Here is a 121,896-nt window from a genome sequence, read left to right as displayed (position 1 = left end):
CTCAGAACTACGTTTCTGTCGCAACAACCCCTCTGGTTGGAGAGATTGACAGCTTTTACTACTTTCTTGACACCGTCATTTCCGCCGATTCGGTTTGGATTGACAAACTGCCCGGTAAAATATTGCGAACCGTGGCCACCTCGATTTTCTGCTATCATTGGCTCTTCGTCGGCTCGACGATGTTTCTGTGGACGTTTTCCACAATATTTCTCATCTCCGACATCCTCTCAGCCCTGGAGAAGCAACCTTTCGAAAATCGGCTGGGGTATAATTGTGTCCGAATTTTGGTCGCCGTGACCAACTCGGCGACCAGATGGATCATGGCGACCGGCTTTTGCGTCGTGTCAATCATATTTTTCGTGGCGTTGGACATCTCGGTGAAATTTTGTGGCAAAATTCCACACATGGTTTATTTCACTTTTGTGATTGTATCAATATTGATGATTGTGGTGGCTGGGATGATAGTTTCTTTTTCGGCAAGGGTATTAGATCGGAGTGGGAGGTATGTGAAAAAATGGGGGAGAAGGGTTGCCATGGTGACTAATGTGTGTGCATTTAGGAGAAGGTATTGGATCAGGGTGTGGAAAGCGGTGAGTCCGGTGGGGCTGGAGATGGGGTGTTTTGGGAAGGTCGATAAGATGAGTATCTTATGTTTGGGGGAGGTTTGGGTGGATTATACAATTGCGATATTGTTATTTTGAGAAAGTAAAATTAAGTTTATGTAGATCTTGATTTTGAGGTATTTCAAAATTATTTGTATTTTTTAAATGTCTGATATATGTAATTAATGATAAATAGTATAGGTTGAAATTTCGTTTAATGATAAGAAATACATTAGTATGTTGTGTGCAAACTAAATAATTTGTAGTCTAATTTAATAAATCGTGAGCAAATGTTTAGAAAAAAACTGGTACGTGTTCAATCCTCCGTTTCGAAACGAAATTGCCCACGCGTCCTGTAAAGTAAATACGTTATCGACTTGTTTAACTAATTACGTATTCACTTTTGGAATTTTTACAGAGTCTGTTAGGGAGCATGGCATATTTACTTTCTGGGTGTGAATTGTCCTGGCAGAACTGTTGCTGCGTCAGGTTTGCATGGCATGCATTGTCTAATTTTTCCATTGGTGAGAGGGGGAGGCAGGATACACCTACAAGCTTCCCATGTCCTTCCAGTTATCGTTTTAGCAAAGTAATCCACTACAATGGCATGGTCACAGGTTTCTCGTAGGTGAGATACATAAATACGTAAATAAATTTATATGCATGTAAATTGATGTAAAATTTTGAGCATAATCTCGATCATTGCATACTCACCGTGAATATCGTTGTCCGGACATCCTGGTTGTTTGACGCCACCATTCGCTATGATATAAATAATAGTGTGCGAAGATTGTTATCGAAACTCAAAGTTAGAAATTTGCAAACTTACGATAAAAGTCGACATGTCCATCAATGCTAAGCAAGATTAGTCAAAAATATGTTACAGAAGACCAGTCCTTATGCTGACATGTTACTTATGTTAGAAATATGTTGCATAATTGATGTACCTTGAGTCACCCTTCGTACTCATCGAGGTATGATAAACGTCTACAAACTCTCCATCATGTCGAATAAGCTTTCTCGAAAAGTTTTTCAAGTCAGGAATCCCGATGCTGAACTCGAATCCAGGCCCGGCTGGGTCAAGACCGCTAATTCTTTTGATGTGGCGACCAATTCTGTCCCAAATAATGGAACCAGCCATTCCCGCAGTGTGAGCACCGAGAGAGTGGCCGACAAGCTGGACCTTTTCGTATTTCAGGTGACCAAGTTTTTTTAGCCACATGACAAAATCTGCGATCCGTTGCGCCACGAGGGGAAAATTAGTGAGAGCGTCGAAGTAGGCGTGAACCTTATCTTTATCGTCGGATGATTTCGTGGTGACTAACTTGCCCCAATCGACGACGATAATGTTGGCCTCCACGGAACTCTCGAGGTATGCTAGGGATGAGAGAGTAAAATGTTATGGAGGCAATTGTGCGTTTTGATTAGACAAATCTGATATAAAATGTTAGATTTTGATTCAGTAATGCTAAATCAGCTACGTATTTCTGTACGTTAAATTTGGAATTGTCTAAAACTCATAGTTTCATGGATTGTAAAACCCGAGTAAATTTTACCTCGTCCTAATTTATAATACGGAAAGTACACTGTTGATATTTTCGAAAATATCGACATTGGAATAACCTTTTGTAAGCATTGTTGGCATCTCAGAGTCTTTGTCACTCCAAAATCCATGGATGATTAAAATTGTGAACTTCCTGGGTGAGAACTGGGCGTCAACTGATGATGCCTCTTTGAATTTGATCTCCTTAACCGTGCTATGGTAGTTAAAAATTATCATATTTCAATATATTTACTAATAAAATAAATAAAATTCTGTGGTAATGCAATACCTCTCATCACTGTGAAAGTAAAAGTGGACATCTTCCACGCTGTTGGAAATTGTGACAAATCCATGTAGAATCGCGATATTTCCCAGAGTAATGAAAACTATGGAGAATTGCATGCAACAAAGTGGTTGCATCTTGATTATTAACTAACAATCTGAGTCGTTAAATTGTAATTCATTTGTTACGACGTGTCCGGGTAAAAAAACTAAAAAAAGATTGAAGTTTTCTTTGCAAGGACCGCGACATTGCAGAATAGAATTCAATTTCAAAAACATATCAAGGCCAGACGAATGTATTTATTTAAATGTTGTACGATTTTCCCTTATAAATAGCTATGCATATACTTAACTGAACCTATTGTTTCTTCCAAATATGAAAACCTCAGGGTTAAATTAAGGCAAGTTACATACACATCTAGCATTACGAAGAGCGTGATTTTTATATTGCTTTGCTACAATCATAATATTTTATTACTACATACGTAAATATTAATACATTTATGTAATTCATAAATTGATTATAAATACGAAGGGAATAAACTTTTATAGCCACAGTTTTGACAGGCTGTTAAAATTGCAAGTGATTACATTCAATGCAAGACTTATTTTAAGCATTCCAAGTAGCGTTATCATAATCTCTGAGCTCAGCTATATTCCTTTCGAGTCGCATGTACCACCAATCTGCTCGCGAATAATACTCCTGTAAAACAAAATCAGGAATCTGAACAACTATCGTCCAATTTCGTAGTAATTTACTTTCCTAAATTTCTCAGAAACTTACCACTTTAAATATTCCCACGCCACATCAAATAATACTTGACATCTTGGCATGACGAAATGCGTCTCGCAAATTTCGGCACAATTATCCTTCGTAATATTTTCTACCACGTGGATCAAACACTGGTCCAAAAACTCGTCCCGCAAGAATTTGTCGCAGAGCGATAGCACCTCCAAGAGCAGGTTAATTTCGAGGGTGGTGTCAATTTCACAAAAGTAAATGACCTAAATGTGTCGAGAACAAGATTAATGTGTCATTTTAAAAATTGGACATGCAAAATCGGCATAATTTTTCATTCTCTTCGTACCACGATAAATTCCTTCACTGCTTCGAAGGACGTTCCCTCTAACTTGAAAGATTGTGTGACTAGATTAGGAGAAAGTGAGAGATATGGGAGATTTGAATAAGTCTGATTTATGGAATTGTACTTATAAATTTAAAAGTACCTGTATGCTCAAAATTGTAAAGAAATTAATCTATCCTTATTTGAAAATTTACGAAAGATATCAACGTTCGTTTGAAAAAAATCAGGAAGATACCACACCTTTAATCCTCTAAATCAATTTTTGGACGATATTGCAATAATAACTAAACTAATACACTAACCAATAACGTGTCGACAATCTAAAAAAACAATAAGTAGATAGCAATTTAGCTCGGAAATATATATTCAGTGACCAAATTTTAGACTGTTCAAATCAGTTTGACTTATGTAAATGTACAATAAATGCGACACTAACTATTGTTGCTTTGTGGAAGTATGTGAATAATAGACTGGGCAGTATTTTTATGAGACCCTTTTCTGTATCCCTCACTTTTACTCTGCTGGGTTTACATTCCAGGATATTGGAAGGTCTTATTTTACAAAAACAGAGTGTATTTATTGATTGTTTATATTTTCAACATAGGTTCGGCGCATTTCAAGCTATTGATTCAGCTACGTGTCCTCCATTGCATTTAGCGCAACAATGAAATAAATTGTGTGTAAATAAGTATGTATCGATATACATACATACGTGATGCATGTATATTTAGTATGTATGTATTCATTTATGTAGCTATAGCTACAGCTTTATACAGCTTTATGTATATGTGCATGCACCTATGTATACATACATGCACACACATACATAAGTATACCTTAAATCAAGATTCAGCAAACGTATGTATCCCCATTGTATGTACGAAAATTTTATACTCAAATGTGATAAAATTAGTAATGTTTTATTCCGATATGAAAGTGCCAAATTGTTCAAGAATAAATTAAGGTATGCATGCTTCTAAAAATTAACAACATTTTACAACAAGTTACAAATTCTACAGGTTAGATTATGTAATTTATAATTTATTTACGGAGATTCAAATGAAACATATTTCAATAATAAAATATTTTGCTATTTTTATAAAACTATTTACGTAGTAGGTGATAGAACTATAAAGGAGACAAATAACGAGTTTGGATTACGCCCTCAAAATGAAAATATTTCAAAAAAGTGAAATTTGAAAATTAAATATGCATGCAATTTAGTTATTTTACTAAATCTTATTTAGTTTCAGTAGTTAGATACAGTTATTAAATTAATTGAATAATAATTAATTGGGATTAAATGTTAGTTTTTCTTAAATCCAAGAGCTAATTTTTTATTCCATGCATTTCCATAGATCTTATATTGGCTGTTTTTCAGATTTGATTGAATGTTACTTCAAGTTATGGTTTCCAGCAAAGCATGCATACATAATTTTAGCGCAGATAAATGACAGTTTTTGATATCATTTCATTCCAGTTATTTTAAAACGTTTCACATTTGCAGTTTCCATCCGGCCAAATGCACTGCAGCCCTTTCCTGTTGCACTGGACATGACAGCTCAGCCGACGAAGGCCGTTACAAGCTGCGTCAACCTTTAGCATTTCAAATTGAATTTTATGTAGGTATGTACAAATGGGTAAATTCCAAAATATATGGTGGATTTCTTACTGATTACTTACCGTATTAACGTCAAGAATTGCAAGGATTATCAGGACCAAAATGGTCAACCAAAAGATTGCTTTCATTTTCGACGTTTTTTTCGTTTAAAAAAACTTCAGTTCAGGAGTTCAGGGGTATGTAATGGAATTTTATGTAGCATGGGCATACGGGTCTGCGGATCGTTCGCTTAAATACCCACCCAAGCATTGTATAATATTGAAATTTGAATTTATTTAAATTCAAGTTGATGAATAACATTCGTCAATTCTAAGAAATATCTCGAACCCCACGTGCCTTGTCATTAATTATATTTCCATGGAACAAGTCAAGGTTTGTTATAAGCTTGTTGCGCATTACTCAATAAATGCAGGGTTTATGATATCTACATCTTGTTTCATGAAACTTAAATTAAATGTTTGAAATTTTAGTATGTTCCAAAGTGACTTAATTATCCACTAGTTACCTCGAAGTATGGAGAAGCAAAAATAAATTGATTTGTTAATTACTAATTTAACATAAAACTTGAAAAATGACAAAAATCGCAGATGTTCTGAACTAAATTTTAGTAGATGCTTTAGCAATAGGAATGGACATCTATAAATCTCATATAGATACCCTGACTTATGACACCCTGGAGGAAATAGCAACTGGAACAATGAACATTTTTAAACGTGATACTTTAAATAGTTTATGTGCATCAATGTTTTCTTTTAATGACAACGTCACTATATGCGTATTACATACATAATATGTATGTATGTAGACGAAACATATAACGCCAATTAATACGTAATTTGTTATCTTCACTACAATTCCCACCATCAAGACCCATTTGTCCCGTTTGTCCCTATAAACTCTTCCTCTTTAGCATCATTACAGGAAATCGACAACCCCGACACATCCGCGACCAAGGAATCTAACGGATTCGTCACCAATTTTGGCATCCGTCGCATGAAGGCTTTTTTCACGCCCACATGAGGACCCTTTTCAAAGAAATACGGCTTAATCCCCCACTCCCCCGGGGGACATGCAAAGTTATGGATCAGCGATGGGAAATTTTGACCTTGGTTTACTTCGGTTTGTTCGTTGTCTGACGATACCGGTGGTTTTGCACTTCTTAACCGTTTTCTGCAACATTCCTTCTCTCCTCTAAAGTCTTCTCGACCTTGAAATGTCTTGTTATTCTCAAGTGATGAAGGGTTTACCACCCTCTGAAGTTCTAGCAAGTGCTGGTGCATTTTATCGACTTGGTGATCACTCAAGTTGAGGGGGGCGCCCTGATGAAAAAGCGAAGCCTGCGTGATTTCCATTAGGTGACAAAGGAGCTAGATAAATCAAATCAAGTTCAAGATTTCGTGTTCGTGATTGAATTTTCCAGTGCGTATAACTCAAATATGATTTTCTTCAAATTAATTTCAATGATAACCTCACCCTGGGAAATGCCAGACGCCCCTTTGTCTCCCCATGTACAAATTTCAAATATTTTTCTAGTAACGCTGCATAATGTTCTTGAGCTGCATTTATTGCGGGACTATCCTCAAACTCTGAGCAGGCCTCACCTCCCCCGTAATCAGAGAACAATACAACAACAATCAACAGCATTATGCTCGATTCGTCAGGGGCATGGGATTTAAGTCTTTTATAAATATTGTATCCAATTTCAAGTACATCTTCAGGCCATATACCCAAAAACTCATCGAACTAGGAATTGCACAAAATTATTTACGATTAATTAGTAATAAACAAGCTTGGGAACAAAATTGTCGCCAACCGTGGACACTGTAAGGTTCTATTTCTGTCGTGTTGGTACATATTAGCTATTCAAATTTTTCATCGCTGCCCATCGGTGAGAAATTGTTACCTGCCGTGTACATGTACTAATCCTAAGTTGAGTTGTACTGCATAAAATGCATGTTATCTCATGGTGACAAATCCTTATTTAAAATCTTAGACAATTTTCACTAGTGGTGTCCAAAACTGGTGACAATTTTGTTACTCAACGCTTAACCATTTAGCTTACGTGAACTATTGGGTGTTTTTCGGAACCAATTACATGACTCCAAGTCCGTTTTTCCACATCAAATAAAACTGCGTTTCGTAAAATATCCATTTCTGTGACAGACCGCCTCAATAAATTGGTTTGGTCGTGTAGTGAAAGTCTTTTAAATTCTGGAATCATATTCGCAAAGCAGACGAATCTATGTACATACAGAGTAATAAAAATATGAATAAATATCTGTAAATACGTATTCGTTTAAATCGTTTAATCAAAATACCTCCGAATTGAAACGGACATGCCACCAATCAGTAAAATTTGTAGTTTTTTGACCGTCAATTTTTCGTCTTTTGCTCTGATTGGAAAATTATATGGAATTAATTCGCACGCTGTATTATAATATTTCAACATATCAGCGATTTTTGCAGAATCTTCGTCGTTAAGTTTGTAGTCGGGTGAAGGAATTGACGAAAGTTTGCCCTGCTTAAGTTTCTCCGTCCTTTGGTAATCCGACACCACCCAAGCGGGTTCCATGCCAATTTTCACGCATTTATAAAATCTGCATATTGTACAGTTTCTTCTTGTTACTTGGTTAATTGCACAGTTTCCTTGAAATTTGCAATCGTTGATGGAATCCATGTTTTTGAAAATGATGAAATTTTTGAGTACGAAATGCTGGAAATTGAGTGAAATGAGATAAACTAAACTGAAATGAAATGAAATAAAGTAATGTGTTTTGTTTCACTTGGAAGAAGGATCGGCACGAGTTGCATGTAATTCCTCCGTAATTGTGTGACCTTGCTTTATCCCCGCAAACATTGCAGAGCTGAAAGTGATGGACATTACGTTTTATTCACAATTAAAATTTCAAACGAAATTATATGAACTGTTATTAAATACGTATTTACCATGTCTCGTATACTGTTTCGTTTGGACTTTTTTCCTGTGTAGTATCCTTGATGTTTTTCAATATTATTCCTCTGTAACCCTTTTTCCATTGTATCCTTATTGAATTCGGAATTCCACAAATGCAATAAATTACTTAATGATATTCACTTTATTTTGTTTGGGAAGATTTTATTTTTAAAGTGCTCAATTTTTTAAAATAAATAACATGTGTTGTATTCATTAACAATGTTTAAAATAACTTTTTAATATGCCATGTATGTATTTATTGTACAGACAGATGTAGTTGTAGAAAGCAGTGTTGAAATTAATTGACCACTTTACTCTGTTGCCCATGGCAACATTACGTAGTATTTACATGTGATAATGATAACGATTTTTTGTTCATTCCAGGATGCTGGACAGTTATTTAAGCTGTAAAGATTACTATGTAGGTACATACATAGCATTTTGTGTATGAAATACACAAAACAAAACTTCGACGAGTAAGCATTCTTAGCATGTGCATATATGTGGGTACTAAAATTTCATGGAATTTTAAAAATTCATGGAAATTATGTATGTATCTTTGTTTTCAAAATTTGCAGGCATTATTCCACAGTGAATAAATTAAGCTAAGTACTTACCTATGCCTCTAATGTAGTACTGCCCCCAATAACAATTCTATCTTAAATTTGCTCTTCACAACAATTAGCTCTAAATTATGCAAATTAATTATCCCCGTACAATTATACGATCCACCTTAAATAATTAAATGTATCTGCATTATTCGCAAAAAAAACCTTACTCAAATACATGTACATATGCCAATTACTAGGGTTTCTTCAATTCACTCGTTAGTTACGTTTTCTTTCCCGTCATGAGTAAAAGACTCGCCGTTTGTTCCACCGTCATCTGACTGGCCGAAAGTGGGGTGGTTTTATCGACGTAATTACCCGAATTACCCACCTGCGTCTTCATCTCGATGCACGAACCCGTCAATTTTTTCAAGTACTTGTTCCGCTGAAACGCTCTATTGTACTTCCAACATTTTTTAACCCCTTCGCTAAAAGTGTGCAAATCTGCGGCTGCCCCGTACATGAACATTTGGGCGAGAAGGACCGTCTCCACGGCCATGATGATGCTTAGTGCCAAAATTGGTGCAGAAACGACGTCATGTAACGCGATGGTGGAATAGAGCGATGTGACGCCAAGGAACGTCATGTCGGTCATGACGAGAATTAAATTTCCGCCCCTGTTGATGTTGTTGAATTGTCGTTCAAGGAGTTGGATTTCTTTGTAGGACCGAATATTTTGGATTGCGTGGTCCATGTCGGGAATGGCTCGAGCGGTAGTGCGGATTCTGGAAAAAATACAAACAATTTTGCGGTTTCTTGATAATATGTGGGCCAGGACTTTTCATTTTGTCACAGTATTCACCGTTTTAGCTGATCCCGAATGCACAACGCTGTCAAATAAAATACCGATCCGATCCCGATGCAACCTTGACCCCACGTGCAGAAGATGTAGTACACATCCAGCAGGACGATGATGGGTGCCAGGGTGGCCGGGAGTGACTCGAACCCATGATTTTGGCAGTCTGCCAACGTCGAACGTAGAAAAACTTGGGACGAACAGGGAGACTCGAGAAGGAAGAATAAGATCAAGAGTGGAAACACGACTTGACAAAAGGACGACGACATAATGATGAGACGCCCAGGCTCGCCGTGTTTCAAATCGGCGAGAATTAACTTGTTCAGGGACCACGCGGTGGAAGACAAGTTTCGCAAATTTTTCTTGGTAAATTTGATGACCGGAGCTTAAAATGAAAGAGAGTAAAATTAAGGGTGTGAGAATACTTAAGAGAATCTAGAGAATAATAATAAGAGAATTCTCTAATTTCAAGCAATGTGATTTCTTGGGGCTAATTCTATGCAAAAACTCATGTAAAATACTTTGGGTGAAATTAGGATTTATTTTATGAATATGTAAATGCATAAAATATATGTATAGCTGTGATGTTACTAGTGTAATATTCATGTGGTCTTAATTGACATGAAATGGTAAATATTATGTATGCATTATGCTAAATTCTGACAACAAAGAAAACTGTGCATCTTAATCATAACATTTGTTTTCCATTATTGATAACAAGCGGTGACAAAAATTCGTGCCATTAAATACCATTATATTCACACTCAAAGTCAATCCATATACTTAAATACATTTACCTGCTCCTGGATCCTCGGCTTTGACTTTTTCCTCAATTTGAATCAAACTATTGAAACACACCACGATTTCATCTGCCCTTAAAAACGCCACGATCCCCATAAAGTACGCCGTCGTGGTTCCAATGTATATCAGGAGAGAAGTGATGTGATGTATAATGGCACCCGCGCCTACAAGAACGGCACCTATCCTCATCGTCACAGTGACGAAAATCATAGCACAGGCGGAAATTGAGGCAAATGCAGAGTAGGATTTGAGTTCGCGAAGTTGGAACCGTTTGGTGTCAGAATTCCAGAAGAAGCTGTGCCCCCCACTGAGGCTGAGGAGCCACATGGCGGACCGCAGAAATGGGAGGTACTCCAAAATTGAGACGAACATGGTGGGTTAATCAGGTTCAAAAATTCGGATGTGTTCCGGAACAAGGGGTCTTTTATATGTTTCTCGTATTATCATGTTCATCTGTTAATTATTGGTTTAAGCTAGAAAAGTAAAAAGAGTTTTTTTGCATGGAATGGAATGTGCTAATTAGTCCTCTTTCTGGAGGGTTTTTGTAGCATTTTTTCGCCGACAACTTTAGTAATTATATGCAAATTTACAGATATATGCCCTACTATATAAGCTGTAGAGTAGCTATGTGGTTTTTTCCGAAGCGAGGAATTAAGAACATATGTAATTATATATGTACATATAAATCTCATTTGTGGTAATTACTCTGTAGTACTGAATATAAATAAATGACAGGCCACGGATATGGTTTAGGAGAAGACGAATTAATGTGAAGTTATTTCATGCATAAGAAATAAATATGAGACGGAGGTTAAAAAAAGCATATTGGCATTAGCATATTTTGTGAAATAATTATGTGCTTTGAAGGTTTACATACCTGCTGAATATTAGATTGCTTTTAGTTATATACATATAATCTGACCTTCATAATAGGAAACAGAGACACATGTACGGCAAAACTGGAATATTAATGACTTCCAATTTGCTTGTTTTCCAAGAGAAATTGTTCAATTTTATTAAATAGCTGGGTCATACGTACGAGTACATCGTTATTTAGAGACACGTTTTTTTTATGGGACATCAAGAACTTTGCATAAGATTGACATTGACATTGAAAGATCAGCATTTGATATGTATATATTTGTACACAAAGGAATAAAAGTGATATGAATTGGATCGTGAAAAGGTTCACGATCCAAAAGAGTCACCAACTTTTGACATCTTTATTTATTTCTGCTGATTTAAAATGATTTATAGTAAAAGTACAATAATAACATCCCGTACATACACACGTACGTATGCAAGTATGTAATGTTATGTAGACTATGACAATTCAATTCTAGAGTAAAATATTTTTTGCATGATAAATGTTTCACCAGGTTCGGAAAAACCTCAATATTTTCATCTCATCAGTGGAGATGGCAGAGCAGCATGATATTAACATACATTATACGTAACTATTAACACAGATTAGATAATATGCAAATACGTATGTGTATGTATGTACAGCAACATACGCTCCATGACTACAATGAAACTATGTATGTGTGCATGTTCCACCAATTATTTGTATATACGTGGGTGTTTTATTATTGATTTTCAAAAGGTATGTTCCGCACTGTTTCTGACCAAAATTTTGATGAAATAACAAACTTGAAATACATTTAGGAAGTCGTGATTTTTTTCAGCTCAATCGGTTAAAAGGAACACCCGCAATAAATCATCCAAATTTACCTCGCAAATATGCAAAAATTTACGACTTGATTCCATTATCATCCCAAAATCGTTTCCCCTTCATGCTTTTATTCAACGTTTGAAACGGATAATAATCACTAAGGGTCAAGGCTGGACTGTACGGGGGGTGGTTTATGACGGTGAAGCGTTTTTCGTCTGCAGCAGCCCTCGAAACCAGCGAGGTATTTGTTGGCGCGTTGTCGTCTAAAAAAAGGCCAACTCTTTATTTTGACCTCACGTTTCTCTTCAACCGCAGCACGCAGCTCCGTCGGGGTTCCTGCATAGGCTGCCCCATTTATCGTAGTATTTCCAGCAAGAAATTATGTAAGAAGGGGACCTTTTGTATCATTGTAAATAGTCATAATCAATTTTTTGGCAGATTTTTACGCTTTTGCTTTCATGGGCGGTGGCAACCCCCCGTGCTCCCATTGCATGAAGTATTGTTTAGTCTGCAGGTCATAATAGTAAACCCAAGTATCATATGCAACTACTAAAATATGAAGCAGGTTCCAGTTTTCATTTAATAGGTTAAAATTGGCATTGCAAAGGTCAACTCGATCTTGTTGTTGAGATGCCGAAAGCAATTTTGGTACCCAACGGGCGGAAGCCATTTTCATACCTAAGTCTTCAGTTAACGTGGAACAAATTGTTGGTTTTGGAACACCCATCTTATCTGCTAAATAGGACAGTTTCAATCGTGGATCTCTAATTATTGGTTCCTCTAGTTTCTGGAGCCTTTCTGTGGAAGAAACTGATTTTGGGCGTCCTGGCGACTTTTTGTCCGAGACCACTTTTCGCCATCATTTGAAGTTACTGACCCAATTTATATTGTGCTTTGTGTTGGGCAGTTTTCATCGTAAACTTTAAGCATGCGATCATAAATCTGCGACACCGATTGCCCTTCCAGCGTTAAAAGTTAAATCACACTACGATATTTAATTTGCAAATCTGACATTTTTTCCGTCGAGGTAAAGTTTGCTGATTTATTGCTAGTGGTGATGTTAACCTAAAGAGCTGAAAAAAATCACAGCATCCTAAATGTATCTGAAGTTTGTTATTTCATCAAAATTTTGGTCAGAAACAATGCGGAACATACGTTTTGAAAATCAATAATAAAACACCTACGTACATTACAGTAAAAAATGTTCTCTCATGTGAGGAATGATGATCATGCGATCGTTTAAGTTGTGGAGTTATTGGGCAGATTTGTGACAACACTTGTGCTGCTTTACGTAACCTCTTTTCCAGTAAGTTTGTGTATACGTTTAGTTGGAAAAGTTGTCTCAGGCACGACTACATACAGTAAGCTGACACACATTTGTTAACAAGATCATCACGAACTGCTTGCATATATGTACATTAAGACAATATCTTGCTAGTTACCACAAACTTGAGAATTGCGTGATTTTAATATTTACAAAAACTGTAATGGCATGAAAAATATTTAATCTGCCATTATATATTTAGGAAGCTTAAATAAACTATTGACTTGATTATTTGGTGGCACGGGCAGAAAATTTGACAAGCGGGCTATCCAGGTTAATGTCAATTAATTACGAATGAAGAGTGGAGTGAACGAAGTACTTTAAAGTGGAATATAAAGTACATAAAGTGTGTAACCCGTGATAAGTCAATGTTCAAATCGTTACCATGACAACGTTGTGAAGTGAGTCATGTAAAGTACATCAAATTTGCACATATGTACATAAAATTTACACTATGTGCGTATCCTTAACAAGTTGAGCTTAGGATTAGTACGTAATTAGGGTTTTAAAAAAATCATGGGTCTAGAGAAACGAAAAACGCGTACGAAACCCGGAAATGAAACTGACCTGGAATTTGTCAAACCGGAAAAGAGAAGAAAGTTGAGTCGACCAACAATTAGAAACGATAAGGTAAATACATAATTTTCATTGAATGTACATTGCGGTGCACATACAGATTTCATATGAATTATAATTGTTAACTTTCAATTTTTCCATGAAAAATCTACCACTACAATTCGAGTATTGACCCTCCTGAATAATTTTATTAGTTTGACCTTCACACGACAATTATCAATTGTGAATAGTTAAATATAATAAATACATATTTGCTAATTTCAGGATTGCGAAGTTTGCGGAGAAAAAGCACGATCACATAATTTCGGAGGCATCTCATGCAATTCTTGTCGTTCCTTCTTCCATCACTACAGTTTGAAAAATTTAAGACACAGTTTATCCACGAACCATCTTAAAAAAGATTGCAAGTTTAGAGGAAACTGTATAATTGACAAGGTGTCGAGAAAAAAGTGCCGAACATGTCGATTTTTCAAATGCATGAAAATTGGTATGGACCCCGCTTGGGTCATATCAGATTACGAAAGGACACAAAAGTTAAAAGGAAGCAAAGTGAGTGAATCTACTCCGTTGCAAGCTGAACAATCACTTGATTCCAAAACTGACCAAATTAGTGAAGAAGATGCCAAAAAGATTGCAGATATTTCTAAATATTATAAAACGGCGTGTGATTTGATGCCATATAATTACGTGTCGCGAGAGGAAACTGAGGTTTTGAGCGTGACTAAAATACGAATAATTTATATTGGAGTGATTTCCACTGCTATTCGGAGGTACATAAGTATTTACATTGCAAATTCTAAGAGAAACATATATATTTTAAATTATTTGTTAAATATTCACATAATTAAAAACTGTTTCACAGATTTGTCTGTTTTGCGAGAATGATTCCGGAATTTGAAAGACTTTCGTTACACGATAAAACCAATTTATTGAGGCGGTCGGTTGTTGAGATGGTAATTCTTCGCGATGTGGTCACCTTTGATTTCGAGAAACGCAATTTTTACGCATCCGAGTGTCCCGACAGATATCCTTATGTTCGAGTGAGTATTCTTAATAATTACTAGCAATCATTTAAGATAATAGAAACTTAATATTACTTGATATAACTTAATAATATGTTTAAGATAGAGATATGTAATTTTGTATCAGGTTTCCAAATAACCGATTTATCCATTTAATTATTAATAAAATGACTTTCGGTCTTTGGCATTGATTTGTGGTCAAGGTGTTTTCAGCCAATTCTTAAAAAAAATCTGAATGGTTTCCTGGCAGATTTTCCAAACACGAAATAAGCCTTTCAGAAAATTTCCAACGAATAGAGACTATTAATACTGGCTGAGCAGTTTCTACATATGTAGTAATACAACCCATTTTTGATTAAAATAAAAATTACACCATCCTCGCCACTGAAATTCGAAAGCCCAGATATTATTCTAATCTTGACTACTCAAATATTTTCTTAGATGGACGAATGCGTCGGACTATGGCCCACAGATATTGTCGACATGTATCTTCATCTTTACCGAAGAATTCGGACCCTGGCCCCAGACGAGGCAACCATAATGCTCATGATCCCTCTCGCCTTGTTTTCCGATTGTGGAGGAAACGACAGTTGTTCCGAGTTTGATGATAGACAGGAAATAAATAAAATACAAGAATTCTACGCTGGACTACTGGAGAAATATTTAAAGTGGCTGCATGGCGAGGAAAAGGGAAAGTTGGTTTTTCCCAGGGTAAGTTTAATTTATATTTACGAAAATTACATAATATTTTATGAATTAGGCGATTCATTTTTATGAAAATGAATTAATTTCCAATAATTTAAGTTCACAAAAAATACATATTTATTGATAAAATACCAGGAAATCCTTCACATGTTCGTACCAAAATCTTCCTTTTTCAGTATAACTAATGAAAATGTATTGCCATGAAAAATCAAACAAATGATCACTGATTTAATATTTACATCTATCCCAACTTGCTGCCATTAAAATGATATTAATCATTTTAATACATAGTTTATTTGATTGTTGCAGCTCTTGTCCCAAATGGTGGGAATAACCACCGTTAGCCAATTGCATCAGGGTCTTCCCCTCAACTTGACTGACGACCAAGTGGATAAAATGCACCTGCATTTATTAGAACTTCAAAAATTGGCAACGACGCCGAGTTCGAATGATACATACTTTCAAGACCAATCGAGTTTGCGACAAGAAGATCGGGGTCAAAAAGTAAATCAATGTTGCCAGAAAAAGTATACAACATCAATGTCAAATATTTCAAAAAGTTCCGAACCATCTGAAATCAATGAGCATGTCAACCACCCATCCCTGATCCACACATTCTCAAATCAGCCAGGGCAGTGGGGAATTAAACCATACTTCTTTGAAAGTGGTCCCCACCAGGGTATAGAAAAAGCCTTCATGCGTCGAATGACGGAACTGGTGGCAAACCCGTGGGATTCTTTAGTCAGCGATGTCTCAAGATTATCAATGTCTCCAACCGAGGATGAACTGTGTGAAAATAATATTTAGCGCATTTATAACCCAAGAAAGTATTTGTAAATACAAACTCAAGTATTTATGTTGTAATTTACATATTTGTGTGAGACGATAAATCTTGTTAAGATAAATCCACAAATCTCAGCAATTTTATTAACAAGTTAATGATATGCATATGCAGACACTAATTGGTATCTGAATTTGATGAAATGTGAAGTTTATGAAATTCTCAATAAAAATGCCTCCTCATGCAGCTTGTTTACTGTAAATGATGTGCAGATCTTAGCTGGGTTGTATACATAATTGTGCAGATAAATATAAATTCATGCATCATCAGTTCTAGGGCAGAGTTGTTATTAAATACTATGTACATATCTATGTACCATGCTTGATGCTCTTTATTATCTCGCCATTTAAGCGACTGAAGTGGCTTTAACTTTCGTAGGTATGTATATAAAGCTAACTAAACTGGCAAATTATCAATGACCATATCAAGCAAAGTATTATGCTGAATTAATGTCATGAAATACTCATCCACAAGTTTATATGGATGTCTATAATGTTGCAGAAAAACAATGTTCTGTACTTTATCAGTTGTGAAAACGTGATGCAAAAGTTGTCCAGTGAAATAATTTAATCAATTAAGTGCGTACTTATTTATACTTGATACAATTATTTTTCGAAAGTCAGAGAGGGTAACTATTTTAAGGTAGATAATTTACAGATGTGGATTTTCCTCATATTACGACACCAGCGTCTATCGTAGAAAACTTTATGCATACACTTTCTTAGTGGAAATTGGATATAGACGGCATCAAGGTCAGCCCATTATTCTGCTGTCATTGCGTAGATTGCAAAGTGAACAGAGTAAAATAATAGGTAAATTAGTGAATGATAAATGCACATTGCCACAATAACAGTTTGAAGTGGAACTTACGCTATCATAACAATAACTACATAAATTTAAATTTCTCGTAATTTGTGTAATTACAGAAACTCCTCGTGCGAGTCCAGTTTAAGAATTGAACTTCAAAAATGGGAAAAGCAAGACGGAAAACGGTTACAAAATCCAGAAAGAAGCCCCACAATAAAAAATGTGTTAGTGATAAAATGCAACGAATAATCATAAGAGATGACATGGTAACTAAAATGAAATTCAAGGATAATACGCGTCGATTTTATACTTTTCCATTAAAAAATTGAAATAAATTTCAGGACTGCGAAGTGTGCGGAGAAAAAGCACGATCACACAATTTCGGAGGGATTTCTTGCAATCCTTGCAGATCTTTCTTCCATCACTTTACTTTAACCAACTTGAGGCACAGTTTATCCACTAAGCATCTTAAAAACGATTGCAAATTCAGAGGAAAATGTAAAATTAACAAAGTAACAAGGAAAAAGTGCAAAACGTGTCGATTTTTCAAATGCATAAAAATTGGGATGTCACCCGCCTGGGTGATAGCAGAGCATGAAAAGAAATATAAATCTGTTGAACCATTGAAATTGAAACTTAGTGACGAAGAAACTGAAAAAATTGCCAGTCTTTCGAAATTTTACGAAACTGCGTGTGAATTAATCCCGTACACGTTTCTCTCTCGAGAAGAGAATGAAGTCGTCAGCGCTACAAAACTACATTTAATTATAATCGGATCATTATCCATAGGAATTAGAAGGTCCGTAATAAAAATTACTCTGTGAAATGTAACAATTCTAATTGGCTTTCTACTATTTAAAATGTAGATTTGCATGTTTTGCGAGGATGATTCCTGAATTTAAGAAGCTGTCTTTACACGACCAAACCAATTTACTCAAGCGGTCCGTCGTCGAGATGCTAGTGATAAGAGATATAATTATGTACGATATTGACAAAGGAGTATTCTACGCCCCTGGATTTCCCGAGAAATTTCCTATCGTTACGGTAAGTACATATTTAGGAGTGTTAGAAATGGACATGAAATTTTTCCGACTTTACGTAGAGATGCAAAATTATAATAAGTCTTTATTGTCAAAAGATATGTATCTTGATTAAGATTTACATAATTGTTATTTTAAATATGCACAGGAGGAAGAATGGTCAGTTTTAATGAAAAGTTACGATGATGGATTGACCGACCGATACATACATATTTACAAAAGAGTTCGCAGCATTGCACCCGACGAAGCAAGCATGATGCTGCTCATTCCTCTGGCCTTGTTTTCTGATTGTGGTGGAAACGATAGTTGCACCGATTTTGATGATAGACCAGCGATTAATGCGGCCCAAGAATTGTACACGAGATTGCTAGAAAAATATTTAAAGACTGTGCAGGGGGAGGAGACGGGGAAACTGATTTTTCCCAGGGTGAGTGGAGGACGTTATTTTTATAATAATATATATAAATTTTGTATTAGACACATTTTGCAAATCAAGTTAAGAAATGCGGTTAATTGGATGGACGGAAGATTTATTGATGTGCATAAGTTTAAAAATTATCGACTTTTTGGCCTCAGTCAGAACTTATGGAATCCTCATGTCCGTCCGTCCTTCCGGTCTATGATAACTCTCGTTAAACTCATCCTATCGACATGTGTACCTCTGATATTTTAAGCCCCCGTATAAATATTTTGATGCATATTTACATAATTAACAAACAATAGTTAATATATTCGATAATCATCTTAATGCATAATTTAATTCATTTATAATCCAGCTCCTCTCCTTCCTACCGGATATTACTCAATTAAGCCATCTCCAGCAAGGACTCCCCCTCAACTTGACGGAAGATCAAGTCAATAAAATGCATCAGCATTTACATTATTTGCAAAAGAAAACTGGTACTCCACAACCCTTGAATAATGACTATTTCAAGGACGACTTAATTCCACCAGAGGAGCTGGATAAACAATGGGAATGTTGTAAAAAACACGTTACACCTCCAAAATCTTTGTCAACATCAAATAGTTCCAAAGAGGCGCCGGTTTCGACGAGCTTAGGAGGCAATCGGTCAGCCTCTCCGTCGCTAATTCACGCATTTGCCAACTTTACTGGCGAGTGGGGAATTCAGCAGAAATTTTTTGAAAGGGCTCCCCACGTGGGCGTAGAAAAAGCCTTCATGCGTCGAATGCCGGAACTGGTGGCAAATCCCTGGGATACTTTGGTCAATGATGTCTCAAAGTTATCAATTTCCAACAGTGGGGCGTAAAACCATTAGATAATAAACTGGAAGATGTATATGCTTGCTATACTCCACCAGCTTTTTCTTATGTTTGAAGCGTATCTTTGGCGTATTACTGGTGCAGCTCCACAAAAACCGACGATATGGGAAATTACATAAATTAATTCATATAAACACATAAAACACATATATAAACACATGTATTTATTAGGTTTATTGAGTATAAATACTTGTTACGTACAATTTGCATTGTAATGCACAAATTAATCAAATAATAAAAATATAATAAATGTCCACCCGTGCGGGGCAGATAAGTAAATATGATTATTGCTGCAACAATTATTATTTACAAATAAACCGTCGTTAACGATAAATGCAGCGTCGCCACGAAAATTTTAACGTTAGTTCACAACAAAACAGAATCGTACAAAAAGATGACAATACCACAAATATCGTCATGGCCGACAATATATTTGACCCAAGTCCTGTTTTCTCAACCCCTTCATCCATGTCATCGTCTGGATCGAAGTGTTGAAATAATTTCATCGGGCGAAACCGCTTGTAGAGGGCATCCCATCTCGAATAAATTCCCGAAGAAACAATCATTTTCTGCATTTCGACCAATTTTCTTGTTTGACTCATGTCAAACACTATCATCCAAGACCAACCCGTCCAACTGGTCACCAGCTTATCCGTCCCTGCTACAAACTTTATACTTCTGTTTGCCCCGATACGATTCGCATAGGGCAGAATCGCCTCAATATTCTGAACATGATCCACGTAAACCTTTCCCGTACAGGATGGACGAGTCAAATTTCCATTGAAATGGGCTGGATGATTGTACGCGAGTGATTTGAGGTGAATAAATCCATCCAAAGTAGTTTGGGCGAGGGCGTTTCGCGCTAATTCTGTGATCCAATTGACATTCGAATTAAGCAAGTCTCGAAAGACGAAGAAAAGCTCAGGAATTGGTGTACCGATGGAGGGATCATCATAAAACGGGTGCTGCTCCATCCCAACAGAACTGTATAATGTGAAACTTAAAACGTTTTTGAACGTTTCGAATGGCGATACTAGTTTTGTAGGAGTAATCGTATCCGTTGTATAGGTTGCTTTCCATCCTGTCCCTAAAATCATGCAAGTAAAAATCCAGATTATGCAAAGTAACGGTTTTATCCCTAGGATATCAGCAGGAACACGATGGATTGGACGTTCCAACAATGCCCCGATCATAGAGAGAAGCATTCTGATGTATAATTCAGGACAATTTTCTGATTCCATTGGAAACGCGACATAAACCGTAGTAACAATTAAACTTGCAGCCATTAAAATCCAACACCATCCGTCTGCCGGTGATAGGTAGACGCCATACCCAATTCTTGCCGACGTAACGCCCGCGCAAGTCAAAAATTTGTACGCCTCTTCACCAACCAGGATGATGGAGCTGTCCCATTCCTCTGGAAAGGTGAATTCATGGATATGATTTGGATGTGGATAAGTGACGGCAGCGATATCCATTAAATTTTTCTTTTGGCGTATTGAAGCGCTGGAACTGAAAATAGGAGTTGTATGATTCCATTTTGGTATTTAATTAATATGATGCACAGGGTTGTTGATATTTTCAAGAACAAAATAAATAATGTGAAAAGTCATCACATATTTTATGCTTCACTGCGTAGTGAATGTGTATTTGTATTCGATGTGTATGTACATATGTGGTTCGGAATACATAAATGCATACAAAATTCTCAATGCATACATACATATTTATATCGACATAATAAGTAAGCCTAGCTGTGACTATGTATTACGTACGTACATAAATATGTGCATGCATATTTGTAGATGTTACAGGGCGTAATTACAGTTACATTATCTAATAGATGAGAACTTTCCAAATAAATACATATTTATCAATTATACTGATCCCTATACAGCGATTATAACATTCAGAACAATACCATCAGTACGTATTTCAAACTACCAGAAACTGATAGTGATGTAGTGGCGACTAAATGACTTTGGTGGAATTTTAACCCCTCTGCAATTTTTGTCGGTCTTGTAGTAGAAATTGTGAGATTTTTTACAATCATTCAATTTCATGGAGAATTTCACTCTCAGGCTTTCTAGTTTTTCGAACGGTATAGCAGTTGGTTCTGGGTCTTTTGTCATTCAAATGGTGGCTTGACTTCATTAATGGGAATAAAATCGAAAGAGCAGTGGTGGAAGTGGTGAATAAACAATTTTATCGGACAACCCAGAAATTATTATCAACGAAAGCTAAATTAAATGCTCAAGGCAAAATCTTAGCGAGATTTTGTGAGACACCATTGAAGAAGTACACACAATTTTTGCATAATAAGTATTTACAAACTCTTTCCTTTCTCCTATGCACTAGTACAAGGCAAGCTGAAAGATTACTGGTCAATGGAAAATATGATATAATCATGGGTAAAGAAAGCAACCGGGTTTTTTTAATTTCTAAATTCTTAAAATATTGGTAAAGACTTAAGCTATATTGATTGTAACTATCTATTTCAATTATTGAACTCTAGTACAAATACATACATATGACATATGTACATATATATATTATGTAAAATTGGAATAATAACTGCATATAGGTCATAAGTATTTTCGCACTATAATTTGTAAAACTTAAGACTTGCATAAGACCTCAAATCCAAGATAAAATGACCACGACTGTCCTCTGTGCAGAGGATGTGAATGGATTGAATGCACTTTTTCTTCTTTTCCAGATTCGAGAATTATTAGCTTGACTATATTTCTCTGGTGTCTTTGGTGACGTAATTTCTCCTGTTGAGAATATTTTTATGTTAATAATCAAAATAGAATAATTTCGTATTAAAAAGTATAAAATACGTTCTGTAATTACTCTGTGCTTTCCCTTTCGAGCTAGAGTTGTTTGCATTCAAATCTGTGGCTTCAATTCCTTTGGACTCTTTTCCCTTGTCCACAATAGTCCGTTCATGATAACTTTGTTTATACTGAGGAATTGGACTTTCACGCTTAAGAGTTCTCAAACTCAGATATATTATTTGTTCATTTTCACGAAGGCAGACATAAGTGGGGACATAGTGAAGCTTTGTAATCAAAGAAACGCCTCCAACCGCTTTTGGAAGTGATACAGCAGATTCAACGACACTTCGTTGCTTAATACCAATCTGCAAGTTATGTAAATCTTATATGTAAATATAAATATGTGGGGCTGGATAATGCTGATACTCAATATAAGTAAATTTTACCATGTCCAATTCGAGATTGAAACTGCACACAATTTCCTTAAGCCGTTTTTGTCTCAAACTATCGCAGCACATTTTACCCAATCTTGTCAATATTGAAGGATTTTTATCCAGGTAAAACTGTATTAGTGGCCGAACTTCATGATACGGGACGTGAAACCGTGTCGAAATATGGGTTGCGACTTGGTCAAACCGTTTAACGTCTTGGTGGCGAAGATGTTCCCTAATATGTTCTAGAATCCTGTCCTTCTGTCCCTCGTCACTGTCCCGGTGATAATGCCGCGTTTCTTGCATCTACGCAAAAAAACGGTTTAAAGCAAGCACACATATTGCAGAAATAGATAAAACATAAACCTACTCTCCACTCTTTCTGAACATTGTCCTCCGAATAAATGGGATGCGGTGGGTTTCGACCATATCGATAATCCGCCAATTCTTTCAACACGTGATGTTCGTCATTCTTAATTACGGAAAACATGTGCGGAAAGATTTCTTCAAGAGGAGCAATATCTGATGTGTGATGGTCCAAGGCATTCTTCAAGTTCTGAACGCATCTCCTTTTGTCAATCAGTATTTCACAAATGGCACAAAGCTTAGCAAGTTCTCGGAGACGGAGAAGAATTGGGTATTGTTTTCCTAAGGTATTTTTCTGATTAAAACAATTCATGACTTTCTGTGATGCAATATGTAAATGATATTAAAATGGTATACCGATATCTGAGAGATGTTCACTGAGGAACTTGGCAAATGGGGCATTGGCTTCCCCAGTGTTGGTTCTAATGTTAATATGCACTTCTCCAAATTGGTAGATGATTTCATCGTTAAATTCACGTCGATTGATTTCCACCTGCAGAATTCTCATGAAAATAAGTTTTAAAAATCGTACCCTATGTACATAAACACGGATTTAATAAAAAACGAAGATATGCTAACCTGTCCAACTTCAATAAAAAATGTGTCATCATTGCTCACGATTTCGCCCAAATTTTCAACCAAATTTGGAGGAAGCTGCTTTTTAAATTCATCCCCAGATTCCTTGAGCAACAATCCTTGCACCCAATGCAAGGTGTGCATCATCGTCACCAAGATGTCGGTATCCTGCAAGACAATGAAATTTTTAATAATGTATTGATGACTCCCCCGGGCACCTAACTCGCCTTCATCGTTGACGGCGTGTATGACACGGACCATGGTTCAACGGTGCTGGTCAAGCTTAAAACCGGGTGTTCGACATTGCCTCCGAGAATTTGGAGGACGTCTTCCCTCCGAAAAAGTGGGACGGCGCTGCCAAATTCCCTCACAGGTTCAAGTATTATGCGAATTGTTCCCGACTTTTGATTAATTTCTACTCCGTGACAGCAAGAAAATAGTTCGTTGGTTGGGGTTAAGCCAAAGTCGAGAAGGGGCACGCCATTGCTCCCCTGCTTCAGCAAATCCCAAGAATGAACATCGGAAATATTCTGAACGAAAATTTGGTTTTCCGGCATGATCCTCTTTTTCTAAATTGTGTAATTTTATAAATTGCAAGGAATTTCTAGACCGAACGATTCCATGAAAAGTCAACTTTGCCTCTGCGCTGGATTCCAGTTTTTTAATCAGTTTTATAAAGCGTTCCTGCGACGATACAAACGATGAATTTCTTAAGTTTATGGTAATCCTCAAGTGTTAATTAATCATACTTTTGTATTTCGACGTAATTAGATTATTGGTACTAAAATCACAAAAATAATGGAACAAATATATTAGGCAAACATTTATAAAGTAATTAGTACGCCTAAATTTATTTCAAAAACGTGTCCAGTCATAATTTGCAGAGTTTATGTGTCTTTGTCCGCAGTTTGACTATATAAAAAGAATAACAATAGGATCTCGCCCACAAGCAAAATATATACATATTTACATAAATGCCTATACGTACTTATATATAGTACTTGGTATTACCAAGCTGGTAAAGCTTTAAGTTGGAAAATCTCTATGCACACAAAATAGTGCAAATTACAACTTCCAGATCTCAATATTATTAAAAGTCTCGTATTCACATATTTCAAAATAAATATGAACGATGTGAATGATGTATGGATGAAGTTAACATATTAAAATGCACTGCTAATAAGTGATAATTTTGGTGTAATTCAATAACTTTAATTTTACAGGTATAAACTGGTTATGTGATAGCAAACTCAATTAACTATGTCCATAGATGTATTAAGAAATTAAGTAGAACATGCAGTGTTAATTGACTGGATTGTCATTCATATTTGTTTATATAGGTTTTTTTTTGCTTAATTTTATGTAAGTCACAGACGCGCACAAAATTATAAACATGGATCTTTTGTAGTTTTTTTTATTTCCAGTCTGAGGATGAGTCGTGTGACTAATGAAACCTGCATGTCATTATGAAGATGAGGTCAGTCAGGGTTCAGGTATATTTGTATGTAAATAACTAGTTGTCATGCTATTACTCATAAAATAAAATAAATTGTGCACACATAAAAATGGACGGGGACAAAAGAGATTATATAATTGCTCTGGATTTTTGTGCAATTAAAATATTTCTACTCAAATGTTCTGTTCCAATTGTCGAAAACTGGTATGATGGATGCACGAAGTGATTCCATGTTCCAACTTTCAATTCCAATTAGTAAGCTGGGTTGTTGTTTTTAGATTTTTAGATAAATACATAATTTGAGATCCATACACAATTCTATGCCCTGCCTCCTGGAGGAATTGCGATAAAAATCGTACGATATCCATAGTACGGATTCCGTACATATTATATGCAACAACGTTGTGTCGAGTTATTTCAGTTCCACTGAATTCATTTCTGATTATTATATTATGAGTGATAGGTTATTAGGTTGTTCTTGCAGACAAAGCTTTGTATGATGACATATTCCAGACAATACCCATCCAGAAACGGGAATGCAATGTACATAACTTGTACAATTGCATTCCTATTAATAGCCTAAAAAATTCCATTATTAAAAATCTGATGCCTTATTAAATCTGATTTTTTTTAACTTTTAAATACTTCAATTGATGCTGGAGTGGGAATTTTTGGGAGTCTGATATGAAATTAAATGCATGTAAATAAATTGCCATTTATTCAATGAATATTGATGTGTGCATGGCAAATATCATGGTAAGCCCACTGGCTAACCAAGGTCAGTCCACTAACTACACATCCACAACTTTTTGCGTGACGTTAAAGGGTAATAATTTGCTATGTCCAACTTGTGTCATGTGCGTGTTACCATGACTACTTGATACATACATGCATGTTATGTATTATCATTTAACTCTGCCTGTTAAACATATGGTTTTCTTGCGAGTATGCATACTCGATGAAAGTAGTATCAAAGTTTAATAAGTATACGACAAGTTCGCGTTATCAATTTAGCAGTAAAATTTAAAACTATGGGGGAAGATAACGTAAGAAAAAGGAAGCGTAAAACAAGCACAAAATCGGGCAACGTAGGCGAGAAAAATTGTGTACCTGCAAAAAAATTGGGAAGACGACCAGTTCGCGATGAAAATGAGGTACATAAATAAATACAGATAAATATATCATTACATGTATATAAAGTTTGAGAAATATATGTAAATTAATATTATGAACTTCCATAAATTAAAGCTCTGTCATGTTTGCGGAGAAAAGGCGAGATCTCACAACTTCGGAGGAATGACGTGCAACTGTTGTAAATCTTTCTTCCGACATTTTGTCTTAACCAATGTCAAGGATAATACATCCATCGAACGTTTCAAGAAGAATTGCAAGGTTAAAGGAGAGTGTGAAATTGATCAATTAACAAGAAAAAAGTGCAAAACTTGTAGATTTTTTAAATGCGTTAAGATTGGAATGGACCCCAAGTGGGTCTTGTCAGACTTTAAAAAGATGCAAAAAAATAAGGCTGCATCAACTAATAAAAAACCTAATTATACACAAAGAGATGCTATTTGTCCAACAATTGATCAGAAAATAAGTGACGAAGATGCCATAAAAATAGCCAGTATTTCCGAGTTCTACAATACCGCGTGTGAATTAATTCCGTACAATTTTCCTTCTCGAGACGATTCTTCTACAGTATTAACGACAAATAAGATCACAATTTTACTAATTGGAGTAATTTCAACAGCAATGAGAAGGTATATTAAGATCTGTTAGTGAACCAACGTGCATGTTTTTATTCATTGTTTTTATTGTTGTAGGTTCGTATACTTTGCGAGGATGCTTCCCGAATTTGAGAAACTTTCACTACATGACCAAACCAGTCTTTTAAGGGGGTCAGCTATACAGTTATTCATACTGAGGAGTGCAGTGACTTATGACTTGGAGAACAATATAGTTAATTCAAAAGCTGGGAACTTTCCCGAGAAATATCCAGAAATTACCGTAAAACAGATTAATCTAAACAGAATAATAAATTTGATAATTAAACATTTAAATAATAAAATATGGTCAATTTGTGTTAAATATTCAGTTGGAGGAATGTGCTGCTATATGCTCGGACGAAGTAGCAGATATGCATCTCAATGTATACAAAAGAATTCGGTCGCTTGCCCCCGACGAAGCCAGCATCATGTTGATGCTTCCACTCGTGTTGTTCTCAGATTCTGGGGGAAGTGGTGAAGTTTGTACGCAATTTGAGGATCGACCAATTATAAATGCAGCCCAAGAATTGTATGCAAGTCTGCTGGAAAAATATTTAAGATCCGTGTATGGAGTTGAAAAGGGACGGGTGGTTTATCCCAGGGTTAGATAACTAATTTAATTACCTTGATATTAGGTCAAAAGTTGTGACCCATCACAAGGATGGGTTATCGTTACGACTTAATGAGTATGGTTCATTAGTTCGTAAAAAAAATCCCAAGCTTTTTAAAACATTTTGCCTTAAACGTTCATTTGCGAACTTGTGCATCTCCAATTGTATTTATTTAGTTCGCATTTTTTTCAAAATTATTTTGCGATGCTAACCTGCGAATTCGTAATGAATACCTGCAATGCAATGCACTTTGATGAATGCAACCACGATTAGGTTGCATGATTAAGTTGCATATACATAATTAACAACAACCTAAGTAATTATGCAACTTATTGCAATTCCTTGTTACAACTATATCAAACAGATTTTTGCATAGATTTTTAGGTCACTACAGTAACCCATAGCCATGCCATACATATGTATATGTGATAGGTCACAACTGACTCAAGTGACACGTCATAATTGTCACTATCATAAGCTATCAAAATTAACTATAATTAATTCATCTGTTGTTTTCCGCAGCTCCTTTGTCAACTTATGGAACTTACTCAAATTTCTCAGCTCCATCAAGGTGTCCCCCTCAACATGACAGAAGACCAAGTCGACAAAATGCATAAGCACTTGCTAGCACTTCAGAGAAAAGCAAGTTTTCCAGTGTTACAAGAAACGGAGAGATGCACAAGGAGTAAGGAACAAAAGGAGTGTTGCTTGAAACAAGCTAAATCTGTCACGAGCAGGAAAGTGTCAAAATTGGAGTTAGCTAATCAATCCCAGCCTCAGGGAATAAGTGCGGACGCATTTCAAATAATTATTCACAGTTTTGCCAGTCTCACCAGTAATTGGGGCATCAAACCAGATTATTTTGCTAAAGGTGCGCACCTAGGCATACAGAACGCTTTCATGCGTCGAATTCCTGAGCTATTGAATAATCCGTGGGACTGCTTGGTAGATGAGGTGGAGGAAGATAAAGTTGCAAGTTAAATATGTACGTAAAATAAAGGGATCCAGATTTACATCTGTATAAGTACATACATATGTATGATTAAACATATAAGTATGTGTATACATTAATAAATAGAGATTTGCATTTCAGTATTAATACATATTTATTTGCATAGGACAAAATTTGCGCTGTCATTGTAAATAGCTGTAATATTTTCTGCTTTACTTGAACAATGTATTCATGCGACCTAATGAAGGATCTTAATTGAAGATATGGACTTAAGATGTACCTTAGAAAATTTCCAGTATGTAAGTGCTAATTATCGTAAACCTATGCACGAAGTTCTGTAACAAATGCCTGTATGTTAGTAAGTAGGTATATGTGCATGGGTATGTACATATACATGCTAATGTATGCACGTACGCAAATGTAATTTTGATAAATATGTGCTTATTAGGTAACGTGTAACCATATTTTAATAATACGCATCAGTGACACAAATCTAAGAAGTTCTTATTTTCGTAGTAAAATGTTCTTACCAAGAATTTAAGATGTGATTACGATGAAGCAAGTTGTGATAATTAAATGTATACCGAACTCTTTTCATTCCTTGAACTTTAAAATCTTCCATAGATGAAGAGAAAAGCAATTCTAATTAAGAGCATCCGAGATTTTTGCGCGACTGGTATGTATTTATTTATCTCACTTATTTACTTATGTTGTATTTACGAAATACGACACAGATTTCTCTGGATTTCTTGTAATCAAAAAGTTCAAGCCTGGGTTACCAATTCGGACAGTTACATAAGATATCTATGCACACACATAATACATAATAGTTTTTAATCACTAAATGTAAATACATATATTGAATTTATAAATGGAAATGCAAAACCAACCTGCGAAATCAGATGAAAGCAATCGTTATTTCTCTCCATGCCCTAATTACTAATTAATTCCTTACAGCGGCGTAGCCAGGATTGGGCCTTGGGGGGGCCAATCCAGCTAATCCAGCCAGCCCAAAAAATATTTCGATTACCATTTTTAGGCTTAAAATTTCTACGTTCACTCACTCACATTGCTTTTATACAGGGTGTAGATACATAGTTACAAATATCTTAGCTTTAAGCATCAAAAACCACTAACTTTAGCACGCCGTGTACAATGCCTGACCTATAAACGCCTCAAACATTTATTATATCTGTATCTGTAGTAAGTTGTGTGTATCTAATTCATCACAGTGGCTTTTTTATATGACAAAAAAATCGGATCACACATTAACGAGGGTCTGCAAATTTGGGTTAACCTTTGGTGGTACAAACTTTGTACTACAAAGTGGCTTTAGCGCAAATTGTGATACCTCAAATGGTATTGGCCCGTTAAAAAATCAACCTTATGTTCCTTTGATAGCCTGTTGTGCATTCAAAGAAAAATTGTACGAAAAAATCCGGGCCACATGAAAATTTTAATAACAAAATTTTAACTACTTAAATATCAAATCATTGCTAATCGAGACAAATTTGCTAAAAGTCATCAACAAAGAGCTTAGGGCATGATCGGCATAATTGGTCCAAAGAATAAGGACTAATACTGTATAAAGTGTGCAAATTTATTCCGGTAGCATTAATTTTTTTGGCGCCTGCTCGAGACAAGATTAGATATAACTAATGATCCTGTCAATATTTTTCCTTGACTTTCTTACCATGGGTGGAATGAAGATAAGTGCTGATTGATAGCACCATGCCTATATATGCAGGTCTTAGCAGCGCAAAATTCTAATTAAAATTTAAAATCACTCAAAATTCGGATGTAACGGAAAAATTTCTGGCAATACGAGAATAACAATTTTTCCAAGGATGTAAAATGACCTGAACAATTCAAAATAGAGGTGAGTCAACCAGCGGTTTACAAAAGCTCAGCTAACCCAAGCACGGTTCGTAAAAAGCTCCAAAAAAGCTATATTCAGAAAAAACTCGAAAAATCTCGGCTCGCTCAAGCTCAGTTTGAACCGAGCCGAGCACGAACAAGCTCGGTTCAATTGAGCATTTGGCTCACCTCTAATCCAAAATAGTCTCATCTACCAGAAAAAGACTGTCTATTCTCAAATTTCATGAGATACTAAGTTATCATAACTTAAATTTCTTGTACAAATTATGCAAGGGAGTATAACAACGTAAAACAGCCTAAATGAATATCATATCAAAGTAGCCCATCGTGGAGTAAACTATCGTCCAATAATCTGCATTACATGGTCGTAGAACACCTAATCGAAAAAAATCATGTGCCCCACAAAATATTGACAGCCGCGTTCCATTTAACTTAGAAAATACCCTTAGAAAAATTGAGAATTTGATGACATGAAGAATGACGTAACCTTAATTTTTTTAATGAGTTTTATAATACCTGCAGTTTAGAAAATAAACATTTTCTTCGTAGTGAATAATGTTACTGGATCAGATTTACACCATTTGCATGTCTAATAGAAACCTTGGCGACGAAGCTTATAATATCTTTTACTAAAAAATGTGTCGAACATTTGAAAGAAAAATTAAATACACACGCCTCATATTCAAAACCGGTATCCTGATTTCTCTTCGCATCCTTAGTATCGTAAAAAATAGCATAGAAATCACAAACGAAGCGTCAAGCTTCATAAAACCATGAGCTTACAATCCGGAGACCTGAAGTGGTTCTCTCCGATTTTGACCAAACAAATTTTAAACAGTTCGTGCGCAGAAATATCTAAGTGGGCGCATCCTTTTTAATTGTGTTTATTTAGTTTCTCTTTTCCAGAACTTTTAACCAAAATCAGAATTTTTCAAAACGCTGTAGCTTTTCCAATTTGAACCCGATTACAAACACTAAACAACATAAAAAATACTTTACTGGAAACTTTTAAAATTTGACACTTGCTTGCTACTTTGGAAGTTTGAAAAATGCAAAAAATATCAAACTTTTTAACATTACATGTTTTTTAAAGGTAATTTTTCTTATTAAGGTTCTTTAATATCTGAATATCAGTTATTCTTAATATCAGTTTAAAATTGAAAAAGTTATAAAATTTTGAATTATTTTGTTTTTGGTTAAAAATTCTGCTACAAAATCCACTCAAATACAAAAGTGTAGATATTTTAATTTTTGTTCGTTAAGGTACCAGAAGAAGAACTTCCCCTAGAAACGGGTTGCGTTTGTCCCCCCAATTTTGAAGGTTTGTGCAATTTTGAAAACTTTACTCCCGAAGCAAAGTTGGGGTATAACAAGTAAATATTTTTTTAAAGCAACACTAACTTGATCAGGTCAATGTTAGTCTGAAGATTTTAATGCAACCGAGGAAAGATTGAGTTTCGTTCACAAATTAGCCACTCATGAACCGATTATCCTAAAATTATAAAATTGTACATAAATTTTGCCCAGATAAATTACGCAGACATCGGTGGCAATCTTTTGTCGTGGGAATTAGCTTTAATGCCGTTTAGGTTTAATCATTATCAATTATAGGATTAATAATGATTTCTCCAGTTTGAATATTGTCTTTTATTTTTGATCGATAGACTCGATCACCATTCAAAACCCGATTGCCACCGAAGTCTGCGTTATTTATCTAGGCACAATTTAAGTACAATGTCATAATTTTAGGATAATCGGTTCGTGAGTGGTAATTTTTGAACGAAACTGTTGTGCGGTTGCAGTAAAATTTTCAGACTACCATTGACCTGATCAAGTTAGTGTTGCTTCTAAAAAAATATTTAATTATTTAATATTAATTTATTTAACTTTGCTCCTGGAGTAAAATTTTCGAAATTAAACAAACCGTCGAAATCGGGGGGGGGGGGGAAATCCAACCCGTTTCTAGGGGAAGTTTTTCTTCTGTACCAGAAGAAAAACTTAACAATTTAAAATTCGTCCGATTAAAATTGGGGAAAACAACTTGGTGCTTACATACCATAAAAACTCAATTAGTAGCCGGGGGCTACTATTTACAAAATCTGTGTCTGGGACCCGGCTACTATTTGAGCAAGGCTACTATTTTTGCAGGGTCACTATTTATTAAATGACGGAAAGATGTACGGCTACTATTTGCACACAGCTATTGAATTATGTTTCCAGAATCAAGCTCAAATTAAATTTTAATAACAGCACCAATTTCTCTCCTAGAATCGCAGTCTATGACAATTCTGTTGTTTAAACCTGCTCTTAATCAATTTCTTCGATGAGTCGAATCTCGTGTTTACTTCGATTTTTTGTATTTAGTTGCGATTAAATTGAATTATAATTGAATTAATTAAATGACCTGGCTAGGATATGTGTGGTTAAGTTGATGCACGGCTATAATTCGAATAAGGCTACTATTTGGGTAGGGCTACTATTTGGGTAGGGCTACTATTTGAGCAGGGCTACTATTTGGGCAAGGTCACTATTTATAAAATTATGAAAAAAGGCAGGGCTACTATTTGAGCACGGCTACTATTTGAGCAACGGCTACTATTTGAGTTTTTACGGTAAATATGTACATACGTACGTACGTGCTGATGTAACGTGATTTTTTAGTATAGTTTTACGAACGGAACGGTACGAAGTAATAACGAATTCCCTTAGTGTGTAACATTTAACTTCATACATAACTTAATTTTTAATTTTGTAATTTTTTGCAATTTTTTGTAATTTTTCAAGAATTTTTTTTATTTTTCCGGTCTCTGTGGGGGGCTCAAGCCCCCCTAGCCCCCCCCCTTGGCTACGCCGCTGATTCCTTATCAAAGGTCTTCTTCAGTCTACGACGAGCTTAGAATTCATGCACATTTTAATGTTCAGTTGGTAATTAATAAATATGCACATGCTGTAGACCATTACTTCATAATATTGACTTCTATAAATATGGCAAATCTGCATCCTAATTTGTGTCATTCCAAGTTTCACTGTCAAATGTGACCCATCACTGTAAAACTTTGTGTACACATTTGTCATTTCATAATAGAACTAAAGATGCGTCGATTTGCCTTATTTCTTACATTGCTGCTACTCGTATCCCTAAACTTGTCGCATGGGCAACGGAACAACAGTGTCGCTCATGGACGAAACCGAGTTATCGCGACCCAGCTAAATTCCATTTTTCAAAGACCCCCGTCCCCATCGTTCCAAATGCCTACGTTTCCAGGGACGCCAGGGTTTGATCCTGACCGTTCCACAACTACCCGACCCATGGCCGCCCAATGTCCAGCACTACCACCACAGCAAATACCTATGCCTCCACCAGTACAGCAGCCAAATTGCGTATCACGTCGTGAATCCGCATACTACTCCTCAGAAATAGACGCTTTCGTGACATCGATACACAACGAAACGAGGCGATTAGGTGTATCATTTATGGATCCGTTTGCTTCCGAATTACAAACTGAGTTTAGAAACATTCCGTCCAAAATTTCAGAAAAAATATTAAGTAATATATTTAAAATTAAATTTGGAACCATATTTATTATTAATTTTACTAAACCAAATTTGTTTTGGATTCTAAGAACTGACCAAGCATAAGTTTAGCAGTGAGAATTCCGAGTGGTCCTCGAGTGACGAAAGTGAGGAAAATTCGAGAAGTTTTGACAATTACGAAGGTCAATCTCCTCCTCAAAACGAAGAAGACGATAATGAATCATGCAAACTCATCACAATTTCGAACATGCTTCGGACACATCCAGGAATGAATTATAAGTTTTGGCTGAAAGGATTCTACTATATTGTTCTTACGAGACCAGAACTAAGGAACAGTTTGGACTCTGACAAGCTGAATACGTTGAGCGGTTTTTTCATTGCGCCAAGCACGTCGGCTCAGATGCCGCCGCCGGTATGAATTTTGACAAAATGCTAAATTATTGTATAAAATTTTTTAAAGTTTGGAGTGTTTTTAAGTCGAATCACTAATAGGCTAAAAAGTTCCGCATAAAATTAAATATTATTATTTATTTTAGCAAGCATGTCCGGCACCACCTCCACTTCAACCAGGTTTTGAATTTCCAAGCATGACCTGCACCGGTCAGCAAGGTTACACCACGTCGAAGGAGGAAAACAACCTCTGGTATTTTAGAGAAGATCTGGGTCTCAACTTGTACCACGCGGCGTGGCATTTGTTACACCCCTACGCAAAAGAGTGCAGTGGAGGAGGGACGTCATGTCACGCAGATCGGCGTGGTGAATTATTTTATAAATTTCATAGAAACCTTCTGGCCAGGTATAATTTAATTAAGGAGTAATTAAGGATTTTTTGTACAATGGTCTAATTTTTTGCAAGGTATGACACCGAGCGAATGACGCATGGTCTTCCACCTGTTAAGCCACTCCACTTAGGAAACGGTGCAGAAATTAATCCCGGTTACAGCCCAAATTATGAGACCTTTATGGATCGAATGTCCGGATCTGTTCTTCCTGTGAGATACAAAACGTTGAAAATTAGTAAAAATTAACACACTACGTACAACAATTCATTTTGTAACATAAATTTTTAGAATGCACTTTCATCAAGAGAGAAACCCGAATTTTTGCCTTTGCTAAATCAGATAGAAATAGTAGCCAGAACTGTTGAAAGTTATGATAAGGCTCGGACAAGATCCGGCCGAAATTCCGTTGACGAACTGGGAAATCTTATCGAGTCTTCATCGCTAAGCCCGAACCAAGCAAGTTTTGGGCAGATTCACAACCAAGGACACGTAATTCTTGGAGCGATTGGGTTAACGGTATTAAAAATTAAAATTTTTTCTATAATTTCGTATTTAGAAATTCAAGATTAATACATTTTTATTTGATAGACTTCTAGCCTCAGGACAGTCATTGCACATACGGAAACTGCCTTGCGAGACCCAATATTTTACCAGTGGCATCGCTATGTTGATTCCCTATTTCAAAAACATAAAAGCAAACTCGCTCCGTACCAATTGAATGGGGTAAGTTTTCTGAAATTCGTAATAAATCGGATTTGCATGGTTAAATATGCAGATCGATATTGCATATTATTCCTCAGGGGGATTTCCCATTAGCGTGGAATTTAGTAAATGTCGACGCATTATCTGTCAACACCCCAACAACAAGTGGGACCCCTATTCCAGTCAATACCTTAAACACATTTTGGAAGGAGCGGACTTATCATGTAGCTCCCAACAATCCGTACGCACAGTGCAGAAAGCATTTGGACCATGACGATTTCACTTTCAACCTGAAATTGGTGGGTACACATACAATTACTAAAATTGAAAAATTAAAACATTTCCATACTCATAATTAATACCTATAAAATTTCAGACAAATAATTACGCGTCGGGTATGACGAGCACCGTCCGGATATTCATTGCGCCCAGAAATGACCACAACGGAAAAACGTTGTCCCTTGAAAAGCAGCGTGATTTCGTCTTTATTTTAGACATTTTTAACCAATATCGTAAGTCTCAAAATGCTCAAAATGAAATCTTTGAAATATATTACACTTTGAAACTTGACACTTTTTTTGCGTGCATACGTTAGTTCGTCCCGGAGAAAACGTGATAACGCGAAAATCAGCCTGGCTCTCGACCGCAGGCCCTCGATGGGACGACAAAGACTTGTGGCGAAACCGGGGCAGTGATTCCCCATTTTTCTGCGGATGTGGACATCCTCACAATTTGCTTCTGCCGAAAGGAAAAGATTGCCATGGCGGGGAAGAATTTGATTTAATCGTGCTGGTTACGGACAGTGGGAAGTATCCGTTCACCTATAACGAACGGTCTGACGCGCAGTGTATCAATCCTCCCGTAGTTTGTGGGATTGACGGCACGACGGATAAATATCCCGACCTCGTGCTCCCAATGGGGTATCCGTTCGATAGAAAAATTTTGAATGAATATCAAAATCACCATGTGTCTCTTTTAGCGGGAAAAATTGGTAACATGATGGTCACCAAGGTATTGATAAGTAGTGTACAGATTAATCCTAAAAGTGCAAATATTTTAATTAAATAATGCAAATTTTGACTTAAAGATCAAAATTCTCCACCACGACGTTACCGTGCCGGAAGGCAAATCTTGGCGTGATATCCGGCACGAAGATGTCTCGACAAATCCTAAATGCCAGAAACCGGAGCCTATCTCATCTACGGAAACACCGATTACGACGACACCTTCTGGGACAGGTTGCTACATACAATTTGGATAATTGAAATATATTATTAGGCTTTTCTTAAATTTGTTGTTTTATTTAAAAGATTGCTGGTACTCTTATGCTGGAATTCAGTATTGCTATACTATTCCGCCGGGCTATGACTGCGAATATTTTTATGGGCTGAAGTACTGTAAACCATCAACGACCCTGACAACAACGCCAAGGCCACCTCATGGTAAATTTCCTGAATTTTTGGATTGTAAATATTTTTGTAGCATCCTGATTTTTTAAATTTCTAGAATGTTTTATACATCAAAATATGATTCGACATTGTCATCCCCCACCAGATGGGTACACTTGCGTCCAATACGGTACTGAAAAATATTGTCGTCTTATTTCAACCACCAGTTACACAACCACTGCAGCTCCGATAGGTTCGATTAAAATTTTGTTAAAGTGATATTTAAAAAAAAAATTAAGATTACTATTCAATTCGTAGAATGTTTTTATGATCACCAAAATTTTCGACATTGTCACGATCCACCGCCGGATTACTCTTGCAGGAAAAATTATTACGGGGTCAAGTACTGTTATCCGCCGACAACTACGCCGAGACCAACTACCTCAGGTAGGTGTTAACGAAATGAGCAATTTTTTTAGGTTTAATGAATTATGTAAATGACCACTTAAATAATAATAATGACAGGATGCACTTATGATTACTATGGCGGACTGAACTGTGGTACGGGTAGTGGTGGATATAGCTATCCGACCGGAAACGGGTATTCCCAATATTCCCAGTATAACTATGGGACAGGATATGGACAAGGAACAAGAGGTGGTCATGTGCACGGGTACAGGTCAGGGGGGCATAATCATGGATAATCTGAATAGTTAATTAGACAGGAAGAATCACAACTAAATTTTGTTTTTAATTCATTATTAAAATGTCGTTGTCACTCTTTGGTGAATAAATTAAACAAGTATATTTTGTTCCCAATACGTGCCTGTTTTGCATTGACACTAATTTTGGCACATGCCAAGCGTGCATCTCTGAAAAGTGTGGAAGAATCGTTACATATTTTAAATGACATGTTAATATCCCAGCTTACCCCGCCTATCCCACAGGAAACGCCATCTGGTGCCATCTGATTCAGCGTCACATCCCAATTACATACAAGATGTTCATTTGGTGGTTCACATGGAGCACGATACTTGCACCGTACATTTTGACACAGCTCGTCAGGGGTGTGGGTATCCGAAACGTATGCGTCGGGGCGATAAACCCGGCAGAAATCGTCCAAATTTATCAAATCGCCTGGTAAGAGGGGCGACGGTGTGTGCCAGGTTGGAGACTCTTGAGAATAGAGACAGTTGGCAGTTGCAGTTCTTCAGTACAAAATAATTAAAAATAGTCTATTAGATCAAGGATTTTGAAAATTAGATGATTTTAAACTTACCCAAAAAATGTGTTCATATTTGTCCTACTACAAGTCGAAAAGTTGTACCCATTTGGACCAAATCCTCCCGCTGTGCTCATTATGTATCGGTCCGCATTTGGACACGAATCCGTACCTGACGCGGCATCACCGTCATGCGGCGCGCCCAAACTACAAAGCAAATTTTTTATTACTAATGAGACAAATTTCGTAAACACAATAAGGAATTTCGTCTCACTTATGTCCCATTTCATGCGCTAGAACCCCAATCCCGCGAAATGTTGCTCCTTCATCTCGACTTATGGAAGCCCTCACAGTTTCCTGGCATGCTCCACCTAGATAAGCAATTCCCCCAGCGTACCCCATGTTAACACCAGTTAGCAATGCTCCCAAATCGTGAAGAGGGAAGGCACTTCCATTTGTGACTAGAAATCTCGCAAAGTCGGGTAGAATACCGAAGGGGTCGTAATTTCCGTTTAATTTCCGATGGTTTTCGATGAACGGTTGATTTTCAATGTTCTACGAATTTTCGATTGTTTCATTTTAGTGTATAATTATGATTTTCATGAAATTTCTGATTTAGTTACACGTGAATTGCGTTACCTGAATTACTACAATTCCAACGAGCTTAACGGTAACGCTGGGATCCGTGCTAGTTGCATATCGGTTGTTAACGCTTCTCACAGTTATAGCGTAATATTCTATAATCCTGTTAATATCTCCTCCCAAGAGTAAAGTGAGCATATTGTCGACAACGATGAGCAATTCTACGGTAACGACAGCGTCGGTGGATCTATTTACAGCGACGGGGGGATGAGCGAGTCTGATTTCATCAGGAATTTCCACTATTTGAAAGTTTACGGTGGTTATCGTACATATTTATCCGTGCAATTGATACAATTATGTATGATCTAAACACTTACGGTAGTCAGACACCTCCTCGGACAGATTCTCATCTGCTAATTTGTGGATATTTTCATCCTCGTGATAAGAAATCATGCGATTGTTGATATGTCCAAACTGAAAGAAAAATTTACTATCGGTATAACACCCAAGACGCCTGAAGAATACTGTTTTGAAAAAATGCCACACTATTTGCAAAATATTCAAATATGCAATGAAACATACCAATTTCGCCTGCCCGTTTACTTTGGTCAATCTGACAACGGCATTTGAGTCCGGATCAATATGAATTTGGTCGTCAAGTTGAGAAATTATTTCCTTCGATGGTGTTCCATCAAGCAGAATAGTTTCACCTAATTCACTTCGGGTTGACAAAATGACCTTGAAGTTATCATGGAAAATTGGGGTATCTAAATATGCAAGAAATCTTGTAATGGTTAGGATTTGTGTCGATTTACATTATGTAAATTACATATGATGAAACATGTACAAGTAGGATACCCGGTTTTCGAAGGTTTAATTGGATTTCGCCTTCGTTAGATGAAATGACGATGCGTACAAATTCAGATTTTGGGGCGGAATACGCCCCAGTAAGAAACACCATGACGATCAGGGTCCGTAGTAATTCCATCGTTTATTTTAGAGATAATTGTACGATAAACATGGTTATTTGGTCGCAAATTATCCGTTTTTATACGGGATTGAAACCTTTGATTGACATAATCTCTATTTATAACATAATCAATCATTGTAATCTCTTCAAAATAAAGTTCCCATAATTGGATATTTCCTAAAATTTCGTCCAAATTCCCGGACCAAGTATTTACTATACATAGATGCAGGGACGTGAAAATGGAAAATTGATTGGTTTAATGTTCACAGCTATGTTCACAGCTATAACTTGTGTATATGGATTTGTCAATAATAATTGATAAGCCGTAGCACAGCAAGTAATCAACAGATTGTTTGATATGCAACGAATTTCCACAATTGTTGTAAAAGCTGGGAATTCAGTGAGTTTACGTATGTATCCAGGAAATATCCCGGGCTGTGAATTTTAGAAGGATTATGTGAACCAATAATTGTTCAAATATGTCACAATGCCGTAGAATTAAGGGATAATTTGTTTTCAAATCAGCTTCTTATAAACGTCTCTGAAATACATAAATCATCTAGATTACTACTCATATCGAGTTTTTGTCAATACACTAAAATTTATTCTGCAGCTGAACATTTGATAAAGATCGATGTTTGTCTGATGATGAATAACTTCCAATGGAATAAACGCTATACTTTAATTAAATTTAAAAATGGTTCACACGTGTCACATTCCACATACTTAACAACTAAATTAGAACGCGTACAATTTAAGGTATACTTATTTATAATGTAAATATTTTAACAAGTTTCTAATCAGTTTGTCATATAATCAAATTTGTCGATCATCACTTTCACAAATTTAGTTCTTTATATAATATTACATGCCAAGCCATCATTAGCGCAGTTATGAATGTACTTTCGAGGTGGGTCGTATTTAGGATTACCAATAATTACCATTGCCATCAGATTTTCCCATACTCTTTGAGAGGAAGATCGTCCCAAAACTTCCAACTGTTCTCGAACCGTTCATCAGTCACAGTCATTCTTGGATACTCGTCAAGTTGCAAGTATTCCTGACGCTGTCCAGCTTTCAATGGGGTCCATTCAACAGGATTTCTACCCCACAAGTTACTCGGTGCTCTAGTTACAAAATTAAATATGATGTAAGAAAATCCTACAAGATTACAAAACATAAACACAAATGTTAACTTTTACCCATCTCTAGCGAAAGTTGTCCAGAGGGAGACAAAATAACGGGAAAAATAAAATCCGTTGCTATCTTCAGTAATTTTCGGCATGAAAGTGTCCAGTGGTGGTTTGGGGTAAAAGAGGTACTGGAGTTCTTCAGAATGTTCGGGAAATCGTGTAGGGGGATCTTGATAGTATATAGAAAATAAAAATGAGCATTTACTAATAGTACACATACAATTTAGCAGGACGGTCATTAAAGCCTGTCTGCCTTTGAAGGGTAATATCATAGTTAAATTAAACCAGCAAAATGGTTGCTTATATTGGACTCATGCTGCTCGCCAAATTATGACGCTTCCATTTTTCGAATTTACTTGTACATATGTACATATTTAGAAAATTTACAAGATATTAGTCATAGTTAAAGCCCGTTAATTTTTAAGCCAATGCATATGCATTATTGATCCAAGATTAAACGAAATACCTATTCATCTTGAAAGAATATGTGTATACACGTGTAAATGTGCATATACACGTGTAACTATAAATATATGCAAATATGTATCTAAAATAATGTTGCATGCACGGGTCTATGTCAAATATGTTCATAATCTCATGAAAACTTAGGGTAGATTGATGTAAATACACCTCCATGCCTAATTTCAGCCCGTTAAATACGACCGTCACGAAAATCAATTGCGGCTTAATTTTAGTTTGTTTTTTGGATTTCGAAGTCAAATCAGGAAGAAAAAACAACTCCTTATTGTGTCATAACCTATCAAACCAAACTCAATACCTGAAGAACTCAGTTCCAACTTGTCCACATCTGCGACCAGCTCTTTCTTCGTGTAATTGTAGGCATACACGGTGCTATAATTTGCATAGGCTGCAGCATACTTTCGCGTACAGTGAACAATTGATCTTTCCGAGAATAACCGTTCTAAATCGTCAACGTTGTGGGCATCCAGTTGTTCAGAACGATTAAAATAATATTGTTGCAACAATTTTGTAATGAGGGATGGATCCTCGGCCGTTTCATAGTATAGCAATGATGTTGAGAGTCGTAAAGACAAGTTCGAATTGAGGCGCTGAATTCTGGCAGGTGTTAGAAGCACTGAAAAGAAATGCATAAATGATTCACTAACAATGCAAAAATTTTTAATTGAATGCAGATTTCTTTCGAGCCGCTCAGACTTTTTAACCAAAAATTCATTACCGAGATTTATTATTTAGTTTGCCATTTGTGCAGATGGGCAAAATTTGTGATTTTGGAATTTACGAAAATGCTCTGGCTCTGAGAACGAGAGCAGAGAGATAAAAATGACTGATGTTTTTAAATGGTGCAACGTTTTTGTGAGTTTTGCGACTTTTCGCAAGTTTTTTCAGCTCAGATTTCATAGAATTATGCACCAATTTCAAGTCAAACATATATAATTATGTTGCAATAAGTCCAATAAAATCTACACTGGCCATTGTTCACTCGCATTTAACATTGTGCAAGTTTAAATTTATATACAGGCCTAAATTAACGTACAGGCCTCCACCATTCCCTTGGTTTCATGGGATGTCATTCCAATTATGACTGGAATTTTGATGAAGTGTCCACTTTGTAAAATACTCCAAGGATCTTTTGTGATAAAAGTGAGTCCATCATTTGGACGATACGTCTCTAACGTTGGGCCCATATGGATTACGGTGTCAGGATTGAATCCCTATTTACAACAAGCGTATGGGAAATGGACCAAGGGCTGACGTAATTACTTTAAAGTAAATTTTATCTCACAAATGGGCCAACAAAGTCGGTCGATTTTTCCAGTTTCTCTACATCTACGAGTTGCAAACATGCGACTAAATCCTCGTTAGTGCTTTTTGGGCACTGAAGTCTTTGACCCAGCCTTTTAGCGTATTTGATTCCTGTCCCGGCCCGAAAGACGTATGGACATGTTGCCGTCCCGCTTTGAATGATGGCACGATGGAACAACCCTAAAAACCGAGAATTCGGATGGTTAATAAATATTCATGATAAGTTTGTACTTGATAAAATTAATTTTATACCTCTCGCATTTTGGGACAACATCAACAACGATACGGCCACACCTCCAGAACTTTCTCCAAATATGGTGACCCTGATTAGATATGTACTTTCAAAGTAAATAACTGATATGTTTGTTTGGATTATATGCCTAACATTATTAAATGCTGCAACAATTTTCTTTGGCGAAATATGTGTCATTTAATGACAATTTTTGATAACGCTTGGATGTAAGTAATCGGCGTCAGGCATAAAATCTTGGTCAGGCATGCTGAGCCCGACACAGCGCTCTTAGTACGTTCCCCAACTCCCGCGACCACTGATCGAGCTACCATGCGGTTCAATAATTGTACAGAAAGGTCTTAAAACTATCGACTACGATTGGACATACCTATTTTTATCACCAGAGAAAACGTAAATATTTTGTTTCACCCATTTCAACGCAAGAATCATGTCTTTCAAGCCTTGATTGCCACGAGCAGATTTGACACGTTCAAAAATCCTATACAAATTATAAAGTTTAAATATTAGCAATTAATTACTATACATTCGTACTTTAGACGCGAAATACTGATATGCGTATCTTCACAAATATGCCAATTTTAACTTAAGGAGTTTTACCTAACGCCCCCAATCGATAATTTACGGTGACGAGGACAACGCTCTGGTCCATGAAATATTTTGCCCCGTACGAACCTCCAGTCCCGTCCACGAAGCCACCCCCGTGAAACCAAACCATGACGGGAAGAAAGATATTTGTTTCATTGTAGTCAGCGAGCCTAGAAAATGATTAAACAAATAAATATTTACGTAATTATTAAATATACTAATTCTAATTAAGTAAGTCATAAAGTTCAATATTTACATGAATTGAAGACACATCCAGTGTTAAGCAATCCTCTACTCCGTAAAATTGTCGATTGCTTAAAGCATATCGGGCACAGCCGGGTCCCGAATTTGTCGCAAACCTTGTTCCGTTCCAAGATTTGGCAGGCACTGAAATCTAAAAGTTTCCGTATTTTATGCATGCCGAAATATTTGTATATAAATCGCATGAAAATAATTTAGAATTTAGAGTCAATACATACATCGAATCTTTTTTCCACGTGGCCGTACGGAATGCCAAGGAATTGTTTAAATTTTCTGTTTTCTCTGGTAAACTCGAACGTGCCAACCAGTTTTCCAGAACTTATTTCCACACGTGGAGAGTCTGTTAGCACTTCGTCACAGATGGTAAAGTTAGACAATGAAGGAATAAGTATGAAAAATAAGACGCAAATTTGACGAGAATTAATCATTGTGTAGTATTTCGGGATATATCTTGTGTGCATCTTTGGTTGGTGACAGTTTGACTGAAAGTGAAAGAACAAAGAATGCCGATTATAGTGTCATTCGTCAGTTTTATTGTCTCGGTAATAATATGCAATCTAGTGCTTAGAAGGTGGTTTGATTAAGATGAGTCGTAGGCATAGATACATTTATATATAGACACATTACTACATATAAAGGGTGTTAATAAAGTCCGATCCCATTTTTCCTATAAAAAAGTGAAGGCTAGTATAAAAAAAACTACCCGTGATACTTACAAAAAATGTTCGACATATTTACCTTAGTATTTGGTCTTGTTACCATTTACTTTAACCATGCCCTCAACTCTTTGTTTAAGGCTCTGTGCTAATTTTTCCAATGTGTCTGTGGGAATCGAATTCCATACATCTTGAACTTTTTTTACTAGCTCTTCCCTCGTCCGGGGTTGTGGTTCTTTGTATACATTTTCCTTAAGTATGGACTACAGGTTCTCCAGGGGATTCAAATCTGGGCTGTTTCCGGGCCACACCCCCTTGCTCCAGACCGTTGAAACTTGCGTCTTGATGAGACTCAAACTCGCTTTTGCTGTATGGGCTGTAGCACCATCCTGCATGAAAACTATTTTTCTTTCATTCGGAAATATTTCCTTGTTCCCCATGCTATCGAAATAGATAGGTAATATTTTTTCCATATAATACTTTGCATTGACTGTTTGGCCTTTTGGTATGATATGTAGAGGAGTCACGCCACGTGCACAAAATCCACCCGCTACCATAACTTTAAGCCCGAATTTTGGGACTGCTCTTGATGGTACATCCGATTTGTTTTCTGTCCTGTAACGAACATTTTGTTGGTTCAATTTTGGATATAGCTCAATAATAGATTCGTCAGTCCAAAGGATGTGACTGCGCAATTCTTCACCAAGTCTTTTTTCACTCAAATGGCCACTTTTCTGAAGGAGTTCTCCAAATTTCAGACGGTCATCGATATTTTTTTGTGACATGAGAGGTTTTTTGGTTAGTTTGTAAGCTGTGTGACCCCACCTCGTAGATTTCACAAATTTTTGCACGGTCACATAGTTAATTTGCTTCTTCTTCTCTTTATAGCGTTTTGAGTCATTTAACTCCCTTGCACAATTACGTAATGAACTACCGGTTTTCTTGTAAAGTCTGTTTTTAATCATTCTCTTTGTGGTAGGTGACACCTTTCTGGGTCGCCCGGGTCGCTTTTTGTCGTGGACAAAATTTTTGTTCTTCCATTTACAAACAGTTCTGCGGCTGCAGCCCAATTTTTGCACAATTTCTGCAGGTTTAAACCCCTGCTGATGCAATGTTTGTATCTTAACTCTAAGATGCTCATGACTTACACGTTTAGTTGTTCCTCCCATGGTAAAAATTTGAAATAAATAACTTCACTGGTTCAAAAGTTCCAGCTGAATTTGTAACAACCGCGCTCCAAAAAATTCATGGGATCGGACTTTATTAACACCCTTTACATGTACATATGTATTTGTACATATATAGTGATCTGTGTACATGGATATGTGTGTGCATATTTCTGTGTATGCAGATATGTTGTAATTGATTGTAGGGTAAATACAGTATGCAGGGTATGCAGATAGTCAAAATAATAGAACTACTGAATAAAGTACTTCTTTAATTCTAATTTTCCCTAAAATCGTATACATTTGGCTATCTGTCGTTTTACGACATTCCGGTTAATCAATTAATGAAGTGTTAGTCCAATATGCACTTTCATGGACAAAAAATACTATTCACGTAAATAAAACGTATTATGTATATGTGCCAAACCCACAAATACTTAAAACACTCTGGTGAACTTGACTTTTGTATGACATGTCTAGATCTTATAAGTGTCATCTGAAGCAGAATTATATAAGTACATAAATATGCACATGTTATGGACACATGCTTTAGCATGCGTATGAATCGTGAATTCAGTAAATTCGAAATATTGCCATGTGAACTTAAGTAAAAGTCATTCAAGTTTAACCTAACCTTCTAATCCCCTTGATTTTGGTGGGTGTAATGAACTAATTTGCATACACAATTCAACCCCCAATGCATTGAATTGTCTCACAATATATTCCCAAGTATGTAAGTCGCCTTACCTCACCAGCGAGGAATAAGTTTTAATTATTTACATATGCGATATGGCGAATTAAAATATTAAACCTGTAAATATTCCTTCGCTTCTTCACGTCATATTAATAAAATCACTGTGTGAAAATGCTTAAAAAAGCGAATATTTATAAATTTAGCGTCCAAGTCCAACTTATCACCTCATTATTCATTGCCCTCCCGTTGAGATGAGGGGTAGCTTGAGGGTGAATAAACATGGTTTATTTTTTCATCTCATTGCACCTGACGGATTACGATTTCTTTTGTAAAGAAAGAATTGAATGAACGAATTGGTAGTAGTAACCATATCAACTAATTATGTACGTGTAGATATGTATGTAGATGCGGTGCCCGGCTGTGAAATTTCAAAGGTGGTGGAATGTATAGAAATAAATGGGATACAATTAAGGGTTTTTTATCTAATCTCTCCAACGCACAGGCATTTCATCCTGTCGGTGCTGGTAAGTAATGGGACAGGCAATTGTTGCCATTGCATTGCGTCTTCGGGTAGTTTGGCACATTTCTTTTGGCACAATGTGCACCGTTTGTTATTCCATAACGGTCAGCTAATGATTCTGCACAATGAGATGAAGTCATTTTGAAGAGGAAGGATTTCAAACTTTTTGAGTATATAGTTTACGATTCCTCTTGTGCTGTAAGTTAGTAAATTAGTGGAGGTGTGAGGCTAAACTTGGTGCTCGATTTTAGACTTTAATTAAGAAACGAAATAATATCTAGATATTCAAAATACGGTTTATGGAGCTGCTAAAAATATGCTTTTATTGGGTTAATTTCTAGTTCTGATTGTACAAAGCTTTTCAAGTTTATGTAGTTTACACTGAAATTTTTGTGCATTATAGTAACAATTTAATTAAACATGTGCATTGCAAAAATGCGAATTTCATGCGAATTAAAGAACTGCACATAATTTATTCGCATAAGTTCGTTATATATTTTTTTCGCCACAGGAATGTACAAATCTGCTTGCAATTTAATCCAACAATGTTCAAAACTACCTTAATTGTCATTACATTGCAATTTTTTGGTAAATACAAAGTAAGGAAGCTAATAAATTAATCTTATAGATCTGATCGAAAATTGATTGAAATTCATTTACATATTTTCAGGTAAACTGCCAGACCTTCATTCGAGACTGTAACGACCCTCTGATCCAGCAACACAGTAACAATGCTCAATTTGAACTCCATTCATTTTGTTACCACTCGTGCGGTTATGACCTCATGGTCGTGCCCCAACCTGACCAAGGCGTCTGCACAGCGGCTGGTCTTTGTCAGTGCAATTATCCGTGCGGTTCTGCGGTGAGATTAAAGTTTTAAAATATCATAAAAAACACTGATACAATTCCGAGGAATTTTTTAACCCAGTAAATTCTGCAAGCTGCGTAAACTTATAAACTTTACATAGAGGCAATTCACGCAGGTCCTGGTAGCATTGTGAAATCTATAAATTCTGTAAACCCTCAAACCTTTTAAATATTTCTAAGGAAAATTAGCTTACAAACTTTTATAAACTTACTCATAGTCAGATCAATGACGTTTCTTTATTTTGTAAAAATTTTTAAAATTATTTTACAAAACTTCCGGATTTTACAAGTTGCAAATGGCTGCGTGAATTGCCTCATAGATTTGAAATGAAACTGAGATTACAAATCTGCTATAAATTTACATAGATCAATTCAGGGACGTTTAATAGCTCAAAAATGTTTACTTATAAAAATTACACAGTTTACTACATTTAAAACATCTCATTGAATCGCCTCATTTCCAGATACGCGACTAATTTCACTAAGCTATTCATTATTTAAACAGCCACCCACCAATATTTTTGGTGATCAATGTCCTCCCCACGTCGTCGACCCTGCTGACCCGAACCCGAACGCGTTACCTGATTGCATAGCAGATTGTGGTCGCTTGTGTACCGGAGGAACTGGCAGAATTTGCGGAGAGGTGTACATGGCTCCAATTCCAGGCACGACAGATGGGTTCGCAAAAATTTGCACGTGTTACTGTCCTCCTCAACCGTGTGTGACAAGAGGGGTTGCCTTGGTACCGGTCGTACTTCCAAACAAGAAAGCCGTTCTAACCAAGAAAATTCTAAAGTTGACAAAGTTGGGCATTCTTTTGGCCAAGTTTTGTGCCATGTATTGGTTAAAGATTCTGCTGTGCTGTCTATATTTCTGTTTGACTCATTCTTGTCCTTCACCGTGGAAGGTGATGGACGGTGGGTGGGGGTGGGGGTATCAATGAGTACAAAATAAATGTAAGAATTTGGCTGAAGTTAAAATATTGTGTACTTTTACACACATACAAACGTACAAAATTTGTGCCTTTTAAGCAATTAATAAAAATTGCGATGACTTGGAATAATTCATGATTATTATTTGACTAATGGAGTGGTGACGACTTTGCATTATTATGAAATAATTTTACTTTGACAGATGACCGTACTATTACGTAGCTAATAATTGTAAGGGAAACTATAGAATTCTCATAACGATAGTGAGATGCTGTAAATATTTGTATTAGTATTTCATGTTTAGTTTTATAAAATCATGCAAAATTGTGAGTATTAGTACTTATTAGTAAAGCGGTTTCGTCTATCTAATAATTTACCATGACTTATGGCGCTCAATAATTGTGCAAAGAATAAATTTCGACCAACTATTTAAAACAATTAAATTAAATTATCTATTTACAAACTCAACTTTATTGTAAAAAACATTCTTCCCAACAACCATATAAATATAAATATACACAAATAAATAATATAAATATCAAAATATATTTTCCAGCTTCAAAATAAAGCGAAATAAATATGTACAACCGACTCAATCAATCAATTACTACTTGGGGGCAGGGGTTTCTGCAACCATTTTAAGGATTTCGTCGGTGTCAATGCCTAAAAAGTAGGTATCCAGCTCGCAAAGTACTTCGTCAATGAGACCAGGATCCAGCAAATCTAAATTGATCCCGGAGTTTTGTTGAGCCTCGTTGGCGTCATTTCGGAATGGTGCTAAAAACTCGTAGACGGCCTCGTCTTCAATGTTGGATATTCCAAAGCCGGGCGTATCATCACTTGCACGCTCTGGGACTGGTTCCTCTTGATCACCATTTTCGGAAACTGGTGGCGTATCGTCACTTGCAAGTTTTGAGGGTGGCTCCTTTTGATCACTATTTTCGGAAACGGGCGAGTTCTTTTTGGGAGTTTCCAGTATTTCCAGCTGTGGAGATGATGACGAACGAGTCTCGATGTCAACATCGCTGTCTTCTTCGCTATGTGATTCTGTTGACGGGGTTCTGTCGTTGTCATCTTGATCACCGGAGGATGAAGATGATGGCGAAGATGACGCTGACGATGGCGAATCAACTCCTTCTTCGTCTCCATATTGAGCATTCTAGAAAATCGAAATAAATAAATTAGCGTACATACAATGCAAATACGTAAATGTTCCTTCAAATGCATGGAAATTTGCATTCGTAACATATTTTTAATGCTTCTGGCAAACTAAGTTTTTTGCGGACGTTGTTAACGACGCGAACTTGTCATGAATCCCCAAATTTTTCTTGTCCAAGATAATTAATTTAGCCTTATGCTTCGAAACTCTTACCGCAAAGGTATCATAGAATTGTTGAAACCAAGACTTCACATTTTCCAGCCGAACGACTCCTGGCTCGTCGAGATGCTTGACTAACGACATGAACCACTGTTTCGATCCAAATGCTCCGAACTTTTTGGGATTAAATTTTGCAATGTCGATGAACAGGAAGGTCTTGCCTCGTCGTTTGGTTGTGAAGATGCGAGGCTTTATCTGCTCTCCTCCCGCGGTACTAAAAATCAATTGGCGTAATTTTAAATAAAATAAAAAAATTTTGTAAATAAATTATTTCTCTGGGGAATTATTTACGTACCTGTTTTTAGTACATGCAGTTTCTTTCTCGATTCCACCACTCTGAGACATTCGTGTTGCCATTATCGTGACACGACGTACTTTACTTTCAGAACGGAATAAAATTCAATGTACAAATTAAAATGGTGAGATGGACGAGTGTTTACGAGACGTCTGGTCTGGTCCTTAGCAAAAAGATGAGTGTTGAGACTTGGATTAGTTTTTGTTCTTTGAGTCTGAGCAAGAAGACGCTGTAAACAACTCGGGTTTGAGGGACGCCGTTCAAGATAAGGCCAACAACACGGCTGGAAGCCCTTTTCCTGCCCATAAAGCTGTGCAAGCTTGCTGATATTGGCAAAAGGAAATATGTACAGATTTCCATGCATATGTACATGTGTACAAATAGAAAATTCACTATATTAGTGATACAGTTGTAGGCAGGTGTTTGATAAATATATTTTACTCTAGATTTATAATAAATACATACATATGTAGACATATTTTAATTTTTAAATAAATATTTCTATAGTATTTTTGGACGCCTTGTATGTACATGTTATGCACGTCTTGGATGAATGCAATTTACATATTTATCTAGTACCTATGTATGTATGTTCCAATACACAGATGAACTTTTTGGACCCATTAGGACTTATTTCAACAATTTTAGTTCTATTGAGACAATGAAATTGGATACAACTCTTACACTGACAAAATTTCAAAGCTAAAATTATTAAATATCTCCTAATCTCAGGAATAAATCAACTAATTGTAAATGCACCATCTCATGATACATGTGACCTTTACATATATTAGACATACATTTCGCGATGTTATCGAATATGTCCATTTCTATTCAAGACTCATATTTTTTCAATTTGTTGCCGTGTTTGGTGCTGCAACAAATTGTATCATAATCAACGCTAGCGTAAGGCAGATGGTGACAGCCTGCAATAAAAAAAGAGACGCTTACTGTTGATGTATCTAATTTTTTCATACCATAGAGTTAAATAATATAAATAATATAGGTTCATACGTAGGTACTTGTGTACATAGTTTAACTTTTATTGTAACATACCGAGCCTAGAAATGAATACGTAATTGTAAAAAATTTGCCACCTCTAAGGCCCTCATCCCCATCAAAGTTGTTCATGGTAATGTCGATAAGCTGGAGTTCCGATATGTTGATCTCCTTCCAATCGTCGAATATTGAGTTTTCATTAGATTTTAACAGGTGAGATATTTTGACCCGTTTTATTAATGCAACCACCTAAGAATAATTAATTAACTATTAATCTGTTCCATAATTATGAAATATTAATATTAGTCTTACTCGATAATTTGCCTCCGCCGCAAATAAGAAGGGTATCACGTAAGCGATACTTTTAGAAATCAGTAACGTGCTCTCAAACCACGAGATTTTCTGAATTCTTCCCGATTCGTATGCAACTTGTCCAAGGAGATCAATAAATAATAGGAGAATTATATTCGACCCCATCTCGTTGACAGTTTTGATGGCTTCTTTCATTTGAAGTATTGCTCTCACTTTTTCCTAACAAGGAAATAAATATATATGTATATAAATACTGGTCTTTAAAAGGAAAATTGTACTTGTGCCTCAATGTCATGGTAATTTCAAGAACTGACAATGGAAGTCTCCCAGCGTATTATCTCAAATTTTTACTGAACTAGAGTCAATTGAATTAATACGAAATTTTCAAACGGCATTATCTGCCAATGCGCAGATTTGGCAGAGATATTTGCATCCGAAGAATAGAAAATCCCCCTAAAATTAATAAATTTGAATCTTTCCATATTTACTCAGTATTTTCTCCTCGTCAGATGCAAATATCTCTGCAAGCTGGCATTTGTAGATCGAGTCTTTAGCAAATTTCATATTGATCAAATTTATGATAGATTGACACTAATTTGATTAAAATCGCTGCGTACGCTGAGAGACCTCAATTATGAGTTTAGAAAATGTGAATTATACTTATATTCCTAAAATAGACTTTTATTGCTAAAAATTTGACACCTTAGTATTCGTCAGCGAAGCAACCCTTTCACCCGTCAATGACACAATCTCCCAGATCGCAAAAGTAGCAACAATTATAATTCCGTGCGTAGTTTCCATAAGAGCCACGCCATGATAGAGTGAAATAGTGTAGGAACAATATATCATTTTCTCTCCGATGTTACTACCAGCAAATGTTAGGTTTTGTGGATGCGTATAAAATACAGCGTCCAAAGAGGTTAGAAGCATCTCATCAGCAAACGTTTTAATAGTGTAAATCTCACCCGTGACGTCAGAAAAGATCCATCGAAGACCGAACAGTAGAACAACAATTAATCCGCATTTACCACAAAATACGTTCATTTTGGTGTACGGTGCCCTTTGCATATTGAAATTGAAAGAAAGCTCCATCACAGATTTAATTTGGTCTGAACGCAACCAGACTAATCTGTATTGAAGGATGATGAACATTATTACGTAAACAAAACTTAGCGATTCGTAAACCTGACCAGGGTTTTTGGTCAAATCGTTGAAACGAAAAAGGTACAAGAGGTACAAAATGTACGCCAATATGCCTGACGTGTGCAAAATGGCAGATATCACCTGCGAAAAATACGTATAAATTTAAAGGCAAACAAATTATGTAATTAAAATTTGATTTGAAGTGTCGATATATGCATTACCTTGTGAATCAAGAAGGACCTAAAAGTATAATTTGATGGGTTCTGATCTTCTTTAGTTGTTCTGGTCGATTCATCTTTTACTGTTTGAATATAAATTGGGGACATAAAAAAGAAAAAGTAAACGTTAAAGTGGAATGCCAAAAATGTAGGAAATATGCAACTGGGTGTGTGTGCATTTCCATCTTTTATACAAGTTTTAAATCTCGAATTGTCGTTTCTTCGGTAGAATACAGTCGGGCAGTTGGCAGTTCCGATTTTGGGAATCATTGGAATTATCAAGCTGGAATTATTTGGTTGATACTTTACCAATACTGAGCATATAGCAAACTATGAATATTTGTTCAATTTAGAATACTAAACTTGTATTTCTATTTTTGACAAAATTGCGTGACTTCTACACAGGAGCTTCTCGAATATTCGAAATCGACCCCTTATTAATGAATATCTAATTCAGTGAAACCTTCACTGACAGTGGCTGGTAGTAGGTAATGTTCATATTACTTAAATTATTATATCACATCGTAAATATGTAATATTTCTATTTTCTTATTTTTATTTGTTTGCGAATAGAGAATCTCATACATATATGTATGCATACACATGTATACATAAATGTACGTAAATATGAACTCATGTGTGTACTCGTATAGTGTGCTAGGAATAGCGACATATTGCACAATTACCAAAGTACACCTAAGGAAAGACATACATGTATATTTAAATACATAAATAAATATGCGTACATTGCCAAATTAGTTTTTGCAAGAAAATAGAAATATAGAGTACTGTAGACTAAATACTGAAATGCATACAAATTTTGTAACTATGTATTAGGATACTTGTATATATATCCATGTTCTCAAGCATAAAGTTTCGCCAATTTCTATGAGTTCGGTTATCTCCAAAAAATATCACAAGGCGAAAAATTATTGTGAAGTTAGATATTTTGAAAAAAAGAACATGATATGAAAAAAATCCCTAAGTCTAGTTGTTCAAATGCATGGAGAACATTTTCACTAGGAACAAGGTTATCCATAGTTTACCATATTTAAAAATAAGCTTCATTATTAAGTAGCGTCAGTTACTTCTTGTGATCGTTTTGTCCGTCCGTCTGTAAGCAGGATATCTCCAGAACGAGTTGTTAGGTATATGTATGCCTACGTAGATATGTATATGTAATTAGTTATGAATCTGTACATCACTCCAGCTTTAACTCTCTACTAATAAATACTCTCTTCTGTCTCCTCTCACTGTGTACCACTTATTTATGTATAATCATATATACATAACATTGGTGGACCGTCGAGTACTTTCTTTCGCTCCTCCCACTCACAATGGATTTTAAAATTTTCAAAATTCTTCGCAAGACATATCACCTACCAAATTTGCTACGACTGCGACGACTAAGCAGCTTGACCACCGCCCCTTAGAGCTTGTCATTTTGCTTCCGATAGGGAAACTTCCCAAATCTCTCTTCTCAAAACCTTGCGTAAACTGTGTGATTTTCCTGTGAAACTTTTTTTGTGAATTTTCGTCATCTGGTCTGTAAATTGGATTATCCTCCCGGATGCTATCAGGTCTGTAAATTGGTTCTAAACCACCCTGAAAATATTCCCCCATTCTTAAAATTTCCAAATCTCCAGTCCAAAATTTACATTTCATAATTCGAGCAAATATGCTAAATTCAAAATTCCGTTATTTGTTTTAAACACGTCAAAAAAATATATGCAAAATTGTCCTTAAAAATTGTAAAAAAATCGTAAAAGAAATGTAAAAAATTCCTTTTAATTTCTGAAAAATTTTCATCAAAATTCGTTCAAAATTTGCAAAACTTCTGCAAAATATATGCAAAAAACTCATTTTTATTCATTTCGTCTGGAAAATTGTCCCAATTCTTTATCAAATTTTGCTGCAAAAATGTAATCTGATTCACCTTGTCTCAAAATTCTGCTGAACTTTTATGCTCGATCTGCGTTGTCACCACTTTCCCAGGCTGAGAATGAAATATAACGCCTTGAGATTAATGTTTGTAATGAGCAACGTCTACATATTATTTGCGTGTTCAAGTATGGAAATCCACATTGTACATAGTTCCCCTTTTTTAACTAGTCACGGTTATGGGTCACCCACACAAAACCCTGCGTCTTCGAGTTGTCCGGTTATGGGTCACCCCCACAAAACCCTCACAAGTCCGCGTATTCCTCCGATGTCCCGATGGACCACATACCAAGACCACAACAATTTATTTCTCTTTGTTCATCGTTTTGTCCTAATCTGCAAGTTTTATATGAGTCAGCCACCACCACGCCTGAGACGATACAATTCTACCACCGATTGCGAGCCATACCATCTTCTCAAGTTCCAGCCCTGCATAACTACTACGTCATTCGATATGTGTATATTTATTAAATTGTTCAGTGTTATTCATGCAAAATCTTTGTTCATGTTTGTTTTCCGGAGTCATTTCATTTTTCATTTTTCCATGAATTTTTCATATGTAAACCATCAAAATTTCTAATTCAAATTGTGACTACTGAAATTGTTAGTTTGCAAACCTACACACTCTTTCCGACTATTTTTCAGGAGAAAAAATTTTTTCGTGAGAGGGTAGTGTTAGGTATATGTATGCCTACGTAGATATGTATATGTAATTAGTTATGAATCTGTACATCACTCCATCTTTAACTCTCCACTAATAAATACTCTCCTCTGTCTCTTCTCACTGTGTACCACTTATTTATGTATAATCATATATACATAACAGAGTCAACATAATCAAACCCCGTTTTCGCCATTGTGCTTCTAATTTTTAGTTGTCGGTCGAGTTCTAAAATGGGGTCAATCGGACGACACCCCGCAGCGCGAGGGGGTGTGTCCAAAATTCAACAAAGCTGACCACTTTATATTATTTGTATTATAGGTATAATTTATAAATTTGAGGATTTTGTCCGATGGTGATTTTGTTCACTGGTGAGTATTTCCATTGGAGATTCTTTCCGGGAGATATTTTCCGAGGTGATTTTTTCCGGTTACGCTAAAATACGTATACTTACTGGTTTCTTGAATCAAACATGTCTGTTCAAAAAATTCAGCTTTTTTAAATCATCTTAATCTAGATAAACGAGATCTTTATGAAAAGTAGAGAAGTTTTAATGTACGTATATATATATATAATTTTATTATGTACCGGGTGCAGATACAAACACATATGTACGAGTCGTATAAAAATAATACGACTTGCAAAAAATTCTGGTGCAAATTAAAATTGAGTCTTGTAATATATAAGTAAATTTTATCCTGGAACTGTAAATTGTTAATTGATTTATTTTAGTGAAATTGTATTGTATACTAGCACAGGTCTCTCTAATACAGATTTTCCAATTATGTGCATATGTGTTACAAATTAGAATCCCAATATCAGAATCCCACATCTCTGCGTATTTATACAAAATTCTGTATCCGATAATAAGATGTGAACTTCATCCCCCAATGAGCCAACTTGGGTTGAATTTATCAGCTAAAATAATTCATCATTAGTGAAAGTTTCATTTTTGAAACTAATTTTAAATGGATACTTACCCCAGGATGGTGGCCTAACCGTTGAAAATCCTGGGATTGGTCTCATAGTTGTCGTTGTAGTGGTTGGCTTAGTGGTTGGTTCAGGTTCCGGCTCGGGTTCAGGTTCAGGTTCGGGATTTGGTTCCGGTTCCGGTTCCGGCTCGGGCTCGGGATTTGGTTCCGGTTCGGGTTCCGGATCTGCACATTTTGCCACACCTATGACAACAAATAGAGCAAAAATCCCGACAACAAGCTTTAAACAGCACTTCATTCTGAAATTTTATGGTTACAATTTGGAAAACTAGAAAAGATCTTGTGTATAAGGGTGGATAGATAACAATCTCTTTATATATGGCTCCGCTCCGAGGTCAAATTTGTGCCCGTGACTGTGAATTTCGGTTGTCCTTGACGTCAATTTGAACAGCTTTACGAGCTATTCATAGTGTGTATGATCTTATGTGGTTTTGTATTAACCGTAAATTTCAGAATAGGATTTTTTGTTTAATCTACTTTTCTCTCATTGAATTTCCAATGAATCCCTGCCAGTATGAAGCGCACCTTCTGCAAATAGTTAATATTCGGGTCAATCTGCATTCATTTTGCGTTAACGGTTTACTGAGAACGCTTGAATGCCAGTAAATTATGAACATACGTCGGATATGAATGAAAAATGATTTCTTCCATTTATTAACCTACAGTCGCCAAACTTTCTGAGAATGTTTATGGCCACCAGTAGGTCACGTAGGTCAAAGCATATTTTCTCATATTGGTCATATTTTCGGGTTTTGGGACATATTCATTTTCCCGATCATATTTCGGGGGTTTTTCGTTCATTTTATCATTTTTGGCCAAATTCTTAGATTTGGCAACCAAATCGACAGAAAATGCAAAAAATTCAGTTTTCTCACAATGATTCACTGTGAGAAACTTTCAGAAATTTACGTTCACTTTCGCCTCCGGTGATTTAATTCATTGGGAATGCATTAAATCACCCCAGAACTTGTTTATTTGATAAAAAATCAGCATTACAAGAAAATATATCAAAAAATTAAGCCAAAAATTTAAAAAAAATAAAGTCATTTTTATGGTCATATTTTGGGGATTTTTACGATCATTTTTCATTCATATTTTGAGGTTTTATCATTCATTCATATCCGACGTCTGATTATGAACACTTGACTCGTGTACATATGTATGTATTTATGTATGTCTGGAACGATTCAGACTAACAATAAAATGTTGGCAAAGCGTGTCCCTAAACAAACATGTGAGACTAAAAATTAGAAACTGTTCTACATATGCTTATCTAACAATTACACCTTTTACTTAGGCTTCGAACGGTAGTACATGGATATGCAGATGTCTGTATGCCTATGCACATACATACATACATACCTACATCACAACCTGCAAGCATACTTATTGTCATACTATGTTTGTGCATACATATATACTAGATACACTAGCATGCAGAAAACTTTCTTCGAATATTCTGAAATATCCATAACTTGGTAATTAAACTAAAATCTTTCCTAATACACACTTAATATTAATCGTAAATCTATTTATTTGGAGATATTTCTTGTCTATAAGGGTATTCACGAGTTTGCATCATTCACATCGTTAACAAAAAATAAAGTTGACAAGTTCGCAAAAAATTGGCTTGACAATTTATTTACGAACTTGTCCATCTCCAAGGCTAGTATTTAGTGTCCAAATTATTTTCAAATGATGCGAACTCGCAATAAATCCCTCAAGATTGACCTTTAATAATTTTGTTTCATTCACAATGAGCCACGCATGTATTTGTTTACTTTACGTTTCGAATTAATTAAATACCTATGAAACTTGTCATCAACTATCTGTGTAAATAAATATGTTGGCATACATTAATTAAGATCTTAAGCGTTATAATTTGGCCAACGGAACTTATCACAGATATCTGATTTACAGATATCTGATCAACGATAATACTTACATAAAGCTTAAAGGTTGAGAATGTCATAAATTATAGTTGGTCGAACAAAGATATTATCATGAGCACGTGTACATCCGCAACAGCTTATATCTACGTATATTATACAACACCTATGTAATTTATGTATGCAAATACTTGTATACAATAGCCAGAACACAGCTATATACAAACCCATTGATTTCAACTTCCATAGGTTCCTACTTCTACAATTTGTTAAATATTAATATCTGGATCGACTAAATCTTTTACATCAAATTGCATGGATACATACATACGTTTTTTCAATAAAATAATCCCCTCGAGTTTTCAATTCATACTCCTCCCCGATTTAATCAAAGTAAGTGACATTGTCTGATTTATGCAGAACGTTTCCACAACGAGTGGTGTCCCACGGTCGATAAAATTCGATCCAAATTTGACCCTGAGAATGGCACAAGCTCTTAGTTGTCTTTTTGCAATAGATCGTCCCTGTCCGAACAGTGCCATCGATTTCCTCCCCAAGTTTCGCATGATTTTCAGTGACGAATTGTGAACTTGCGATGCCAAAGTGAAGACGACCAAATTGCATATGATGGCATCCATTCCCATAATGACTATTATTACAAGTCCAGACTTTGAGAGTTCTTCATGGAGATTTATGCATGCGTAAAGTGACATGATTTGCAGCCCGATCGTTCCCAGAATTACGGATGGGACGACTCGAATTCGGAGGAAGGTGTTGAATATAGTCTCCAGTATTTGGACGGATCGGTAGATATGGATGCACTTATCTTTCTCAACGGTATTTGTAATTGCGGCAATTTGTCTACAACCAAACAGTTTATATTTGAAAAATATTTTACAGAAAATGAAATATGGTAGTTATGCTTGTACCTGTCCAATATCTTGAAGTATCCCAAAATGCAGACAATTCCGACGAAGAGGACGTAAAATATCCACATGCTCGCAGAATACATGATATGCCAGCCCATCCAAGTTTCGAAGAGATGAACTCCAACCCTGGTGACAGATCCTATTGCTTTACAATTTGATGACATGGACAGAATGAAGGGTGGCGTGCAGGGAAGATATGTCAACAGGAGAAATTGCAAGACAGGAATTAACGGAATTGTGGTCACTTCACAAAGTCGGATCAATAGCTTGATTCCTTTCACTCCGAGGGAAAGTGGTGGTGAGGCGAATTCTAAAAAATGGATGCATTATAGTCAAAATCACGGTAAAATTCTTAGAATAAAATAGGGAATTATTTCCGAGAAATCATTATCTCAGAAAAATTAGAGACAAGAATTCCGGTTTTAAAGGCCGTGAAAACGGGGAAACCCGAAATTTACATATTTACTTTAACTAAAATTATACATACATACCCAAAAAGACAGAACTTAAAAACGTCATATACTGATAACTATCTGTATTTAGAGTAATAATATTAGAAAAAATGTGCAATAGAGTTTTACGGTTCGTAAGAGTAGCCTCAAATTCCAGGAAGGAATTAAGGGCTTGAATAGCTGTGTTGTCAAGGCTTACATTCCATCGAATAATGGTACAGAAGAAGTACAACATGAAAAATGATAAACCCTGAAATCTTTGTGTCGCCGATAATTCGGAGAGGATAAGGTTGAGACACATTTGCAAGACGTATAAGACGGATAAGATGCATTGGATTTGGAAGATACTAAGATGTTTTTTGGATTTTATTGCGACAAAACGTTGTATTGTTGGGTTGAATGCGAAAGGAATGCAGTTCAGAAATTGGCACGGGATAAGTCGCAGTTTTAAAATGGGTAGAAATTCGGTGGTGAACATTGTAAGGATTTCTGGCGAATGAAGAGAAAATGTACAAATAAATAGGTGGTGAGATTGATTTATGCGTCAATCGCGTGATAAGATTTTCGTTGAAATATTCTTATTATTTATTAAATAATAAGTGAATATTGCGTTGTTCGTTTCAGACCTATCAAAAATTAATGCTAAGAAGTGAGATTAATATGAAGTTAAGTTATGTTACTTACATAAATCCATAATAGGGTTTATAAAATGAAAATGCTAGCATTATTTGCGTAGGTGTACATATTTAATTGAATATGCATATATCTACATATGTGAAAGTAAGCATCAGACTCTAAAAGTCACAATAAATCACACAGTTAGAAAATTACATGGATCACTGCCACCGTATATGGAACTACCGAAGCGAGTCAGATTTCATCATTAATAAATAAAGTAATCAGAATTGTTAGTTTTAGGTTCCTAACTAATCAAGCAAAATCTGCGAATAATTTATTTAATTAGGAAATGCCTGCATAACCAATTTCATAATTCGAACAAAGGTATGTATGGTGATACATATTACAGTTTGATTAGAAATTTTGGCTTTACTAGTTTTATGGAAATGTGGTATGATCATGTTCAATACATTCATGAATTTTTTTGTGGAAATTAAGTCCAGAAATTAAATTACATACTTTATGTAAGGAAAAAAATAATTGAAGAATATGATATACGAGTTGACCTGATAATTATCACTATTGCATAAGTACGAAGCTTGTACTCAGAGAATGTCATAGGCATTTTTGGTTTCTACAATTGTAGGCTTCAATCTAAATTTCGAATATATTCGGAAAATTACATCGCGTGTGTAACAAGTAGTAATGGTGACATACTTAAATATGTATACATATATTTATATGATCTCATATAGCCGATGGGAAAAAATTATAAAATTTCTTTTGTATGTTTATGTACCAATCGATGATATGATAATTGTGTTAATATGAACAAGCGGGTAGAATGAAAGTTAAGTGATAGTACAAAGTTTCTCATACTTATATACATATTTATGTACGCTTAAGCTTACGCGGATACATGTATGCATACATAAATGCACACCAGGTTTAGTCGGATTTTGCCTTGGATTTAAACTAGGCAATTAAACTTGAATTTGTTTGTACTATGTATTTTATCACTACATATATAAATATTGCTAGAATAATTGAGAAACTCTAAATACACTTCCTTATTTTCCGAGTAAAAGCTAGTGGTATTGATTTCGCTTCTCGGTGAAAATGATAGAGTTAAGTATTTTTTGTATAAGTTCTTTTGGTTTTTGAGATATACTCTCCTAACTCTTTGCAAAATTAGGATTGGAAGAAAAACTATATAAGTATTGATTGCTTATGTACGTTTTAGCTGAAATTTGACAAAAGGATGTCTTGCGTGGGTGTTTGCCAATTCAAATAAAACGGCGAATATTCGTAAATAGTAATTTTAAATAATTTCCGTGCAAGCGGTGGATTAAGTACAACTTACCAAGTGACATAACTCTATCATTTCGTAATACATTATATCAAACAATATTTCTCTCAAAATATTTGTATTTCTTGGAATACTAAAAAGTACATTTTAGTTCAACAGAATTGTTGAACACTAATCTGAAACGCCTAGTGTCAGATACATAGTTATTTTCCACAGTTATTTTCCACGTGCCAAAAAGTTGCGTATAGAACTAAATATTCCTAAACACACAGCCTAACACACCATTCCCATTAAGGACGAAATCTACAATTTAGGAGTATATCGGATTTACGCATACCCCTTAAACCTCATGAATTTGTTTGCACTGGTTACGTAAAAGTATGACCCACACTACATATTTTTTAAATAAATCAATAAACAAACTAAAGTTTGCATCACTAAAGAAGAAATTGTGCGTACGTGTGTAAAGTATATACTTTACACATTTATATTTGTATGCACATACATAACTTCTGTATATGCATCTAGATAATATAAATAGATGACAGGGAATAATTTGGCTGTCGAATACCGATATCAAGTTCCTGCTGATTGCATGTCGTTGGTGATGACTCTGGTCAAGTAATTTATTAGCATCCCGAGCAGGTTTCATTTCAATTATCATGCCAATTACTATGTCCACCGGAAAGTAAGTAGTGTACGATGATTACTACAGAGTATCATAAGCGACTGTCCATTCCAGAACTCAAATTTATCCCCAATAATTCCCTCTGAATTGCTGATACGACTTTCACTAATTAGTTTAGCATTGATCTACTTGAGATAGCCAATCATCACTAAATATAAAAAATTAGATATTTAGACGAATACGTGCACTCATCTCCAGTGAAAGCTACCTACGTAACCAATGAGTATCGATTCTTACTGCAATAAATATTAAGGGTGCATTTCTATGTACTTGACTCGTTAGCAACTTACACCAAAGTTGCAGTTTAACTGTGGAGCAAGTTACCAAGCCGTGAAGTCTAATCGCAGCTTAATTCTTCAGCATTTTACACAGGTCAAAATTAAATTCCCGCGAGAACATGGACTACTCAATCCATCAGGTGTCGAATGACGACGACCAAGTGTCCCCCCAAGTATTAAAACTTCTCCGAAAGTGTACCATCCTACCGACCGTGGTCGCCCAAGGCACCGGATATTTCCCTTTCACGTGCAGCTCCGACAAGAATAAGCTGCACTTCTCCCCGAGAAATGTCCACTTTATCAACTTAATATTTCACTCGGTCGTTGGAACAATTTGCCCCTTGTTTTGCATTTACAACATGGACGTCCACGAACGTCTCGCGTCGGACTGGAGTACCACAGAAAAGTTTGCTTACGGAATGATTTTCAACATCATTTCCATAAGCAAAGGACTCATTCGAGGTTTCTCGTTGACGCAAAGAAGTGAAATCATGAAATTTCACACAAAATTCAACGCCACTTTGGTCCACATATTTTCGACGCATATCAAGCGACAAGCGTCATCAGAGGACAACTATTCTACCACTCGGTCATATGAAAGGAAGCAAAATCTCGCAATTTCCGCTTTGGAACGACTCTTATCACAAAAGGTGCAACAACCTCTTGGCTGCGTTTGGATTCTGCTGATTGTCTTGGAGTCTCTCGTATTTCCAATGATTGTCATTTTACTGGTGAGATTCGTAAATGATGGCGTCGCGTTGGATAAGAAGGATCTGAGCGTGGGAAAGGTAGCCATTTGCATGGGGGCGATGGCCCTCTGTATGCTGACAGGGGTGCTGTACTCGACATTTCTGTATTGGTTGGTGGCCATAATTCACTGTATGGAAGTGGGGTTTCTACTTCTGGGGGAGGATACAGGAATTTCCGAGGGAGGTGGCGCTGGCAGCACGCCGTCAACGTCCACGATTGCGATAACGTTTCCCTCGGAATGTCTGGATCTTGGAGTGGAAGAGGGAAACGTAACAACAGAGGCGGGAAATTTACTGGAACTTTGTCCAATTTCGAGTAACGAGACGACGATCAGGGGTCAAAAGAGATCTGAGGGACGTGGAGATTTGGCTATATTTGCGACCAATTTTTCCCTGCTGGAGGCACTGGTGAAAGAATTTAATGCAGTTTTCAAATATCACATCAGCGTGATTTTGCTGGGATGCTGTTGTTCTTGGGTACTTCACTCGTTCGTTCTGATAAATGCGGGGATGAAGGAGGGGATTCACTTTATGGGGACGCTGGTCCTCGCTCTGTGGACCATTTTGGATACTGTGGGGATCGTGTCGATTTGTAATGCATCGTCACAACTGGCACATCAGGTTTGTTGGGGATTTTTGGATTTTTTGGGGAAACATGAATCTAAAGCTAATTTTAAATTGATATTAATACAGGCGCAAAGGAGCATTGAGCTTATGAGGGATGAAGCAGTGAAACATTTGGACACCGATCTCGTAAATGCAATTCGGGTACTAATTTGGACAACTTTTGCAATTTTATAAATGAATGTAATCAATTTATGGCTTGTGATGATATCCAGGTGCAAATTCACCTCACGACCAGTCTGGCTAATCCGGTCTTCATTGTACCTGGAAACTACTTTGTGCTTAGAAGATCTACAATTATATCGGTAAGTTTATTTGTATCCGGTATACAATTAATGCCAAAAGTTGACAATTATACGTTGGAATTACTTTACAGATTTATGCCGTCATGGTTACATATGTGTTCGTAGTGCTCCAGTTCCAAGATGCGGAGAGGAAAAATCGACTCTAATCTATGATATTTTTAGCATGCTTTACCAATACGTATGCATAAATAGCTTACAATGAAGTTTCTCGAAGGGTCATATGCATTGCGTGAACTCGAATTTGTTTCATCTATTTATCAATAGAAATATATGTATATCTCATGCAAATTGAATTCAGTATTATTATATTAAAAACAAAACTGTATCTTTTTAGTAATAAACTCTACTAAATGGACGTAAGAAAGTATAGCTATATTGCAGTCTAATGAAAGTTCGACACACATCAGAAATTTCATTAGGATTTCAAAATTTGACTTTATACCACACCCTAATTGTCAAAGAAATATCACAGGATCAATGTGCTATTTACATAAAGTATGTACATTTGCTGCTTTTCCTGGGAACTCGCCCAGAAATAACTTCGGATATTGTGCAACAATGTTTTAAAGATCAATAAATAATTTGAGTCAAAAAATCCCATTTGAAACAGACAATTTAAGGAGAAAAGTCAACCCGTTTCTTTTAACTGTATATATATGCACATATGTAAGCAGGAATATTACTTAGAATGACTTATGTACATATGCCATGCATATGCAAATATATAGGTTGCAGTAATAAATAATCTATGAAAGTAAGGCGACCGAAATGAATTAAGTGAAATTAAAATTATTAGAAATTTAGGATTACTTGGAATACGTGCATACAATGTACATATGTACATAAGTAGACATGTATCTTGTCAAAAATTAGGCTATAAGTTAGTATTTTACTTGACTTCTTCGACTCTCTTAATAATAACCTTAATCTGTAATGTTAAAATGTGAGCACGTACATAGACTTGTGATTCTTCGTGCATTCTTAATTCACGTAATTTACTTCATTTCACATAATCATGTCATAACTACATAAATTCATCGATAAAGCCATATCTCAATTTATTTCGGAGCTTACATAACCAATTAACCACTAATGACAAATTATGTGTATCATATTATTGATGGATGAAACCGCATTATTTTATATTTGTACTGCTATCATATTTACATATGTGCATACTTTTCAACCTCCCAAGAAACGTATAAAATGAGGTCCTCCTACTATAATTTTAATTTAGTTAGTTGTACCGTCATCTAAACCATTTAGGCTACCCTAATTGGCTTGAGTTTTCTTTCATAAAATGGGCTTTCACGTTGTTCTCCGTGTTATTGCGGGTTTAATCCACTTGCTAAAAACGAATCGCAATATATTTATATTTCTTGGCTTGTACTCCGGAATCGACAAAGCGATTGACTCTTTAGATCTTGACGCGAGGCAAAAAGGTTATAAATCATTAACATTCTTCCATGTTAAGCTTTCATCAAAAAATCTGTGGAATATACTTCATAAAACTATCGTTTATTTGAAATGCTCTTATCAAGAACTTATCAAGGGAATCGTATACGTTGGGAATTATTGCAGCGTTGTCCAACTCGGAGCGTCCTTTACCGACATGTTAGACATGAACTGTATCCATGATTGTGACAAATACTTCCATTGCCAAGGAAACTACAATGCTGTATACAAATGCAAACCAGAAATTGATTTCATCGCGCAGAAGGACACGCGAGAGCTTACAGCCAAACTTGTCAGTGATTTACGTGAGTATAGTCAAATAAAAAGTGGTCGTCATGCAGAGGATTCGGCGGAAGATGAGGCCGCCAACATGTTCGGAAGAGGGGGTGGAAATTGTGCAGAAGCATATTTGAAACCGTTAAACTGCAGCTATGATCCAGAGACGGGATGGTGTGGGACGAAATCGCCTGAAATTACGAGTTTTATGGGGTTTCTGTACCGAGGAGCCAGTTTGTTTGGTAATTTTGTAACATTATTTTTTAATTAATCGTACCTAAGAGATAGCTTTGAGCAAAGAATTTTGCTGAATTTGGATTAATAGTAATAAATACGTGCATATTAAATTTGACAATGATTTCTGATAAAGTAGCCCTGTTATAGCTTGAATAAAAAATACCATACATATCACAACGTTTATTTTGCATATTAAGTGATTCATGACCAATTTTATTAGTACATTCTTCTTCATGAAAGTGTGAGTATATTTTTTTCATTGTCTTCAAAACTATTTCATTCTGCTGCTAAGATTTTAACACCAAAACCAGTACTTGTACTTGAATACTTGTATTTACACTTGTACTTTTACTCTTTGAAATTTAAAGAAAAACATTTCTATTTGTTAGTTACAGGCTCACAATTTGTATGCATTTACATGTTTATGACAAGACAGAAGTAATATGTACATGTAACATAAGTTACATTACGTATTTCTTTTGGAGTAATTTTTAAAATAATTTATGTAGGAATATCCAACCAAGTATATATCAGTAATTCCAATTAGCAGATTGTATTAAAAAATCGACAAACTTTCGTTATTAATTGTTTATCTATTATGAGTCAATTTTTCGCAGCAATCAACTCATTTAACTTAAGTAAAAAGGATAGAAATTATCATTTTATTCATCCCAATTATGACGTTCTAACTCAAAATCTTCACAAAATATGGAATTACATGCAACGGAGCTGAATAGCTTCGTAACAGGGTTGGACCACTATACGTCGTATTTGTCCTTTCATCCAGCCAAGTACCCATTGGGAGGTAAATATCTCGACTAGTGGCTCCTTCCTCTACCACTGGGGCCACGAGTATTCTATCGCCCAACAGAAAAACTGACCCATCAAGGTATGATATTATTAATAAATTAATCCTTTCGTGTCCAAAAATTAACAAATATATAACAATCACCTTGGTCCTCCGTAAAAGTCATCGCGTCAGTCGGGTCCAACCACCAAAGAGGACGAATAATTGGTCTGCCTTCGGTACGAGCTTGAAATGCGGCAGATAGCATATCTCCAGAGTATTGTTCACGAAGGAGGACACAATCCCTGACAATTTCGATAGTCTATAAATTAGAAAAAATTAGTCTGTATTTGAAATAAATTAAATACTACCACCGTATTTACTTCATCGTCAAAATTTGTGGCCCAAGGTGGAAGGCTAAATTGCATCGCCGGCATGAAAGTATTCACCTGAACCCAACTAGTTTAGAAGAAAATTCGCATATTTTCGTAAAATAAAAAACAATTTGTGTTTTCACAGTTACCGAATATAGAGTTCTTTTCCTGGTGGAATTAGTCCCTGGCCAGCCACAATTCCCGGAGTGGTGAAAGGATATCCAACAATTCCGAGTAAAAGTACTGTCGGAATTACAGACTTGAGACCGGTGTCATTCCCCCAGTGGCTGGCTCGATCACTGATTCTTGTAAAAATTGGATGTTCTTGTGACATTCTGGCAACACTTGTTTTTACCATGCCACCAAAAGATGCCGCCAAGTCGACGAATTTAGTCGTGTAAATATTCGGCTTAAATTCTGTCGGTAAGTTACTCGAGTGTGGAAGATATTGGACTTCGCCGCCGTCAAAGGTAAACGAAGTGATTCCATAGCGAGTTTGTAGGTGGGCAAGTCTTTCCTTATACCAGGTGGCGGATTGTGGGACAGTTACGTCAACCAGACTGGTAAGGTCTTCATTCTGCCAATCGCCAAAAGCAACGTTTCCTTTTTGGTCAACGATAAGTCGATGGTTTTCGAGTGCGTCGACAAAAACGGGACACTCTAAAATACGTTTGCAAGTTGTGAAATAAGCTTTTTATTTTTTTAGTTGAAAATTTACCAAGGTTAATGAAAGGATGAGTCCATAAAGTAATTTTGAGACCTAGGGAGAGTATTTCGTCCACCATTTCTACATATTCAGTGGAGACAAATTTTATAAAGTACTGATAAACAACGAAAAGGAGCAAAAACAGAATGGGTAACCTTTAGGATCAGGGAACTTATCTGGACCAAAATCCATTTCTCCGTGACAAGTTTCCCATCGGTCTTGAATTTCAATATGGCTACTCCCTTGGAAACCATGTTGAACAATTTGCCTTGCCAAAGAAACAACCTCGCTCTGATTTGGGGCTGCAGTGGTGGACCAAATTGGACGAAGAAGCATACCCTGGTCAAGCATGCCGGCAGGTTTTTTGTACCATTTTGGGAAATTAGTGACATGCACAGATTTCACGTCGGGACCAACGCACACGGTGTAATTAAGTGTGAGGACGGTTCTAGCGTCGTATGGGTATTGATCAGCTGAGATAAAACACAGCTGTCCAGGTCGGGTGGTGTTCCAGCCTGGAAATATTATTTAATAATGCATGGTTTCCAAATTTTAAGGATTTTTTTGAGAATTTTCCAAGAAACATTGCCCCAACTAATCCGGCCAACTTACTAAAACTTCAAGTCTTAATTTGGTCTTACATACTTAAGAAAAATGGAGTATTCTCCTCCACATGAATAGATGCTCCTTGTGAGAAAAGCCAATAATTTTCCGCAACGTTTCCAAAATCACTAAATCCCGTCTTAGCGTCAGACGTGATATATGCGGATTCCTGTTTTGGGTCTGGATTAACCGGCCAGTATTGCCAATGTGATTCTGCACCGCCGTAAAAGTGTTGGTCATCTCGGATCAGAAAACAGTCCTCCAGTCGGCGAGCGTTCGTAGAAGTCCACTCAATTTGGGTGCACATTTCATCAATATTTGTGACCTTGTAGGTTGCAAAATCCCCAAATTGATGACATGTGACTGATGCGTTGTCAGGTGCACAGTCACTACTCGGGTAGACTACGGCAGGTAAAGCTACACCCAGAAGGGCGGATAATCTGTGTTCTAAAAAATTGGAAGAAGCAAATTGAAAATATTTAGTGGGGAAATAGTAGAAATATTTGACATGAAATACCATGCATAGAAAGCTCTGCGCAAAGTGATAATTATTCTCTGCCCTGATTTTGATTTACCTCCATTAAACCTGAATTCGATTTCGGTTCCTTCGCCAGGTCGCTCTTGATAAGACTGATACAAGGGATGTGTTAAAGAATGGCTTCCAAGTACCAAGAAAACTAAAATCCAGATGATAATCGGTTTTTCGAAATGATTTTTCACATAACCCATTCTTTGCGTCAAATTAATTAATAATTTCTCCGAATCTGATCGCGTTGAGCATGTGATGAAAACAATGTCCCGTTTAATTTGTTTAATCGAGTATTATTTTATGTTAATCTTATCAAATCATATCTTATCAAGACATCATATTCAGCATCAAATATATTTGTCCTCTACATACAACATATTGAATAAATGAAAGCTATAATAGCAGTTTATATGCACATGCTTATATTACAGGGAAGCTGACATTACAAATAATTACACACATATATTATGTTAAATAGTTCAAGTTATTTAATTAAATTCTTCATCGAAATACGTATATATGTGCATATAAATATATACGCGTGCATGCACTGGTGAGTGGTGACTGGTGTTAGATGTATGCACATAATACACATGTACATATGTATGTACATATGGACATACCGGCATATGTACACTTTCACTATGTACATACGACTTACATGCAAAAGTTGGGAAATGCATGCTGCAAAAAAGGGGTCTAGGGTAGCTCGTCGAAAACATGGTCGTCGAAAGAGTAACTCGTCGAGGACGAGTCGTCTGAAGGGTAACTCGTCATTTGGGCAAGTGGTCGAAAATAATACTTGTCGACAGTATTTTTCTGAATAAAATACGATTCTAAATATAAATTATAATTTTATAAATTAACATTTACATGAGAACTCTCAGCAAGAACGCCAAACCGCCTGTTCCAGGCCTCCACTGCATTATTGGTTCTGAAAATATTATCTAATACACTTTGGTGCACATTCCAGAAGAGTATTGGAAACATTAGTGGATCGTATACTATACCGATGTAGGTTTTTTGAACATAACTAAAAAACCTACAGTGCAGACTTGATATAGCCCGAGTCAGGCGTAAATCTGTTTCCAAATTAAAATTTTTTAAACTTCGAATTGTTCAATTAAGAGCCTTTAGTAACCCATATACTAAAATTTATCCACTATCACTAAATTTTTGTTAGTGCACACATTTTTTTCCCTTGGTCACCAGTATCGACTGTGGCCATAACTTTGAAACGAGTGTATTGTTTTTCCTAAAACTCTCAGGATATTATCCTAGTAATATTAGACGCAACATATGCAAATTCCAGCCACGCGGGTGACTAGGTTCGTATACATTTGTTGGTGCACATATTTTTCTCCCTGGTCACCTGATTGGGTCGCCTAATAAGGTCCTCCAGGTGAAAATTTTTCTTATTTTACTTCATTAGGAGCTATTACCAACTTGTCTACCAAATTTCAGCTCGATTTGACGAATTTGAAAAATTGGTATGGGTCACCCCATAGGGTCTGTCCAGGTGAATATGTGTCCAATTTCAATTCATATTCTTCTATTGGTAGTCATTAACAACCTGTGTATCAAATTTCAGTTCGATTGGATAAGTTTTAAAAATCGGTATGGGTCACTAGGGTCCCTCCAGATAAAAATTTTTGCAATTTTACTTTGTATTCCTTCATTAGAAATCATTATCAACCTCTGCACCTAATTTCAGCTTTCTACGTCAATTTTGAAATTTTGATGCATAATACCCCACCCACCTATATGACCCCCACCGGTCAACCACTTGACCGATTTCGCCCATCTTCGAATTTAACTCCTCATTTGACCCAGACTACATTTGTGCAAAATCTCAAGTCGATCGGATTAGTTTAACGGCAGTTATCGCAAACCAGACAGACAGACAGACGTATACGTGTGAACTCATATAGGTAAAATCAGTAATAATGTTACATGAAATTCGACGAGTTTCATGCCACCTAAATTCGACGACTTGCCTTTCTGACGAGTTTTTCATTCGACAAGTTGATTTAGACGACTTACCTTTTCGACGACATAGGATTCGACAAGTAACCCGTATCCCGTAAAAAAGAGGATTCGCTATTCCTCCAGACTATGTAATAGTAAGTAAGAAGACGTTATGTATGATCATTACAATGTATTAAATACAAGTTGTACAGTAACACGCATACTTTCGTACATACATGCCAGCTCAAGTATGTAAGTTGTTTACCTGCATTAAGTATTATGTGTATCATCATCTGTTGTCAGAGAACTTATTAGCAAATTGGTGTTCCACATTAAACTTAAAATCAGCATTTGAATATGTTTAATATGGGTTGATAAGGATACCTTGATTAGAAAATACGGCCGGAGAAAATTAACGTTAAATGTGAAAGGTACAGTTTAATGCATATTCAGCTTTATCAGATACTTGTTTCCATGCAAATCCAATCCATACAAATAACACGTACTTAAAATACCCCATCTGGACTAAATCCTGGACTGAACAGTAACTTATTAATTTATTAAAATTTCCAGCTCAAAAAGGTTCAACACACTTGAAATGTCCTCCTTGCATGAAGAACAAGGTGAACAGAGACATGAATCACTGGACCTGCTCAAATCTGCAATCAGAGGTATTTATCCCCAGTTTTGAGTGCACATTAAATTTATCTACTAATTTTTACTTGCTTAACAATTTTCAGAGCATGATTACCTCTCAAGTTACCAGGATATTTTTGATGATGCTTTACTATTAGGATTCCTTCACGGTAAAAAATACAATGTGCCCTCAACTTTGGATTGTGTAAGTTTATTTGCTGCTCAAATTATGTATTTATGTGCATGGTTTGTGACTACTCATTTAAAATTATTTTCAGTTAAAGCAATACATGTATGTCCGCACAGAAAAGTACAAAAAGTTCACTAAAACGTATCTCCTTCCATCACGCGCAAGCATATTGGATATTCGATCAATGAATTTCTTGAAACAAATGGATCCCCAGAGAAGAACGGTGGTCTACGTGCAGTGTGGTACTCATATTTAACAAGAATGTTTTCATTTGAAAGTTATTTCACTATGTTTTGCGAATTGTTGCAGATTTGTGGGACGTTAATGTGCAGTGTTTATGAAACGATGGCTTATCACGCGTTCGTGATGGATGAAGCACTTCGAAGCTACTTGGGGGACACGGAAAGCAATGAGTTTGTCACCATTTTCAATTTTGACGGGTGGGTGTTACGTCAAGGACTTCAATTCACGCCGAGAGTGGCTCTCCAAATTGTAGACTTTGTTTTGGTGAGATTTTTTTAGTGTGGTCACAAAGTCGTATGTATGTAAATGAAGTGCTAAAGATGATCAGCTCCATTTGTGCCGTGTGTTAAAAATAGCGTCACCTGAGCGTTATAAAATTTCTATTTTCGAGTCACACCCTTTATGGAGCACATTTGTGAAAATTTAATGTTCATATTATATAAAAATTGCAGCCCTAGTGAAATGGTAGAATTATTTAATTTGCTTGATTTTGTCCGCTTCCAGAAAAGTGTTCCAATTCGACCTGCGGCATTTCATTTAGTTAACGCCGGCTCAATAATCGATTTCATGATGCGAATATTTAAGCATCTTTTGCCAACAAAGATACAAAATCGGGTAAGTGCGTTAAAATAAGTGACGCAGCAGCAGGATTTTTGATATGAAATTAAGTTATTTTTTTTACTACTCAGATTTTCATTGATTCTAATTGTGCCCAATTGCACGAACATTTGCCACCCGAAATTTTGCCAAAATCATTGGGAGGTGTGTTGGAAAATGAGGAGGCTTTCCGAACTGAGCTACCTGACAAGATTCGCAGTCAGGAAGAGTTTTACCAGAAACTAATCGAATTTTCGGATTAAATTAATATTTACTTTTTATGCAATTTTGAGTTTTGATTAGTTCAGTATTTGCATACCTAGAATTGTGATAACTCATATATAAATATTTATTATGTACACGTTTACACATGTCAAATATACTAGAAATACATACACATAATATACATGTAATATTTGGATTCTTTTGGATATGATTATCTATAGTTAAGTACTTAAGGTTGGATTGATGGAGAAAGTAAGATTTGTGGAAGAATTTTGGGATGACGTAGTACAGAGGTGTGGGACAGAAGAAGGAGCCACTTTGCCTAAATTTATTGCGGCCTTATTATTCGTTTGTGAAGTTTGGTAATTGGTTCAGTGTGAAGCCCTTTAGTTTATCTAACGAGCCTCAGTCGCTTTTTCCAACCAGTCATGACCTTTGACACAATTTTCAGAGTGATTCTGCACCACTCGTCCTGAACACTTTTCCAAAGTGCATCAAAACGTGCGCGTTTTCCTTTCAAGAAGGCTCCGTTTTAAGTACCCGAATCCAAAAAAAAACATCGGATTGATATCAGAGGAACTAACGAGAGTTTATATAGTAGGAATAATTGTTATACCCAAACTTTTTTAAAAATCCTTCGCGTAGGCTGCTATTTTGTGAGAAATAAGTTGGGTTGAGAGCATGATCTCGGGATTTCCTACGAGTCACTTGCTGTAGGTCATTGTGAATGACTCTAGAAATGTTCTCCTACTAACGTTTAACATTTTCGCCATGCAACTTTTAGTTGATGGATTTACCGTTTTGGCGAAAAATTGATTTTCCGGATAAACTTTTTGGTTCAAGCGGATCTTGGGTATCCTTTCCGTGGGGGTGGAGCTCTAACCGCTTTTTCCCTTCGCTTGATTCCAACGTTTTTAAGTACATTAGAAACGTACTTTCGATCGACGATAAATCCATTTGCAGCAAATTTTCTAACAATCGCTCTCTGGCTCAATATGTCTTTGGAAAACACTTTTATGCGTGCCTCGCACTCTGGGGGGTGCTGTAGGGGCATTTTTAACCGTAGGGAAAATCTGAATAGTGCTAAATTTTCGTTAACTATCTGGGTATGACATATGCAAATTTTGAAAATGCCGCGACTGTGCATCACACGCCACCCCTAAAATTCTAGTGGCTCCTTCTTCTGTCCCACCCCTGTACAAAATTGTTCAATAAAGCTAATATTGTGAACTTGGACAACTCCCCTAGAAAAGCCATTTATCCATACAAATTGTGCCATATAGTCAAAAATGTGACAGTTTTATATCATCGGGTGTTCCTTGAAGAATTAAAGCTGAAATTAGCTAAATTGCAGAAATTGAAGGCAATGAAGTCGAAGAAACTTCGGCTTCCTCTTTCTTGCTTTCAACCGATATTATGGAGTCGTCCAATTGACAACTAAACTTGGGTTTCTTAAACCTGAATTTGTCCAACTTCTTGCTAGTAATGCTGCTCATCTGTTATAAAGAAAGGCGAATTAATTCGTAAAACAATAGTAAAATGCATATCACGTTTGAAAATAATCTTCGAAAAACAAATATTGTTATGCTTACATCAAATGATTTAAAAGTACCATTTTCCGGCATGTTTTCAAATGCATATTGCGTAAATGGATACTCATTTTCTCCGTATCCAATTAATGTCGTGGTAAATTCGCAGTTATCATCATTCCACTGACAAGAACCAGCAGGTAGTCTCAGCTTTCTTGCAACGTGGGTGATATTAAACGTCTCTAATTTGTCTCTAAATTCATGTAAACCTGCGAAAGTTGCTTCATCTTCCTCTTGAGTGTCAAAGTACTCTGGCACATCAATGTTGTTCAGTTGGGCTTATTCCTTCCAAAAGGTGTACTCCTTCAAAATCTGAACCTGACGCATTTCTAATGGAGATTGAGGTTCGAGCCATGGATTTTTCAAGAAGCAGGAATTTAATGATGATGCAAAATCGAATCTTGTTTTCAACTCGAAATGTTTAAACGATTCCACGCCACTCATCACCTTGGCGAAGGCTCGAATTACTTTGACGGTGGGGAGATTGATGTAACATTTCTCGATGGAGGGAAAATATCTAGCGATTTGCGGAATGAAGGAAAAATCCTGAAAGAAGTCGGGAAGTTGGAGCTCCTTCAAATTTGGATATGTATTGTGTCTAGATTCAGCAAATGGGAAACTGACAATCAGATGCCATGGACTTGCGACGCGAAATACTTCCAGGATCGGCAAAATGATGGTCACTCAGATCATAGCATGATCCCAGGATGAGCGATTTTAGCTTGGGTAGTTCTGGTAGGTTGAGGGTAACACTGAAATACTGGCCAAGAATGTCCTCTTCTTGGTCCTCCTCCTGTGATGCTAATGATTTCGCTGGTGTCGGTGGATTCCTTCCTTGCTCAAAATTAATATTGCTCGTCTTCTTCGACTTTCGTTTTGCTGGGCGTTCATTGATTGACTCGATAACTGACACGAACTCATAGTTTCCCCCCAGGTCTAAAATTTCGAGGTGTGGCATCCGTGGGAAATTAATAAATAGCTTGGGCTCCTCTTTGTCCGTCGTGATAAAGGATCCGTGAACTTTCAGTTTTTTGAGAGTGCAAAAATTATTCAACAATGCCTCCAGCTCAGCTTTAGTGTCCCCCCAAAATCCAAATCCCAAGTCTAATTCTTCTAATTTGGCTGCTTTAATATTTCCCAATGTTGTAACCTCTGTGTCCAACAAGGCGACATGCTCTCCATCACGATGCTGAATCGACAGATATTTAAGTTTGGCCAAAACGTTGGGCTCCATGGCTTCGAGGATGTTTAGAAATCGATTGAGAGCGACTTCATCCTGGTATGCAAATTCAATACTTTCCAAATTTCCATTTGTCGCTATGATAATCTCAGCGAGTTGGTCGTGATATTTGAGAAGACCGTTGTGATCAATCTTCAAATGGGTCAGTTTGTCCAAATTAAGCCGTGGAAAAACCAAAACTTCTGGTTTGGTATTACACTCCGATAAAATAGACAATTGCTTCAGTTGGGGGCATACTTTGCTCAATATGTAGACCAAATTGAGGGGACACTTCGCTTGAACTGATTTCCATGTCCAATTGATACAATCTAACCGGTTAATATTGCTACCGACCTGCGAGAAAAGTTCATTCCACTTCCTCCACAAATATTGTCTTTTGTAATCCCTACCCAATTCAACATGATGTGGAGCGTTCTTTTTGCCGAGAAGTTCAATTGAGGTCTCTGACGGTCTAAGAGGAACCGGTCCCATGTCAATTTTTTGGCGAGTTTTGAGAACACGCGGGGTACGACGTCGTGAGGTGGATGCTGATGTCTAATATAAAAACAACCATTATGCAAAATCAAAGAATAGATACTAAATTTTACATCAGAGTTGTACCTCTGTTGGCGTTTTCTTTCTTTTCAAAGACTTCGTCGTCACTGGAGTCACATTGTGTGATTCTCCTTCAAGGGTGTCATTTGGTGAAGATGAACTATGCTGTTGAGGTGAAATTGAAATATCGGCTTCCATATTTATCTCAGATTCGTCTGTTTCCTGAGCACTGACACCATCATCGACTAGAGAAACTGTGGGAATGTCTCTCTTGTCTGAAGAAAGCTTGACGCTTACAATGGCTACGTCGTCGTCGTCATCACCGATATGAGCACGGGAACCTTCTTCTGTGTCCTCAATATGCTTTTCAACTTTTACTTGTAATAATCCTGCTTCCGGATTTTCTTGACTATCAGTTGAATCTACTTGCTGGTGTTGCTCCTCTTCCACAGCATCGTCATTTTTAAACAACTCAATCAACAGATTTTGGATAAAGTTTTCCCTATCGGGTTCTACTGGAAGAATGTGTCGCAATTTTGGGTTTAATTGTTTGATTGGCACCTTAGTTAAATCCTCTTTAGTATGTCCTGCAAGATAAGAAAGATCGGATTTAAACAAGGATAATCCTAATATACATATTTGGTTATATATACGATTTACCAACAAAGTATGTATAATTTTTGAGAGAATTGCATTTTGACAAAACTCGCAAGATTTCAAGATCCAAACGCACCACTACTGGGAAAGTTTCATCCTAAATAAAAACACATAAGTATGCTGTTAATTCTTAAAATGGTATATAAATCTTATATGCGAGTAAAAGTTATTTCTTTACATTATCATCATTAGGGTCATATCTCAAAATTTCAGCCATAATTTTCTCGCAGATTTGCCTTGGATTAGTTATGACTGGTTGCAAAATGTTGGCCAATTTCATTTTCAGGTCATTGCCTCCCATATCTGTCAACTCGTCCTTTGTTAAGGCTGAAATTTGAAATTTAGCATAATCAATATTTTATGGTATATGTGACCTGTTTTATTGATTGTCTACTTAAATAAATATGTTAACAATGTTACCAAAATATCGAAATATAATTATTACATATTTATTAGATACTGCTTGATTATCGTTTCAAATAGTTATGTTTTATACCTGCAAAATGCTGATAATACTCGAGACAATTTGCCTTGGATAGCACGTCCAATAATTGAACATCCATGGCTGAGGATAAGTGGTTTTATTTTTTATTGCTCACAGAACAATTAATTTCTTCTTGCCGTGGAAGTTCCAGTTTTACTTGTGGATTGTTTGTCGGCTTTTGTTTAGTCAAGGCACATTTGTGGCAATTTGGCAATTAATCCTCCATGTAAGCCTGAATGATGCATAGATCATGCACTCTTCCTGGGTATATACAGTCAATGGAACAAGTATAGGCACCACCCTCGCAAGCTACCTAAAATTGCCTATAACTTTGGAATGCATTATCAAATTAGCATGAAACCTTGTACACATTTAGCAAATCTAATGTAGTGTTTGATTTTATTGATTAAAATTGGATAAACACAGTTTTTAAATAATTTGTTGGAAAATATGTAAAATTAACCCGCAAAAAGTATTGGCACCCTATAACTTATAAAATCATAAATCAAAGAATCGCCAATTTTATTACGTCACACTGCTTCTAATGTTACGTGGCACCTCCCCTCGACGCAATAAGAGCATAAATAGGCCGTGGAATTGATTCGACAAGTTTCTTTATAACGCTTTTCTATATGTCTGCCAAAACTTCTTTCGAACTTTCGACAAGCTCGTTTTTCGACGAGTGGTTTCCCATCAGGCCCTCTTTTCTCAACCCGGACAATCAGAGTCACATCGGGAGACTACGTGGCCAACGAAAGAAGCTTAACTTTTTCGGTCTCCAAAAACTTGCACCGTTAATTTGACCACATGTTTGGGGTCACTCCATTTTGGGAATATGAAATTCCTTCCTAGGTCAGGTTTTTGTCAAATGATTTCAAATTATGGTTTGTAATGATTAATAAGACCTCCCTGGTCATGATTTTGTCGATAATTACCAGGTAACTACGCCGCGACCTAGTCATTCAACCCCAAACCACAATCGGTCCTACTCTGTGTTTAACTGCCATGTGCACATATTCGTTTTTGTGAGCCTTTTATTGCATCCGCCAGACTTGGACCATTCAATTGGCTCCGAATAACTAATACTGGCTTATGTCGAAGCAGCAGACCCTTCTTTACTCAATGAAAGTCTATTTAGGGTGATATTTACCCCATTCCAATTTATTGAGCTTCTTCGTTTTGAGGACCCTCGCATTTGTCGGGCAACTGGACCCTGAAACCCCATGGCATGATTTTTTATTGATCACCATATTGCATGATCTGTTGACCCCACAGCTCGTACTCAAATTCAACATGATTTTGGAGGTTGAAATATTCCGATCTCGAGTGATAGTTTACTTGATTAATCCGTTGATTTTAGGATTAGGCGGCATTTTTAGCCGGATCATAAGAAAGCACGAACTAAAATGATTGCTTCATGCTCTTTGGCTACATTTCGAATAGTAAATATCAAGGAGTATGTTTCCTGTCTGAGTTTTCGATATCCAAGCTTGTTTGAGAAGGAGGCAAGATTATTTCTCGCTACGCCAAAAATAGCTCGTTTGGTGTCGCAATTTTGGCTGTAGACAATACCAATCTGTGCTTACGAAGCAAATAAAGTTATATTTTGTGATCTGATTAACTAACCGTGACAAAAGGCAGAGGTTTATCGTTATAAAAATTTCGCTCAAATAAATAAGACATGAGGTGCCAATACTTTTTGCAGGTTCCAACCTGACGTGTTCATGTCAAAATCAGAATAACGTTACAGTTATATAATTTCAGTCGGGAACATGATTATAATCGAATACTACATTAGATTTGCTAAATGTGTACAAAGTTTCATGCTAATTTGATAATGCATTCCAAAGTTATAGGCAATTTTAGGTAGCTTGCGTGGGTGGTGCCTATACTTGTTCCATTGACTGTATGTAGGTATTACTCCACGCACGGAACCTATCACCGGCCTCACGACAAATTTACGGTAGGTTTCTTTATTTCCCGTAAGGTGAGACATGGTGAAAAAATCCATGGCCATTCGCCTCACTTCACCATGTCTCACCTTACGGGAAATAAAGAAACCTACCGTAAATTTGTCGTGAGGCCGGTGATAGGTTCCGTACGTGGAGTAATAGTCTATCTATAACTTGTAGAAATTTTGGGATTTTTTTAAAATAAAAATTCAAAACTGAAAATTGGATGATTTTTTCAGATATGTGAAATACAATGTAATCGCTTACTATAAACTGGGCAAATTTTATTAACATGGATAAAAAGACACTTATCGGCAATCTTGCCCATGCCTTGATACACTCGCACATACATATCTACATTCATTCAACAATTTATTAGGTATAGTTGATAATACGGCCAATTTATAATATGGATTTGCATAGATATGTGATAACAATTGTTATCCGTATCACATTTGCATTTGTATGTACCTATGCATGTTAACATGCGGAAAAGAGTGAAGTAGTTTATTTTACATGATGGTGTCTTTGATATTTACGAATTGCGACCAAAGTTAAATGATAATAACAATTTATGCAACAATTGTGACTGCATGGTTATTATCTCTAATTTATTTTACGGTTACTTAAAATACGATGGGAAAAGAAAGGATTTTTAAGACCAATACAAAACATAGAAATACCTGTGATTATCTTCCTGCGAAAAAGTTTAGGAAAAGTTGTGTACAGGATATGGTAAATTATTTGGATTTTGTAAATTCCAATTTATAGTCGTAAATAACTATGTAAAACATAATTCCCATCAATTTCAGCCCTGTCAAGTTTGTGGGGACAAAGCAAGATCACACAATTATGGAGGCATTTCATGCAATTGTTGTCGGTCCTTCTTCCAAGTGAAAAAAAATATTACTTGATTTCATATTTTTTTATTTCATTTCACGTCATTTAATTTAATTTCCAGCATTTCGTCCTCAAAAATGTGAGAAAATTGGACAGCTTGAGTTCCATAGACGACTGTAAATTTCAGGGAAACTGTACAATTGACATAACAACCAGGAGAAACTGCACATCATGTAGAATTTTTAAGTGTGTGAAGATTGGAATGGTGCCCGCTTGGGTGGTCTCTGCTTATCAAAAGACGCTAGAGCTTAAACAACAACAAATGGTCCGTGTAAAGTTAATTGCTTCGCCCAAACTGAACGCACAAGATTCCGAACAAATTGAAAACATCTTAAAATATTATAATACAGCGTGTGAACAAATTCCGTATAATTTTCCATCCAGAGAAAAAAATGAAGTCTTAACGACTACGAAATTACATATTTTGACGATTGGCGTCATGTCGATTGCGATTCGAAGGTGCTTACGCAAATGAATTGTGTAAATATGTGTGTGTACTTATCTAAAGTTACGTAGCCACTATTCTTTATGGTACTCTGCAGGTTCGTCTGTTTTGCGAGAATGATTCCAGAATTTAATAGACTTTCATTACACGACCAAACCAATTTGTTACGGCGGTCAGTCATAGAAATGACCATTCTACGAGACGTGGTTGTATTTGATGCCGAAAAACGAACCTGGAGTTCTGAAGGGCACGTAGCAGAAAAATATCCGGAAGTTCATGTAAGTGCTTAAATTGAGGTCGGGTACCGATTAAATAGTTTCAAAGTCTCGGTTGGATGGCGAATAATTAGATTATTTTAAATCACTAACCTTGACCACCTTCGTCTACAAATTTTAGACTAAACCTAGTGCAAATGATCCACTACAATTTTTAATATTCTCATAATTTGCACAGGCAGATGAGTGCACTGCTATCTGGCCGGCAGATCTAGTCGAATTGGGGATTCAATTTTACAAAAGAATTAAAATCAACGCTCCAGACGAATCGAGTGTCATGCTGCTGATTGTCGTTGTCTTGTTCTCGGATTACGGGGGAGGCGAGGCCTGCTCAGAATTTGAGGATAGTCCCGCAATAAATGCAGCTCAAGAACATTATGCAGCGTTACTTCAAAAATATTTAAACTTCGTACATGGAGAGAAAAAGGGACGCTTGGTATTTCCCAGGGTGAGGCCAACATTAAAAACGGCATATGCACAGATTTGAGTCATGTCCTGGAAAATGAGTTATAATCACGAAACCTTTAGACGAATAACTGATTTTATTTATCTAGCTCCTTTGCCAACTAATGGAAGTCACTGAAGCCGCACATTTGCATCAAGGTCCACCCATGGACTTGACCGAGCATCAAGTCAATAAAATGCACCTCCACTTGTTGGAACTTCAGAAAATAGCAAATCCCTCACTTGATGTGAATACTGCGTCAGTTCTGTATCCATCGACGCTCCGAGAAGATGCTGGGGCGGAGAAGGAATGTTGTAAGAAACGGTTAAGGGGTGCCAAACCTTCGGTAATGGCAAACAACCCGTCAACCGAAATACAACAAGGTCAAGATTTCCCATCATTAATTCATAACTTTGTCCGTAATCCTGGCGAATATGGGATTAAGCCGTATTACTTTGAAAAAGGTCCCCATACAGGCATAGAAAAAGCCTTCATGCGACGGATGCCAACATTAGTGACTAATCCATTAGATTCCTTGGTCGCGGATGTGTCGAAGTTGTCGATTTCCTGTAATGATGTAAAAACAGTTGAGTTTGTGAGAACATAAATCTGGAATTTGGGGAGCAAAGTTTTAAGTCGTATGAAAAGTTCAAAGTTGGTCAGTAGGAACAATATAAAGTGTTATTGTCAACGACTTTATTTACATGATTCTTGAATATATATATTTTTATAATTACTTTCCAGAGAATAATCATATTTATTTTTCCTTTGGCCACTCTAAATTAGAGACTTTTGCATACATGTAAATCATGAAAATTATATTGGTGATAATAACAGTAAATTTGAAATTATATATTGGTAGTTCATCCCATGTATGCATCTACATGCATGCATGCATGCATACTTATGTTAGTATACATAATAAATAATGCATCAATGTCATTGTGCGCCAATCTGCTACTTTATCCATATTTTTGTCTAACGTATTTTTATGTAATGTAATAAACGTAGGATTAGGACACATGTTCAAATTCAAAGTGATATAACGTCATTTTTTTACAATACCAGACAACTCCAATATCTACTGTTACATATGTTACATATGTACATATATCCTAATAAAATGCTCAAGTTGTGGATTTGAAGTCATATTCAACGGCGATATGCAATTTTTTATAAATGCTTTGTGAGCTACTGCGAGCCAATAATTTGGTGGTAAATATTTGTATGTACTATAACAGGAGATAATAAAGTTTATATACCATGAGTCAGTTAATCATCAAGGACAGTACGCTGCAACTTGCGAGCATACACAAGGATAATGAAGCTAAATAATTTATTGTCCAACCTCACGGATGATCCATCGTGCATGCATATTTACCTCGTAACCATGGCAACGATATACATAAGTGGTTGAACTCGAGACCATATGGTTATTAAACGGAGAACATTTAAGTTAATGATTTAAAATATTAGTTTTGCAAACGGCATAAATATCTTACATTAATTGATTAAGATGGGAGAAGAAACTAGGAGAAAAGGGAAAAGAAAAGCAAGCGAAAAATCAATTAAGGAAACAAAAAAAGCCAAAAAATGTGTTCCAGAAATGTCACAAAAATCTAGCAAACGAGCCATCGGAGAAAAAAATGTATGCAAATTACTTCTATTTTATGTTTCAAGTTTTATTTAAGCATGAGAGTTTAAAAATGAAAAACGATCATTATTTTCAGCCTTGCCATGTTTGCGGAGAGAAGGCGAGATCTTACAATTTTGGAGGCATGTCGTGCAACTGTTGTAAATCTTTCTTCCGACATTTTGTCTTAACCAATGTCAAGGATAATACATCCATCGAACGTTTTAAGAAGGATTGCAAGTTTAAAGGAGACTGTGAAATTGACCAATTGACAAGAAAAAAGTGCAAAACTTGTAGATTTTTTAAATGCGTTAAAATTGGAATGGACCCCAATTGGGTCTTGTCAGATTTTAAAAAGATACAAGAATTGAAGCAGAAATCCAGCGCTGGCCAAGTCGAAAAAGAGCCAATTCTTCCCATCACTAAAAGTCCAAATGATGAAAAATTGACTGACGAGGATGTCACAAGAGTTGAAAATATTTCGCAATATTATAAAACTGCGTGTGAACAAATTCCTTACATGTTTCCATCCCGAAAGAAAAATGAAGTCGTTAGTACCACAAAAACTCGAATATTACTGATTGGATTAATTTCCACTTCGATTCGAAGGTATGAAAAAGACATGTTCAAGGCATACATTTTGCCAAATATGTAAGTCTGCAACTGGGTTGAATATATTCTAGGTTCGTATATTTCGCGAAAATGATTCCCGAATTTGCTAATCTTTCTTTGCACGACCAAACCAATTTATTAAGACGGTCAGGAATGCAAATGGGAATGCTGAGGGGATCAGTGACATTCGATTTCGACAAACTTATGATCACCTCATTGGATAGCGGATTTCCAGAGAATTACCCTGATATCAGTGTAAGTAAAATTTATTTCATTTCATTTCAACTTTTATTCACGTGTAAATGGATATCAGTTAACAATAACTGGTTTGCAAACCATGACACAAAATGCTATAACTATATACGAAGCATATATCTAACTACATTGTTCTAACACATATTTCATAAATAATAATAATAGTCCTCAGAACGCTTATTAATTATATATTCACGACATGATTGTACAAATTTAACATAACTCATGTTGGGGTCCCAATCCCTAGGTAGTTTGTTCCAAAGTTTAACTGCTCGATAGTGTATCGATTTTTGTGCAAACGTATAAGATGGGACGGTCAATAGGGGCCAAGTACGCCTCCCTGAAGACGAACTAATAGAGTGCAAAAGTTTTTTAAACGCATATTTGTACAGAAATAAGTCACGACGTTCTTTAATTGACAGGAGATTGAACTGCGTTAATAAATCATTCACATTAATTGATTGCTTATTTATCTTAAACCGTGTGTTTTTTCGGTATCGATACTTTTTTGCTAGAGAAGGATAAAGGAATTTCACTAAAAATGAGTTTACTTTATGTTGAACTGCGTCTAATTGAGCGTCAGAATGGATTGCCCAGATGTCCAGACAAAAATCCATGACTGAATGTATATGGCTGTTGACCATAATTGCCATAACTTTATTAGTGAGGTGGCGTTTAACGCTATGTAAGTACCCGAGCTTATTAGATACCTTCTTTGTTACATGTTCGTAATGATTACTAAAACTCAGACTGGAATCTATGTACACACCTAAGTACTTGAAAACACTTACATTCTCTATCGATTCGCCATTACTTAACACTATGGGTTTACAGAAAGAAGAAGGTACATTACATCGCGGCTTACTAAAGATTTGAAATTTGGTTTTCGAATAGTTAATACTTAGGTTATTCATACTATACCACTCCTGAACAATATTTGCTTGCTCAGTCATTGCTTTCATTAACAATTCAAGGTCATTACCAGCTAAGTATATAACTAAGTCATCTACATACAAAAGGAACGGGATTGTTATAACTTTACAGATGTCATTCTGGTACGCAGAATAATACAGGAATTATTATTATTACAGGAATTAGTCGCAGTTTCATGAAATGCAAAAAAATACTAGCAAGAAAATTAATATTCATCTTTCAACCACCCCGTGACATTATTTTTATTTTACAGTTGGCCGAAATTAAAAATATCTGTCCCCACGACCTGACCGAAATGCATACTCAATTATACCGGAGGATTCGAACTATTGCCCCTGACGAGGCGAGCATCATGCTTTTGATTGCTGTCGTACTGTTCTCGGATTGTGGTTTAATAACCGATGGTTGCACAGAGTTTGAGGACCGAGCAGCAATCAATTCAGCACAAGAATTATACACTGCATTGTTAGAAAAATATGTAAAATTTAAACACGGCGATGCAAAAGGGAGACTTACATTTGCAAAGGTGAGTTATTTATTAGCTTAAAAATTTGAGGAAGCAATTACATAAATTTTTAAGTGCTGATCATCACTTAAAAATTGAGTTTTCTTAGATTGACAATTGTCTGCATTTAATATTTTAGCTCTTATCACAACTTGTGGAATTGACAACAGTTTGCCAGCTGCATCAGGGACTACCCCTCAATTTATCGGAGCACCAGGTCGATAAAATGCATAAACACCTCTTGGAACTTCAAAGAAAGTCGAATATTTCGCCACCTCCTAACCAGAAACATATCGTAGCGGAACGAAATCAGTTCAGAGAACTCAAGAAATACTACAGAAAAGAGACGTCCTGTAAAAGCAATCAGCCACCGAGAGTTGAGTCCCCTGAGATCTTGAAACCAAGTGAGACGGCCAGGAACTCGGAGGCATTTCAATTGCTAATTCGTACCTTTGTAAACGTTAGTGGGGAGTGGGGGATTAAACCTGCTAATTTTGCTCACGGTCCGCACATAGGCATTAATCGAGCCTTCATGCGAAGAATCCCAGAACTTTTGCTGGACCCATGGGATTGTTTGGTCAATGAAACGAACGATTATTAATTAATTATGAGATTTATGGTAGGGTATTGTTTTCGTATTAGATAAACTGAAATCAGTAGCGTTGAAATAAATATCTGTAAACTGTCGTAATTATATAAATCAACATCGTTTAAAACTGCTTACTCTATGTAAAAGCCACGTGTTTATAATTATTTGTGTGTTTATCTTCTCATATTTGTATAATGTTAAAAACTAAATCACCACAAGTGTATAAGTCAACAAATTTAAAGCTTGGGTGAGACTTAAGTAAATTACTTATGTGCAAAAAACATGTATTAACTAGTGATTTCACAAGGAGAAACTTTAGTCATGCTGTACGAAGAAAGATTGGTTTATTGCTTAAGGTCGGGCCCGGGCGTAGAACTACTTACTCTTACAGACCAGACAATTCATATAAATAGTTTATCAGGTTTTTAATTTTATAACTTAATATCGTATACTTTTTCATGTTACATTTATTAATCAGGTCACAGTTTGCAATAGCCATTTTGCATCACTTATAAATTTGCATATCTACCTTATAAATTATGTTTCCCTTCTCGACGAGTTTTCCATGCTGGGAGAAATACTTAACTTTTCTACATCGCGAACCAACGAATCCAACGGATTTTCAAGCAACTCTGGAATTCTGTGCATAAAAGCTTTACCGACGCCGATGTGTGCACCCTGAACGAAAGAGTCAAATTTTATCCCCTGCTCCCCCGGATTGGTCACCAACGTGTGAATCAATGACACTGGTTTCCCTGGTTCCAAATTCTCAGATTCCGTTATTGTTTGCGGTTTTACTGGCGTCATGTGCTTCTTGCAACATTCCTTCACTTTTGTACTTGGTTCTCGTGGGGTCAGTTTACTTTGGAAGATTGAATTGTAAATGGGTGGTTTCGTACTTGTCTTCTTTTGGAGCTCCAATACGTGTTCATGCATTTTGTCGACTTGCTGATCCGTCAATTTGAGAGGGAGGCCTTGATGCAATTGGCTCAATTCGGTAATATCGGGAAGTTGTGATAAGAGCTAAAGATAAATAACAAACCAAGTCATTATTTTGAAATATCTCGCAAAATTTCTGAAAAATCAAAAACTAAATAAAGTTTCTTTTTGTTTCTCAGCTTGACTCACCCGTGGAAAAACTATCCTTCCCCTTTCCTCTCCTAACTTGGACTTTAAATGCTTTTCTAGTAATCCGGCGTAAAAATCTTGAGCTGCATTAACAGCCGGTCGATTCTCTAATTCTTTGCAGACCTCGATTCCGCCCCCGGCGTCTGAGAACAAGGCGATGGGGATGAGCAGCATAATACTGGCTTCGTCGGGGGCGAGGGTTTTAATTCTACGGTAAACTTGTACTTTCGTTTCGAGCACAGGGTTTGGAGTGAAGCCAAAACTTTCTTCGGGCTAAGGTAAAAATAATTTTGACAGTTAAATTTCTTTTACTTACCAACATTCATAAAGATGAGCACATTCTGTGCATAGTGTCTATCTAACGAGTAACTCTTAACTAATGCAAATAAATTTTGTTTACTAAATCCATTATTAGTCAGAATTAAGACTTTCGAAATGTTAGATAACGTTCAATTATAAATAATTTTAAAATGGGGGTATTCACACCAGGATCTAGCATTGGATCTGTTCACACCAAAAATCATGGATTGTATTTGTAAATTGTCATTTATTTTTTTTTTGTCTCGCTATTACTCGCTATATTCAATTTGAGACGTTTACACACGTTTCCGTCAAATACATAACGTACATATACATAGTAATCACAGAGTTACACAAGTTGAATTAACATACACAAGCAACTCTCAATCTTATAGGCATGCAGGCTTACAAATTTTTCATTTATTGGTATTATTATGAAATTGCTAATTCACTATTGCACATGCACGTGTCGAACCAATTACCTACATTTATTTGTGGGTATTTATCCGGAAAGTCATCCGTATCGGAATTGTTGAGACCTTTTTCGAAGTTATAAGGTATTACTTGTCGCAGCAGGATCATTTCCACGATCGACCGTCTTATTAAATTAGTTTGGTCGTGTAAAGAGAGTTTTTCAAATTCGGGAAGCATCCTCGCAAAATATACGAACCTGTGTATAATTAATTGCAAATTATTCTATGACGATTCCAACAAATATTTACGTCATGTATATATGTAACCGTGTAAACCTCAAACGTGTACATATATTTAGACTTTGGTAACTTTGATTTTCTTTAAGAAAAATCTACACAGCTTACACCGTTACTAATTCCGCTGGTTATTAGACTTGTATTTTTATTAATCACCTTCTAATAGATGTCGACATGATCCCAATACTCATAGTTATCACTTTGGTCTTGCTCAAGATTTCATTATTTGCTCTGGTGAGGAAACTATATGGAATTAATTCGCACGCATTTTTATAAATTTTGGAAAGATTTTCGACTCTTTCGACATCCACATCACTCATTTGGTCAACTATGACATTGGTTGTAATGTTTGAACCTTTTGTTTTTTGTTGCTTGACTTGTTTAGTCTTTTCATGCTCGGAGATCGCCCATGCGGGTGACATCCCAATTTGCACGCATTTAAAAAATCTGCACGTTTTACACTTTCTTCTGGTAACTTTATCAATTTCACAATTTTGTTCAAATTTACAATTACTCCTGAGATGTTGAAAGCTCATGGGATCCTTCACTTTGTGGAGAGTGTAGTAGTGAAAAAATGACCTGCAGCAGTTGCAAGATATGCCTCCGTAATTTTGAGCTTTTGCTTTGTCCCCACAAACATCGCAGGGCTGAAATAAATTCAAAATGAAAATTTTTGTCATGAGATTAAATTTTGTAATTTTGTAAAAAAACGGCATACCAAGTCTTTTCGAATAATTCGTTTATCCAATTGTATAGATTTCCGAGGTTTTCTCTTTTGTGATTTATTGCAAGATTTTACTTTTATTCTTTGCTTAACTTTTGCCATTGTGTATGCATTTGACGAAGACTGTGTGTGATTTAGTTTGCAGAACTAAAATAATTTTTGCTGCTGGAGATGTCAACTAAGTTTACATGCGTGTAATGTATTGAAATATGACACATGTACAATGTATCTGTACGTTGTCATGGTTACCATTGCGCACACTTCATTTGTACAGCTGAGGATGAGACCTTGGATCATCAATGAGATGAGAGTGTAACAGTGAGTAAATGGATATCTCAACTTGCGCAAAAAATGGTCTGGTTCGCATAAAAGAGAAGAATAGAACTTATGTATTCCAGCTTCATTTGACGCAAGTTTTAAAACAAAAAGCTGCACTTTAAGTAAAAGCGTTGCATTTATTTGTAAAATACTGGAGAGATTGCTCTTTTTTTATTTTTTTTACACGGTGAGAGATGTCATGATTTGCGTAGGTTGAATGGCGTGGGAAAGTATGTACGTTGAGATAAAAAATAAAGCTGTATCCATACGATAAGAAAGAGAGAGCTTGAGCAAAGTCTCCTCAGTGGGGGTGATGAGACGGAGAATTTAATTAAGCCTGATTTAGGTTTACCATACTTCGGGTGCATGCATGGGAAGGAAGGATAAAAGCAGCAAATGCATTTCACGGATTTGTGTAGGAATCACAAAATGCAGTATGCATATCTGTACGACAGAATAAAGTGGAAACTGGTACGAATATAGTTCTCAGCATCCAACCTCGGGCAAAATTTGATTCCCGCGTTCGTATCCCTACCATACTAACAGTGTGGGAAGGATACGAGCACGTGATGGTCGAGGTTGCATGCTGACCATATTAACAACACACCGAAAGTATCAAATCTTGGTTCATCTGGATAACTGGAAGGCTTGGGCCGTGTGCAAATATCGTCTCAGTTGTGTAATATAAATATGAACAAGGCAAAAAGTATGAACTATACTCTCCACTTGCTGAGTAGTTTTGCAATGTAAATTTTGAAAAATTGAAAGAACATTCAGAACGTATGGGGAGATCATGGTCAGAATACTTTCGGGATAAAGTATTGGATATATGTAATTTTCGCCCATTTTCGTTTCTATTTTCGCCCAAGCTATTAAAACATTTTGTTAATAAACAAGGTCCCAAAAAAGGGGAAATCTTAGTGAGGTAGTGCAATCCCACACGATCAGTTATATATGGATAGATAGCTCAGCTCGCGGTGGTGGCTCTGAAATGTACGAATAACACATTTTGAGCATGCTTAAATTCGTTTTATCCCATTTCGGGGTCGTGGGTTCCAATACTAGTCGCGGCAATTGCTTTTTTCGCATTTTTGTTTACTGGCTTAGACAGTATTTGGGACAGAGGTTTCAAAAATGACCACTATTTTGACCAATGATTAACTGCTTCAAATTTGCTCATGTTTAATGCATATTAAGCATATATGCAAATTCATATGTACCTGTATGTATAAATACTTAAACTCATAAATTTTTTGGGGGGTAATGTAAGATTTCTAGCTTTTAACGAATGTTGAATGTCGATCATTTTGTTAGCTTCGCACAGTGCTAGGGAGCCATCCTAGCTACCAATCCTAGAATCTTAGCTAGCCATTCTAGGTAGCAATCCTAGCTAGCCATCCTAGGTAGCAATCCTAGCTAGCCATCCTAGCTAGCCATCCTAGCTAGCAATCCTAGCTAGCCATCCTAGCTAGCCATCCTAGCTAGCCATCCTAGGTAGCAATCCTAGCTAGCCATCCTAGCTAGCCATCCTAGGTAGCAATCCTAGGTAGCAATCCTAGCTAGCCATCCTAGCTAGCCATCCTAGGTAGCAATCCTAGGTAGCAATCCTAGCTAGCCATCCTAGCTAGCCATCCTAGGTAGCAATCCTAGCTAGCAATCCTAGCTAGCCATCCTAGGTAGCAATCCTAGCTAGCAATCCTACCTAGCCATCCTAAATATCTTTACTAGCTAGCAATCCTACCTAGCTACCACAATATGGAACATTATAAAACTTTCCGGCCCCAGCCAAACTTGGAATTCCACAAGGAATTTGGTTTTCACTTCATAGTCACGTTGATATTCCACATCGAGGGGTTGGCGGAGTGAAAAAAATTCAATCCTGTTGTCTCTGAGAGATCAACTTTGCCGTAATTCCCTTCATAAATATCGATAATTTTTAATGACATTTATCGACACTCTTTTTTATAATATTTTTGCACTCTGCTTTTTTGGTTGTTAACGCGCTTTGGGAGACTTTGTTTAATTTTCGTCGGAATGCTCAGTTTACGTACTTTAATGTTGCAGAACAAACATTTTGAAATTAGCAGTACCCGAGCAGCGCCACGAATTTACGTGCAACAGTTAATGCTTAAAATTGTTTCTATGTTATTCGAGTTTTGATGGGTGGCTATAAACAGAGGTGGCCTGGAAATTTTTAAAAATTGAACTTTTTGGCATCCTCATACTTCAAAATATAAAGGTAGGCTGCCGTTTTGTGACAGCTTTCCGCGTTGAAGTACTGTCACGTCATGTTCGAGTCACGTCAAGTGTCAATTTTGTAGTTGTGAAAAACTCGATTTGCAAATTTCTCACTTTGACCCCGATTTCTATTGAATTTCGTCGTTTTAATAAAAAAATGCTTTACCCCTGCTGAAAGCCCTTGAAATTGCATTTCAAAAAACCAAGATAGCTAAGCCACAATCTCCACTAATTGCGCAGTACACTATATGAACCAACTGTCTAACGAAACCTGGGACATGCCTTATCTCAGTTAATTTAACCCACTGCTCGTTCACTACATAGCAAAAATGCCTTCTTTCTCAATTTATTCAATAAAATTAAGAATTCATGCGTATGCAAAGAAAAATTTATACTGTATCCAGTAAAAATGGTACCGAGAGCGGTGATGCAAAAATTCTGCAATCTAATTTTATTTATTAATTAGGATTGCACTACCTCACTAAGATTTCCCCTTTTTTGGGACCTTGTTTATTTATAAGTTTTAATTGGAATTTGGAATGTCATGTCATGGGATGATTACATTGCACCACCCTCTTTCAATACTTGCATCCGGAATAATTTTATTAAATGATTCGTTTTCAAAATTGAATTATTTCGTTATTTGTTAACCGATTCGCGTTATTTTGGTCTTAAGATGTCTGGTCTAGATTACTAAATACCAAATGACCTGATCTGGACGTGGAACACTCACAACAACCCCTTTATGCATTTTACCAAGAGCGTTACAAGAGAGAGTATTTTGTACAGAATCAAATATTAGTTGTTCTTTTTACAGTTGTGAATATTTATTTTGTCTTAAATTTATTAGTCCTATGTCGTTGTCAATGACATTGATTCGTAGCACGTCTATGAATTTTATGGTCTTTGAATTGGAATAACTAAATCAATTCTGAACGGATTTTGATATATTTACAGTCGGTAACAAAAGTATAGCTACGATGACATATTTTTTATCTCGACATGATGCCGTAATATTTCAACTTTGAAACTCCGTACAAAAATGTCAAAACTATCTGCCGACAATTTCCTCGTCGCCGATTTTTAATGTCGCAGATAGGTCAAAGGTCAGGATTATTTTTTTTTTTAAATTGAGGCGTCGAAAAAAAACTTCGTGGATAATTTTTTTTGAACTTTGCAATATTTTTTACTGGATGCGGCATGCGTTTTGAAGAATAATGAGCTTTGGTCGGACCGTGTACGATTTTTTGGCGCCCACAGGAATTTTTCGCCCAGGACAGGTTGGAGGTCTAAAATCGCCGCCTTGGCAAAAATTAAAAAACTGAAATATACGTTTGCATATAGAGGGTCGGGATATTTGTTAGTAATTTGTTATTTGTTAGTAATTTTTTTCGTTGTATGTTTCGTTGTAGGTATTTGCCTCACTAAGAAAAAGGCATGAGAATTGTTCAGAGAAAAGTAAACGATACATAATTTCATACATATCTAATTAACAATCACGTTGTGAATACTGAAGTATGTTAATTGTATTATTTTCGCTTTAAATTGTTAATTTGGAAACATCATTGACCAAGGAATCCAAAGGATTCTCCAACAGTTCCGGAATTCTGCGCATGTAGGCCCGCTCTACGCCCAAATGAGGACCTCGTCCAAAAAAATCCGGCTTAATTCCCCACTCCCCAAATCCTGGATTTTGTGCAAATGTGTGAATCAGAGCGGGGAAGGAAGGTTTAGTTGGCGTTACTTTGGTCGTGATTGGCGGCCCCTTACAATGTCCAATGTTACTGCATTTCGGGGTTGGTGGCTTCATTTTCTCCCGAAAATAAGTGTCGTCTGGAGGGGGTGCTTTACTCGTCTTTTTCTGAAGGAGTAAAATATGCTCATGCATTTTATCCACTTGTTCGTCAGTCATGTTGAGTGGGAGCCCGTGATGTAATTGCGCCATTTGCGTAATATCCGGTAGCAAGGAGAGGAGCTGGATAAATAAAATCAAATGTGTAGTAGTTATTTATTTAAGTAGGAGCAGGATGAACTGAGAATGAGTCAATAATCGGATGACACATGTATAAATCAAATAGATAATTGTGAAATTCTGTGGGTGAGATTCTAACGACTTGCAAATTTTTGGTGGTAGCGTCATACGATTGTCGACTCATATGTAGTTGGTGTCTTCTGTTAGAAATAAATGATTTCACGGAAAAATTGACATTTCTCAGACCCCTCTTGCCACATGATATACCCACTTTTATCAGTGAACACAAGGGCCTAATCCCCCTAAAGCTATCTCCACTTCCGTGAGATCGTTTATTTATCAGCCTTAGAGCTTCACCAAAAATATAAAATAACTCACTCTGGGAAAAAACAACTTTCCCTTTTCTTCTCCATGAATGAACTTTAAATGCTTCTCCAGTAAACTCGAATAAAGTTCTTGTGCTGAATTTATTTCAGGTCTGTCATGAAACTTTAAGCAACTGTCGGTTGCACCACAGTCGGAGAACAGAACAACAGCAACCATCAACATGATACTGGCTTCATCCGGAGCATTGGTCCGAATTCTTTTGTGAAGTTGCATTTGCATCTCTTTCACCCCGTCGGCACAATTACAGGCACATTCGCCACCCTGCACAGAAAAATACACATATTCAAAAAGTGTACACAGATTTCTGAAATTACATATGTAACTTCTTAGTGGAAAACCAAAATGTGTATAAATTTTGAACCAAATTAAAAATTTTGAGGATATTCATCATGTTATAACATGAAATGTATATATTTCACATTTATCTTGCGAATTAAAAATGGTGTAAAAATTATTAATATGCATCTGCCCACAATTGATGTCTTATTAATTGCATAACTGATCAAATTTTTATCAATCCACTAAATCAACCAACCCGTATTTGTAAATGTTTTACGGCTGCTTACATAAATTTCTGGATATTTTTCGGGGAAGTTCTTTTCAGCAGAATGGCACACACTATTCTCGAAATCGAAGGTAATCACGTTCCTCAGCAAAATCATTTCCAAAATAGATCTGCGCAATAGACTGGTTTGATCGTGTAGAGAAAGCTTCTCAAATTCGGGTAACATCTTCGCAAAGCAGACAAACCTGGAAAAAATCCTTTATTAGAAAACCCTATCGTTAAGTATGCATTATTTTAAAAAAGGCACTGAAATATTTACCTTCGTATAGCTGTCGACATTACTCCAATGTTTATCACTTTTATTTTTGTAACGCTTAAAGGTTCACCAGTGTCCCGAGAGAGAAAGTTGTAAGGAATTAGTTCACAAGCTTTTTTATAATATTTTGAAATATGGGCAATTTTTTCAGTTTCTTCTTCGCTTAATATTTTATCCGGATAATAATTATCGGTCTGGAGGGGAAACTTGATCTCCTTTTTTTGCTGCTTAAGTTCTTGTGCCCTTTTAAAATCGGATATGACCCAATTGGGACACATACCAATTTCTATGCATTTAAAAAATCGGCATGTTTTACACTTTTTCCTTGTTATTTGGTTAATTACACATTTTCCTCCAAATTTGCAATTGCGTCGAAGATCTTTAGGCGACGGATTATCTTTGACGAACTGAAGAACGAAATAGTGAAAAAATGACCTGCAACAATTGCAGGAAATACCTCCATAATTATAAGACCGAGCTTTTGCTCCGCAGACATCACAAGGCTAAAAAATTGAAATTTGTGTTTAGTATAAAATTAGATTGATATATTTTTTAAATATATGTATAAATTCGGAAATAAATAATATACCGAGTCCTTTGGAAATGATCGCATCTCTAATTTCTCTGACAGACGAGGTTTTTTATCAGACCGTTTCGATTTGGGTGTAATTTTTCCCATCTTTAAGTAATTAAGTATTGATATGCGTATGCGTAAGTAAGTATAAAATTGAGAACTGTATTTTTATTCACCACCTCGGTTAATTTGAATGAACCAGTTTATGTTGTTGTCATGGTTACTGTTACATCATACTCAACTTACGTATTAGGCAAATGTAAATATTATGCCGATAAATATGTATGTACGAATTGCACACATTTGCAGCTGAGAAGACCGACCTTGATTTTTGATGATGAGTACATCTATCTATCTATCTATGCATGCAACAACTACACATCAATAATCATTACTAGTAAATTGTTATCTTTATTCAGCCGAAAAATGCTCACGAAGATGTGAATTTAATATTATGTGCGTTGCATATCATTCAGCATTGTGCTACGACAAACAGTGCTCTTGTACGGATACATAATATGAATTTCTTTCGTCAGATCAAAATTCCCTATACAACATTCACTACAAAATACTTATGTTAGAAATACGATGCTTCTTAACTTATACGAATCCTTGAAAATCACACATTCGTATGCGATATGACTTCAAAATTTAGCCAATGCACATATGTACTTACTTATATACGCATGTACGCATGTGTACATATGTACTTACTTTAAAGGATCAAACCGTCGTTATAAAATTTTGGTGTCGTTTTTTACTTTGAATCCAAAAACTTTAGACAAATGAGGTACGTGAAAAGTGTACAACTAGTGCGTGGTCTGGTGACAATATGAATATATTTGATTGCGATAATACATAGTCTTACCATAAGAAGTGATAGTAGAGCGTAGTTTTTGAACCGGTCAACATTAAATTAAAAGGTCAGTTGTGGTTTGTGCACACATTCAGTGCCTATCATTGGTGTTGACCGTTTTTACTTGACGTGACTAGGTCAAAAGTAGGAGGAGCTTATCTACGCGCGCGCGGCAATAATTTTTCACTTTTTGCACGAGAAAAAAAATGCACAATGTTTGATGTAGTGCAGCAGTCCGAGTACAGTTATGATCTGGTTACCCAAACTATTGAACTAACGCTAGGGACAGTGGCTATCTATGACATAAAAGTTCCGGTTGTCCAAGGTCAAGGAGGACTACAGTGAGGTCCGACGCTTTAAACACCAGAATGACACAAAATTTCTGTCCGACGCCGGAGACTTTGCCACACAAATGACCTTTCAACTTTATAAATCAGATGAGCACTGAAAAATGACCCCAAGATGGAGGCCTTTTCGAGTAGAAAGCGTCACATGCCACAGTTTGCCCAGACATAAGCTAAGGTCAAAAAATCTAACACCCTCTCCCAGCGGTACGGTAAAAAGCAAACAAAAAATAACCCGTCTGCAGATGAGAACTTCTTTAAGGCGGAGACATATTTCCACAAAAAAAGAAGCAGAATCTATGTTAAATATTCTTAGGGTTAGTTGATTGCGAAATGGAGATCGAAGGTTATCTTATCGGCCTAGATTCATGGTTTTGGCGGGAATCGGCGGAATTGGGCAAAAACCGCCCAATTTTCTGGATTATGGAGACGAGATAGTTTTAAAAAATATTTGATTAACGTCACAGTGAAGAAGGAACACCCCCTCAACTAGTCCATATGGGGTGAAAAGCCACCAACCTTTGTGAAGGGCTCCACACTAACAAATACAGCGAAATTCGTGAAAAACTGGATTAAAATCCATTTTTCTGACTTCATTCGCACTTTAGGTTTGACCTTGGCATTTTCGAACCGCAGTCAACTTCACCATCAAATATTGATTAAAGTTGCGGAAAGGGTCTGTTCTGAACCCCATATAAGTGTCAGGGTCACAAAAAAATTTCTGACCCGGGAATGATACACTTTGTCGATTAATTTCGTGCGTATTTTTGATAGAGCTTTCTCCTCTCGTGACCAATTTCTCAGTGCCACAAGAGGAATATATTTTCAAGTTTAATACACGTTTTCTACTTGAAATTTAACTGGCTTTTCAATGGAATATAAATAAATTTGAAATTCCTTAAAACATAAGCGATATGGTCGCCTACTCTACTATCACTTTTTAAGTTGAGACTATGTATATGAATGCTGAAAAGTGGTGGTCATGCAGTATATTTAAATGTCATCATACGGAGGAGAAACTTATACTACGATTATGATATAACTTTATACTAGCCATGTACATTGCACATTTCATACGGTGTGATGAACTATGTACATACTTGATTCAAGCACACATTATAGTAGGGGAAGCATAACTTCCATCAAAATTTGGCTCCCGCGTTCGTATCCCTACCATGCTAATAGTATGGGAAGGATACGAGCGCGGGATGATGGAGGTTATGCTTCCCCAGTATTAGTGTGTACTTTATTTCACAATTTTGAAGAAATTTTCATTCCATAATAATTCAAGTAAATTATTTTATTTCATCATTAATATATTTATAATACTGATATTGCACTTATATTTCACCCCTCTTTTTATGTTTATTCGAAATTGCCAATTTCTCTACATCATTAACCAACGAGTCCCACGGATTTGACAGCAATTCCGGAATTCTGCGCATGTAGGCCCGCTCTATACCACAATGCGGGCCTGCCTCGAAATACTCCGGCTTAATTCCCCACTCACCTGGATGACTGACAAAAGTATTGATTAAAGAGGGAAATGGGGACGAATTTTCGGTTTTATGACTTTCGGGTTTCAAAATACTTGACGCAGACGATTGTCTAGCCGCAGCAATAACTTTTTTGCAGCAATCCTTCTCACTATTCAAATATTCTCGTGGGGCTGGATCATCCCCGAAATAATTAGTACTCGAGGATTGACAAGTTTGGGTATTTGTTCCCCTCTGAAGACGGAGAAGATGCAGGTGCATCTTATTAACTTGGTCCTCCGTCATGTTAAGAGGAATTCCTTGGTGCAATTGAGATGCTTGTGTAACATCGGGAAGTTTGGAGAGGAGCTGAAATCAATTAAAAATTAAGTATGAAATCAAGTAAATTAATAAAAATTTTGAAATTTTTAGAGATTTTTTTGTAGTATCTCACCCGTGGAAAAATTTGCTTGCCTTTTTCATCACCGTAAACTTTCTTTAAATACTTTTCCAATAATCTTGAATAATATTCTTGTGCGGAATTAATAGCTGACCGGTCCTCAAACTCTGTGCAGCTATCGTTGCCACCGGAATCCGAAAAAAGGACCAAAGGCGTCAATAGCATGATGCTGGCTTCGTCTGGACAAAGGGTCTGGATTCTTGTGCAAAGTTGAACGTACATATCGGATATCTCCCCTGGCCATAACATGTCACATTCTTCCACCTAAAAATTTAGCAGATCAGTATCGTTCTAATTCCAATACATAATGCGACAATTAAAGCAGATATTCAGAGCATAGTAAACTACCCAAACTCTGTAATTTTATAGAAATTTGCCACATTTTACAAACATATGTAAAGACGAAAAATCAATTTATATCTAATTTGGCTGTAAACTTTCACAGATCAAAGGGACATTTCTGACTCGTAAAAAAATTGTTAGTAATTTCAACTTCGCTCATAATTTATTTACATGCAGTTTACTCGGTCACAAATATCAGAGGGAATTGTCTCCTTGAACTAAATACGACTTACAGTGACTTCGGGATATTGGTCAACATCGGAATTGCAGGTGTATGCATGTGCTGTAAAGTCATAAATTACAGAGTCTCGTAAAATTGCCATTTCCATTACGGATCGTCTCAACAAATTGGTTTGATCGTGCAAAGAAAGTCTCTGAAATTCCGGGATCATCCTCGCAAAGCAGACACACCTTCGAATAACGGTGGATATAATACCAATGTTTAAAATTTGTAGTTTAGTTGGGCTCAAGATTTCAGATTTTTCTCGAGAAACAAAATTGTACGGGATAAGTTGACACGCAGTTTTGTAATATTTTGCAATATTTGCGATTTTTTCAGCTTCTTCTTCGCTTAATGTGTTATCTTGAGGAAGGATTTGCTGTTGAACTTTGGATTGATTTGATTCTGAATTTTTTTCTTTCCTTAGTTTCTGTGGTTTTTCATAATCTGATAGCACCCATGAAGGATCCATTCCAATCGACACACATTTAAAAAATCTGCACGTCCTGCACTTTCTCCTTGTTACCTGATTGATTGTGCAATTTTCTTGAAATTTGCATTTCTTGACGTTACTTGTGGATGGGTAGTTTCTAACATTGTTGAGAACGAAATGCGAAAAGAAGGACCTGCAACAATTGCAGGAAATACCTCCATAATTGTGCGATCTTGCTTTATCCCCGCAAACCTCGCATGACTAAAATTAATTTGAGATCCAGTATCAACTATTTAGAGTTTTAAAATGAAAAGTATTCCAAGTTACCATGTCCCTTCCAATAAATCGCCTTTCTGATTTTTGATTATTTTCAGTCGCAAGATTTGATGCTTCTTTGTTTTTGGGTAATTTACTTTTTGCTATTCTTTTCATACTTGCTTTTCGCTTTTCCGATTTGTATTTATTTTTTAGAAAAATATCAAGTACAAATGTTTAAAATATATGTATGTAGTTGCACAATTAAAATCGTCCAGTTTACACTTCTGACATTTTATGCTACATACGTACATCACGAGTTGTTGAGTGTTTAATACGATTTACATATGCATTTGTACATAGTTTTTCGCTTATGTAATGTCAGCTGAATTGAGCCATCGGTGAATATGGTATCTTTATAACGTGAAGTAAAAAACTATATTTAGGATTAGTTGAACATGCATATATGTATGTACGTCATGCATAAGGAAGGATCATTACAACAAATACGCTTCAACATTTACATTGTTTAAACTTAAAATTATACAGAACCCTTTTTCCAAGAAAGTGGAAAGTTTGTACATGCACGACAACGGATTTTACATACCCTCATTTTACACAATGGAACACTATATTCGAAAAATATATAAATATTTAATTAATATGCATGAATGAAATAATTTCCTACCAAAATCAAGGCAAACACTCCACGAAGCTTGAGCAAAATAAAACTACGTGAAAAATGTCATCCTTGAACTCCACTAAAGAACTTGATAATTTTTATTACTCATTGCTAATCTCACTTTTCGTCAGTTTTAGAACAATTTTAGGAAATGTCTCGATGTTATTGACCAATGTATTCACCACCAGTTTAGTCATACGGCGCAGAAAAGCTGCTAAATATAATTGGCACACGGTTCATCTTCGTTTGGAGACATTGATAATCTTGAGACATTGCTGACTAAAGAATCCCACGGGTTTGCCACCAGTTCCGTCATTCGACGCATGAAGGCCCGCTCTATGCCGCAATGCGGCCCTGACTCGAAAAAGTATGGTTTAATTCCATATTCTCCTGGATGATTGGCAAATGTGTGAATTAGAGATGGGGAATTAATCAAATGATCAGATTTATAATTTTCGGCTAGATTTGGGTTCTTCGGATTTTGCGCTTTGGATGCCAGTAGACTTTTAGACGCCAGATTTTTCTTACAGCATTCCTTTTCCTTGGTAAGCTGGTCGAGTGGTATGGTTTTATCGTGGATAAACCCGTTTCTCGGAAGTGGCGAAGGACTTGCAATTATCTGAATTTGTAGGAGGTGTTCATGCATTTTATTGACTTGGTCTTCCGTCATGTTAACCGGTATGCCTTGGTGCAGCTGAGCCGTTTGAGTAATATGAGCAAGTTGGGAGAGTAGCTGAATAAAAGAGCATGCAAAATTTGCATATGATAAATGAGGTTCTGTGTATTTAGCTTATTGCATATTACACCACGGCGTTTAAACTTTTTCGTTGCTCGTGGTCTGTCCTAAGGGGGTGGTGCAAAGGTGGGAATTTCTAATACAAAATTTAACAAATTAAAGTTGAGGAATTGTATGGAATTTTGCCATGCATAACACATAATATATTTACATATTCCGTTGCCAACCACCTATCAAATTAACCCTAGTGTTCATATCTGAAGATGAGGAATCAAGTTCGAGGATTGATAAGTTCGGTCAAATGGTTGACGGATGTGGGTCAGCCAATGAGGTTATATAAGTCGGATGAGGTGCAAAATATTACAATTTGTAAAATTTAGTTGACAACCAAATAAATGCATGGCAAAGCAATTCCCCAACTTTTAAGTTTGAAATTTCTTCTATAAAAAAATTCATCCTTGCACCACCTCCTATGAAAAACTTTAATAAGCGTCCTGGTATTACATAACTCAGGCTATGTACTACAGATACTTATGTATGGGTAGTTTACCCTAGGGAAAATTAGTCTGCCTTTTTCATCACCGTGGAGATATTTTAAGTATTTCTGCAGTAATGTCGTGTAGTGCTCTTGTGCTGCATTAATTCCAGCTAGATCGTCAAACTCGGTACAATTCTCATTTCCTCCGCAGTCGGAGAACAAGGCCACGGAGATCACTAGCATAATACTTTCCTCATCGGTAGCAAGGTTTCGCATCCTTCTGCAGAGCTGGACATACGCGTCAGTCATGTCGTCGGACCATTGGCTAAAGCATTCGTCCATCTGTGACACAAGGTTAATGTGAAATGAATGAAATATGAGTAGGGAATTAAAATTATATCAAATCACAAAGGAGAATTATCTACCATACTTACTTTAAATTGAGGATATTGGTCTGCTTCAGAGGTGCTCAAGCCTGTTTCGAAATCATAAGTTACCACATCTCGCAGAATAATCAGTTCCATGACGGATCGTCTCAACAAATTGGTTTGATCGTGTAAAGAAAGTCTTTGAAATTCGGCAAGCATCCTCGCAAAGCAGACAAACCTAAATATTTATTTTGAATTCATAGTGTCATCAGAGTGGAGGCGATCGAATATTTAAAAAAAAACCTTCGAATTGCTGTAGATATCATGCCAAGTTGTAAAAGTCGTATTTTGGTTGGGCTCAAAATTTCACTTTTTTCTCGGGGGAGAAAATTGTAAGGAATTTGTTCACAAGCGGATTTGTACAATTTGGGAATTTCTGCAATTTTTGCGATATCATCATCGTCTAGGTTTGGCTTTTGGGGAGATATTACGTCTTCAGGGTGAGTTTGACTTGTTTTATTCTGTTTAAGTTTTTGTGTCCTTTCATAATCTGATATAACCCAATTTGGGTCCATTCCAATTTGTACACATTTAAAAAAGCGGCATGTTGGACATTTCTTTCTTGATAGTTTGTCAATTTTACAGTTTCCGGTAAATTTGCAATTTTTAATGTTATTAGTAGAAGCGTAACTTGTCATATTTCTAAGAACGTATTTGAAAAAGAAGGATCTACAACAATTGCATGAAATGCCTCCGTAATTGTGAGACCTAGCCCGTTCCCCGCATACATCGCAAGGCTGAAAGAGTTATATTTAATATAAATGTAATATGATGAATATTTGGAGAATACCTTGGGTCATAATTCTAATACAAGTACGGATTAAAAATACAAATCTGGAATCATGATTTACCCGTTCACTTAGCCGTAGAGTTTTGCGACATGTTTGTCCTTTTCCAGATTTGGAAGTCGTTCTCTGTCCCACTGTCGTCATTTTCACTGTCTCCAAGTGAAATTGATGGTTGAAATGAAGATCAATCGTCCACTTCAGATTATTGTCATGGTATTTAGCATAGAGACCACAATTATAAAATTCTTTGAATTACCACCGCTTTGAATTACTCCTTATAAACACGAACTGTTGGGTAAACCTTACAGGATGTAATAAAATTTTGATCTTTTTTATGATTTAATTTCCTATTCGTTGTTTATTTTAAATTGGAGAGTTAAATCGTGGAATGGTAAGGACGTGTTGAATAACATGCACGTTCGTAATGTGTATACATACTTTTGCAATAACGAACTGCGCAAACCAAGCAAAAAGCGAGATGATTATTACATGCATTGCCTTTTGCAGATGGAAGATAAATACTTTAATACGTATGAATTTATGTACATGGTCATTCAGAATGACTCATTCTCATTATGTATGTCCTACATGCATATCTTACACAGCTTGCAGATCGTGTTGTGCTTATATGTATTGTCCAGCGTCTGGTACATACCTATGTTGTAGTAGTTCTGCAATTTGTCTGGCAATTTATCAGACAAAATTGCTAAGCCAAAAATTAATGGCGAATCACTTTTAGCCGAGTTATTTATAGGTACATATTTATATAGATATACAGTGAAATAGTGTTTTTCACACTCTAATAATTTTATGTATCATAGCTTAAAATTTGTATAATTTTTAGTAGATAAATAATCTATAATCAAATTACGGGGGGCGTTTAGTTAGTAAGTTTTTGAGATACAAGTCAAACTATGCCAATTTTCATAAATTTAATTATTGACCAAAAGTATGCCAAAGTGGGTTAAATATCACTAGAAATGATTGCTGAAGTTATTTTGGACTAGTAATAATTTATGTTAAAGCTGAAAATTTCCAAGAATTGGAGTAGCCGAGAAGGTAATTTGAGTATCGGGCTGGTACTGCTCAAAGATCGTAATCTAAAGTATAACAAAGTGACCATTAGTTATGTAATCTTACTAATATTTTATAACCCTGTATTTATTTATACCGTATTTGTCCCGATTTTAAGTAGTGGTGCTGGCACATAAAGCGTGTGTGGAGGTCCAATTTTAAAATACCTCCCAAGGTTGAAGCCATTCAAAAATACGATTCCCTTATGCCAACCACGCATATTGAGCCAAGTATCCGTCGGGTTGTCCACTTCAAATGTAGACTGAATAAGCACCGGGCCAGTCACCGCCCCCTCGATTGGCGTCCATCCAGTCAAACTATGCAAGCAATTCTATCTATTTGTATCAAGTTTGTTGAATTATTGACCAAATATCAAACAACCAACCTTTTCACCCAGTCTGACTTGAACTCTAGAGCCATCGTTTCGATCTGTGTCATTAATTGACCATCAATCACTATGTTTCCTTCCTGTAGACCTTTCTGATACTCAAAGTTGGAAGGGTCCCCGAAATTAACTCGGCCCATATTTTCCACCAAAAGATCAACATTTCTCACAGTGACGCTGTCCAGTCTTAAAGTTTGTTGCTGCGTGGCACGTGTCCAATAGCCGAAATCAGTCGCCAACTGGGCTACATTATTTGGGGGGTTGCTTTGTACTTGACCGTTGACAGTGGCGCATTGTAATCTGAGAGGAGATGAGATCAGAGGGAGACATAAAAGTGACGCTGGCATGAGATGTGCATAAAGTGAAAGTAAGAATTTTTAAGGTGAGCCTAACCGTAGGAGGACACATCTGGCAGATAGTTTGGAAAGAAGGGGATCACATTGGCTCCAGCGAGAAAGCCGAAACTGGTCCCCCCATGATACATATAATAGTTTACAGACCCGTTGAAATTGTTAAAGATGACTTCTAGATTTTCTTGGAAAACTGTAAGCAACCAAGACATCCAAAAAAGTTAACCCTTAGCCGAGGAGAAACGGTAACTATGTTTGGCGTTGCTGCGGGGCGTTTCGTTGACCACAATTGTGATCATTCGGGAAGCCGAAAAATAATAAAAATCTTTCAAGTTCTAAATCTGGAAACTTCAAGCATATTGAGTTGCTTAGATTCGGGAGAATTTTTTTAAATGCTCAATTCGGGAGAACGGCAAAACGCGTTAGGTGAAAATGATTGCTGCGGGACAACGTCAATAAACGACATGTATTTAAAATAATGAATATCAACATTTAACAATTTGACATTGTAAAGCAAAATTCCATAACTTATGAGAATTATGACGACCACAATATAACACTTTAAAATTTAACATTTAAGGTAACAAGAATTAAAAGTTTTGAACAGTGTGGTACAATTCAAAGCACGCAGTTGGACACAGAGCAACCTTACACTGCTTGCACTGGAAAACGGTCTCTTTCCGTGGTTTCTTAGTATTTGGGGGTCCGGCTTGTTGTTTATTGGCACAAACGTGACAAATACGTCCGCCATGCTGTCGAGACTTAGTTGATGGGTTGTATTCCAAAAAATGACGCTCCGTTAATCTGTTTGGTTGGCCAGAAGAACTTATTGCGCAAATAGCTTGTGTTGGTTGCATTGATCCAATGATTTGGCGAATTAGATTTAGCCGGAATGATAGAAATTTGGTCTTCGTGCCTGGGTGTATCGACTTGAAAATGACGAAGGAGTTGAATATACATAGATCCACCAAGTAAAAGAAAAGAGTTTTATACCATTTCATGGATTTGCGTCGAATGTTGTAAAATTTCTTCATGTCACTGTAATCGGTTCCTCGAGCATATTTATTATAATCCAACACTGTTTTGGGCTTCATAACTACACCTCCGCCATAACGCTGCGGAACGGATACCATTGAATGGTCATGACTTGTGGAGATCATGGAGACAACCTTCTTATCCCTCCAGTATTCTGTCATTACTCCTTGACATGATTTAACGATTATTTCTCCTGGTTTCATTTTGTTCGGACCTCGTACTGGTGGTGGGTCAGTGTGCTTCCTATTCTTTCGAAGTGTTCCACATATGTAAGTTGTTCTCTCCAATAGATATTTCGCCAAATTGGGAGATGTGAAGTAATTGTCACAGTAGAGATGATGACCATTATTTAAATACGGTTCCAGTAATTTAAGGACTATTGCACCACCGTATCCAAACGTTCTGATATCCGGAAGAAGTCGATCATCCTTTCCAACATAGATCATGCAGAATAGTACAAATCCTGTTGTTTCGTCCACTATAGAGAAAATTTTGACTCCAAATCGCGACCTCTTACTTGGTATGTACTGCTTGAAGGACAATCTTCCTTTATAGAGCATGAGACTTTCATCGATTGATATGTTCTTGTGAGCCCGGAGAGTATTTTGAAAGTTCTGCATACAAAGGTCCCAAATCTTCCCCATTTTTTGCAATTTGTCTCCATTTGGCTGAGTATTATCCGAAAAGTGTAAATACTTCAATATTTCGAAGTAACGATCTTGCTTCATAATTCTCGTAATGATGGGATATTGTAGAAGTGGATCCCTAGACCAATATTACTTCATTTCAGGAAGTCTAGTAACTCCCATCAGCATTCGCACAGCTATTAGTTTCAATAAGTCTTGCTCGTCAAGCTCTCTCCAGTTGCTCCATCGTCGTGTGCTGCAATCTCCAGTCTGGTCCGCATACGTGTTGGTTTGTTGGATCACTTCTTGCCTAATTTCTTTGGTAAATAGTTTGAGGAAGAGGTCCAGTTCCGTTTCTGTTCTTGAAAATGGAATTGTCCAACCGCTTATCGTGTCGTCAAAATCGGAAACATCTGCTTTAAAATTCGGATCAGTTTGCCATTGCCAAGGCGCAGTGCATCCCGTCAATCCAAATGGAGTACCGGCAGTGAGTGCTAGGTGTCAAAAATTTCAATATATTAATATGCAAACGGGAAAGTAAAATCAAAATTTCGTACCTGGTGACGCCAAGGCAGGGTCAGCAGATTCATCATCGTCCTCGCCAGGGTCACTTTCGTCGCTCGTGTCTTCATTTTGCAGGTCACTAATTGTGAATAGTGGACCTGAAAATTCGGATGTGATCTGTGAAGTTTGTTTGAATATGACGATTAGTGCATACTTACTATTTTCACAGTCTTCGTCACTGCTTACTGGATCTTCTTCAACATCTGCGAACATGTCCGGTGACCCCACTTGTTCTTCCGAATTGACATCGCGATCCATCAGCATATTGTATAAGTAATTTTCGTTATTTGGATCCATTTTCCACAAATAAGGATGTTTGTGATGTGTGAATTCGTTTTGAATTTATTAATTTAAATTAATTTAATTAATTTACTAATTTATTTTAGTTTAATTTTTAGTGCCAACGTGTTTTGACGTTTCCCGAATCTGCTAAAAAAATTTTATCACGGAAATATCCGTTGTCCCGCATCTGACATGGAAACGTGAAAAGCCGTTGACCCCGAAGGCAGACACTTTTTTTATGAACGGCTTTTCACGGCTTTCCGCATTAAAACAAAAACTCCAAAACGTTTTTAAACGGTCTCCCATGGCTAAGGGTTAAACCAAAATATAAAATCACACCATTTCCATACCTGCTACTGGACGCGCATTGTGAAACGGTTCGTACCAATGGTCAAACCATCCACTAAAATAGCGAGAATTATGTATCTAATTCTTTAGAAAAGATCTTTGAGACGAGAATGAATCAATGAGAGAATTCATTACGAGTTAGCACCGTTAGCAAAAAAAACAAAGTTTGCAAGTTCGCAAAAAAAATTATCTAGAAATTCATTTGCGAATCTCCGAATCTCCAATGCTAATATTTAGTTCCCATTTTTGTTTCAAAATTAGGCTGCGATGTGGACATGCAAGCTCGTAATGAATACCCCCAATACATGTGGCTATGATGCATACCTCCAATATTCCATCACCAGAACAGGTTTGTCTGGTTGCAATTCCAATAAAGCGGCAAGTTGACCGGATGCATCGTCATAAAAGTTTGCAGATTGAAGTACACCAGGCAAAGCTCCTTTATCCCCCGCGGTAAGAGGAGAGTCTGACGTTACGAATAATTCATTAATTCCTGCCTGCTCCATGAGGGATTTCAAATACTCGAGATGTGGGTAATCTTCCGTTCCAAATGCACCATATTCATTTTCAATCTGCACATTCGTATAGAAATTTCTTTACATTTTGTCTCAATGTATATGTATGTATATCGAAATAAATTGTATTATATTCTAACTTGAACCATCATAATTGGTCCTCCGTTCGACCATAGCAAGTCCGTTACGAGGGGAAGTAATGCATCAAAGTATATTTTAACTCGGGCTTCATAAGCTGCGTTTGAACTTCGAACTTTGAGTTCAGGATCACCCAAGAGCCAACTTGGAAGGCCTATAAATTATTATAAAAGCAAGAAAACCTAATTATTATACTCACTCGCACACTATTCGAAACTCTGGATTATGTGGAGCATATGTACATACCTCCAAAATCAAATTCACTACATATGTAAGGGCCCGGTCGAAAAATTACTAAAAGGTCTTCGTCGCGTGCCATTTGAATGAAGCGTCTCACATCCAGAAATTGAGACATGTCAAAGGTCCCATTACCAAAGTCGAACACTCCACGTTGAGGTTCTAAGAGTTAAAGGTTCTTTAAAATTAATTACAATTTTGGTGAGTACGGCATCAAACCATGCAGATTCCAAGGGACATAGGTCTCCAAAGTATTGGCCCCTGACGCTCTCAACTATAAAAGTAAATCACACATAACTGACTTTCATTTTCCTAAAAATGGGAAAAAACTACAACTACCTTTTTGATACGATCTGACCAGTACTGGGGATGCACGCGGAAGTAGCCCCAGATACGATTCGAATTGGTTTTCCATTCAGTCTAAAAACAAGTAGTCTTAATTAAAATATGAGACTCTAAACAATAAAAATTTATGTAGTTATGCAGCCACTCTTAAACTCTTAGAAATCCAGTATTCAAATAATATATGACACGGTATATGGATCTACCAATGTGGTATTGATTAGTAATAGCTCGGTATTAAAGTTTTACCATATAGGAATCGAATTTTTACGGGCAGATATTATTGCAAGTAATACCAAGCGGTAGCAACTTTAATACCGAGAAATCACTACCGGCGTGATTATACGAGATTTCTAAAAGTGTAAAATTACTTGAATCCATCAGGTTCCGCAGCAAGGCCCGAAATTCTCCCGTCGCCTTCATAGTACTCGTACACAGTGGGGAGTTGTTGACCAAGGAGAATGGGGACCAGAATGGAAATAATGGAAATTATAAAAAATTTCATTATGGCAGACTCAACCTTCTTCGTAAAATTTCAAGAGTCAATTGTACCCAAGCCATGTAACCATGCATTAAGCTGCCCTGACAACTGTAAAAGCTGCATTGATACCATTATCTATTATGATAAGAAGTTACACATGATGGACATTCCAATCTCATAAAAAATTGTGGAAATACTGCTAATGTATTTTATACGTAGTTGTTTCTCACATATGTAGGATTGAATCGACATTTTTTCTCAATATTATTAAGACATTTAACCAATATTACCAGGTTCATGTATGTACATAACAATATAAATGGGCAACTTATTACCTACATAGATGCTGATTATGATGACCGAATAGGATAGTAGGATAGGTCTGAAATTCTCGGCAACTTGCTGACCCAATGTGTGAAAATTTGGGTTTTAAGTCCTTTAGAATTTGAATGGAAAGTGAGAAAGAAAGATGTGTACAAATGCATACATATGTTTAATTTATATGCAAATTGTACATATTAAATCTTGCTACTACTGCGGAATATTGCATGCTTCAGTTTGAGTTAAACATACATTTAAATAGCGTCATTTATTCCGATCATGACAAACATATGAATATATGTAACTATGCATACATTTGCACCTACAATACTTGACAATTAAAAATAACTACTACTTCGCACACAAATTTAAACAAACGTTTTGGAATCAATACAAGTTTACTTTCCCTCCCGTTTGATCAGAATTAAGAAATCCGTAATTCCGACACATGCTTAACCAGAGAGTCCAACGGATTTTCTACAAGTTCTGGCATTCTACGCATTAAAGCCCGTTCCACGCCCTTGTGAGGCCCCTGAAGAAAATAGTACGGTTGTACTCCCCACTGGCCTGGATTACTAGCAAATACGTGAATCAGGAATGGAAAGGCGGGTGCATTTTTGTCGTGTTCGACAGTTTTTTCATGTCTTAGAGCATCTAGAATTTTAGCTGAGGACATGTATTTCTTGCAACAATCTTTTTGTTTGATTAGTTTTTCTTCGGGTAAATTATTTCTATCCCAAAAGTACTTGTTATCTGTAAGTGGTGACGTACTTGTCACACGCTGAAGTTCCAGCAAGTGTTTGTGCATTTTATCCACTTGATCTTCAGTCAATTTGAGGGGGAAGCCTTGATAGAGCTGCCCTACTTGTGTAATATCGACGAGTTTGGCGAGTAGCTAAGTAAATAAACAAATGTATTGGTAATATATTTCTCAAACAAAATTGATTTAACAATGCGATGGCGCCAGCGGTCTCGCTCCAATTTTGATGATACCACGATAATTATGTAGAATTAAGCACATGTTTCAGGATTTTTCATATTCCCAAGTTTGATACAAAATTATGCTGGAATCCGTTAGCTAGAATTTGTATTTTTCTCCCTCGTGAAAATTTAACGGTAAAAATGCAGACTCTCGTACATACATATACAATTATAATTTCGTTGAAACTGAACATTATGAAAAATCCTGAAACATGTGTTTAATTCTGCATAATTAAGTCTACATAATTATCGTAGTTTTCTCAAAATCGGAACCAGACCGCTGGCGTCATCGCATTGTATGTAAGTAGTACCCTTGGAAATTCAAGTCTCCCCCTTTTCTCCCCGAACACATGTTTCAAGTATTTTTGCAATAATCCAGTATAAAATTCCTGGGCAGCGTTTATCCCCGGCCGGTCATCAAACTCGGTGCAGCTATCGTTTCCACCAAAGTCGGAAAACAAGACGAGAGGAATAAGAAGCATAATGCTTGCTTCGTCGGGCGCATGGCTTCGAATTCTTCGGAAAAGTTGAATATTCATTTCTGTGAGTTCCTCTGGATACAAACCGGCGCACTCGTCTAGCTGAATTAAAAAGACATTATCTTAAACGTAAAAATTAAATAATTTAAGTGGAAAACTTAAACTGAACAAAAATTGATCGTAAAATTACAAAAAACGTACGACTTTTTTATTTTAACTTACATGAACTTCGGGGTATTTTTCTGGTAGGTTGTCCGCATCATAAAAGCATCCACGTTTCTCGATATTAAAGGTAAATACGCCACGTATCATGCCCATTTCCAACACGGATCGTCTCAACAAATTGGCCTGGTCGTGTAAAGAAAGTCGTTCAAATTCTGGGAGCATTCTTGCAAAACATACAAATCTGAAATAGAAGAAGAAGAAGAATTTGGAAAAATTTAATAAACAGCAAGTTGTTTTTTGTTAATTTAACTAGTCAGATTAATACCTCCGGATGCTTGTAGATATCATTCCAATATTTAGAATGTGGATTTTTGTCTTTGTTAAAACTTCAGTTTTTGATCGAGAAACGTAATTGTATGGAATTAATTCGCAAGCTTTTTTATAAAATTTTGGAATATTGTTAATGATTTCGGCTTCTTCAGCGCTCAATCCTTGAGCTGAAGGAGGAATGGATACCTCAATTCTAATGTCTTTAACTGCCTCAATTTTTTGATTCTCAACTGCTTTTGTATTTTTTGAGCTTTCTTTTGTCCTGTTATAATCAGAGATGACCCAAGCGGGTTCCATTCCAATGCTTAGACACTTAAAAAATCGACACGTAGTACAATTCCTTCGTGTAAGTAAATTAATTTCGCAGTTTCCATCATTCTTGCAACTTTCCTTAAGATTTGAGTAAGTGGCCGTGTAATTATCCTTAAGATTTTTAAGGACAAAATGCTGGAAGCAATTTAAATGTTTAAACTCTGAATAAATTTGTGCCAACATTTGACGTTTTAAATACGTACGTGAAAGAAAGATCGGCAACAATTGCATGAAATGCCTCCATAATTGTGAGACCGGGCTTTATCGTGGCAGACATCGCAAGGCTATGCAATTATAGAATGGCAAATTAATTTCGAAGTTGTGGGATACTAAATACGTGGTAAAAAAATATGTACTTTACCCGATCTCGTTCAATCACTCGTAGTCGAGGCTTCCTCTTTCGTGGGGCAAGTTCACTGGTAAGATTTCCCGATTTGGAAATTACTACGTTACGATTCTCTTTTCCCATTATCTTTTAATGCACATGACTTAAAACTGATCAGCGTTGTATCGGAAAAAATTTTTTTTTCTGAAAATAAGTATGTTCGAAAATTAATCCATAAAGTTGGTATAATAAATAACTGTGCACGTTGATACGAGAAACGTAAAACTTTTACACATTCGCCATATGATCGTCGTGTTAATAAGTGTGGATGAAGAATAAGTGCATAAAATGATCCAATAAACTTCAGACTGTTGTCTGTCATGTAATATTTACCAGGCACAGTAACGATTATGCCATGAAGTGCAGATCTCATCAACTCTTAGTTTTGGCTGACCTTGATGAATGACTGGACATATTAGTAATGAATTGTGTACATATTTGCGTACGTATGTACGTATCTAATGGAATGAATATTTATTGGTGTACATACATATTTATGTATGTACTTACATATGGTTACTATAACGAGGTTTCGGTAAAAACCATTAGATTTTAATTCATAGAATATACATATTTATATAATGTGTCTGTCTACTAAAATAATCTGCCAAAAGTGGTCGGTGTTATGAAATAAAATTATTTTTTAAGCAAAAATATTCTGATTTCAATAACTTTTTGTATAGTAATTCAGTTATCAGACAAAAGCAATTCTAATACGAAATACACTGGGAAACTGACAATGCAAGTCTTTTACGTGTACAACTCAGATCTGGTTGGGACCAATTTTATTTTGTTCACCACAAAAAATAAGCATACCCCTATTTTTTCATTTTTCATAATGCTCTAATTTGAGCGCGGGGCGGGAATTTTAAAACATTTTTCAGCCAAAACCTCGCTTTTTAAAAATTCTGTAAATTTTCGAATTTTAGCGCGAATCCAAAAATTCGAAAACATGTCTCTTTAGAATGACTTACCTGACTTATGAAAAATTTAATTGTCTCAAAATTTGAATTTCAAAATTTTTTGCCAGTTTTTGAAATTCATTAAAGTTGTAAACTCTTTCAAATTTTTAATTTTTCAAAAAATAATGCATTTGGATTTTTTACAAGTCAAGTAAGTCATTCTGGAGAGACATGTTTTCGAATTTTTGGATTCGCGCTAAAATTCGAAAATTTACAGAATTTTAAAAAGCCGAGGTTTTGGCTGAAAAATGTTTTAAAATTCCCGCCTCGCGCTCAAATTAGCGCATTATGAAAAATGAAAAAATACGGGTAAGCTTATTTTTTGTGGTGAACAAAATAAAATTGGTCCCAACCAGATCTGAGTTGTACACGTAAAAGACTTGCATTGTGAGTTGAGTTCAACATTCTAAATATTTTATTTGGCATAAAAATATAGATTCCGTCCACTGCTTACAATCAAATTTGTCTAGAAACATGCCATATAATTTAGTCTTATATATAGCTATAAATTTCCTTGTATGGGTACATATTTCAATAAATATAAAATAACCAAGTACCTTGATACCAATGTCACTCAATTATAAGTTTATCTTTAGCTTCGGAGATAATACTTGCTCAAGAAAAATAAATTGGTGCACATTACAACTTATTTATTACCGCAAAACATATCCGCAAAAAGTCGTAATCATAATGCACCCAGCGAATTGCATGCAGCGAAATGTTTTCTCCTTCAGTTGTCTGCCTAGAACAATAATCCTCAATTCTTTGACCGTCCACCTATCTGAAATCATTCCAAATGGGCCACATTCCATTCATCAAGCATTTTAAAATTGATAGTTCACTCTCAATTGCATCAGAATTATGAAATCCGTAATTCCGACACATTCTTAACCAAAGAGTCCCACGGGTTTTCTACAAGTTCTGGCATTCTCCGCATGAAAGCGCGCTCCACGCCAAGATGAGGTCCTTGAATGAAGTAGTCCGGTTTTACTCCCCACTGGCCAGGATTACTAGCAAATATGTGAATCAGGAGTGGAAAGGTTGGTGCATTTTTGTCGTGTTCGGCAGTTTTTTCGCGTCTTAGAGCATCTAGAATTTTAGCTGAGGACATGTATTTCTTGCAACAATCCTTTCGTTTTACAAGTTTTTCTTCAGGTAAATCAGTTCTGTCCCAAAAGTATTGGTTATCAGTAAGTGGTGACGTACTCGTCACTCGCTGAAGTTCCAACAAGTGTTTGTGCATTTTATCCACTTGATCTTCAGTCAATTTGAGGGGGAAGCCCTGATAAAGCTGAGCAGCTTGTGTAATATCGACGAGTTTGGCGAGTAACTATGTAAATAAGTAAATTTATTGCTAATCAATTCCGCAAAAAAGTAAACAAATTAAAGTACTATGTACTTACCCTTGGAAATTCAAGTCTCCCTTTTTGTTCTCCCCACACGTGTTTCAAGTATTTTTGTAATAATCCGGTGTAAAATTCTTGGGCGGCGTTGATCCCGGCAAGATCATCAAACTCGGTGCAGCTATCGTTTCCACCACAATCGGAAAACAAGGCTAGAGGAATAAGAAGCATGATGCTTGCTTCATCGGGGGCAAGAGATCTAATTTTTCTGTAATCTTGAATATGCATTTCTGTGAGTTCTTCTGGGTACATCCCTGCGCACTCATCCAGCTAAGGTAAACATGAGCTAATACATAATTTAAACTTAAATACATTTCTTATGTGAAAAATTGAAAAAAACGTTGATTGCTGATTTTGTGAAATGTGCAACAAAAAACTTATTTATCAGTAATTGGACTTACATGAACTTCGGGGTATTTTTCTGGTAGGTTGTCATCATCAAAATAGCATCCACCTTTCTCGAAATTGAAGGTAAATGCGCCTCGTATAATGAACATTTCCAGTACAGATCGTCTCAGTAAATTTGCCTGGTCGTGTAAAGAAAGTCGTTCAAATTCTGAAAGCATCCTTGCAAAACATACGAATCTGAAATTAAAGCAAGATAATTTGCGTATTTTATTATATTCTTATATTATTTTATTTAGTTGAAATACTATTTATTTATTTCTTTTTTGAAATTTATCGAATCAGATTAATAAATACCTCCGGATGCTTGTAGATATCACTCCAATATTTAGAATGTGGAGTTTTGTCGTTGTCAAAACTTCGGTTTTCGATCGAGAAACGTAATTGTATGGAATTAATTCGCATGCTTTATTATAAAATTTAGGAATATTCTCAATGATTTTAGCTTCTTCAGGGCTCAATCCTTGAACTGGAGGAGGAGTGGATGGCTCAATTTTAATATTATTCTCCACCGATGCTATATGTTTTCTTTGTTTTGTCCTATTAAAATCAGAGATGACCCAAGCGGGTTCCATCCCAATGCTTAGACACTTAAAAAATCGACACGTTTTACAATTCCTTCGCGTTAGGAGATTAATTTCGCAATTTCCGTCATTCTTGCATCCTTTGATAAGATTTGAGTAAGTGGCCGAGTAATTATCCTTGATATTTTTAAGAACGAAATGCTGAAAGCGATTAAAATATTGAAACATTGAAAATTTGTGCTAACATTTGCAGTTTTAAATACCTACGTGAAAGAAAGATCGGCAACAATTGCATGATACTCCTCCATAATTGTGGGACCGGGCTTTATCGTAGCAGACCTCGCAAGGCTAGAAATTTTTAGAAGGACAAATTATTTCCTAAGTTTTGGGGAACTAAAGAAATGCATGGAAAAAATATATCTGCATATTTTACCCGATCTCGTGCAATCACTTGTAGCCGAGACTTCTTCTTTCGTGGGACAAGTTCACTGGTAGAATTTCCCAATTTGGGAATTATGACGTTACGGTTCTCTTTTCCCATTATGTTTTAATGCACGTGAGCTAAAACTGATCAACTTTTTTGAGGATAAATATGCTCGAAAATTAATCCATCAACTTGATATTTATAATAATAAATAATTGTGCACATTGATAAAACTTTTACACATTGGCCAGATGATCGTGGTGTAAATATCTGTAATTGTGCGTGGAGTCTGGAGAGTAAGTGCATAAAATGATTCAATCAGCTTCAAACTACTGTCATGGAATATTTACCAGTACGATAACGAGTATGGATGCTAAGTACGGATCTCATAATCTCTTGGCTTGGTATTGGATGACCTTGATGAATGACTGGACATTTTACCAATGAATTGTGTACACACATATGGACATACATAGGTAAGTGAGAATAACATTCTAATTGAATTATTATGTATGTATATACATATCTATTCGTACAGATATTTATGTACGAACTTACGGTTCTTATAATGTGGTTTCGGTAACAAATATTGTATTAAAATTCATGACATATTTACAGTTTTATGTAATTCATGACATGTTGTCTATCGATTTGTCTACCAAAATTATCTACCACAATAGTCTTCCGAAATTGGTCGATGTCATGTAAACAATAACTAAAATTATTGTTTAAAAAAAATATTTCGATTTCAAAAATATGGTACATATGTATGTATTTGTATTTCCATAAATATAAAATGGTCAAGTATCTACGTAGCCCCGAATGCCAATTCTACTATAAAATCCTGGTTATCTTTAGCTACTTATACAAGATTAAATAAATTGGTGCCAATTTACTCATTACAACACTACATCCTAAAAACGTCGTAATCATAATCCACTCGACTTTCATGCGTCCGAATTTATTCCATGCAATTTTTTTGTAACCCGGAATAATATCTTAGGCAGATTCAAAATGTAAGCAGCAATGTTATCGTGTGATTTAATATGATATCCATCACTTTAAGTGTCCAAATATTTGAAATCATCCCAATCGGGCCACATTCCACCCCAATCGGCGTCAATGAATGGATCATTTTCTTCCACTGCTTTCTCACAACGAGTCGTCTCGCACCAGCCAAAAAAAGTCGACCGACCTAAACGTATGAGCACACATTGAATATGCAAATTGTGCATACTACGTAACTGTTGATATTACTATTAAAATTTATTGTACATATGGCTCAGTTTAACTTATATATTTCGGATAATTTATTCCTCACATGCATTAGCAGACAATTTTGCAAAAAAATGTTTTAATTCTCACTCATCAAGCATTTTGAAATCAATACCGTCACTCTCAATTGCATCATAATTAAAAAATCCGTAATTCTGAAACATTCTTGACCAAAGAGTCCCATGGGTTTTCTAAAAGTTCTGGCATTCTCCGCATTAAAGCGCGTTCCACGCCCAAATGTGGACCATTAATAAAGTAGTCCGGTTGTACTCCCCACTGGCCTGGATTACTAGCAAATATGTGAATCAGGAATGGAAAGGCGGGTGCATTTTTGTCGTGTTCGACATCGTTTTCGTGTATTAGACCATCATGGATTTTCGACGAGGACATGTATTTCTTGCAACAATCCTTTTGCTTTATAAGTTTTTCTCGAGGTATATTATTTCTGTCCCAGTGGAATTTGTTATCAGTAAGTGGTGAAGTTTTCGTCATTCGCTGAAGGTCTAGCAAGTGTTTATGCATTTTATCAACTTGGTCTTCAGTCAGTTTAAGAGGAAATCCTTGATACAGATGACTAGCCTGAGTAATATCGACGAGTTTGCCGAGTAGCTGTATAAATAAAGAAGCTTATAGGTGATAAATTTAGCAAGACGTAAACTGTATCATGATTAATGATGGGGCATGGGGCTTGTCCGTGTCAAGCCGATATATGTCAATTTGACCATACTATTTGTCACAATAACAATGTGACCGGCATTTATGACAAATATGACGGACAAATTGGACATTTCTTACATACGGCGCATTTCTAATCATGATTAAAGTAAACCAATCTACCCTTGGAAATTCAAGTCTCCCTCTTTGTTCTCCCCACACGTGTTTCAAGTATTTTTGTAATAATCCAGTATAAAATTCCTGGGCGGCGTTGATCCCTTCACGATCGTCAAACTCGGTACAGCTATCGTTTCCACCAGAATCGGAAAACAATACGAGAGGAATGAGCAACATGATGCTTGCTTCATCGGGGGCAAGCGACCGAATTCTTCTGTAAAGTTCGACATGCATTTCTGTGAGTTCCTCCGGATACATACCTGCCCACTCGTCTATCTAAATTATAAAAAAATTAAAAGACTTAAAAGACTTTATTAATTATGCGAAAATGAAATACCTTTCCTAAGTGAAAATTTGAAAATGCAAAAAAAATGTTAATCGAAGATTTTTGGAGACGTGACACAAAAAAGTACAATTATTTATTTCAACATACACAAACGTCGGGGTATTGTTCTGGTAAGTTATCCGCATCAAAATAGCATAAGCGCTTCTCGAAATCGAAGGTAAATGCGCCTCGAATAACGAACATTTCTATCACGGATCGTCTCAACAAATTGGCCTGGTCGTGTAAAGAAAGGCGTTCAAATTCTGGGAGCATCCTTGCAAAACATACAAACCTGAAATTAAAGTAGATTTAATCAGATACAATTTATTTAATTTTTACTAATTCAACGAATAATACCTACGAATACTTGTAGATTTTACTCCAATATTTAGAAGGTGAAGTTTTGTTGTCGTCAAAACTTCGGTTTTCGATCGAGAAACGTAATTATAAGGAATTAATTCGCAAGCTTTTTTGTAAAATTTAGGAATATTGTCAATGATTTCGGCTTCTTCGAGGCTCAATCCTTGAACTGGAGGAGGAGTTGATGTCCCAATTTTAATATCCTCATGTGCCTCAATTTTTTGATTCTCACTGGGTGTTGAATTTTGTGTACTTTGTTTTGTCCTTTTAAAATCAGAAATTACCCAGTCGGGTTCCATCCCAATGCTTAGACATTTAAAAAATCGACACGTTTTACACTTTCTTCGTGTAAGTAGATCAATTTTGCAGTTTCCGTTGTTCTTGCAACTTTTCATAAGATTTGAGTAATTGGCGGAGTAATTATCCTTAATGCTTTTGAGTACGAAATGCTGGAAGACATTTATTTAGACTTTGAATAAATTTTGTGCCAGCATTCAATTCACACTTATTTTGTATTTATTTTGTATTTTACGTGAAAGAAAGATCGGCAACAATTGCATGATACTCCTCCATAATTGTGAGAAACAGCTTTATCGTAGCAGACATCACAAGGCTAAAAATTGATAGAATGGCAAATTAGTTAAACTTCTTAAGTTTTGGGGCACTAAATACATAGTAAAGAAGAATATTTGTACTTATATAAAATTTACCCGATCTCGTGCAATCACTCGTAGTCGAGGCTTTTTCTTTCGTGGGACAAGTTTACTTGTAATATGTCCCAATTTAGGATTTTTTACATTATGATTCTCTTTTCCCATTGTGTTATTTTGTGTGTTACTTCAAACTGGTCAGTTTTTTTACGATAAGAATGTTCGAAAATAAACCCATAAATTTGATACAATAGTGGTTCAGCGTTGGGAGATCTTTTATGCATTCACCATATGATATTGGTGTTAAGTATGTATGTAGAAGAATAAGTGCATAAAATGGTTCAATCAGCTTCAGACTGTTGTCATGGAACATTTACCTGGTACGATAACGAGTAAGTGCAGATCATCTCTTAGTTTTGGCTGACCTTGATGAATGGGCATACTTCTTATCAATTAATTATGTACAAATGTACGTACGTTAGTGAGAATAAAATTCGAAATGAATAAATATGTTTGTACGTATTCGCATACATACATATTTATGTACTCACAGTTACGATAACGTGGTTTTGGTAAGAAAACGAACTTGAGTTTATTCATTATTTCTTTGCAGCTTTAGTATCGTAAAATAGTTTACAAAGAAAAAACAAGGGGTCAAGCTTCATACAAATCGTAAGCTTAGTAACCCGATTTTTAATTACGAAATCTTACGACGCTTACAAAATCTCGTAAGTGTCGTAAGTGTCGTGAGTTATTTTAAGATACGAAGAATACTAAGGATGCAAAAGAAATAATGAAGGTAATCCTTATTTCTTCGTATCGTAAAATAACTCACGACACTTACGAGATTTTGTAAGCGTCGTAAGATTTTGCCATTGAAAAACTCGTTACTACGCTTACGATTTTTACGAAACCTGACCCCTTGTTGTATCTTCGTAAATTATTTTACGATACTAAGGATACGAAGAAATAACGAATACCCTCAATGAATATCCTGATTGTATTTAAGTAAATGCATAACATATCTATGTAGTCTACCAATTAGTCTACCAAAATTGGTCGGTGTTATGTAAACATAAAATAAAATTATTGCTACATATATATATACAAAAATACTTCGAATTCAGTACATTTTTGTCGAACAATTCAGTTAAGTAGTTATCAGGACAAAAGCGATTGAAATACAAAATGCGCTGAAAAATTGAAGTGAGCTAAACATTCCATTTGGCATAACAATATACATTTCGTCCAGTGCATACAATAAAGTTTATCTAGGAGCTTTGCTATATAATTTAGTCCTCCTTTCCTCATTTAAGTACATACATATTTCAATAAATATAAAATAGCCAAGTACTTACATTGATACGAATCCTACTCAATTATACAACCCCGGTTATCTTTAACTGCTGAGATAAGGTTTAACCGTGCAAAAATAAATTGGTGCACACTTGACAATTTATTTATTACAACAATAAATATCCTCAAATTGTCGTAATCACATAATGCATGCTGCGCAGTTTTTTCCAATTAATTTTTCCACCAGAATAATAATCTCTAACTCTGTTCAGTATAGTATTGGACGTAAATTCAAAATGTAAGCAGCAATGTTATCGTGTGATTCAATATGGTTTCCACCACCTTGACTTGACCGTCCACCTATTTGAAATCATCCCAAAGAGGCCACATTCCACCTCCCACCCCGATTGGCGTCGATGAATGGACCACCTTCTTCCACAGCTTTCTCACCAAACCTGTCTCGCACAAGCCAAAAAGTCGACCGACTTTTCATACGCTTTTGCAGATTCTGGTAAAAGTATGATCATAAAGACGAGGGCTGTCATATTGGCTAGTGGAAGGGCTGGATAGACTAAATCGGGAAGAATTCCATACATCCACCTTGTATCTAAATACATCCAGTTTTCATACATATTTAAACAATATAGAAGCGCATGGCACAGAATTAACTCAAACTAAAAATTTCTGAATCATGACCAGAGGCCAAGTTAATCGATTAAAAATGAATCTGAATAATTATGGGGTTGCTTAATAATAATATTTTAGCGGTAATAATTTATTGGTTCTCTTTATTCTGCACAAAGGTAATAATTATATACATGCACATGTAAATATGCCATCGAATAGCTAATACATGTGTATCTGTCACCTGCATACTTTCAAACAAAATTCCATGCCCTGATAAATATTTCATAAGCCTATTTATTCTAAAAACCACAATATATTCAAATCCCTATTAAAATGTAAGCAACAACGTAACAGAATAGTTCAATATGACCTCCATCACCTTTCCCGCCCATTTATTAGATATCATCCCAACCGGGCCACACGCTATTCCAATCGGTCGTAACGACTTAGCCACCCGTTTCTCGTACTTTGACACGAACTGCTTTCTCAACGTAGAAAACAATTTGCTCGAGTTTTCTTTCGCCCTTGCCGCCTGGGGCAATAGGATAACGAGAAAGATGAGTGCGACCGCATTACAAAATGGGATTAAGGGGTAGATCATCCCAGGAGTGGTGTCATACAATCTAATCGTCCCGTAATTGACCAGAATCACCAAAGCAGTTCCAAAGAAA

General features: G+C 36.3%; 26 protein-coding genes and 3 long non-coding RNA genes across 39 annotated transcripts; 11 read left to right on the top strand and 18 right to left on the bottom strand.

The window, feature by feature from the left end:
• Positions 1 to 754: 754 nt before the first annotated feature.
• Positions 755 to 8,417, bottom strand: LOC110857814 (endothelial lipase). Of its 3 annotated transcripts, none has more exons than XM_035858028.1 (11): positions 5,196 to 5,997; positions 3,655 to 5,108; positions 3,516 to 3,574; positions 3,212 to 3,432; positions 2,435 to 3,130; positions 2,226 to 2,359; positions 1,550 to 1,979; positions 1,432 to 1,457; positions 1,317 to 1,364; positions 1,019 to 1,223; positions 755 to 955 (listed from the first exon to the last, which is right to left on the bottom strand). In XM_035858028.1, the coding sequence occupies exons 5-10, from the start codon at positions 2,563 to 2,565 to the stop codon at positions 1,045 to 1,047; spliced, it is 948 nt and encodes a 315-aa protein (XP_035713921.1). In that variant the 5' UTR covers positions 2,566 to 3,130; positions 3,212 to 3,432; positions 3,516 to 3,574; positions 3,655 to 5,108; positions 5,196 to 5,997; the 3' UTR covers positions 755 to 955; positions 1,019 to 1,044. The 3 variants fall into 3 exon arrangements, 2 of the variants coding, with proteins under 2 accessions (XP_035713921.1, XP_035713920.1); XM_035858027.1 differs by having other exon boundaries at positions 1,049 to 1,223; XR_004836647.1 differs by lacking the exons at positions 755 to 955; positions 1,019 to 1,223; positions 1,317 to 1,364; ... (4 more) ...; positions 3,212 to 3,432; positions 3,516 to 3,574 and adding exons at positions 6,607 to 6,876; positions 7,196 to 7,373; positions 7,452 to 7,846; positions 7,917 to 7,997; positions 8,080 to 8,417 and having other exon boundaries at positions 4,414 to 5,108; positions 5,196 to 6,500.
• Positions 8,418 to 13,283: 4,866 nt separating this feature from the next.
• LOC110857813 (nuclear receptor subfamily 1 group I member 3) lies at positions 13,284 to 16,636 on the top strand. The gene is made up of 5 exons (XM_022106423.2): positions 13,284 to 13,920; positions 14,131 to 14,636; positions 14,729 to 14,906; positions 15,330 to 15,599; positions 15,903 to 16,636. Exons 1-5 carry the CDS (start codon positions 13,807 to 13,809, stop codon positions 16,398 to 16,400), a joined length of 1,566 nt encoding a protein of 521 aa, XP_021962115.1. The 5' UTR covers positions 13,284 to 13,806; the 3' UTR covers positions 16,401 to 16,636.
• A 312-nt stretch (positions 16,637 to 16,948) lies between these two features.
• On the top strand, positions 16,949 to 19,841 carry LOC110857587 (nuclear hormone receptor HR96). Its single transcript, XM_022106184.2, has 6 exons — positions 16,949 to 17,246; positions 17,361 to 17,507; positions 17,583 to 18,040; positions 18,108 to 18,285; positions 18,430 to 18,708; positions 19,058 to 19,841. The coding sequence occupies exons 2-6, from the start codon at positions 17,403 to 17,405 to the stop codon at positions 19,547 to 19,549; spliced, it is 1,512 nt and encodes a 503-aa protein (XP_021961876.1). The 5' UTR covers positions 16,949 to 17,246; positions 17,361 to 17,402; the 3' UTR covers positions 19,550 to 19,841.
• A 1,360-nt stretch (positions 19,842 to 21,201) lies between these two features.
• On the bottom strand, positions 21,202 to 24,450 carry LOC118438242. The gene is made up of 7 exons (XM_035858152.1): positions 23,943 to 24,450; positions 23,719 to 23,883; positions 23,497 to 23,632; positions 23,144 to 23,421; positions 22,789 to 23,079; positions 22,419 to 22,707; positions 21,202 to 22,339 (listed from the first exon to the last, which is right to left on the bottom strand). Exons 1-7 carry the CDS (start codon positions 24,270 to 24,272, stop codon positions 22,200 to 22,202), a joined length of 1,629 nt encoding a protein of 542 aa, XP_035714045.1. The 5' UTR covers positions 24,273 to 24,450; the 3' UTR covers positions 21,202 to 22,199.
• A 1,619-nt stretch (positions 24,451 to 26,069) lies between these two features.
• Positions 26,070 to 28,647, top strand: LOC110857586 (thyroid hormone receptor beta). Its single transcript, XM_022106182.2, has 5 exons — positions 26,070 to 26,325; positions 26,420 to 26,931; positions 26,995 to 27,178; positions 27,267 to 27,539; positions 28,071 to 28,647. Exons 1-5 carry the CDS (start codon positions 26,203 to 26,205, stop codon positions 28,527 to 28,529), a joined length of 1,551 nt encoding a protein of 516 aa, XP_021961874.1. The 5' UTR covers positions 26,070 to 26,202; the 3' UTR covers positions 28,530 to 28,647.
• A 4,724-nt stretch (positions 28,648 to 33,371) lies between these two features.
• Positions 33,372 to 37,605, top strand: LOC110857523. Its single transcript, XM_022106112.2, has 14 exons — positions 33,372 to 33,925; positions 34,002 to 34,324; positions 34,449 to 34,708; positions 34,769 to 34,904; positions 34,983 to 35,210; positions 35,283 to 35,417; positions 35,495 to 35,695; positions 35,773 to 35,908; positions 35,992 to 36,407; positions 36,484 to 36,634; positions 36,707 to 36,838; positions 36,903 to 37,037; positions 37,103 to 37,231; positions 37,310 to 37,605. The coding sequence occupies exons 1-14, from the start codon at positions 33,472 to 33,474 to the stop codon at positions 37,486 to 37,488; spliced, it is 3,015 nt and encodes a 1,004-aa protein (XP_021961804.1). The 5' UTR covers positions 33,372 to 33,471; the 3' UTR covers positions 37,489 to 37,605.
• A 21-nt stretch (positions 37,606 to 37,626) lies between these two features.
• On the bottom strand, positions 37,627 to 39,549 carry LOC110857812 (zinc metalloproteinase-disintegrin-like batroxstatin-2). Its single transcript, XM_022106422.1, has 8 exons — positions 39,447 to 39,549; positions 39,171 to 39,355; positions 38,966 to 39,062; positions 38,646 to 38,887; positions 38,281 to 38,561; positions 38,064 to 38,213; positions 37,716 to 37,992; positions 37,627 to 37,656 (listed from the first exon to the last, which is right to left on the bottom strand). The coding sequence occupies exons 1-8, from the start codon at positions 39,547 to 39,549 to the stop codon at positions 37,627 to 37,629; spliced, it is 1,365 nt and encodes a 454-aa protein (XP_021962114.1).
• Positions 39,550 to 40,226: 677 nt separating this feature from the next.
• Positions 40,227 to 44,268, bottom strand: LOC118438311 (carboxylesterase 5A-like). The gene is given in 11 exon segments (XM_035858274.1): positions 40,227 to 40,685; positions 40,761 to 40,920; positions 41,530 to 41,847; positions 42,268 to 42,445; positions 42,517 to 42,716; positions 42,789 to 42,859; positions 43,157 to 43,253; positions 43,256 to 43,267; positions 43,387 to 43,544; positions 43,631 to 43,768; positions 43,854 to 44,268. Coding segments are annotated over 10 exon segments (1,389 nt in total). The 5' UTR covers positions 43,648 to 43,768; positions 43,854 to 44,268; the 3' UTR covers positions 40,227 to 40,507.
• A 2,625-nt stretch (positions 44,269 to 46,893) lies between these two features.
• On the top strand, positions 46,894 to 48,938 carry LOC118438152. The gene is made up of 3 exons (XM_035857967.1): positions 46,894 to 47,270; positions 47,342 to 47,533; positions 48,044 to 48,938. Exons 1-3 carry the CDS (start codon positions 47,118 to 47,120, stop codon positions 48,479 to 48,481), a joined length of 783 nt encoding a protein of 260 aa, XP_035713860.1. The 5' UTR covers positions 46,894 to 47,117; the 3' UTR covers positions 48,482 to 48,938.
• Positions 48,761 to 50,354, bottom strand: LOC118438151. Its single transcript, XM_035857966.1, has 3 exons — positions 50,144 to 50,354; positions 49,843 to 50,062; positions 48,761 to 49,629 (listed from the first exon to the last, which is right to left on the bottom strand). The coding sequence occupies exons 1-3, from the start codon at positions 50,203 to 50,205 to the stop codon at positions 49,078 to 49,080; spliced, it is 834 nt and encodes a 277-aa protein (XP_035713859.1). The 5' UTR covers positions 50,206 to 50,354; the 3' UTR covers positions 48,761 to 49,077.
• A 3,685-nt stretch (positions 50,355 to 54,039) lies between these two features.
• On the top strand, positions 54,040 to 55,537 carry LOC118438335. The gene is made up of 2 exons (XR_004836696.1): positions 54,040 to 54,395; positions 54,928 to 55,537. It is a non-coding gene; the product is annotated as an uncharacterized LOC118438335 (long non-coding RNA).
• Positions 55,538 to 56,104: 567 nt separating this feature from the next.
• LOC118432913 (procyclic form-specific polypeptide A-beta-like) lies at positions 56,105 to 56,804 on the bottom strand. The gene is made up of 2 exons (XM_022106488.2): positions 56,398 to 56,804; positions 56,105 to 56,335 (listed from the first exon to the last, which is right to left on the bottom strand). The coding sequence occupies exons 1-2, from the start codon at positions 56,645 to 56,647 to the stop codon at positions 56,298 to 56,300; spliced, it is 288 nt and encodes a 95-aa protein (XP_021962180.1). The 5' UTR covers positions 56,648 to 56,804; the 3' UTR covers positions 56,105 to 56,297.
• A 931-nt stretch (positions 56,805 to 57,735) lies between these two features.
• On the bottom strand, positions 57,736 to 59,885 carry LOC110857874. The gene is made up of 4 exons (XM_035858213.1): positions 59,879 to 59,885; positions 59,719 to 59,760; positions 59,228 to 59,537; positions 57,736 to 59,159 (listed from the first exon to the last, which is right to left on the bottom strand). Exons 1-4 carry the CDS (start codon positions 59,883 to 59,885, stop codon positions 58,661 to 58,663), a joined length of 858 nt encoding a protein of 285 aa, XP_035714106.1. The 3' UTR covers positions 57,736 to 58,660.
• A 5,584-nt stretch (positions 59,886 to 65,469) lies between these two features.
• Positions 65,470 to 66,395, top strand: LOC110857729. The gene is made up of 2 exons (XM_022106340.2): positions 65,470 to 65,692; positions 65,792 to 66,395. Exons 1-2 carry the CDS (start codon positions 65,551 to 65,553, stop codon positions 66,250 to 66,252), a joined length of 603 nt encoding a protein of 200 aa, XP_021962032.1. The 5' UTR covers positions 65,470 to 65,550; the 3' UTR covers positions 66,253 to 66,395.
• Positions 66,396 to 66,857: 462 nt separating this feature from the next.
• LOC110857810 (myogenesis-regulating glycosidase) lies at positions 66,858 to 69,460 on the bottom strand. The gene is made up of 8 exons (XM_022106421.2): positions 69,264 to 69,460; positions 68,731 to 69,135; positions 68,241 to 68,600; positions 68,098 to 68,166; positions 67,529 to 68,039; positions 67,389 to 67,464; positions 67,171 to 67,327; positions 66,858 to 67,094 (listed from the first exon to the last, which is right to left on the bottom strand). Exons 1-8 carry the CDS (start codon positions 69,415 to 69,417, stop codon positions 66,904 to 66,906), a joined length of 1,923 nt encoding a protein of 640 aa, XP_021962113.1. The 5' UTR covers positions 69,418 to 69,460; the 3' UTR covers positions 66,858 to 66,903.
• A 2,034-nt stretch (positions 69,461 to 71,494) lies between these two features.
• LOC110857809 (alpha-tocopherol transfer protein) lies at positions 71,495 to 73,264 on the top strand. 2 transcript variants are annotated; one of them, XR_004836660.1, is made up of 7 exons: positions 71,495 to 71,616; positions 71,759 to 71,856; positions 71,926 to 72,026; positions 72,100 to 72,253; positions 72,321 to 72,518; positions 72,759 to 72,869; positions 72,944 to 73,264. XR_004836660.1 is itself a non-coding variant. In XM_035858120.1 (6 exons), exons 4-6 carry the CDS (start codon positions 72,336 to 72,338, stop codon positions 73,112 to 73,114), a joined length of 465 nt encoding a protein of 154 aa, XP_035714013.1. In that variant the 5' UTR covers positions 71,675 to 71,856; positions 71,926 to 72,026; positions 72,100 to 72,253; positions 72,321 to 72,335; the 3' UTR covers positions 73,115 to 73,264. The 2 variants fall into 2 exon arrangements, 1 of the variants encoding a protein (XP_035714013.1); XM_035858120.1 differs by lacking the exon at positions 71,495 to 71,616 and having other exon boundaries at positions 71,675 to 71,856.
• A 178-nt stretch (positions 73,265 to 73,442) lies between these two features.
• On the bottom strand, positions 73,443 to 79,511 carry LOC118438221. Its single transcript, XM_035858119.1, has 7 exons — positions 79,473 to 79,511; positions 77,593 to 77,841; positions 77,275 to 77,423; positions 77,100 to 77,193; positions 76,506 to 77,026; positions 74,669 to 76,439; positions 73,443 to 74,572 (listed from the first exon to the last, which is right to left on the bottom strand). The coding sequence occupies exons 2-6, from the start codon at positions 77,657 to 77,659 to the stop codon at positions 75,270 to 75,272; spliced, it is 2,001 nt and encodes a 666-aa protein (XP_035714012.1). The 5' UTR covers positions 77,660 to 77,841; positions 79,473 to 79,511; the 3' UTR covers positions 73,443 to 74,572; positions 74,669 to 75,269.
• Positions 79,512 to 79,882: 371 nt separating this feature from the next.
• On the top strand, positions 79,883 to 82,566 carry LOC110857558 (thyroid hormone receptor alpha). The gene is made up of 6 exons (XM_022106148.2): positions 79,883 to 80,267; positions 80,345 to 80,425; positions 80,494 to 80,891; positions 80,975 to 81,155; positions 81,331 to 81,600; positions 81,707 to 82,566. Exons 1-6 carry the CDS (start codon positions 80,169 to 80,171, stop codon positions 82,202 to 82,204), a joined length of 1,527 nt encoding a protein of 508 aa, XP_021961840.1. The 5' UTR covers positions 79,883 to 80,168; the 3' UTR covers positions 82,205 to 82,566.
• Positions 82,567 to 82,973: 407 nt separating this feature from the next.
• LOC110857555 (thyroid hormone receptor beta) lies at positions 82,974 to 86,263 on the top strand. The gene is made up of 5 exons (XM_022106143.2): positions 82,974 to 83,245; positions 83,328 to 83,839; positions 83,914 to 84,097; positions 85,284 to 85,556; positions 85,675 to 86,263. The coding sequence occupies exons 1-5, from the start codon at positions 83,114 to 83,116 to the stop codon at positions 86,134 to 86,136; spliced, it is 1,563 nt and encodes a 520-aa protein (XP_021961835.1). The 5' UTR covers positions 82,974 to 83,113; the 3' UTR covers positions 86,137 to 86,263.
• Positions 84,093 to 85,287, bottom strand: LOC118438236. The gene is made up of 2 exons (XR_004836666.1): positions 84,889 to 85,287; positions 84,093 to 84,448 (listed from the first exon to the last, which is right to left on the bottom strand). It is a non-coding gene; the product is annotated as an uncharacterized LOC118438236 (long non-coding RNA).
• Positions 86,264 to 86,451: 188 nt separating the features above from the next.
• Positions 86,452 to 89,830, bottom strand: LOC110857556 (oxysterols receptor LXR-alpha). Its single transcript, XM_022106144.2, has 5 exons — positions 88,981 to 89,830; positions 88,419 to 88,909; positions 88,039 to 88,222; positions 87,253 to 87,525; positions 86,452 to 87,147 (listed from the first exon to the last, which is right to left on the bottom strand). The coding sequence occupies exons 1-5, from the start codon at positions 89,086 to 89,088 to the stop codon at positions 86,662 to 86,664; spliced, it is 1,542 nt and encodes a 513-aa protein (XP_021961836.1). The 5' UTR covers positions 89,089 to 89,830; the 3' UTR covers positions 86,452 to 86,661.
• LOC118438235 lies at positions 87,396 to 94,365 on the top strand. Its single transcript, XR_004836665.1, has 2 exons — positions 87,396 to 87,530; positions 93,991 to 94,365. It is a non-coding gene; the product is annotated as an uncharacterized LOC118438235 (long non-coding RNA).
• LOC110857557 (thyroid hormone receptor alpha-A) lies at positions 92,781 to 95,642 on the bottom strand. The gene is made up of 5 exons (XM_022106146.2): positions 95,312 to 95,642; positions 94,726 to 95,225; positions 94,468 to 94,651; positions 93,893 to 94,162; positions 92,781 to 93,517 (listed from the first exon to the last, which is right to left on the bottom strand). Exons 1-5 carry the CDS (start codon positions 95,399 to 95,401, stop codon positions 93,083 to 93,085), a joined length of 1,479 nt encoding a protein of 492 aa, XP_021961838.1. The 5' UTR covers positions 95,402 to 95,642; the 3' UTR covers positions 92,781 to 93,082.
• Positions 95,643 to 97,780: 2,138 nt separating this feature from the next.
• On the bottom strand, positions 97,781 to 103,248 carry LOC110857553 (nuclear receptor subfamily 1 group D member 2). 5 transcript variants are annotated; one of them, XM_035858141.1, is made up of 9 exons: positions 103,050 to 103,234; positions 102,857 to 102,988; positions 102,249 to 102,742; positions 102,012 to 102,183; positions 101,650 to 101,919; positions 99,754 to 101,096; positions 99,007 to 99,687; positions 98,426 to 98,695; positions 97,781 to 98,340 (listed from the first exon to the last, which is right to left on the bottom strand). In XM_035858141.1, the coding sequence occupies exons 6-9, from the start codon at positions 99,856 to 99,858 to the stop codon at positions 97,837 to 97,839; spliced, it is 1,560 nt and encodes a 519-aa protein (XP_035714034.1). In that variant the 5' UTR covers positions 99,859 to 101,096; positions 101,650 to 101,919; positions 102,012 to 102,183; positions 102,249 to 102,742; positions 102,857 to 102,988; positions 103,050 to 103,234; the 3' UTR covers positions 97,781 to 97,836. The 5 variants fall into 5 exon arrangements, with proteins under 5 accessions (XP_035714034.1, XP_035714033.1, XP_021961832.1 ...); XM_035858142.1 differs by having other exon boundaries at positions 97,782 to 98,340; positions 103,050 to 103,248; XM_035858140.1 differs by having other exon boundaries at positions 102,857 to 103,234.
• Positions 103,249 to 103,420: 172 nt separating this feature from the next.
• Positions 103,421 to 109,112, bottom strand: LOC110857807 (beta-galactosidase-1-like protein 2). The gene is made up of 11 exons (XM_035858212.1): positions 109,008 to 109,112; positions 108,687 to 108,767; positions 108,567 to 108,621; positions 108,357 to 108,509; positions 108,113 to 108,264; positions 107,782 to 108,029; positions 107,460 to 107,512; positions 104,646 to 104,795; positions 104,253 to 104,552; positions 103,965 to 104,184; positions 103,421 to 103,893 (listed from the first exon to the last, which is right to left on the bottom strand). The coding sequence occupies exons 1-9, from the start codon at positions 109,110 to 109,112 to the stop codon at positions 104,497 to 104,499; spliced, it is 1,053 nt and encodes a 350-aa protein (XP_035714105.1). The 3' UTR covers positions 103,421 to 103,893; positions 103,965 to 104,184; positions 104,253 to 104,496.
• LOC110857808 (piggyBac transposable element-derived protein 4-like) lies at positions 104,824 to 107,466 on the bottom strand. 3 transcript variants are annotated; one of them, XM_035858138.1, is made up of 3 exons: positions 106,986 to 107,466; positions 106,821 to 106,925; positions 104,824 to 106,757 (listed from the first exon to the last, which is right to left on the bottom strand). In XM_035858138.1, the coding sequence occupies exon 3, from the start codon at positions 106,363 to 106,365 to the stop codon at positions 105,193 to 105,195; it is 1,173 nt and encodes a 390-aa protein (XP_035714031.1). In that variant the 5' UTR covers positions 106,366 to 106,757; positions 106,821 to 106,925; positions 106,986 to 107,466; the 3' UTR covers positions 104,824 to 105,192. The 3 variants fall into 2 exon arrangements, with proteins under 3 accessions (XP_035714031.1, XP_035714032.1, XP_021962111.2); XM_022106419.2 differs by having other exon boundaries at positions 106,821 to 107,466.
• A 628-nt stretch (positions 109,113 to 109,740) lies between the features above and the next one.
• LOC110857551 (thyroid hormone receptor alpha-B) lies at positions 109,741 to 112,971 on the bottom strand. Its single transcript, XM_022106138.2, has 6 exons — positions 112,120 to 112,971; positions 111,962 to 112,042; positions 111,442 to 111,893; positions 111,174 to 111,357; positions 110,784 to 111,053; positions 109,741 to 110,386 (listed from the first exon to the last, which is right to left on the bottom strand). Exons 1-6 carry the CDS (start codon positions 112,225 to 112,227, stop codon positions 109,916 to 109,918), a joined length of 1,566 nt encoding a protein of 521 aa, XP_021961830.1. The 5' UTR covers positions 112,228 to 112,971; the 3' UTR covers positions 109,741 to 109,915.
• A 526-nt stretch (positions 112,972 to 113,497) lies between these two features.
• LOC110857806 (thyroid hormone receptor alpha) lies at positions 113,498 to 116,254 on the bottom strand. 2 transcript variants are annotated; one of them, XM_022106417.2, is made up of 6 exons: positions 115,871 to 116,254; positions 115,705 to 115,785; positions 115,211 to 115,638; positions 114,910 to 115,093; positions 114,509 to 114,778; positions 113,498 to 114,435 (listed from the first exon to the last, which is right to left on the bottom strand). In XM_022106417.2, the coding sequence occupies exons 1-6, from the start codon at positions 115,976 to 115,978 to the stop codon at positions 113,965 to 113,967; spliced, it is 1,542 nt and encodes a 513-aa protein (XP_021962109.1). In that variant the 5' UTR covers positions 115,979 to 116,254; the 3' UTR covers positions 113,498 to 113,964. The 2 variants fall into 2 exon arrangements, with proteins under 2 accessions (XP_021962109.1, XP_035714030.1); XM_035858137.1 differs by having other exon boundaries at positions 115,701 to 115,785; positions 115,871 to 115,885.
• Positions 116,255 to 117,106: 852 nt separating this feature from the next.
• LOC110857549 (thyroid hormone receptor beta) lies at positions 117,107 to 119,988 on the bottom strand. The gene is made up of 6 exons (XM_022106137.2): positions 119,363 to 119,988; positions 119,185 to 119,265; positions 118,650 to 119,101; positions 118,401 to 118,584; positions 117,974 to 118,243; positions 117,107 to 117,745 (listed from the first exon to the last, which is right to left on the bottom strand). Exons 1-6 carry the CDS (start codon positions 119,468 to 119,470, stop codon positions 117,275 to 117,277), a joined length of 1,566 nt encoding a protein of 521 aa, XP_021961829.1. The 5' UTR covers positions 119,471 to 119,988; the 3' UTR covers positions 117,107 to 117,274.
• Positions 119,989 to 121,896: the final 1,908 nt, after the last annotated feature.

The sequence above is a fragment of the Folsomia candida genome, unplaced genomic scaffold, assembly GCF_002217175.1.
Source record: "Folsomia candida strain VU population unplaced genomic scaffold, ASM221717v1 Fcan01_Sc019, whole genome shotgun sequence".
In the NCBI taxonomy this organism is placed as follows: Eukaryota; Metazoa; Arthropoda; class Collembola; order Entomobryomorpha; family Isotomidae; genus Folsomia; species Folsomia candida.
The sequence above is the reverse complement of the archived record's forward strand: the minus strand, read 5'-3'. Positions and strand labels throughout refer to the sequence as shown.

Excerpts from the sequence above, each read along its gene's own strand:
- LOC110857810 (XM_022106421.2), bottom strand. The coding sequence starts at position 69,417 with ATGGGTTATGTGAAAAATCATTTCGAAAAACCGATTATCATCTGGATT. Across the intron at positions 68,167-68,240 it reads TAAGTTCCCTGATCCTAAAG|AAATGGTGGACGAAATACTC; the intron begins GTTACCCATTCT and ends CTGAATATGTAG. Across the intron at positions 67,328-67,388 it reads CCACAAATTTTGACGATGAA|ACTATCGAAATTGTCAGGGA; the intron begins GTAAATACGGTG and ends TCTAATTTATAG.
- LOC118438221 (XM_035858119.1), bottom strand. The coding sequence starts at position 77,659 with ATGGATGTTCAATTATTGGACGTGCTATCCAAGGCAAATTGTCTCGAG. Across the intron at positions 77,027-77,099 it reads AAATTATACATACTTTGTTG|GACATACTAAAGAGGATTTA; the intron begins GTAAATCGTATA and ends CTTATCTTGCAG. Across the intron at positions 76,440-76,505 it reads GAAAGAAAACGCCAACAGAG|ACATCAGCATCCACCTCACG; the intron begins GTACAACTCTGA and ends TTTTTATATTAG.
- LOC110857874 (XM_035858213.1), bottom strand. Across the intron at positions 59,538-59,718 it reads TTTAAGTTCTGTCTTTTTGG|AATTCGCCTCACCACCACTT; the intron begins GTATGTATGTAT and ends TCCATTTTTTAG. Across the intron at positions 59,160-59,227 it reads TACTTCAAGATATTGGACAG|ACAAATTGCCGCAATTACAA; the intron begins GTACAAGCATAA and ends GTTTGGTTGTAG.
- LOC110857553 (XM_035858140.1), bottom strand. The coding sequence starts at position 99,858 with ATGAAAAGAATAGCAAAAAGTAAATTACCCAAAAACAAAGAAGCATCA. Across the intron at positions 99,688-99,753 it reads GATTTATTGGAAGGGACATG|TCATGCGAGGTTTGCGGGGA; the intron begins GTAACTTGGAAT and ends AATTAATTTTAG. Across the intron at positions 98,341-98,425 it reads GCAAGCAAATTTTTCCACGG|CTCCTCTCCAAACTTCCCGA; the intron begins GTGAGATACTAC and ends AATTGATTTCAG.
- LOC118438151 (XM_035857966.1), bottom strand. The coding sequence starts at position 50,205 with ATGGCAACACGAATGTCTCAGAGTGGTGGAATCGAGAAAGAAACTGCA. Across the intron at positions 50,063-50,143 it reads ACTGCATGTACTAAAAACAG|TACCGCGGGAGGAGAGCAGA; the intron begins GTACGTAAATAA and ends ATTGATTTTTAG. Across the intron at positions 49,630-49,842 it reads AATTCTATGATACCTTTGCG|AATGCTCAATATGGAGACGA; the intron begins GTAAGAGTTTCG and ends TCGATTTTCTAG.
- LOC110857556 (XM_022106144.2), bottom strand. The coding sequence starts at position 89,088 with ATGGCAAAAGTTAAGCAAAGAATAAAAGTAAAATCTTGCAATAAATCA. Across the intron at positions 88,910-88,980 it reads GAATTATTCGAAAAGACTTG|CCCTGCGATGTTTGTGGGGA; the intron begins GTATGCCGTTTT and ends AATTTATTTCAG. Across the intron at positions 87,526-88,038 it reads ATAAATACCCACAAATAAAT|CCCGAAGAAAGTTTTGGCTT; the intron begins GTAGGTAATTGG and ends TTTTTACCTTAG.
- LOC110857806 (XM_022106417.2), bottom strand. The coding sequence starts at position 115,978 with ATGGGAAAAGAGAACCGTAACGTCATAATTCCCAAATTGGGAAATTCT. Across the intron at positions 115,786-115,870 it reads AAGTGATTGCACGAGATCGG|CCTTGCGAGGTCTGCTACGA; the intron begins GTAAAATATGCA and ends AAAAATTTCTAG. Across the intron at positions 114,436-114,508 it reads GGAGACTTGAATTTCCAAGG|TTACTCGCCAAACTCGTCGA; the intron begins GTAAGTACATAG and ends TTATTTACATAG.
- LOC110857814 (XM_035858027.1), bottom strand. The coding sequence starts at position 2,565 with ATGCAACCACTTTGTTGCATGCAATTCTCCATAGTTTTCATTACTCTG. Across the intron at positions 1,458-1,549 it reads AGTACGAAGGGTGACTCAAG|CATTGATGGACATGTCGACT; the intron begins GTACATCAATTA and ends AATCTTGCTTAG. Across the intron at positions 956-1,048 it reads GGACAATTCACACCCAGAAA|GACGCGTGGGCAATTTCGTT; the intron begins GTAAATATGCCA and ends TTTACTTTACAG.
- LOC110857809 (XM_035858120.1), top strand. The coding sequence starts at position 72,336 with ATGTGCAGTGTTTATGAAACGATGGCTTATCACGCGTTCGTGATGGAT. Across the intron at positions 72,519-72,758 it reads AAATTGTAGACTTTGTTTTG|AAAAGTGTTCCAATTCGACC; the intron begins GTGAGATTTTTT and ends GTCCGCTTCCAG. Across the intron at positions 72,870-72,943 it reads CAACAAAGATACAAAATCGG|ATTTTCATTGATTCTAATTG; the intron begins GTAAGTGCGTTA and ends TTTACTACTCAG.
- LOC110857808 (XM_035858138.1), bottom strand. The coding sequence starts at position 106,365 with ATGAAGCAAGATCGTTACTTCGAAATATTGAAGTATTTACACTTTTCG.
- LOC118438152 (XM_035857967.1), top strand. The coding sequence starts at position 47,118 with ATGCGAATTAAAGAACTGCACATAATTTATTCGCATAAGTTCGTTATA. Across the intron at positions 47,271-47,341 it reads AATTTTTTGGTAAATACAAA|GTAAACTGCCAGACCTTCAT; the intron begins GTAAGGAAGCTA and ends ACATATTTTCAG. Across the intron at positions 47,534-48,043 it reads ATTATCCGTGCGGTTCTGCG|CCACCCACCAATATTTTTGG; the intron begins GTGAGATTAAAG and ends TTATTTAAACAG.
- LOC110857551 (XM_022106138.2), bottom strand. The coding sequence starts at position 112,227 with ATGGGAAAAGAGAATCGTAACGTAGTAATTTCCAAATCGGGAAATCTT. Across the intron at positions 111,358-111,441 it reads ATATCTACAAGCATCCGGAG|ATTTGTATGTTTTGCAAGAA; the intron begins GTATTAATCTGA and ends CTTCTATTTCAG. Across the intron at positions 110,387-110,783 it reads GGAGACTTGAATTTCCAAGG|CTACTCGCCAAACTCGTCGA; the intron begins GTACTACTTACA and ends TTATTTACTTAG.
- LOC110857813 (XM_022106423.2), top strand. The coding sequence starts at position 13,807 with ATGGGTCTAGAGAAACGAAAAACGCGTACGAAACCCGGAAATGAAACT. Across the intron at positions 14,637-14,728 it reads ATTTCCACTGCTATTCGGAG|ATTTGTCTGTTTTGCGAGAA; the intron begins GTACATAAGTAT and ends ACTGTTTCACAG. Across the intron at positions 14,907-15,329 it reads ACAGATATCCTTATGTTCGA|ATGGACGAATGCGTCGGACT; the intron begins GTGAGTATTCTT and ends ATATTTTCTTAG.
- LOC110857729 (XM_022106340.2), top strand. The coding sequence starts at position 65,551 with ATGGGCTTTCACGTTGTTCTCCGTGTTATTGCGGGTTTAATCCACTTG. Across the intron at positions 65,693-65,791 it reads TCTTGACGCGAGGCAAAAAG|AACTTATCAAGGGAATCGTA; the intron begins GTTATAAATCAT and ends GCTCTTATCAAG.
- LOC110857558 (XM_022106148.2), top strand. The coding sequence starts at position 80,169 with ATGGGAAAAGAAAGGATTTTTAAGACCAATACAAAACATAGAAATACC. Across the intron at positions 80,426-80,493 it reads GTTGTCGGTCCTTCTTCCAA|CATTTCGTCCTCAAAAATGT; the intron begins GTGAAAAAAAAT and ends TTTAATTTCCAG. Across the intron at positions 80,892-80,974 it reads ATGTCGATTGCGATTCGAAG|GTTCGTCTGTTTTGCGAGAA; the intron begins GTGCTTACGCAA and ends GGTACTCTGCAG.
- LOC110857549 (XM_022106137.2), bottom strand. The coding sequence starts at position 119,470 with ATGGGAAAAGAGAATCATAATGTAAAAAATCCTAAATTGGGACATATT. Across the intron at positions 118,585-118,649 it reads AAATCTACAAGTATTCGTAG|GTTTGTATGTTTTGCAAGGA; the intron begins GTATTATTCGTT and ends CTTTAATTTCAG. Across the intron at positions 117,746-117,973 it reads GGAGACTTGAATTTCCAAGG|CTACTCGGCAAACTCGTCGA; the intron begins GTAGATTGGTTT and ends TTATTTATACAG.
- LOC110857807 (XM_035858212.1), bottom strand. The coding sequence starts at position 109,112 with ATGAAGGCGACGGGAGAATTTCGGGCCTTGCTGCGGAACCTGATGGAT. Across the intron at positions 108,768-109,007 it reads ACGCCGGTAGTGATTTCTCG|ACTGAATGGAAAACCAATTC; the intron begins GTATTAAAGTTG and ends ACTTGTTTTTAG. Across the intron at positions 108,510-108,566 it reads TGTCCCTTGGAATCTGCATG|AACCTCAACGTGGAGTGTTC; the intron begins GTTTGATGCCGT and ends TTTAACTCTTAG.
- LOC110857557 (XM_022106146.2), bottom strand. The coding sequence starts at position 95,401 with ATGGGAAAAATTACACCCAAATCGAAACGGTCTGATAAAAAACCTCGT. Across the intron at positions 95,226-95,311 it reads GATCATTTCCAAAGGACTCG|CCTTGTGATGTCTGCGGAGC; the intron begins GTATATTATTTA and ends TCAATTTTTTAG. Across the intron at positions 94,652-94,725 it reads ATGTCGACAGCTATACGAAG|GTTTGTCTGCTTTGCGAAGA; the intron begins GTAAATATTTCA and ends GATTTTTTCCAG.
- LOC110857555 (XM_022106143.2), top strand. The coding sequence starts at position 83,114 with ATGGGAGAAGAAACTAGGAGAAAAGGGAAAAGAAAAGCAAGCGAAAAA. Across the intron at positions 83,840-83,913 it reads ATTTCCACTTCGATTCGAAG|GTTCGTATATTTCGCGAAAA; the intron begins GTATGAAAAAGA and ends AATATATTCTAG. Across the intron at positions 85,557-85,674 it reads GGAGACTTACATTTGCAAAG|CTCTTATCACAACTTGTGGA; the intron begins GTGAGTTATTTA and ends TTAATATTTTAG.
- LOC110857812 (XM_022106422.1), bottom strand. The coding sequence starts at position 39,549 with ATGGTGTTTCTTACTGGGGCGTATTCCGCCCCAAAATCTGAATTTGTA. Across the intron at positions 39,063-39,170 it reads TAAACGGGCAGGCGAAATTG|TTTGGACATATCAACAATCG; the intron begins GTATGTTTCATT and ends TTTTTCTTTCAG. Across the intron at positions 38,214-38,280 it reads GCGCATGAAATGGGACATAA|TTTGGGCGCGCCGCATGACG; the intron begins GTGAGACGAAAT and ends TTTGCTTTGTAG.
- LOC110857523 (XM_022106112.2), top strand. The coding sequence starts at position 33,472 with ATGCGTCGATTTGCCTTATTTCTTACATTGCTGCTACTCGTATCCCTA. Across the intron at positions 34,709-34,768 it reads CATAGAAACCTTCTGGCCAG|GTATGACACCGAGCGAATGA; the intron begins GTATAATTTAAT and ends ATTTTTTGCAAG. Across the intron at positions 36,839-36,902 it reads AACGCCAAGGCCACCTCATG|AATGTTTTATACATCAAAAT; the intron begins GTAAATTTCCTG and ends TTAAATTTCTAG.
- LOC118432913 (XM_022106488.2), bottom strand. The coding sequence starts at position 56,647 with ATGAAGTGCTGTTTAAAGCTTGTTGTCGGGATTTTTGCTCTATTTGTT. Across the intron at positions 56,336-56,397 it reads GGTTAGGCCACCATCCTGGG|CTGATAAATTCAACCCAAGT; the intron begins GTAAGTATCCAT and ends GAATTATTTTAG.
- LOC110857587 (XM_022106184.2), top strand. The coding sequence starts at position 17,403 with ATGGGAAAAGCAAGACGGAAAACGGTTACAAAATCCAGAAAGAAGCCC. Across the intron at positions 18,286-18,429 it reads AGAAATTTCCTATCGTTACG|GAGGAAGAATGGTCAGTTTT; the intron begins GTAAGTACATAT and ends AAATATGCACAG. Across the intron at positions 18,709-19,057 it reads GGAAACTGATTTTTCCCAGG|CTCCTCTCCTTCCTACCGGA; the intron begins GTGAGTGGAGGA and ends TTTATAATCCAG.
- LOC118438242 (XM_035858152.1), bottom strand. The coding sequence starts at position 24,272 with ATGCCGGAAAACCAAATTTTCGTTCAGAATATTTCCGATGTTCATTCT. Across the intron at positions 23,422-23,496 it reads TGAACATCTCTCAGATATCG|GAAAACAATACCCAATTCTT; the intron begins GTATACCATTTT and ends AAAATACCTTAG. Across the intron at positions 22,340-22,418 it reads CTCGAAAGGGAAAGCACAGA|GAGAAATTACGTCACCAAAG; the intron begins GTAATTACAGAA and ends TATTCTCAACAG.
- LOC110857586 (XM_022106182.2), top strand. The coding sequence starts at position 26,203 with ATGGGGGAAGATAACGTAAGAAAAAGGAAGCGTAAAACAAGCACAAAA. Across the intron at positions 26,326-26,419 it reads CAGTTCGCGATGAAAATGAG|CTCTGTCATGTTTGCGGAGA; the intron begins GTACATAAATAA and ends CATAAATTAAAG. Across the intron at positions 26,932-26,994 it reads ATTTCAACAGCAATGAGAAG|GTTCGTATACTTTGCGAGGA; the intron begins GTATATTAAGAT and ends TTATTGTTGTAG.